Here is a 144,179-nt window from a genome sequence, read left to right as displayed (position 1 = left end):
CAGTTTGTTTACTGTGACACATTTTTTACCCTAAATACTCATGAGAATACTCATTAGTAAATTTCCAAGGCTAGAGCTATGCTATCTTTGTAAAATTTGTGATGAATGGGAATAATGTGGTCAACGTCCAGTCTAAATGTGCTCGGTAAGTGGAAGGGATAGCGAACTAAGATTAAAATTGAAATTTCTAATATTGTAGTGGGTTTAGCATTCTTCTGTCACTGTTAATTGTGTAGGAGATTTGGTTTGCCTTTGGCCACTGTGAGTTAGCTTGGTTACTGACTCTTCTTTATAAAACCTCCCAAAAATGCATTGACAGCTGTGTAAGATCCATGTTAGTGCACACAATATTTTTTAATGTTGGTCTACAGTTAGCAATTTTGACCCAATAGATCCTTCTGTATGTAATATGTTTATTAAAGTTTGTTTTAATCAAAGTATAAAGAGTCAGTTTGTATAATTGTCACCACGTACATTTTATTTTATATATTTTTTATATACATTAAATGTGTTTGTGGTCCTTTTAAAGCTACCACAGATTTGCTAAGTATAGAATACATTGTCATTGCAAAGTTTATTTTTAATTAACATATAATGTTCCTGAGAAATTAGTTTATCAATATCTAAGGGGGTGGAAACTTCTTTTTTAAGTAGTAGTGTTGCCAGGCACCCTATAAGTAGCCAAACATGTAAAGCAAAGTGCAAGAAAACAATCATGCTTGAATTTTTACAAGGATATCTATGTTTACCTAGATCAGTATCATTTCTTTCACTAGCCTGAAAGGAATTTAGAAGACATAGAAGCTGATAACAGATGGTTCTAAGATAGCCTCTTTATTTTAGAATGCTTGCACAGTAAACACAAACTATCAACTACTGCTACTACCTAGATTAACTTTTAAGCCATAAAGGAAATGAGAGTTTGATTAGTAGAACAGAAAGTACATTAGGAAAGAAAAAAAGATAGGTCTTAAAAAAAGAACCTATGAACTATTTTTATCATAAATGGGATGGCTTATGTAGGAGAAATGTATATTTATATGGGTGTTCAGCAGAATTTTCTTTCTATGACTATAGTGACTGAAAGTTAGAAGTGATAGGTCACCTTAAGACTTACTGCCTACTTTACCAATTGCCTAACTTCATACTGATAACACACACTCTGAAACTGACAGGAAATGGTAGGGCTGTCTTCATTATTACTACACCTGATCTCTCATGAAAGGAGCAACATCTGTATCCTTTTTTTTTTTTGCATCTGAACCTATTTCTATTACTTATCATAGCTTGATCCACACTATTTCTATGTGGGGGGAGACAACCACCTTAGCAAAGACAGGGGGTTGCTTCCTTACATTAATTGCTCTAGCAAGAAGTATGGGGAGCAACATAGTAGTCACCCAATCTTTTGAGGCCAACAGTCAGAGACAATAGTGCCATATTTTTATAGGCAAGTCAAAACAAATGGTACATGTGAAGGTACAAAACTACTTTCCAAATGTTACCCTTAACAAACCAAATGTTTACTTTATATTTACATGTTCACTTTAACTCTGAGGGCCATCAAATTAGAGAAATTAGAGGTTTTACAGTCCCTAAACTAAAAGAACCCATTCTCATATGGGTTTATATTTCATTTTTTATTAGGAGTCTGGAAGAAAGCAACCCAGTAATAAAACAAGTAAAAAAATGATCATACAAAAAACATAACCAAACATTAAAAAAGGTAGAACAGGTTTCATCTGTGTTTAGTTTTACAATGTGCATAATGCATATGCTTGCATCTTCATGTAAATGTACTGCCACTGTACCCTAGCAAAAACTGGACCTTCAACAAGTTTGGTCAGTTTGGTCCCCTCGGTGCATGGAAGTAATACTCTTTGTAACCCAGGAATGACAGGAAGGTGCACTGGTCCGCTGCCATTATGTAATATATAGCCCTGCTTGTTACATAGTGCTGCATACTTTAGATTGAGCTATGCTACTTGGCTTATCTTTATGCATGTCTTTGGTAAGAGCTTTATCAGTAGACTTTCACTAAAAACAATATAATCTCTAGGGGAAGTATTTTTTAAAGGTTGAGTAATAGAAAATGTGTGTGAATTGGGATTGAAAACACCAGTTACCAACCTTTGTCATTTATATAGTGTTTACTGAAGCTTTTACTTTGTAGCTGTTAGAATGTGTGATGGAATGTGGGTGTGCCCAGTTCTCTGCCCAAGGTTTTTACTCAATTTTTAAAATGTGTTTTTGTTGAATAATTGGTACTTTGCAGTTTCTTTCTGTGTTTCTCTGTTGTAAAATAAATAGACCATGTCCTAAAAGGAATATTGCCTGTGTAGGCTACAACAACTTCATAAAAAAAATCATGAAATGTAGAAATACACCATGTTAAATGTATGGGTCGCAAAATAAAGTTTGCATGCATTATATATAGATTCTAATTAGGGGGCACAAAATACACAATCGATCTGTACCTAGTGCATAAAGTGGATAGACTGTACAGTAAAGTGTGCCCTGATTGAAGGAGTGCTTAAAGACCTAAACTAGAATTTTCCCCCTAATATAAAACGGTAAACAACCCTTTTATATAAGGTAAAAATTAAGTTGGGATGCATGCGAAGAAGGAGTTTTCTCTTCAATGGGAAAATAGAAAATGCCTATTCCATGCATGCGCAGTGAGATCGGCAATCTTTTTTTTCCCCATCTACTGCAGGCTTTGTCACCCAATCTTGTGCCTGCTCGGTGCCAGATTGGGTGATGTAGGCAGAAGAAGGGCAAAAAAAACAAAGGAGTATTCCAGAACAACGCGGGACCCGATCCAGAAAGCCTCTGGAGGGAATGACGGATCTGCAATAGAAAGGTGAGTTTTTTTATTTTTTATTTTACTCCTGCTTTCAACGATATGTTGCTAAAAGTAAACCTGTGGCTGTAATTAGTGGAGGAAATGAAACATTGCAGTTTGTATTTCTCCTACTGGGTTTTGCCATGGGTGGGCAAGTTTTTACCATACTGTTCCAGGTCCTCCAAGTTCCTGGATGCATTGGTATGCTCATAGTGACCTGATATCTATGTTAAAACCAATATCTGTGAGCTACTGCACCTTATTGTTGGCATATTAGTATGATGGACTGACTGCCTAACCAAAAGAACTATGGGATTAGACCCCCATTTCCTTGCTTATGGACTTCCATCATCATTAACCCCCTTTTTCCAAGCTTTACTGCCCCTGACCTTTTATTACATTCAGTCGTGGAAGCTGAGCTTTAATAAAAAGTGGACAGATGATGTAGTACTCTGACAGTAGTCTCCAAAGAGTTGTTCTAAGGTTTTCTACCATTAAACATTTTAGTAGTCTCTCTGGCAATTTACAATCCCTGCAAAAAAAAAAAAAAATAACTAGTATCACCTCATAAAGATCTCAGAGATTACTATTATGCTTAGTTTTTACCTTACTTTCACATTTAAATTAGATGTTTTATGAAAGTCACATTTCAGAAAACAGAAAATAACACACAAATCGCTTTAGAAAAAATGTTTGTGTGGTTTTCTTCATGTAATTGTTTGAGTTTTTCTTTGTTGCTCACATAAATAAAGCTTGATTTAAATAAAAAAAATATTGCCATGTAGGTTGCACAATTACTAAAGATGTGTATTTACTTTAAATAGCTTTTACAATGTGGAAAGTTGATTAAAAATAAAGGGTTATTCTCCTATACTACTGTTTGCAGATTACATTGACACCAGGTGTGAGTCAATGTGCCATCAATGCCTCAAAGGTTCATGTCCGCATTTTTTTACCAGGAACACTCATCCGTAAACTAAATTGTGGGGGGGGTTATCACAAAACATTGAAGAAATGACTCGTAAAGTAAGTAAGACAGATCACAGTAAACATGCCTGGGCTGGCGGATAAGTTAACATTTCCAAAAAAAAATTCATGTAGCTATATGTTTAGTTAAATCACCCAAAGAAACATTTGTATAGGTTCCAATAAATGCGAACGTTGTGGTTCTAAAAGCTGGCTTTCATGCTTCATTTAAGAGTCCTTTTCTAGTAGTTTGCTAAGTTAAAACAGCTACAATGCATTCATTTGTTTTTTTATTTACCATGTTCTGTATGTGGTGAGCTGTCAATGATTTCAGCCTGTCTAGGGCGTCCTAATATACATACTCAATTGCCAAGTTTCTGTTTCAGTTTAAATACTGTATTCTGACAGTGGCATAGGGACAATTGTCATGATGCTTGCAACTGTGCTGAGCACCAAAAATGTGAACCTCACTCTGACCTTCCTACTGACAGAAAATTGAGCAACTGGCCTAAAAATAATCTTACAGGAATTATGTTGTCCTTGAGTGCAGATCTTCCACATCATATCAAAAGACAGAAAGGAGGAGGTCCCTATGATTTCTCAGCTGAATGATAAAATGTGATGATGAGATTAGTAGGAAGGAAAGGTGCCAAGATACCCTTTAGATCAAGGGAACGTGCCACACCCTAAGTTCTGCATATAAGGATAAAAATACCTGTTTTCTAAAACTCTCTATCATGCCAGAAAATGTATAGGAATTGCAGACTATAATTTCATAATGTATGTTTTAGTTACATTGAAAAATACATCCAATCTTACTATAGGCTTACCATATTGTGCAGTATGCATTGCTCATTGGCATTACTGTAGAGCTGGATAAATCCCAGGAGACTAGTAGCCACTGTATATAATAAAAGTGTCTGCATTTTCACAGCATATTTGTTTTTTTACTTAAAACACATGCTCCCAGTGGTTTTAAATTACCTTTAAAGTAATTTAGTGGCATATTTATGTTCAATATTCTGTATCTATTTCCCTACCACTACATTGGTTGATGATAAAGGTCAGGAAATATTGAGAAATGTATTATACAGGGGAAGTGGCCTGGTAATTGGTTCAGTACATTCTTTAGAGATCTGCAGACACAGTAGATCAGGGGTCTCCTATCCTCGGTCTGCCAGCCATCTGACAGCTGTGCCGCGAGAGCACAGACACCAGCGGTGGTCCGTGGCGAGAGCCGTGGACCATGTCCCTCGTACTGATCGCAGGCTCAGGGTGGTGGGCAGGTTGTGTATCTGGAGAGTGGGCAGGTTCTGGCATCATGACGCCATTCTGGGGGAAGTTTCTTCCCTTTTGAGTGACACACAGCTCCCTACGCATGTGCAGTCCAGAGTCCATAGATTTAGTGGTCTGCGATCTTTAAAAGGTTGGGGACTATTGCAGTGGATTATAGATCTACCTGACTGATGTTTTTAGATAAATAGGTTGGAAAAAATCTGGGTAATCCAAATAAAAATGTAATAGGTAATTATGCCATTGTTCAGAAGAAATATTCCCATTTGCACTAGATCTATTTTTTAGGTTGTGAATCTATCTTATCTGTGTTTTTAGCTATTCGTCTAAAGTTTTGCTTAAAATATACAGACTCTTTTTATTTGTCTGCTAGACACATTTTGTTTTGTTTATTTCTCCTTGCAAAATTGTTCATTTGCCATCTCTAGTGACACTAAATACCCACAAAGCTCTTGGTATCCAGTGATGGTTTAATGCTTAGAGGAAACAAGTTTAATAATGCCAAAAATGTTTGTTACTAACTAGAATAATGTAATGATAATATTACAATTATTATTATTTGATGCACCTATGTGAAAAAAAATCATAAATATGTATTCTGATAATATATATATATATATATATATATATATATATAATATACAGTACAATAGGAAACATTTTGGGTCAGATCTATATGCCAAGCACCTCCTTTTATTGCTCAGGTGACTTCTGTCTAAGAAGGCAATCAATATGTGAAAGACATTTTCAAAAGTAAAGGGAAAGGTACACTGAGTTTAATATAAGATAAAAGAAAACATCATCTTTTATCATGCATTTATTCAGTTAGCTCAGTAAAAGGGTGTAGCACATGTACCAGCCCCTGGAGTGTACAAAAAGTATAAAGAATCTTAATTAACCCCTTTGCCCAGGATAAATTACTAGTGCTTTGAAAATATATGACTTTTCAGTCTGTGCTCACATGATGAAATGTAATAAAACAGGTTGCTTTCTCAGTACTACTTGCCATTCTTTTTAGTCTACCACCGGTGACCTTTTGTGTTTTTTTCTTTTTTTGTCAAGGAGGTAGACATTTGGATAGAGATACCACTTGCATAATGAAAATCACATAAAGAGGAACTATTTTCATGATGGGTGGTGAGCTTCGTCCATAATTAGCAGTTATGAACAACATACTTGTTGAATATTATTAATAAACAGCATTTATATAGCGCCAATATGCCAATATATTACGTAGTTCTGTACAATAAATAGGGGTTTCAAATGACAGACAGATACAGACAGTGACAAAGGAGGAGGAGAGGACCCTGCCCCGAAGAGCTTACATTTGAAAGTAATTGAAAACATTTGCTAACAAATAGCAAATTACTTTTAAGAAATTTTTTTAGGTTTGCTGGAATACCCAGGTTCACTGATGAAAGTCTATCTTCTTCAGCCTTGGAGCGCTTGATGAATCGAAATGAAATGAATCAGGCCCATTCTTTGTAAGAAAGAGATGTAGATCTTGTGGGTGTTCCAATGTTATTAGGAACTAACTTTAGCTGCTTTAAAATAAGTTTACAAATCTGATGATGGTATTGCAGTAGTAGTAATAAAAGCTGTTTCTTGTTAAAAGAACAACATAAAAGAAAAAAAAAAAATACTGGGATGTGCTCTTTAAGGAGACATTTGGGCCATGCTTTAACCTATACCTTAAAGTGAACCTGTCAAAATACCTTTTATCTGTAAATAAAGGTTGTACATATTTACCTATCCTGATACCATAAAGCTGCGTACACACGTGCAATTTTTGTCGTTGGAAAGGATCTTTCAGCACTGTTCTGCTCTATGAAGAGGGGAGGGGGAGAGCGATGGAGCGGCACCCTGCTGCGCGCTTTCCACCTTCCCTTTCATTAGGATCGGTCGTCGTCCATCGTCCGTGGATCTGCCAGGACGGTCGTTCGGACGATGGACGACGCCCACTGTACACACGCCAGATTTTTGCCCGATATCTGGCCGACGTGTGCAATCTGACGTGTGTGCGCAGCTTAACTGTTCCTCCAAAGTCCTCTGAGAAACCAAAACTTCCAAGAGATCCTGTGCACTCTTACCAGTTACACCCCCGAACCTTAAGCCACTATTCTCTCCTTCAGGGAGAGGAAGGATTTTTTTTCATAACTGCAGAAACCAATACTCTAGATTTTATGGACTTTGAAGGAGGGACCTGTTTAATTGGAACTGTAGTTCAGCAACATGAACAGCAAGAAAGGTGACTTAAAAAAAGGTCACTTTAAGTAGTAGTGTTACTACTAATATTTAAAACCATCTACCTAGATTTCTTTAACATGTATAAGCATGTTAAAGGAAGTAGTAATTAAGTAGGGGTGTTTTTAACCCTGATTTTAATACAGTTTATGTACAATAAAATATGTTAATGAGTATCAATTTAGACTGTTAAATGTGTTAACGTGTCAGTAAACATCTGTTTTCCATATAATAATGCCATCAAAATGCCTGAGCTTTCCAAGGGCAATACATGTTAATGTCTTGCACATAGACAAGTTTAGTCAGTTACCCAGGTTTGCTCGATCACCCAGATTGTCCAGTGATAGTCTACCTTCTCCAATCTTGGAGAGCCTTAATAAATCAGGTCCATTGTGTGAATATTGTAAACATTTGCTTCCATAATCCAACAACTGCAGCTGTAATAAACAGTTCTGATGCAGTCCTCTGCATCCTTTGCATGCTAGCTAGATTTTCATCTTGGGTGAAAAATATGAGCATATGTATATAGAAAAACTCTTATTTTTTCATCATGCTTTTAGGAATATATATAGCAAATAACCAGCAGAGGGTGTGTTTAAGAATAGCTTTTCTGCATCACAATCAAGGGTTCAAAGACCACCAGATTACTGACATAAAAGAGCACTGTGGACTGGTGTGCACCACAATGCCTGGATGGAGAACAGAAGCACTGATGCCTGGACACAACTAAGTATTTATTTATAGTTTTTACAAAAGAATCATTTTAAACCAGAGAAAGGACAGACAATGAATGAAGTATTTTGGTGTATTTGCCTAAATAAATATTTTTCTATTAATTGTGGTTGACAGATTCTTTTCCTGTGTCAATGGGTTACCTTCACACATTACTGAATTAGCCATTGATAGAAGGAGAAAAAGAAGGCTTAAAGTGAAACTTTTTCAGACTACTTAGTCCTTCAGCTCATTAGTTTTGTATCACTTTAATTTTACTTTCCTAGAACTGTATTGCTCATTCACTTTGTCCCAATGCCAGCATCACCACAAGCTGGAAAACAGTGACATTGAAAACATACATTTAATTAAAAGATTCCACTGCAAAAACTATTTATATCACATCATAAAACACTTTACAATAGAAATTCTGAATCATACACTTGCCTAATTAAATTATGATCCTGCTTAAATTAAAGGGAAAATAGGACAGAAGGTTTGCCAAGATGTGTTATTATCATGAGTAAGTTCAAGCAAGTTAATGTAGTCTGAGATTCTCCTGTAAGAATGTTCTCGATTAATGAATTGCCAACCTGTTTCCTGCACCATTATAGTGGCAGCAATATTACTGCTGTCTCTTTGTAGCTAACACAGGCTATAAATGTAAAGCAGAAGCTATGAAGAGATTGAAGTTTGGGGAAATAATAATGTCAACACATTTGACTGTAAACTCCTTTGATCTTTAGAAACCAGCAGTTGTAGCTGAATTACCGCCTCTGGGCACAAGCTTCTAAGCAAACATTAATTTGTATTGTGTGTGTGTGTGTGTGTTTTTCATCATTTGAACTTTATGTGTAAATTGCTAAATTAGTAAATTCGCTTTTACAAGAGTCTAGAGATGAAGGGAATTCCATCCTCACATATAGTTGCAAGAATTGAAGAGCTTGCTTTGCCTTTTGTAGCACTTATTTTATCTATGTTATTTTTCTTATCATTGATGCTAGGAGGAGATAGACTTGAAAAATACTTTGTTAATTTAGTGCAGCAGTTTAGAAAAAAAAAAAAACAGATGCATTGCAATGTTTTAATCCAAGAACAATACCACATAGTTTTTGAAATAATGATTGAACTACTCTCCAGCAAAGTAATTATACTTATAAACTATCTCAACTGAATTCACCTTAATCTGAGATGTCTGTAAACAAAGTTGGATGGGTGGATCCACTGCCTGAAGACTTTGATGTAAAACTACCACTGGTCATATGGCAATTGGATCTGGTTGGTGGCTTTTAAAAAACATCATAATACATCATAAAGTGAAGCTTAGCCAAGTATTTGCACACTAAAATGTGCATATTTTAAACCAACTGTAAAACATTCACCTCTCGAACTATAGGCATTGTGGAAAAAATAATTTTTAAACAGAAGTGCTCATTTTTCTAAGAGACCAGATTGTGGCAGCAGGTGTTTCTGAGCTATTAGAAAAAAACTGAAACCTAATGCCTTATTGCTGTGATCTTTGGGTATGAATTACTTCACAGTTCAGCTAGATTGGTGAGTAAGAGCTTGTTTTAAACTTCTTGCTTGGTAACTCCCCTAGAGGTAACCCCGAGTGTGACTCTGGGTAGAAAAAAGTGGCTACAAGTGGTAACCCCGAGTCACACTCGGGGTATGTAAACCTATGGGAAGGTAATAGTAAATAGAGCCTTACCTGATCCGCCGGCGTCCTGCGCCGTCCAGCGCGTGATCTCCGTCTTCTTTCTTCTTCCTTCTTCCTGCTTCTGCATCCGATGAGTCACCGGGGAGTTCCCGGGGACGTCAGTGCGTGTACGTTGCCTGCGGGGTGGGGCGGGAAATTCAAAATCCATTTGTATTGCATTCAATACAAAATAACTATTGAATGCAATACATTGGATATTTATGTGTAAAAGCAGTACATTGTTTTCAAAAATGTATATTTTACAGTATATATAATAGTATGAGTATAATGTGTATTTTTTTTTTTAAATATAATGATTTTTTAATTTATTCAATTTATTGTTTTTTCATGATTTTGTGTTTTAAACTTTATTATACTTATACAAAAATAATATACTGTAAAATAAATTTTCATGAAAAACAATGTACTGCTTTTAGACATAACAAAACGGAAAGAAATGAACCACTAGGGAGGTTAAACCAGACCTATCAACAAAATGTTACTTTTACATGAAAGGGTAGATCACTTTTTTATATTAAGTCAAAGTTATCTTTTTATTTTTTAAACACATTTAAAAAAAAAAAGAAGCCCCTCCTTTTCTGTCTTTATTAGGACTGAATGGGAGCACAGAGCCTTCTGAGATACCTATATCATTCATCCCAGGAGGTTTCTAGCTGCTCCTTCTGCGCATGTACAATGTCGAAGGGGCTTGCCTGCAATGGGAAAATCAATGCCCCATTTACAGCAGGTACATTACCCGAAATCATGCCTGCCCAGTGCGAGATCGGGTGAAGTAGCCAGGAGAAGAACGAAGACAGAAAAAGATGGCAGTGCCAGACGCTTCATCCACGCTGGGACGAAGGCGGATTGCAGGAGGGTGCAGGCCCCAGTCGAGGAAAGCCCCAGGGTGTGTTTTTTTTTTTTTGCTTAGGTCTGCTTTAGGTTTGCTTTAATTGTTTTGCTGGGAAATATGTACAAATGACACACATATCCTGCTCATGATTTCAAAAGACAACGTCACTGTATTGACCCATTAAGATCTCAATTTTTCTGCAAAGCATAAAACTATGCAATCTTGTCCAGAGGCGTAATAAGAAGTAGACTGACCAAGCTTTAGGAAATCTTTACTCCTCAGGTTGTACGCTACTGCCAGTATTAATAAGACAGGTGTAGTACTAACCCATTACTATTAGGGGCAGATCGAGTAGCTCAGCCACAGTTTGTGAGATACACTATCTAGGTAACAGCAGCTTACTTCTGCTCCAATTACTGTTTGTGACTTGGATAATGGTTTACTGAATAGCTTGTTGATCAGTGTTCCAACCATGGACATCAAACTGCAAGTCCAAAATTGTGGGCCCTAGAGCAACCCCCTGAAATTTGACTACTACAGGATATCAAAGGAGTTAAGCCTACTTGCAACAGAATACACTGAAGGATTTGGGTAAATCATGACAAAAAGTATAGGTTCACAGTCTAGGAACCAGGTCAAGTGAACAGAAATCACCACCCCCAGGCAGTCAGCACATCCCCATGATGGGGACAGCGGGACTGGAGCAAGACTGGACCTGACTGGAAGATGACTGGGTGTGAAAAAGAAACCTCAGTTGAAACCATGGGACCAATTACAGGTGACAGAAAGGTTTCAATGCCTCATCTCCACAAGATAAGCCGGCAGGTGATGCTTTCAATGTAGATGACTCAAATTGTGGTCAGGAACATTTACAACACCCCTGGCCATAAAAAGAATCTGAACTGGACCCTGAAGTGTATCTGCTGGCTGTATCATTAGATTTGTGTAAAATATATTTCTACAGGGCAGTTGGGGTTTATTTGATCAAAGCAACCTAGTGTGGTAGCAGATGTCATGACCTAGGACCTAACGGATAATAGGTATTTTGACCACTTCACCAATTTTCCCTTATGTCACAACATATGTCTTGTGATATATGGATGTCTGTAGCTTTAGTCTATGTTTAGAGGTTAATATATATAGCATTGGTAAACTTTTACTAATCCACATTTCAGATTCAGACCTGCCTCGGGATTGAGCAATCCCATGTGGCTCCTTGCAGCTGGCACCTTGCCACTCACACTGCAGCATTGGTTCCTAAAGAACCAGTTTTTGCAAATTTGACACCTGCCAGTATTGGTACTGCTTGCTGCTGCCCCATTCATTTTCTATAGGGCAACCTAGGGCAGAAGCTACTTCCCGGAAGCAGCCGTTCACTGGCATGGGGAAGCAGTAACTGCACTGCAACCTCATGACCAGTCTGAAAAAAGCCTCAGCATCAAACTAAGGCCTTAAATTAAACAAAACATTATAGCAAACCCTGTCTATAGAAGACATAAATTTGTCAATACACAAATGTTTAAAGGCTGCAGTGCAGTGTAAATGTAGAAGACCTGTAGCATGCATGGTCTTGCATCCCTACCTCCCTCTTCTCTCCTAGGAGCACATGTGTACTATGTTGAAATACTTGGTTTCATTCAGCACCATTTTATATCTAGACAAGTAGGTGTCCACGTCTGAGCTGGTATGCTCCAGTTACTTGGACATTTAGTGAACTTAATCCATTTCAGTACAAAAATACCATGTTTTTTTAAAAATTACATTTGCTGTCTGTAAAGTGCTCTATACCTATTGTGATCTATGTTGGTGATGCAGATTGTTCTACACTTCTATTTCACTTGCCATGACTTTGGTATATTCGTGACTTTGTTATTTTTGTAGGTTCCTGCCTTTTACATTTGAGCCTTAGTTCTTTCTTGACCCTATTTTGTTTTACTCCTTGGTTATGGATGGCCCCTCCTTCATATCCAAGTCCCTCACACCCTATTTCCTTCTTAATTGTCCCTTTTTGTGTGGAAACCTTTACATATATGTATTACATAACTATTAAAAAGTATAGTTTTGCACTAAACTTTTCATCCAGCCTCCAGACTATTTACTTTGATATTTTGAAAAACTAATGTAAAGGAAAGGAATATGAAAAAAACACTTTTTGGTTTACCAAATCAATTTTTTGCATATTCATATTATATAGGCCACAAAGGGAGGGGGGATACAACAGTGGTGTATCATTTGCCTACATAGTATAAGCCTTAAAGTGTACCCTATCCTCAAAAGTTGGGAAGTATAATTGTACCTGTCCTTAGCTAAGATTTTTCATTGTGTCTCAGTAATGACCACAACTCCTACCTCCCCAACCCCAAAAAGAAAAAAAAAAGCATCCATCTGCACCAGATTGCAGAGGCTCTCACAAGGACAAGCACATTTCTTTTTAATCATCAAATTACATTGATTTGCAGATCAGTATCAGTAAAAGCATTACGTTTGTTCTGTTCAAAGACAAAATCCAACAAGTTATTTCAAACAACTTCTGAATGGTTCAGGACCCACCCACTTGAAGAAAAAAAAATACTCTTGTGTGTTTAGTGCTGTGCAAGTATGTGAATTAGCTAAGGATTTGATGAAACTGCTGCGTTGTTTACATAAGGAATGTCTTATGTGTGTTTAAAAAGAACAGAAAAAAAATCAGAAGCTGATGTTTAAATACACTTCCAGTCTGCACTTGTTTTTTTATTATATCTCAGCTAATTCACCATTTTAAGTCATAGTGATTCTATTGTTGAACCTTCCAGTGATGTCACTGCAGGAATTTTAACATTCCTGGGAGTCCTTCTGTGAAATTACTGGATACAGTTCCATTATTAAGCTGTACCTTCAGTTCAGGTCTGTCAGAGCCTGGCAATTCACTGCTGGCACAGCTCTAAGCTGTAAGCTCTTGTGTTTTTGTAATGCTGATTATTGGAGTTTGTTGGAATCCTACAAAGGCACGGTGTATGTGTGTGGTACAAAGCTTAAGAACAGATGCTCAAAAGCCGCTGGGTTGTTTCTCCAATGCTTTTGATGCTTGTGATACGCTGTTATAATCCGTAAAATCTCACTTGCATTTCGATTCACTTTCTTTAGATGCAGATCAAACATTTCATTGTTTTACACTTTTTTTCTCCTTTATCCCACGCTTAGTGGCCAACATTTTAGAATCTTTTTAAGGGCCACTTTGCAGCTGAGCGGATGTATCAAAACCTGTCATACATAATGCTGTTCTGTATACAACATTTGGCCACTTATGACATAAAATGGGATATAAGTATATTTTAACTTTCAAATATTGTTTTTTTTAATAATTATTTCAAAACATAATTTAATGTTATATATATATATATATATATATATATATATATGTGTGTGTGTGTGTTTAACCTATAATAACTGATTTTCATATTGCTAATTAATAACATATTAATAATACTCCCTATTAAAAGTACAGCACTAAATAATACTGTATGTTGGCTCTTTACAAAAACAGTTTATTCATAATAATAATAATAATAGTATTAGTAAAGATTTCTACTTTTATTTATTAAGGCAAACAGGTGTGTTTTTGGGGAGACGATGAAATGTTCTGTTACTTGTACCAGCCTATCTGCTTTACAAAGGAATTATTATTATTATTATTATTATTATTATTAATATTATTAAAAAGGATTTATATAGCGCAAACATATTACGCAGCGCTGTACATTAAATAGGGGTTGCAAATGACAGACAAATACAGACAGTGACACAGGAGGAGAGGAGTGTGCCCAGAAGAGCTTACAAAATGGCAGCTAGCGTTGGCCATTGGTTAATCATAGCAAAGCATGAGTCTATATGAAAAAAATATTTTTATTATAGTATGTGTAAACCAAAAATAAATATATTTGACATTTTAACATTATAATATCTTTTTAATTTTAGCTTTTAATAATATCTGATGATCTTGTTATTAGTACTTTGTTGAAACATTATCTCATAATGGATAGCAATGCTCTATGCCTGTCTCCCAATTGTGCCCCTGTGTTGTCATGCTGTCACACAGGCTTCAGAGGAAGACAGCAAGCATTTCAACACATTACACAGCCATGATCAACTGTCACCAGCAGGACTTCCGCCCCTAGAAATACTATGCATCCATCGCTGGAGGTAGATATGAAGAGATTAGCAGAAATGAGTAGCAAAAAGCCATGGAAAAATGCTGAATATATATATAAAACATTTTAAATGCAAAATATTTCTGTGCATTATACCTGGGGATTTACATCTCATCGTGAAATTCTGCAATACCAGAGTGACTATGTATTTATGTGTCTAGATCTGAGATCAGATAAGATTAATGGCTTTTCTAACATCAAGCAAATTACACTTTAAGTAGTTTTGTATTGGCTGCATACTCTAGTCAGTTTGTTCATCAAAAGAATGTATTTTTCCACGCCTGAATGATTTCCAATTGGCAATCAATGATTCCATATATCCTGGCCAATAAGGCCAGCCATGGCCAATAAACTTGCTCATACACATCCTATGAAATTACGCTTTATTTTTTTTATTAGTAAAAGATAAAGTACTGCTTCCTTCATCAATAAGTACATTTTACCCATCTTAATACTAACATCAAACAGTCAGTATGTTTTATATGCTTTTTAATCTGGGCCAATTTAATTATATACTGAATGCTATATTTAAAGTAAATCAGTGCATTGTCCATGTAGGTTCTTGTTATTACATTGCCTTAACTTTCCCACTGCTCTTTCCACTTGTGGGAACAAGAATTAAAATCCTTTAGGAGCTTCAGGTTACCCTGGCCTTGGCGTGACAGCACTGGAAGCCTGGGGGGCAACTGGCATGTGACATGGCTTCACTTGTAGAGGGGTCACACAACCCCCATCACCTGGATGTAATGAATATATGACTTTGCTTTCCAAAAGGGTGGCAAGTATGGGCAGCCAAGGTGGCCACAAGTTTAGTGAACTAGTGGTTAAAATAAAGATTCACTTTAAAAACTAAACAGTGAGTACCCAAACCCAATCCTTTTTATCATTCCTGTAACAAGACTGCTTGTTTCTAATCTCCATGATAGTATTCATACCGCTCACTGATGCTGGAATTGATGAACATCAGTAGCATTTTAAGCATCACAGCCATTTAGTGCTATGCAAAGTACTTCAAAGGCTTTAAATACCATATGCCATTAATTAGCTGTCCCTAATAACTGTGGTGTGGCTTGTTGTTTGAAATCACACTTGTGTGTGTGTGTATTATTGCCTTTATATCCTTGAAGTTCTGTTGTGAATTGCTAAAGCACTTTAGTGAGGTGGAAGGGGAGAATGTATAAATGGGACGGCTCTTTGTGCAGCCAAAGCCCAGTACTGACCCTTGCAGGACTATTGTGGGGTCGGAGGTCACTGGCAAAGCATTAGCCTCATCATCCTACCAATGTCAAAGGATGGGAACAGCTGAATTCCTGACCCTTGACATCTGCTTGATCCCTACTCTGATTAGGGTTAATATGGGTAAAAAAAAGGATAAAAACATTATTATGCCCTGAGCTGTTACATAAGAATGAATTAGAGGGATAGAAAACAAGTTCTTTATATTACAGATGCGGTACATTTGTCTACACCATGGGAATGGAAAATAAAGCACTTTGCATAGGCTTTAAGTCATTTATGTTATCAGAAAAAGGTGACACTTGGGGAGGAAATGGAAAGCAGTTTACCTGGGGACATTTCCCACAAGACTAGGTCCAGTAAATGCTTATCAGATGATACTGCTTCTCTTTCATGTACTCTGTTTATGGAAGACAGTTTTACACACACACATAAATATATATATATATATATATATATATGGCTTGGCTTTGTACAAATTCTTCTTTTAGTGTGCTGGAAGTATTCCTACTTCTGCCTTTTTTAAGAATAATGATCTGGTACCTGTCAGCATTTAAAATATTAATGATAGTCACATTTAATCACATGCATACTTTAGTATTAACAATTTAACAATGTCAACAACCTATTGCAAGAGGCGTATATGATTTGGGGCAATTTTTATTACCAAGGTTAGTTGTTTATAGAGAGGCCATTTCCCACTTAAAAGACATGTGGAAAATGCTCTACTAACCTCTACGAAACTGATTTGGAGCACTGCACTTTGGTTTAAAATACTGCACGATTAAGATTTGCTTGATCTACAATAGTCCATCTTCTACCTGTGTATAGCTGGTCTACATTTAGTAGTAACGGCTATTATTAATACTATTATGATTTTTTTTTAGCGCTTACATTTTAGGCAGTCCACAGAATCATTTACAGAAGTGCACACTGCTGGAAGTTTTACATTCTTATCTGTTTTCCACTTGTCACACCCCAGTCACTCATACCTGGGGGTTAGTTTAGATACAGACCAACTAACCTATTTTTTGGAAGTACTCAACTTTGCTGCAGTCTGCATCAGATTTTTGATAACAATTTAGCACATTCTGTCTAAATGCCTTTCATATTGAATAGCTATTTTAATCATTGGGGATTAAAGGTTTTGGGTGCTATACTCCAGCATTGGTTAGAACTTGATATACCTGGCTCAAAAGTTTAAAGGTCCCTCACGATAAATGTATTTTAGAATAATTTAACCTCCAAAATACTATTCATCTGTGTTTAGAAAACAGTCCCATTTAATGTAGTAAAGGCACACATAAATTCAGGATCCCAGAACTGACCCATATGACTTCACAATGATGCAAATTTTAACATAAACCTGTGCTTTACTCATGCCAGGCAAAGCAACATTTCACTTTAATACAAGTACCATTAGTTACATATATTGCTGTGCCCCTCCGCTGCTCTGTTTGGCCATTTGAAATAAAAGGAATGCTTCTGTAACCTCAGTTGTGACTTTGTGTTTAAAAAGGGTTCAGTCTTTCTTCCTGCCCACACATCACTATAAAATCTGAGGCATTTACATGATAACAGAATTTTGAGGAGGACAATGTAGAGAAGGCCATTAAAACTCTTTGACCCTGCTTTAAAAATTGAAAATAGTCCACCTAGTGCGGAAATTATAGGATTGTTGCAGTTCTAGATTTGGAATGATGATCATCATCATGTATTTGGTGCTGCGGTATTTTAACATACACATTAATGATCACATTCCTCTCTCCCAGCATCCACTGTGATCGCTTATGTTTTACAGCTATATGTTTGTTTTGCAGGAGGATATGAGACTGAACCATTGCGGCTTTTCTCTCTAAGAATTCTTTCCCGCAGTCATCTTACTGTAAATGTTTTAGTGGTTTCAAGCATCTAACATGGGCTACTCAACTTTATCCTCTAGGCCAAAAGTATCCAGCTGTCCTTTATGAAAACCGAAGATTGGGTAGGATTTAGTGTGTGCAATAACACATAATGAATTTTTTTTATCTAGATGTTGCCTGAAAAAAGGTTAGCTGTCTATAGAGGTTTGTATTTGCTTTTTTCACTGAATTATGTGAGAAATCAAAACATGAAGTAGTGGCTCTTTAATTATGCTAAAAAATGTCAAAGATATGCTGGTATTTATGGGTGTTGCTAGAGTCTTTAAAGACCTGAGGGTTACCTGTGCTTATATTTTAATACCTGTAATTTAATTTTTAAGGGGCATAGAATGAAAAGGGGAAGATAATTATTATATTGCACTATTGCATTGTAATAATTGAAAAACAAATAAAATGGCACTATGGGCCTGATTTATTAAAGCAAACCATTTGCCAACTAATAGCAAATCAGGCTTTCTGGATCACCCGTATTCTCCTAAAACAATTTATCTTCTCCAGTCTTGGAGATTCTTAATAAATCAGGCCCATCATTTAAAGAATGTTATTTGACAAGAATGCAAAATCATTTTGTTAATTAATAGATTTTAGTTTATCTTTTAAGTGAATGCAAACTTTTTTTCTTGTGTTTTCAAAAACCACTGGCAAATATGAATAAAATAAACCACCACATTTTTAAGATTCATTGAACAAAAACTCTTCCTCAGTCTCTGTCCATCTTGAAGTCTCTGCTCTCTGCATATATCAGCAGCCAGGGAAAGTGGTTGGACTTGGAGATGAGGTCTGAAATTTTTACTCTGGAGCATAGCAGCACATTCTTTTAAATAAATAAATGTAGAGCTACCCCTTTTACATAATGAAAAAGTGTGTGCGTTTTTTTTAATACTTTTTTTTTTTTAATTTGAAGGGAGGACCCCTCCCTATCCGCGGCAGTTAAGACTGAATGGGAACCCACAGCCTCCTGGGATACATACATCACATATCACAGGACGTTCTGGGCATGTGCAGTGAGATTGGCATTTTTGTACATTTTCATGAGGACAGGTTACCCAATCTCCTCTTTACGCGGTGCCAGAATGGGTGACATAGGAGGAAGAACCCAGAAGAAGATGTAAGGGAATGGCAGTGCCCTCTGTCCAGTCCATGCCAAAAAAAAGAAGAAAAAGACGGCATGGCGCAGGACCTACAGGACTAGGATCACCGGGGGATCGATGGCTTTACACCTATAAGTTCTGCTTTAATTAAACATAATGCTAAATTATACAATTATCTATCCAATATAGTGTCAAAGAATTTTATTGGAAAAAGGCACATTCCTGTGTGGGTAAAAGAATGCATGAAACCCAAAGATACAAGTTCAGCAAAGACTGAAGTATTTGCCACATGTCTCTGAAATACAGACACAAGTACTGCAAAGGAGATTCAGGTCATTCAGTAAATGACCCAGAACACATGGCCTTGGTACTAAGATCTACCTACATTCCTGATGGTATTTCTGTACCTAATGCAGTTATTAAGGAAACCAGTTTCTTGATGCTTCTCTGAGATACTTCTGACTCAACCCAAAAACAACCTTTTTTCTCTTGCAGTAAATCAGAAGCATTGAATAATTGGTTAAAGCTGGTCAACTTGCAAAAAGATTCCTTTGTGGGCATGTTGGTATCTGATAGGACAGGTTAAGCCAGCAATCCTTGCTATTATTAACTTTTAGGGGACACTAGAGCAGCTGTAGGTTTATTGTTTTATCTCTTATTTTAGCCTTTGGAGATTAATATCATCCTTGTGGTTTTGTCTTTCTAAACATAACCCAGGCTAATTTCACAAGTAGTTTTGAATATATTTTTTGTGGTCTCTATTTTTGTGGGCTATATAAAACGTATTTTAATCAAAACCCTGGAAATTTAGATCAATAAATCCTAATAAATTAAAAGCTGCAGCAGAAAGGTACTTTATTGTGGAAAGGACAGGCAATGTTTATTGCAATAAAATAAACTTACCTGTCTGATTGCAGTTTAATAATTACACTCTAGGTCATGGGCTCCGCCATCTTCATCCGGTCCTTTTCTGGATTCCAGATCTTCAGCCTGGCAGATGTCTGGACAAGCTGCACATGAATGAACCATGAACAGGCAGGTTAGTATATTTTATTGCAGAAGGAACATCGGCTGTCCTATCCGTTCTGCAATGCTTGCATTTTTTTTTTATTAGCTATTACAAACCCATCAATATACAAAGCTTTGCCAGAAGCAATTTAGCCAACATCTAAAATTATCAGAAAACCATGGAGGACTATAAGTAACAACTATGCATATCTGCTCCTCAATGCCTGTAGAAGAATGAACTGGTATTCAGTTACCTACAGAGAGTGTCATTAATGGAATATATGTAAGCAGTAGTTGCTGGACGTTAATGAATAAACATAATTCTGACATTTTGGTGACTTTCAGACATGGTGACAGCAGACACAACCTGACAACTAGGAAAAAAGAGCGGTGGTGGTGTTTTGTACATTTTTAGTTATGATTGATTCAGTGACTTATTCCAGAAAAGAACACTTTCAAGTTGGGCAAGTTGTCTCTTTATTGTCGTTAGGTGGATCTACATTGTTTATCGAGTGCGTAATACTTGCAAACATTATTGGATAAAAAGACTTTATAAAAGTCACATAAGGGCACCTTTTACTGCATTTTACTCTTGAAGAAGTATTGTAAGGTGTTGCCTTCTCATGTATTATGTATATTTAGTTGTTTGGCTATATACAACTTGTTGAGCTATTGATACATAGAGTGGGCCTGATTTATTAAAACTCTCCAAGGCTGGAGAGGATACACTTTCATCAGTAAAGCTGAGTGATCCAGCAAACCTGGAATAAGTAGAAATAGAAGAGCAATTAAAAAATACATTTATAATTGAAAAACCAGAAGGCAGATGAATGTTAATTATTCTTGTCCATAAAAAATCAACTTCAACCGACATTTCCACAGTTTAAAGTTGAGGATTCGGATTGGTTGTGATGAGTAACAATATATATATATATATATATATATATATATATATATATATATATATATTTTACACATCAGCTCTGCGTTTTATCCTATTTATTTATTTAGCTGGACAATTTTCTAAGAATGGCATGCTTTTGTGACAAATTGAAAGATTCAGAGAGTAAACTGTAACTACACCGTTTATCCTGTTCCTAGACTGCGTCTGTTTTTGTTGGCCCTGTAGATTGGTGTTGCCAGGGGCAGATGTATGACAGCTGGAGCTCTTATGTGTGCCAGCCACATTAAACAAAACAGAATGAATCCTACAGACAAAGGTTTCAGTTTTTATAAATGGGGCCTAGAAGTTTAGCATAACATTTAATTGTGCTTTTTACGCAGTATATACATAGGATCCCCTCACAGAGGCTGGGTTCCCAAATCTGCACTGCAAAAGAAAAGTTTGTGAAATATTTTTTTGTAATTTCTGGTCTGCTGCAAGGTGTGTTGAGAATCAATGTCAATGCAGTGCACCAATGCCCTTGTACAAGTGCAGTGCCCAACAAAGTGAACCCAGCCTAATGCACATTCTTCAAGTATTGACACTTGTTGCATTGTAGCTAACTATTAACTTTAAATTCCTAACATGCACAAGAAAAGAGACCAGCAAAAAAATTTTGGCAACATATGTAATTTGATTATTACTGTATACAATGCAACTTAAGCAAGAAAAGATATGGTTAACATACTGTGACATGATTTAGGACCTTAACATACTTTCACATTTATTTTTTTAAATGTATTTATTGATTTTCAATAAGATTATCACCACTTCTGATGCACATGTGCAGGACATTGTGGTATTTGTTTTGAAAATAAGATACAATCCAAGGCTGTTGCCAAGAGCTATTCAATTTTCTGAAGATAAAAGGTTTGCTGTTTAGAATATGTTTCTGAATCTTATTAAGAGAATAAAAGCTAAGTATGCCAATTATTAACTTTCGTCTGCATGTTCCTGAGGCAAGAATACCATGCAAGTAATCTCTGTAATCCTCTGTAGGTATTAATATTAGTATTCAATGCCAAAAAACACATAAAGGAGAAGAAGAAGAGAATGTAATGAGTCTAAGTGTAAAAGAAATATATATTGCAAATAATTGAACCACTTGTCACCCCCCAAATCATTTCTCAATATGATGATATTAAACTTCTGTGACTATACAATGGTGGCTTCATGGCTTGGTAATGATGCCACACTTCACTTTTTATCATAACCACGTGACCATAGTTCTCTATTCCAAACTTCCACTAAACAACATGTTCCATTGTAATTTTTGCTGTTGAGTTGGTAAATTGTTATGGTTTAAGAATTAAACTTAAAATTGAAAAGGTTCATGGAGAACCAATAGTCACATTGTTCTGCTACAGCCCAACAATGGTAAATGCCAGCATGGCTTTAGGTATTCTGTCCAGTTTAATCACTCACATTTATTTAAAAAAAGTCTGAATCTGAAGCTAAAAGTGGCACAAATTGGAATAAATGTGAAACAAAAGAAAATCATAGTCAGTAAACTTAAATAAATGGAATTGCCTTTTATGTGACATGATTTATGTTCCCAGAAGGTTCTTTCTGCACGAATGGATTATCTCTCAATAGATATTCTTATACAGAAAATTCTTCTGTCCCTTTCACTATAAAGATTCTACCATCAAGGATTTGTTTTACTATTACAAAGAAAGACATACTGACTTATTTTATTGCATGACAGTTATATAAAGTAACACTTTAATTTCTGTCTCTATTCCAGCTCCACAAACTCAGATACGTCTCCCATATCTAAAACATTTGATCAGCTCTGCTTCAGCTCCAGCACTTGGCAATGGATTGAGCTTTAATTTAGGAGCTGGAGCCATGCCAGTCTTACATTCTGGTAACAAAAAAATGTTCTTCCATCTGGGACCTAAGCTTGTCTATAACTTTGTGTGAAATGTATTCATCAATTTGTCATTTTTTTTCGGAACTAAATTTTTTTTTTTTTATACAAAGGATTAATAAAGGGAATCTGGACACCACAACAAAAAGGAAATTTGTTGGAGCTTACCAGTCCTTGTATGTGGTGACTGAAAATACTTTTTTTTTCTAATGATTTTTTTCTTTTTTTTTTTTTTCCTGTGAATCCTGCAGAGAACACATGTCCTATCTTAGGATGGCTATGCTCACTTACATCCTGGAATGGTTCTGATACAGGACTGGCCATCTGTCATATTACCCATTGATGCCAATTGTGCTATGAGAGCTGCTCAGTCAGAGCTCTCTCCTGCAGTTTGGTCAGACAAAGGCATGCATCTGCAGTTTTTGCAACCATTTATTCATTCCTAAAAATAAAAAGTGTTTTAAGTTAGGGAACAAAGACCGAAGCTGTAGAGATTGAAGGAGACTATATTACAATTTGTATAGACACTTTCATAATGCATGACAGCATATCTGTAAAGGGCATTCTCCACCACCCAACAAATACCCTTATCTATCACCTCCTTGCAGATTCCTGCCCTTCAGCAGTTGGTGCTGATATCCCAGGTGAACCCTGGGGTCACTACCCTGTCATATGCCTGGATTTAGTAACTGGCACAATCACTGATCAATGTGAGTGGGTTGCATATCCCCTCATGCATGGAAGTGGCAGGTATTCTTGCCAGCTGTGGAAGAACAAGGAGCTGTAAGAGGTTACGTGGATATATTAGGGTTGGTAAATGTCCTTTGCAAAGATACTAAAAATGTGCTTTTTTAAAGTATGTTTAAAAAGTTGGTGCAGATAAGTTTTTATTCTTGGTTGCATTGCCCCAAACTCTCTCCAATACTCATTTCACCCAGAATTAAGCACCCTGAGATAATGTTTGAGGACCACCAGTGTTCCAGATGCACAAAATGACACAAAGGTATATTACCACAGGCACACACAGGATTTAAAATATAACTTCACCAAATCTGTTCCTGATCAAGAAAAAAATTCACACAAAGTAATGGAGCCATTTTTTTTAACATTTCTGAGCCAGGAAGCATGTGTGTGTGCTGTTTAATACTTGGACATCAGTGAAAAGCATGGTCTTTAAGCAGCCACACGTGGCTTTCACTTACCTTTGCTGTTGCTCTTTGCAGTCTCTTAGCAGTGATCTGGACCATTCTGTTTGACCAGACACATTATAACAGAAAAGCAGTCACGAGGTCTGCTATAAATGTAGTGATAACAGAACTTTTAGGTCCATTTTCTTGAAGGAAATCTATATGGAAATATTAAGCTCTTACCTGGAACTATTATGCAGCTAGGGAAGTCAAAGCTCTTAATCAGCATACATGTCATTGGAAAGCTGGCGGGACAGCCAAACAAAAATTAGCAATGGCAGCTTCCATATTTCAATTAGTAGGTTTTCAAAAAGATCTAAGTGACTTATTCTAGTTTCACAGACACAAGTAATGTGCATTGAATACAAGGTGGGAAACTCAAGGCCAGCATTTGGGATGAGGAAAAAAGTAAATTAAAAAACTTTCCTAGGCCAACCAATACCTAGAATACATTGTTTGGCTCCTAAATCTCTCTATCACCCCTCATTGCTGCCCCAAAAAAGCACAAAGCACTGGGCTAACCACCGGGCTGCATATTAAACCCATTGGATAAGCAGTTCAATAGATTAAAACAGCTGCTGAAAATCCATGTAATTTGTCATTAGGGCTTTATTGCTGCACATTTATTCTTTTAACAGGTTTACTTTAAAGGAAATGTAAAGCCAAAACTTTTGTTTTATTTTTGAATAGATTGAGGAGGTGTAAAATGCAGTCAGCTACCATGGGGACAAGATTGCCAAAACTGTATGATTGATAATTCGAAAAGAAATCTGCAGTTCTGCTGTGACATGGAAATGGTAGGATCATAAGGGAGTAGTAATGGAATGGGGTAAGGGATGTTTTTTTGGCACGTATTAGACCCCCACTTACCATATGAACATTTTAGAGGACAGAAGGAGAGTGAGTTTGTGTAGGTATGTGTGTCACTGTATGAAACCGTTCAGTATGTGCATGGAAAATTGTATGTATAAATATATGTAATATGTGATATGAGTGGGTGAGTTGGCCCACAGCATTTTGGGTTTAACAGTTGTAATCCAGAATCAGAAAATGTTGCACACAACAGACAGTTGTTCTAAATATCTATCAGTGCAGTATTGGGTATGTGTTTCAAAATAAGCAAACAGTTATGATGGAGACAAAGTTCATTTTCTGACCGTGAACTGTACCACAGCCTTGTATGTTCCCTTTGCCAGAGGTATAGTAGACAGTTATCACCACATCTTGCGTTTGCGTGTCAACTAAATGACAGTTGTGGAAGTTATATAATTTAAAGTAAACTTCCTTTGATGTGAAGTTATTTCAGAGACACTGTACTTGCTGTTATTTCCTAGTTTATCCTGTCTCCATCCTGGTTGCCCTCCTCTGTCCTGGTTGCCCCCCTCTTTATCCTAGCTGCCACCCATGTCATCTCCACAAAACATGTTAGTACATGGATTTCTAGTTTAAACTAAGCATTAAGGCAGAAGTAAACCCATCTTGGATTGGGTGAGCTATTGCAATAATCTAAAAGTATGCACAGCATACATGCTGATTATGACACACTCTTACCTACTTCTAAGTGCCCTGCAGCTATGACAGATCAAGAATCTAGCCAACACTGCACCCCCAAAGCTGCCATGTTCTCTGCCAACTTTTTTGGGGTCCACCTTGATCCACTTTGGCCATTGTATGGCTACTGATGAAGTAATTTTTGCGAGTGTTAGCAGAAAATAAAAATCCACCAGGAGCTGGGGAAATTTTTTTTTTGGCAAAAGAAAGTTTGCATGTGTGTTTTCCTACACCTACACTTTTAAGCGCACATTATAGTAATATTGCACAGTGTCTTTACGATTGTGTAGTGATGGGGTCTATCCAATAAATCCATTTCATTTATATGCAACCAGGTAGTGCCTTATGCTAAAAAGTTACTGATAAATGTAAAGGAGATTGTACAATCAAAATTAAATATTTGTTGTTTGTGTTGTTGTGTTGTTGTTTTTTTTACTATTCCTCCCACTAGTTTGAGTTTGAGTGATTAAAAAGAGAAACTGCAACATCAAAAGATTCTTTGGACTTGTAAATTGGGACAACTGATGCTTGCGTTCACATGCATGCATGCTTTTGAATTCCTATTTAGCATGTGATAGTAGTTCCCAAATTAGAGGCTCCATTTCTTTAGTGCATTGTGACAACTGTGACAGTGCACTTTCCAGGGGGGTTGCAGGTATGTTGGCTAAAATAACTTCCTTTAACAGGCTGTCAGTAGAGGTCTGCCATGGAGAGGTCTGAGAGATTTGTCCTATGGAGGTCTGTCACTATGGGGTCGGTCACTGGGATCTGTGATTGTTGTCTTCCTAGTCCTGGAACTGTTGTAACCCAGCAGGTATACAACCAGACGTGCTAGAAGCAACACCATACCTGACTCTGACTGTTAGCAAAGAGGCACCAAGGCTTCAAATCAATAGTATGGCCAGAGGGGTTTGCCTTCTGAACTGTGGGAATGAGGCATAGGCCACAGTGGTATAAGCAGGTATTATTAATATTACACATATTACATGTGCACTTTACAAAGTCCATGGTCATGTCATGTAAGACTAAAGTGGCATGGTTGGAGATTCTTAACCCAAAAAGTCACGGTCATCAATTTCAATAGTTTTTTTTTTTTTTTTTGCAGTTTATAGTTTACAATAATAATAAAGATATTCGCTCGTGTAGAAAACCTGAATATCTTACATTATAGCTTTGTTAAAATTAATAACTACAACCTGTTGACACATTTATAGCAGCAACAGTAAAGTAGTAAATCAGTGCTAGTAAAAAAGTGTTTTATAGGTATAGCAGACCAGACTTGCTTTACAGCTCCGTATGTTAGATTGAAAACCCAATGAGCCCTCTGATATGAGTCATGGCTGTAATACTAATTTAAGTTCTGCAAACAGCTCATATTTTTTAGTATAGCTGGATTAGTTGAATATTGCAAAAAGAGAACAGAGCTCTGTTTGCTGGGTGGATAGAAAGCTGCTGGTCTTCTTGACCATCCTTGCCGTAATAAAGAAATAAAAATATGTTATATGTTACTTTGAAGCAAATGAGTGTAACCTAAGCTGCCTGACCAATGCTGCTACAAAAATGGTAAGGAATCCTAATATAAGCACTGTTCAACTGATGGATGCCATTTGCAGTCATTTTTAAAATGTCATTGGTAACTAAAAGTCCAAGTGTGGTAGTTCATTTTGTTTGACACGAGAAGATAATTTAAAAGGAACCTTTAGAGATAGACATGCAATTTACATTCCCATTTTAGTGATTCTATCAGAAACTACAACTGTGCAATCAAAAAGACACATGGTAGCAAAACAATCTACATATAATTTAAAGGCAATTAAGTGCAAGCGTAAATCATTTCTGGGTGTAGCTGCTCTTTGATGAACATAAACATACAGACAGGTGATAATTATGCCTTGGAATGAGTGCAGATAAAATTTTCACATCAGGCCACAACAAAGTCTAGGCCACCAACTGAACACACTCTTCACACTTTCTCTATCTCTGTTTTTCTCACCTTTCCTTGGGGTAGTCCACAAATGGCTCACAAGGGGTTTGTTGCTGATATTTTAATTTTTCCAATCATGTTGCCTTTTATATTATAAACTGACAACCACATAGCTTATAGATTTGATTTGCTAAGGCTGCTAGGAATCCATACAAACTGTAGAATTTTTGCTATCGGAAAATGGTAATTTGATTTAATTTCCAGCAAAAATAATGTGTGTAGGGGTGTTCCCTAATGTTGTTAAAGAAGTCAACGGTGATCCTTGGTGTTGGATCACTAATGACTGTCTGCTAGCATTGATTATTTTTTTACTATTGTATAACAACCCAGCATTGTGACACACTCATCCTCTCCGCTTCTTTTTTCATGAAAACAGATCTGAGTACCTAGTCTAAAGAGCCACCATCCAAAACTGTTCGCCAAAATGATTACAAACAAACCATGTGTAACAGTAATAACAAGTATGTACTTACCAGGTCCATTGCAGACTTGTATCATCTCTGAGCCAGCATTTCAATTCAGAAGGTAGATGCTGATCCTAAATATAAAAAATAATGACAAAGTGTAAAATGTATTAAATAAAAATAATGCATTTAATATACAACAAAAAAATCTGGTGTTGTGAGCGAAGAGCTCTTGTAGTGTGCCAGCCTAATATTTTTACTCTTTCGGTTAATTGTAAGATTTACAAGGAAGTCTCTGTGTTTAGTGCGTTTGGAGAGAAGAACAGATGAAGCCAGTATTGTGATCTTTATGGGAATTAATAAATGCCCACAGCAATTACACATTACTTAACAAGCATGTACATTAAAATGTATGATCTTGGGTCCTATTTATAGGGTTTGATTTGACTTTCACACTACATATTTCCTCTCAATATTTGCTGTCTGGCCAAAAAAAAAAAAACATTCTAATAATTTGTTGAACCACTTTAATCTTTGTTTACGACATGCATGCGCCATGCCATGGTTTTGATAGGCTTATGCAAAATCACATTTGTTGTTGTCCACAGTTGCATTCATTTTCCAAGATCTTTTATTGATGATAAGAGAGTCAGCCTTTTGCCTAAAGTTTTCACTAGAACATCCCAAAACTTCTTAATGGCAATAAGGTTGGGTGGCCAATTCATGTGTGAAAATGATGTCCCTGTCCTTCCTCATTCTTTCACAATTTGAGCACGATGAGACCTGGCATTGTCATCTTGGAATATACCTGTGCCATAAAGGGAGGAAAATTCCATTGATGGGAAAACCTGGTCATTCAGTATATTTAGGTAGTCAGCTAACCTAATTTTTTTGATCACATAATTTTGCCGAGCCTATAATTGAAGCAACCCTAGACCACACCACATGCCATGCTTGGGGACTTTTATTTTTTACCAGGAAGTGTAAAGAGTAATATGGGGGCAGCCACTGGGAAAATGCTATTTTTAAGGCTGTCTAAACCAATAGCAGCATTATTTTTAATGAGTCCACCAACTAATAAACTGGCATTGTGAGAGGGAACACTAAAAGATAACCATTGTTCAGCAATGCAAAGTAATATGCAAAGCCTCCATATCTCCATATGTAATAATATTTACATAATGTATATGTGTCAGGGTTTGAAACTTTAACACACACTGCAATTGGTATTTATATATTTTTTTCACATATTTGAAAAAGAATAAGATTTAATGTAAAGGCAGTCTTGGGAAAATGTCAGATGTGTATGTAAGTGAAGAGAGGATCTGTAATATCAATTATTATTACAATACTTAATGATTTTCAGTGTTGGGGTGATTGATGTACTGTGTTACTTTTCTCTAATAATGCCCCCCTCCCTCCTGTCTGATTATATTTGTAGGTACTCTGATGTTATTTGTCTGATGGATAGGCCCATGCTGATTTCATTACACATCTTAATTACTTTAAGAATAAATTAATAACAAGAAATGTCTCATTTCACGTTTATTGTATTTTTTTATATTGTTTTGTGTCCTTTAGAGGCTTCCAAAGAACATCTGTATTACATCAAATCCATACCTAAACACAGGTTTATAGAAGCATTGCACTCTATATTCTTAGTAGAAATTCATTGTATTCCGTAGGCTGGCTTTGTTTTTACTCATGCGGCAATAAATCCTGCAGAGAGGTGTTTTCCTGTCAGGTTTATGGATGACATATTTTACAATATATATTTATAAGTGAAGTGCACAGTGTACATAACTGATCATTCCTGCATACCTTCCATAGCTGAACGTTACATGCTGAAATCCATCACCTTATAGCTGACACTGAGTACACAATAGGATGGATGGGGGATTTTCTGAGACTTGTCCTGAAAGAACATGTACATATCATCATTCCTTCTACTTCCAGATCAGTACATCTACAGGATCACTTGGACGAATATATGCATACACATCTAGCCATTGATATACCAATAAGTAATACATTTCCCCCATACAATATAGATCAGTAATACAAACACAAAATGCCTTTTTTATGCACAAGCACCCAGCAAATTGGGGCATTTTCAAAACTGATGATCATCAATATCATGATCACATCCATGGTTACATTTCTCTCATTTGTAATATATAAGGGGTCTTTAGATGATGATAATTGCTGACCATTTCTGTCTTTTCATGGACCTGATTTTTTAAAGCTCTCCAAAGCTGGAGAGGATACACTTTCATCAGTAAACCTGGGTAATCCAGTAAACTTGGAAGGCATTTCTTCAAAGTCATTTGCTATTTGCAATGTTTGCTATGCAAATGTGTTGATTTCGGTACCATATTTATTCCAGATTTACTGGATCACCCACATTCACTGATGAAATTGTTTTCTCTTCAGCCTTGGAGAGAGAGAGGCTGGAGATCACCTGGAAGAGAGGGAAGATGCTGGCACCTGGTGCTGGAAGGCAGACAGATGAGTTGGTTGGGTACAGTTTTATATTATTGCCTGTTAATTCCCCTACCTCTTAGATTGTAAGCTCTTCGGGGCAGGGTCCTCCTGTGTCACTGTATGTATCTGTCTGTCATTTGTGACCTCTATTTATTGTACAGCGCTGCGTTATATGTTGGTGCCATATCAATCCTGTTTGTTATTAATAATAATGATGAAATGCCAGCATTGCAGATACATTGCAGGCCCTGTGACCCCAGGTAACCCCGGGCTGTGGGGTGTTTGTATCAGTCAATGTACAGTTCCCTATGTAGGATGATGATGGTCCAGTCTGCAGCCATCTACCCAGTCGCCAGCAGGGGGCGCCGTGGTGCGCTGATCCTGTGGGAGGGGGAGGGGATTGGCCGCTCCACCCTCACTTTGTGTCAGCAGCAGGTAGAAGCGGAGCGGCGGTCCCGGGGGACGGAGGGGGAAGCGGTGCTGGGGACCGGCTGATAAAAGTTTACAAGGGGCCCCCGAGTGATGGCATTGTGCTAGTCCCGTCCTGGGTTTGGCTCCGGTGAAGGCGGACAAGGAGGGGGGCATTGCTTCCACACGGCCTCCTCTACCTGTGCGCCGGCCCCGCTCAGCCCGGAGGGAGGCGGCATCTTCCCGGAGACCTGAGGCGGCCGCCGCTCAGCAGTGCGGGATGATGTGATTGGTGGACCAATGAATGGACGGCGGGCAGTGAGGAGAGCGGGCGGACTTTGCATCTAGCGGGGGAGCGGGCACAGCACTCAGCACACACAGGCCGCTGCTATGGACCGGGCTGCATGCGGTCCTCTGCCCTGGGGGTAGTGCCCGGCACCGGCAGGCTGCGCTATGGAAGCCCCGCTGCTGGCTGCAGTATGAGTAGAGCCCGGCTGGCTTCCCTGTGGCTGCTCCTCATGCTGGGTGTACAGGCGAGGCTGGGGGCCACAGAGCCCAACCACAGAGCCCTCATCAGGGTCTTCCCTCTCAGGATGGACACCCCAAACTTCACTGTGGAGGGGCAATTCGCCAAGGTGTCGGACATCAGCTACGCCGAGGGCAGACTCTTCCAGGTGAGTGCCTGGGAGCTGGGCCAGCACAGAGCTGGAGGAGGAGGGGTGTTATATGGTATCGGATCTGTGCTCCTATCACAGGGGGAACAAAACAATCCAGATTCTGTTTATTATTATTATTGTCTATCTGATATCCAAACCTTGTCTTGTGTATAAAATATGTTTTATTGGGAGAGATTTGTGTTTACTTCCTGTCCTGCAGGACATCAGGAAAAATCTCCACTAGTACAGGTGACCTCCTCACACTTTCACTCCTCAGGAGGAAGGGTGAATGATTAGATCCTTCCGTACATTGCTGAGATCTTCCCATAGAAATGATTGGATTCAGGTGATCGCTATTTAATGTACAGCGCTGCGTAATATGTTGGTGCCATATAAATCCTGTTAATAGTAATCGCTGTGTCTCTAGCATTGTATATGTTGTCCCCCAGGTGAAAAGTCTCACCCAGCATTTCAATCATTCAGTTTCACACACCAGTGAATGTTTAGTAGTCACCCTGTGGTTGGCATTATAGGTATGGTGATACGCTGACATATTTATTGATATTATCTCTAACGAGGCATCGGATAATCAATTACACAAATGAATCTGATTTGTATGGTGAATGTTGGATTGCAAAGTTCCTCTGGTGAATTCATATTGTACGCTCAGCTCCTAGCTTTATCTCTGGACTTGTTGCAGAAAATGTCATTTGGTTGCTCTTTATATAGTTTGTGTGTTTTCCTCCAGCTTTGTATCAATGGCAGCCGCCTTGGTATTCTGCCCTCCTCCTGGTACGAATGCCAGCAGGCTGCTTATATAAAGTTAATGATTAGCCGTGTTGGGGATGAATTTCAATGTGAGCGTTGTTCCCCTGCGGCGGTGGTGTTGCAGGTGAGGCCGGTCACATGGCTGCGTGGATGGCAGTGCAGTGTTTCTCAGTACACCGAACATTTGTATGCTAATCCTTTTATGCATGGCAGGGACGCTCATGTAGACAAATGCCAAAAGCCGCTGTACAATGCTGCCAGAGGTTCTGCAGCAAAGCTTTTTCCTTTCCATGATCAGATTGTTCGGTCGCGTTTCATCTTCTTTGTCGGTCTAAAACTGATGATATAAAGTATCCTGTTTTGTTATTTTACTCCAAAATTGTTTTGGGTTCATGGACCTCTTCTGCACCAGGGTTCTATGCAGCCTTTGGGTGCCTTCAGGGGTTACTTGAGAAGTTGGCACTGGTGGTTTGATCAGTTCACGTTGGCCACCAATTGACTTCCAATGTGTACAGCGCTGCATAATATGTTGGCGCTATATAAATACTGTTTAAAAATAATGTAAGAATTCATTTTTCCCATGGCCACCATCTAGGGATCTATTTGTTCACTGGCCACTAATGTAAGGATTGAGTTTTCACCAGTAAGCCATGTAAGGGTCTGGTTATCCGGCGGCCACCATCTATGGCTCTTACACTCACCCCCCGAGGGGTCCAATACCCTTGGTGTGCCATTGTCTCTGTTCTATGACCTACAGATGGTGATCCTATCATGTGGGCTGTAGGTATAACAGGAACTTCTAAGACATGAAAACTATTTGAAGGCTTCCTCCAGGGTAAAAAGGTTGAGAAAAGCTGACAGGGACCATGGAAATATATGGCTTTTTTGAGTTAATAAATAACAGGTTGTTGTCAAATTTCCCCCCATTTACACATATCTAGGAAGAATGAAAAATAATGTCAGTGCCTTGGTTTAGCACAAAGCAGTAAATAAATACTTCTGACAACTGAACTCCAGGGAGAACTTGTCATCTTTAATGTGGAGTCTGAGGATCATTTTGGAGATATTTGTTCTCCAGCATTCCGGGTGTTTTATTCCCAGGGATTTTATTAATTGTAGACATGTTTTTATAAAGTCCCAGTGTATGAAGCCTCTGTTACCACAGTCAGCCTGGCGCTGGTGTCAAAGGCAGGATCAATCTTTTGTTTACTCCGGTTTGAGATAATGCAGCCATGTTCAGAGTAGTCACCCAGCCATATCAGGAACATTTATGAGAAAGAAATGAATAACACAAGCTCTAATCAAATGTACACAGCAGCCACTGTGAACGTCCTCCAAGTGTGCATTTACAGGCTGCAAGTGCATTAAGAGACGCAGAGCTGCAGCTGGCTGCCTTGAAACGTATTTGACAAATTCCAGTAATATTTGACACTCTCTGAGGTTTGCGGGTACCTTAATTACATGTAAAGGGTTGTGTACTGCGCACACGTTGAGACTTTTTCCTGGCACAGATAGTTGGATGGAATCTATTACAGCAGTGGCTGATTATTTGTACCTGTTGAGAAAAGTTGTATGTGTTATGAGACACAGGTAAGTGTAGAGGAAATATTGCTTGGGTTTCTAATTTTTATTATGTCATTAATAATGTATACACGAGCCGGGTAAATGCTCATTATCCAGGCCAAGGCTTCCTGCTGGCTTTATTGCCAAAGAAAATATATTTATTTGCTAGTATTCTTTTCAGGCTTGTGTTTATAGGATGTTTCCAGAGCCAATATTGTGTAGTGGCAGGTTTCTCATTTGTTATTGCTGCAGTTGTTTTTTATATCATAGTAGATTTTTGTTCCCCACCAGTGAAGGATATAATGCAAAAATCAGGAGAACATTGTGGCCGGCGAAAAAATTTTGTTATTTTTGTCGCTTACTATATTGCTAAACAGTAAATTTTAGAAAACGAGCCTTGAAAAGAATACATAGGCTGTCAATAAAGTTTTTGTAAAACCTAAAATTTTATTTTGGATAGAATAGGAGAGGAATAAGAAGTTATGTTAGGTGCTTCAGGGTTCTCCCCAGGCACTTTTAGCTGTGTGCACCACCCGGCACTTTTCAGCACCCACCCGGCTGTTTTTGGGTGGTTACCAAAGAGTTTGGTCACAATACAGGGGCTGCCACTCACCTAAAAATTTCTTCCCAACCGGATTAAAAAAAATTCTGGGTTCAGCACTGTGCTTTATTTAGATTTCCCCGAAGGAAGAGAAAACCCCTCTTGATTATCACAGGAAGAATTGTCTCCATTGAAAGGTTTCCTCTTTTATTCTTTTTCTGGTGTTAACACTATTTTTTGGATTTTCCCTCACTTTTATTCCAATGGAGATCAGGACAACAGAGTTTTAGGGATGCCATCAATGGCAGCTTTTAAATCTAAAAAAGGTATAGCTTGGGGCAAAATGTACAACTATATTATATATATGGTTAGATGGACTTAAAGAGCCGTCCTCCAATCCACCAAAAAGCAGAACAAACACTTCATAAAACCAGTAGTTTGGGATTATTGTGTCACACACAGTGTCCGATATACAGGCACTTCCCATATGCATTGTGGTGCATTGTCATATGCAGTTTTGTCTTTTTCTGTTCACTGCCCTTTTTGATGCATTAAATGCGATCAGCATTGCTTTAGAGAGCAACGCAGGTGCCTGTACAGTAAAATGTACTACATCTGTTATACTGTGAACATAACCTTAGCCTGGGGTCATAATTGGGTTTGTTTGAACCCACCCAATATCCCCATACATTGTTCAACCCAGAAATATTTTAGGCGCTAGTAGAAACGGACTCTTCGCTAGATTTAAAACAAGTATTTTGTATACTTTTTATAAGGTTCATTTACGCATTCCTTTAGTGAAGAAGATTGCAGCCTGCAGAGATGAGTAGGATTAAATCCATGAGCACAACTTTGAGTTTTAAAGTCAAACAAGACAATAGGAGCTTTGTAAAATGAGTACAGTGGTATTTTTGTCATATGATTAATTCATGGATATAGATAATCATATGCCGCATTAATGTTATTAATTTGTAATTACACATTGAGCCTGTACTTTATAAAAACATTTTTTTATATGTATGGTCTATTACAGAACTTTGGGGAAAACCGGTGCTAAAATTACAATATTCACAGCTCACAATACATTAGTGAAGTGCTTGGTGGGAAGAATGGCTCCTACATGCTGGTAGCCTTGCAGATAGCAAAAAAGATCTTTGGTGTCACTTAAACTAACCCGAGGGGCAAAGATTGCTCATAGAACCCCTAGCAGGAACCCTACTTGTAATACGCTGAATTAGAATATTGTATTCCACTTTTGCATGTTTGTAAGCCTTTAGGAAATATTAGGTTTATGAGATTCAATCTTTTGGTTTTGTTAGTTGAAATCTGGTATTTGATTCCTCAAAATTGTTTGTGGGTTTCTAGTACTTAAGTGTCTATATCTAATAATCTTAATGAGTTTGTCTTTCAATATCCGGGCTATATAAGGATAACATTTTTAAACAGAGGTTTTCGTTGGTGAAAACTTCAAAAGTTAAATGTGAATGTTCCATATCTTGTATCTACTTCAGGTTCATTTACAATCAGATCAGTGTTCTCCCCAGCAGCCTCTTTTAGCTGGGCGCACCACCTAGCACTCTTCAGAAGCCACCTGGCCGTTTTCGGGTGAACTGAGAAGTTGGGTCACAAAACCGCCTACAACTTCTTCCTATTCAGTTTAACATATATTCTGTGGAGAATACTGCTAAATGGAGAATACTGCTAAATAAATACTGATGTGCATTGATCTTCCCACATGTCAGTCATGCTGTGACAGCTGGTAAGATGACAAGGACCACCATGGAAAGGGGGAAGCTGCTTATGTAGATCTGAGCCATGAGCTTGTTTAGATATTTTTATTACCATGTCTTTCTCCTTCTGATCTGGTAATTAGCTGGCCAGACAGGATGTAGTTAGATGGATCACATTAGCCCACATCATTTAAGGGTGACTTATGTAACCATATATTAGGAAGAGTCTGACATGGTATGACAATGATGGTCTCATAACTGATGCTGTTCATGCCATGATTTTCCCCCCAAATGTTCGGTCAAACTGAAAAACATTAGGTTTTTTTGTCTGTTGTGCACACATACCTGCTTTGTTATTAAAATACTGGGAGGTTAGGTGCCATCTCATACCTGCCTTGGAGGCCATTGATGGAAGCAGCCGTCCTGTAACATCTGGACTATATGTTAGAATGGTACCTCAAATTTGTGTGAGCATCAGAGAAGGGCTGCTTCTATGTAAAAGCTTATTTGCACACACGTGTATGTGCATGCAAGTCCTACATTTATGGAATTAACACCCATTTTTTTGATCTAATCTGCTTTTCTTTTTCTTTTTTTTAAGGTATTTTTTTTTGTTCAGTGGGCAAAAATGCAGTGTGCAGGATTAATTTCCAATTCAATTATTGCAACATATTGTGAACCAGTCCTATAAAAAAATATAATTAGTCTGTATTTTGTTTCAAGACTAGACTCTGTAAAAAGAAAAAAATCAATGTGTTGGAAAGTAATAATGCAAATTTCAGTGTTTGGTTACTATGGTCAGCATAATTGTACATTCTCCAGCATCACACACATATGGGTACTTTTTACAATGTTTTACTTCAAAGCTGGGGATTAGAAGATAACCTTTATTCAGTTTCCTTTTAGAAAAGGAAAACACATTAGGAGAAGGAGGTCTGAGGCACATTTGTGTATCTTGCGCATGGTTATGTTGTGGTTACACTGCAGACAGTGGTCCTGGGCAGGGATAAGCAAATGATCACCCACTGATGCAGGTTTCCTAAAAATCTTGCCATATATCATTATGATTCAGACTATGAGGTCACTTGTTCCATTTTTAGCATGGGCTGGAAATACTGGTGAATGTAGAAGTGCAGATTATTTCTTAAAGCGTACTTGTCATACATAAGCACATTTCTATATTTCTGCTTAGTGCGGGGCAGGATCTTAAGTATTTTATCTGTCACCTTTATGAGCAGATTCAAACAACTTGAATAGAAGAAATTGTGGATGTGGGTGTCATCGGAACAGAATGGCACAGACAGCAACAAAATTCTTTGTGTCCCAACTTTACCCACTCATCTCTACAGTGCTCCCCTCCTCAGTCTTCCTATTGCAAATATCTGCAGCTCCAGAGTATAGGGATGCATGTTACCAGGAAGGCTTCAGCCCCAGAGCTGAATGTGCGCACTGGTAAAATACAAAGGGGTGATGGCACCACAGTCTCTGTGCTTTGCATTTTGGTGGAGGCTCCAACAAGGGAAAAGCAGGGAAGCGCTCTCGTTGTGTGAAGGGGTGGGCTGAACACAAACTCTGTCCCTTGCCCTGGATAGGAAAGGCAATATAGATGTGTTTTAATGTGATTTCAAGGAGCTACTTTCGGTAGTAAAAATTATTGTTAGTAATAATAATAACAACAATAAACCATATTTATACAGCACCATCTGTCGTTTTAGTAATTACTTTCCAGTATTGGTAGTTATTGTGAAATTAAGCTGCATGTTGGCTCATAACAAAAAAAAAAAAAAATTCTTTATTCAGTTAGATCAGGGGTGCCCAACAGGTGGATTGCAAAGACAACGCAAGTAGATCAGGCAGCCTGCCTTTCAAAAAAAACTCTATCGCGCACATGATTTAAGTCCAAGTTTTTATTGTGGTAGATCATTTTGACTTGGTCATTTTAAAAGTAACTTGCAAGCCAAAAAAGTGTGGGCACCCCTGAATTAGAAAGTTATGTCAGAGCTTTATTATTCCTAGGGTAACTGAGAAAAAAAAGGAAGTACAATTTACTAATTACCGTTTACCTGAAAGTAACAGTATCATATAACTTTTTGCTCCAAAAAATGCACTAGGGCTTATTTTTATGGGATGTCTAATTTTTTAATGAACAATAATCAACATTTATTCTTGAACAAAAACTCAACATTTATTCAAATATAGTCATGTCATCACATTCTGGAACATCATTATCGTCAAATCTCCAAACCCTGAAATCCATCGTGAATTTCTTGTGATATATTCGAGCTTCTCAAAAATATGGAAAAATCATGCTAGGGCTTATTTTTGGGGAAACAAGTTTTAAAAACAAACGTAAAGCATGATATGGAGCAGCGGTCGCCAACCTGTGGTGCAGAAGAAATTGCCCACTTACCTGAGCCTGCGACTCGTACAGAGGACATGGTCCACGGATCTGGCCGGTGCGCCCCCTAGCAGGGTCATGACCAGCACCCTGCTGGGAGGGCACACTGGTCAGAGCCCCAGACCATGTCCTCTGTACGGGTCGCAGTCTCAGGTAAGTGGGCAGGTTGTATCACGGGACGCAACCCACCCATTTTCCCATTGCTGGCTCAGGGCAGGTTGTGTCTGTGGACACCGCTCTCCCATTGCAGGCTCATAACGTCACTTTGGGGGACGTTTCTTCCCCTTTGAGTGATGCCCGCCTCCCCATGCATGTGCGGTCTGGAGCCAGTAAGTTTAGTGATCCATAGGTCCGAAAAGGTTGGCCACCACCTGCTTTGGAGGGTCAGACATTTTACAGCAGGTAATTTAACAGCAGATATGTAGGAGTGTGACTTTCCTATTGTGATTTAGTCATTGAAATTGGCATCCCCATAATGTGGAGTGTGGTTATGCTAGGATGACCATTCTGGCATTTACATTATCTTTGTCATAAGTTGCCTTTGTGTGGGTTAACAAATGTGCAAGTCACCAGATATGGAAAGCTCCTATTACATTGAGAGATTGGTAACATTCTGAGGAGCAAGTGGCCACCTACATGTGATAATTTTGTTTTTGTTATGTACATGACAAGGTTCCCTGTGTGAAGTTAGTGATGGTTAGTTTGATAATTTTGATCTTCCCATGTTTGCTGCACACTATCCTACACTAAAGCATAGCTAGGGTGGGCTCCTGAATCAGGGAGCGGGTAAGGGAGTACAGATTAGGAAGTGTAAGGTGTGGAGAATCAGCAGACACTCAATGGGCAAATTCAAATTGTCTCAAAGTATCTGTGTTTGACAGTCTGTCCTCCCCCATTACCTCCCATTACTTCTGGGGGGAGAGCAAAGGTGAATTCTACAGAGTGACATTTGTCTGATAGCTCCAAGTCTACCTGGGGTGCAGTCTTGAGGCTTTAGGATTCTAGGAAAGCCTTTTTATAGGTAATCAAATGTTAACTGCACAAATAATCTATGAGAAAATGTTTGATTCGTGATCTGACAATCTTTTTTTTTTTTTTTTTTTAAATACAGTGATAAAAATTGTTTGTAATGGCCAATCTGCATTTCCTATGCAACCTTATATACAAATATGTTTAGTTAATGCTACAATAAGCATTGAAAAATGTGATTTTTCACATACACAAATTTACTGTAAAATAAACATTTCTCTTACAACATGAAATATGTGTTCTCTTACAATACACTGAACTTATGCAATGTAGTGCATTTGATGTCACATGTGCTGAAACATCACTGGATTTTTTTTTGTTACATCTGGATAGTATTAATGGTTGACATAAAAGCTGTGAACTGCAGTGATTTGGAGCCTTGGGAATGGAGTGGTGTAAAATGGCTGATTAACAATTACTGAACTGTAGAAGTGAGACTAAATTCAGCGTAGAACAAGCCCCACTTTGACACAGCTGCATTGTGAGCAGAGAGTCGCAGTGGGGTTATAGTAAGGGCAGAACATTGGTAACTTCTAAAACACTGTGCAAAGTAAATAATAATGTTGGTACATGTCTAATAGGATTAATATTATTCCGCAAGTTTTTAAAAAAAAAAAGAGTTTCTGGATCAGTGTTCTATGATAAATATTGTAAAACATGTTTTCAATGTAAGTGTTGCAGCTAATTTCTTGGTTTTGGTCAGCATAAGCTCTTAAAATACCGCCAGCCTGTTTTTTGTAAACCAAAGATTCGCACACCTACAAAGCATTCCATATCTCCCTTTAATTTTCAGACTCTTGTTTTCTCCTAAAGCATTAACAGGGGTCATGTAAGTTTTTTTTTTTTTTTTTTTTTTTTTTTTTTTTTAATCTGTAATAACATGAAATAAAGCTGAACACAGCAAGGTTAGTGAATTGAAACTGAATAAATCCAATGAGTTTTTTGTTATGGGACACATATTCATTTGTGCACCCGGTCTAATGTATCAACAGTAGAGTGTTCTTAAGTTTTCTGTGTGAAATCAACTATTTGTATGCCTTGGGGATGATTATTAGTATGATGGTGCAGGGTTAGTCACTAGGCAAGTACACAACTCCTGTGCCCATCCTCTCTTGTAGGGCCAAAATCCCAGCTGTAGCCCTTCCTCTATAATGTTGCTGGGCATGTTACGCTCCTTGCGCTTTATTCTATCTGCTAATAATAATAAACAGGATTTATATAGCGCCAACATATTACGCAGCGCTGTACATAAAATAGGGACTGTACACATGCAAGATTTTCCAGAGAGGATCACGATAGTTAGTCGGTTGACAATAACCAAGCTTGTGCAAGTTTTAAATATCTCTGCCATTCTGTTATGTTTGTTTTATCCTTCATAAAAAATGAAAATCCTTATATTTGTGTGCATGTGCCATTTGAACAACCAATATCAAGGTTAAAACAAATGATCAACCCCATTCGTGTCGTATTTGTACAGCATGGGGTCCAAGTATTGTTGCCCAATTTCTTGGAGGATTTAGTTGTGTATGATTGGTCATTTGAGAGATCTACTACTAGATTGCTAATAATGCAACCAATTCCACTAGTGTAGTACATTTTAGATGTAGTCCATTTTAGGTAACTGTTTCCTTTTTCTGTGGCGAGAACAGATCAATAACTTAGCCTATTGGTCTAAATGTTTGTAGACAAAAAAAAAAAAAAGCCTAAATGTTTGTACAAATGCTGGATTTTCATCTGTCAAAATGCTTGTTCATGATTTTCTCATCTGAAAATGTTTTAGAATAGGGGCCCATTACACAGTTTAGTGATCCCCCCATGCTGGATCAATAAATGACCAACTGCTACCACGTACTATTGTTTTTCCTAGGAGGTGAACCCCCTGCACAGAACAGGCAGACAGCTCGGCATTATCAGAGAAGACTGCTTATACAGAGCCTGTTCATTCCTGCTGTCACCTGAAACAATACCAAGCAATCATTTCATGACAATTGTCAGAAACTGCCTACACACTGTGACCAGGCATTGCCCTGCCCCTACATAAGGTCTGACTGTGGGTCTGAGGATTTCATACTGGTAATAGTTAGCTAGTACATAGAAGTCTTTGGGGTCCTCCAAACCATAACCACTGACCCACTGCAAAACCACTCATGCTAGATAATATTGTGAGCATCATAATGTTCATGGATGGAATCGCTGGACAACGTCACATCTGTCATGTGTGCTCAGTGTAACCCTGCTCCTATCTGTTACAATAGTGGGAGCACCAATGGCTAACCTGACAATTCTGCTGTTCTCTGGCAAATGCCAATTGAGCTGCATGGTGCCAGGTTCTGAGCACGGGTCTTACTGCAGAATGTTGGGCCCACATCCTATATTAGCCCATTTGAGTTCATTATGTAGGGCTCTGGCAGTGCGCCTCCTTTTTCCCCCTCACACACAGGTACTGGTCCTGGTCCTGGGTTGTTGGCCTTCTACAGCCCTAGCCAGCTTCCTTTGTGTAAAAGCGTGTTTCCTGTCATCTCCTTCACACTCCAGACTGTGCTGGTAATACCCTCACATTTTTTTGGGACGACTGTGCCATTTTGGAGGTTCTGGGCAACCTGTGCAGTCTGAATTGGCTGCAGGTACTGCTTCATGTTACTGTACATTACCAGTGCAGTGCTCAACCCAGAATTTTTTTTAAGCTGGGTGGAAAGAAATTGTAGGCAGGTGGAAGGCCCTGATTTGTGACCCAACTCTTCAGTGACCACCCAAAAACAGCCGGGTGGTTGCTGAAAATTGTCGGGTGGTGCGCCCAGCTAAAAGGGGCTGGGGAGAAAACTGCAGTGGTGAAAAGGGCAAAATGCAAAACCCATGAAAAATTGAATTGACGTCATACTCTGTTGAGTGAGCGTTCTCCTAAATCAGGCCCATTGGGTTAATGTTTGTGGGTGGAATGCATGATAAGGAGGAAACAATCCTGAATGGAAATCCAGGGGGCATCCTGAGACTTGGTAGTAGTAGTTATATTGACTACTACTACTGTCCACCAATGTGTATGAAGCCACTTTTCTGCAGACCAACACTTTTAAAGGGCTTTTTCTCCACTGACCATTTCTGTAAGCAGCACCACAGTTTTCACAGACTTCTTTCTTTTAAACATTATTATTTTTTTATTAATAATATTAAAACATATAGGTCAGAAGTAGTTTAAAACTGTTCATTCTGTTTTTCAACTGCTTTAGGTATACTCTATCAGTTGTTCTTTTATGTAACAGGTTCTTTGCTTATCTTGTTATTGTACCCTGAGCTGTAGATATTGTAACCTTTAGCGGTAGCTTATAGAGAGCTAAAAAAATATCTCAATGAATCTTCCAGGACAAATAGGGTGAGAAAAGGTGGCTATAGAGGAAGATAAACTGTCAGGGACTATGGAAAAAAACCTAGAAAACCCGACAGTAAGACTTCCTTTCAAGTTCATATTTGTTTTCATGTGGTACAATTGCTGCTCTTGAATATATTTTCAGATCTCCTTGAAGACAAGGCTTGCCTCAGGATAAAAGACTGAGGAAAATTTGCAACAATTCATCAGTTTTATGCTTCTAAATAAGTCAGCTCCTAACTAAGTCTTTCAAATTTCTCTCTTACCTACCTCTCAGCATAAAAAACTTATTATATAGCAGCACTTAGGAGCAGCAAGGCGGCAGTACATGACCTTTCTCTGCATTATCATACTTCTCTTATAATAAAAGCATAATATACTTCAGAGGAACCGCTTTTTTTGCCTTCAAAACACGCCCTGGGAAGAACTTTTCTTTATTACAAGAGAAACGAATGAAATAGTTTTATAACCGTGCTACGTGCAGCTGCTGGCAGGAATGATAAAAGAGAACGTGTAGGTTGGGGGAAGCGAGGGAGTCTTCAGATAATTCCTTACTTCTCAGCAGAGACCTGCAGAGCTTTGTTCATTGAAATGTATTCCAAGGTGAAGAAATGCTGAGGAGCTGTGCTTTAGGAGCCAGTTCCATGAAGACATGTGGGAAGGCATGTCAGGATATGCAACCACAGTGGAATTCTTGGTGTATTTATATGTTAAGCACTGAAAAATTCGCATATGTCCATGCAGCTACAATTGTTCTGCTTGGCTTGTTTTGCAAAGATACTTTGTCATTTTCTTTTTTTTACAGTTTTTTTGTGCATTCAGAATCACAAGAAATATAATCAATTGACCAAAAAATATAGGGACTCTTCACATGTTGATAGATAATGGTTGCTTTTGTTAGGATTCGTTCTTAGACAAAAACATTCCTGAGAGACACCTGGAGGCTGCCATTGCTTTACTTTCTTTTAAATGCTACTTGCGTGGCTGTCATGTTTGATCTCCTATTTCAGTACTTTGATAACTAAGAACAAGTATACAGATCAGCTCTGACTTTACTGTGCATTTTCTGATCCGCACACTTTGTGGTTCACCAATATTAGAAACTACATTTTTGGGTGTTTTGGCACATTTTCTATAGCCATGCAATGCACTTAGTACCATGGCATAAAGGCTAAGGGTCACCCTAAAAGCCAGGGAGTTTAGAGAACATTTCCAGTTGTTGGAAAGTCATCAATGGCAGCTTCTTTTTTTTCCTTTAGGGAAAGCCAAATTTCTAGTTGTTTACCCAATAGTTGCGCACACTAAAAGCATTCTTAAAATAATGCAATATGGACCCTAACGCAAAATTTCTATGCAGTGTAAAAATGCAGCTGAGGTGGTATAGGAGATTTCTTATAATCCAAACATGGATGCTGTTCTTGCCATTTTTTCTTTCTATAAATGTATTTTCTGACTGCTATGATGACCCTGAAGGCATAAAACCTGTCTTGTTGGAGACTTTGCACAATTATTGTCACTAGTTATGGTAACACGATTGTAATTCTTTGCAAAAATGAATTTAAGTTAATTTGTCACTAACCTGTGTGATTAGATGGTTGCCTTGCATGAAAACTGCATGTGAAAGCAATCACTAGACATAGACGTAGGGATATAGAGTTGACTTTACATGCAAATTTCTACTTAAAAGGTAAGCTTGTCTGCATTAAAAGCCTTGTTAATTATCAATCATTGTTAAACAAAACTTTGTGGCATCAGCGTTGAAATTTTTTGTATTCACTTGGGGCTAGTTTAGCTTAGAAGTTACCACTTTACAACTTCCCTGACCCATGCACACAGGTAAGACACTACACGTAGCATCCCACTTGCTCTTTAGAAAACTACACTATGGTACTGGTGGCCAAGTGGCTGGCAAAGTTCCAACCTTTGGGAGTCTCACTGGAACTGATTTTGCAATTTTTGTCATGCATGCTACCTATCTTACGAAACTGGTTAAAAGCAATCGCTTACTACACCTAAAAAAGCAATGCTCCCTGAGTGTAATTCTCTAGAATATCTTTGAGAATTTGTGAAAATTACCGCACAAAATAAGAATGTTGGGACGGTTGGTGGAAATATGCGTTGAGAAGTTTCCTGTCTTGTTCCTCGGAGCATGGAAACTAATTTTGAAGTCTGTTCCAACAGCTCATAGCTGGCAAGCTGTAAGTACACTGAAATTTTGGAAGTAAAGGTGAATGACCCCTTCCAAACTAATGCTTTGTTTCCCTGTTATTTTTAAAACCTATTCTTTTTAAATTTTAGCTTTTAGTTATACAATTTTCTGTATTACCTAGAGGAAAATAATGTTAATAAAATTTAGAGCAAAATTGAGATCTTTTTGGTGCCTTAATACATGTGCACACTGGGTCACTTATTTTCTCTTTGATGCTGTACCACGTGTAGCCACAAACTACAACATTTGCAGGTGTGTTGAAAATGCAGTTTGAAATAGTTGGCAGTGCAGTGTGAAAGCACATGACTTTCTGGTGACCTTGTAGGATCCTAGACTTAAGCCCCACTGAGGGTACTATTTGTATGGGATGTTGGGTCTGGGATGTAAATAAAAGAAGAATCTTTTTATACCTATTAAAATATTTTGTTTTTTTTTCTATTTGTGTCTGCTCAATATTTCTAACAGTAAGGGCCAATACTGGTTAAATAATGAATGCATTACACAATAGCAAGGACCTAAAGCGATATAGCAAAGAGTGCCGCTAAGCTCCCACAATGGGGACAGATACATTGTTGTAACACATATTTCCTTCATCTCTGTAAACAGCAGAGGGAAGTTTTTTAGGGTGGCCTTTCCCAGCTCCAAAGTGACAGGTTCCTGCACAATGTCTCCTCCAATGTGAAGGTGTCTTGGCCCATGCTGTATCCCTTGCCACTAGAATCAATTATTTGCAGCTCCAGATCAGTGACCTGTGAAATATTCATTCCACTAAATTTAATTGACAGCCAGGCAGTTGGCATTTAATAAAATAATGTTACGCAGTGGCAGCCCATTGATTAAGTGTAGTACAGATTTCCATAACCAAATGGATCTCTGATCACTTCCTGCATCCTCTCACACTTTACTGTTAACCACTCGTGTTACTGCCGGCCATTAGAGAATCACAGGCAGGAGTAGGTGGGCAAGAATATAATATACCAGGTCTGCAGACTATGGAATATTTTTACTCCCCTGGTGCACTGTGGGGAGTGACCTAAAAATAACTGAAAGTGCCTTTTCTGAGGACACTGTGTCAACTTAGTGATCATACAGGTTAGTATGCCTGTCCGGGGGGATTGGGAGCTGCCACTGAAAATTCAGATTACCTGTCTGTCTGCTTTCATTCCTTTTGAGTCACTGACCCAGAAAAATCATGGCGTGAGTGTCAGAATTCCATATGTTTGACATTTTTGTTTCTGATCAGCACATCAGGCATTGACCCTAAATCATCAGCATATTAGCCAGGGAACGAACATTTTCTAAAGTAAAGCTCATTAATGCTAGACTGCATAACCCTCAGTAATGGCTGAACAATACATATAACACGACGCTCAGAAGAAGCTTTTAGAACAATTACAGTATAAATGTTTATATTTGCGGACCTGAGCAGACACTTCCAGATCACCTTTTACCTGTGAAGAACTTTCTGACTTGGCTCCTCCACAAATATCTGTATTTATTTATTTGGTGGCATTCAGTTGGTTTGAAGTTTTAATATATAGCAAGACAAATAAATATGACCTTACAATTCAATAAAATCATATTATGGGAGCCAATAAAAGGATGAAAAGGTAACCAGGAAGCTGGGAAAATGTAGTTGTTAGTGTAATTGGAATATAACTATTGCATTTTATGAATTGTTTTGTGTCGTGTTTTTCGATCAAACATTTTTGTAAATAATGGGGTGATCTTTAGGATGCAGTGAGTTCCCCTGTTTGATGACCCTTTTTGCATTTGTAACGGTGAAAAAGTATACATTATCGAACTAAATAATGAATTTTTGTAACCTAATTTAGCCATTGAGCTGTGGTGGCATCGTGGTAAGGGCCCTATTTAATGTACAGCGCTGTGTAATATGTTGGCACCATATAAATACTGTTTAATCATATTAGTGAAGAGGTTTTCACCTAGTTTATTCACTCCAGTCAGTGCCTTCCCTTCAAGTCAGCTCCCCCACCTAGAAAAGTCACATACTCCTTTCATCCTTTTCTGTTGCTAAGAGAGCAGAAAAGGGAGCAAGAATTATTCGTGCCCCCAGTGTCACAGGATGTTAATTTGTTTACTCACCCCCACCCCTTGTACTACAGTCACCCCATTAGGATGTTGGGGATTCTGTATCTTCCTGCTATGATTTTAAGATTTCTCATTATAATACATTTCCGTTTCTTTCAGTGCTAACAGTGAAGGGAAATTTATAGAAAAGTTTGTGTGCTAATATTCAGTTTTACTGGTAGCATTAATGTTTATTTTCAAGCAAACCAATGTCAGTTCTGTTCTCTTGTCTTGCAAAAGTTTGCTGGTTCCCATAACTCGGGGTCTAGAGAAGAGAGTAAAATACTAAATGGCAAGTTTAGTAAAAGCTCAGAGTGAAGGAATCCTCCCTTTGCTGCTTTTGTGCGGCTGCCCATGCTCTCTCCTTTTATCAGCATGTTGGCTTCTGTGAGAATGTGCCACGGGTGTGTAAGAATTTGGGCTTGCAGCCAAGACACACACTGCCTGCAATCGTTAACTCTGCTCTGCAAAGAGTTCAAACAGCACTAAAGAGGCCGACAGTTAATACAAGATGGAAAGAAGTGAGGCAGGTCACTGCAGCCAGAGCTGAAAATCTCTGCATTCTGCTCTCCTTATTCCTTTCACCCACTTCACCTGTCTTTTTTTTTAGTGTTATGTTTGTGTCCTTTTTAGTATATTTGTGTATCTTAGGATTGCTTTGTACTTTAAGAATTCCACTAAGCACTTTGAGTCTTTGATGTGGACACCTAGTATAACCTCAATGCAATTTCAGTAATGGCAACAACCTTCTCTGTAAAAAAAGAAAAAAAGTCATTGCTCTGTGTAGAATGCTCACAGCTACTACATGCCGGTAAAAGGAAAAGTCAGTGTTTGACATTTCTGCTTAGTTTTGGTTTAAAACAGGAAAAAGCTGATGCAATAATAATGGATTTAGTGTGTATGTAAAGGTGCCCCCCTAATGTCCTTGGGAAGGTTGTTGGTGATTCACTTTGATGGATCAATAACAAGCAATGCTATGGGTATTTTATTTGCTGTCCCTGCTTCCATTTATCAACCCATAGAACAGAACAAGTTTAGATCCACAAACCATCTGAAATGGTCACCTACAGGAAGTAAAAGTTTACTTTTAGCATTATGTGCCATGAAAGGTGCGTTGTCAGTGAACATGATGATGGTCACACTTATTACACTACAAATCCACGCCTATTATTTTAAAATGAGATCCCTAAAATAGCCAAAAAATGCTTTGTGTACTTCCTGGCATTTGGCCTACAACTATATATGTATAAAATATATATATATATGCATATGTCAAGGATCAATAATATTTGCTTCTTTTTTTATGGCTGTTTATTTTTTCAAAATATAGCTATTGATTTTACCAGAAATATTATTAGCTGATAACTTGCAGTGCATTAGAAGGTTATGGAAATGTGGAGAGGTGAGATGAGGTCTGAGTTCTGTGTGATCTAACAAAAATGAGGTAGGCAGGACTGACAATATACGATTCAGAAAATGAATAACAATTGTACACTATATTGCCATGCCAAGCACAAAAAATTCTGGGCACATTACCCATTATCTTCTGTACTTTATGGAATGTTTAGGAAATAGTAAAACACAGAGCTTTGTTTTTATTTTTCTTGACCTATGCATCAGGAAGAAGAGTGGCCAACATGGACAGTATTGTGCATTTTCATTATGTGCACACTTTGAGTTCTTATAAGTGCTTAGCTAGAAGTATTCTTTGTGACTTTCAAAATTTTTACAAGCTTGTTCTCCCATGTTTTTTTGGTATTGTACTAGAGACCTGTAAGTATATTAGGGTATTAATATTTTTATTATTAAACAGTTTTTTTTATAGCGCCAACATTTTATGCAGTGCTGTACATTAAATAGGGGTTGCAAATTACAGATACAGTAACACAGGAGGAGGAGAGGACCCTGCCCTGAAGAGCTTACAATCTAAGAGATCGCAACGTATGGCCATTCATTTCTAATAGCATTCCATTGCACCTGTCTTGAAGTGCATTGGAACACAACATATCTTTTATCTTCTTGATAAACCCGTCACTTGCTTTTTTCCACGGTCTACAGCCTAAATCTGATTAAATTTACAGCTTCACCAAAAATTTACCACAGTGTTCTATGTCTGTTTCATTTTCTGTTAAAACTTGTTAACCTGCCCTGAACCATTTAAAATTCATAAGCAGGTTGTAATGCAAGACATTTTCATCAGCACACTGAGCTTGATGTCTGTTAAGAGTATTAAAAGGGAGTGGTTGGAGCCTGAAGTACATAATCAGGGTGAATAACCAGTATTTGTTTGCATATTAAACATTACTTCTAAGAATTGAGGGATTTGGAGTTTACCATTTCTGCCTCAATCATTTTTAATGTTCACAAGATTTTATATTGATATAAATATAGGTACATATGGAGTTATACTTTTAAAAGGGGTTAAATGTCAGGAATTTCATAAAATGTAGTATTTTTTTGTGGTTTAACAGATTTTACAAATCGGTATTTCCCAATTTGTCTGTTAATTTAGTTTGGTTCTTTTTCAAGTCCATGCAGCCCCCTCTTCAATTGGAAGCCAGCTCCATTTTGGAATAATACTGCCGACTAGTACCAACCACTCCTGGCCCGGCCAAGCCTCTTTGGTCTCACTTTTAGTTAACATTATAAATGAGCTCCATGGCAAACAGTGAACCAAAGGAAAGCCTCCCGATGCTGGCCAGGCTTTGCAACGCTGCAATGACTGGACTGCAACTTTGGGTCAGCGGCAGAAAATTGGGAATGGTAAAGTTTACAGAACTTGGAAACTATTCTTTGACCGTATACAGGGTGCCCATTGATTTGAGGCAAGGTTGTATTGAGGAGTTCAGTTCCCCTTTAAGTGTTGCACAAATAAGTGCATTTTACACCTTTGTTGGTCCCTATCAAATCTGAATAATTATACAAATCTGCTCAAGTATACACATCTCTCACTGCTTTTGTGACTTTGTGCATAAATTGTAATAGCAGCTTTTTCCATAAGCCAGGCGCAGGAGGTTCTGGCTGCAGTTTGGGTGAAAGCCTTACAGAAATGTCTTTGCACTGACAGAAAAGTCCTAGCAATAGATCTTGTGTGTCAGACAGGAGGAATTCAGCCCAGTCTTGTTGTAGACTGCACTTTTCTCGCAAGATAAAGTTAAAAAACCCCTAAGGGTGACTTCAGGTAGTCCAGAGAATACATCACCGATTTTTAATTTAAAATAATTGTTTCCTGTATTTGTAACATAAAATTTAAGTCCAAAGAAGTTGGAATGAGTTTCTACCATTCTCTGCCAGAAATGTGTACATTTTCAGGACATGTTCCAATATTACAAGAACTATTCAGAATCTCTGATGTATTATTCCATCATTTTATGTTTCTTTAGCATTGTAGGCAGGTATAAACAGACCAATTATTGGAGTTACAAATCTTTGTGTATTCCTAAACATTGCTGATAAACCTGGGTCTGTCTTTATTTTTCATGTAATTCTCTGCAAAGCCGCTCTTAGATTTGTAGAGGATCAGCGTTAGGAACAAATATACACTAAAGAAAACTGGAACTTTTTTTTGGCGTCAAACTAAACTTACAAAACCTTTTATAGTCAAGCATATTAATACAATAATAATAAGGATCATATCTTTCCTTGTAGCGATGTCTCAATATTAGAACACAACACAATTCACATGCAAGACTTGCTTCATCAGGAATGGTTCCATACATTTTTATATGCATTTAATTTGTCTAGAAAAAAAAATGGGAGAAAGAGCCCCCCCCCCTTTCTTTTTTTAATACAGTTGAATGACTGTAAACTACAACACAAAAACATGTTTTAAATGATCAATGTACTCACTTTTGGGTGTGGAGGCAGAAGCACTGCTTCTAATGCCTTCTGTATCCTGTGCCCAGCAACCATTAGATTTGTAGAAGGTCAGCATTAGGAAATTGCAGGCTTTGTTATTAAACCCTGTGCTGTCAGGCTAACACTGGGAGCTTGCTGACAGGAAAAAACTGAATCTGTGTACTGAGTTTCCTTAATTTTACACTTAAAAAAAAAAAAAAAAAAGCAACAAGCTTGAAGCTTTTAACTACAGTAGAAATACTGAGAATAGTGATGGGTGTTGCTGCCACAAGGTGAGCTGGACAGATTCACACATTTTCAGATAGGCGAGGGAAGTGATGAACAATTCTAATGAGACAGATATCCAGTTATTGGGCTGTTCTCTTCTTGCTCATCTTTTTTTGGCACAACTATTCTTATTAATAGCTCCTTCTCTTGTGTTCAGTTTTATGCAGACATTGCAGGACAGTGCTTTTTCTTCTGTCAACAAATACTGCTTTATTATTGTTGTAACAGAGTTTTTATCAGGCTGGCACCAGACTCATGTCAAAGGGTTTTCTGCTATCTTTGTAAACCTCTGCAAATCTTGGATCTTTTATCAAAGTTGATAAAGTGATTGTGGTAGAAGTTGGGATTATTTTGAACACTTAAAGTTTATTTACAGTGATGGGTCATACCAGATAATGTAAAGAGACGTATGACCATCACATGCAAAGGCAGAATCATAAATAAAGGGTCGCATGACTTTTAATTTTTATAAGTGTGTCCTAAAAAAAACAAAACAAAAAAAAAAACCCTCTGTATGGATAATCCAGAGCACAAGACCGCACTTCCATACATGAGGGTGTGGAGGGACATTACTAATCTTGTTTGCCTGCATGCTGTACCTGAGATGGGTACTTTATAATCTGTCCTATCTTCAGACACCATATTGTTTGCCGACATAGAAGTGTTGGCATTCCTAGATTTAGATCCACTTTAGATGAACTTTTATCCTTCACCTCAATAAAAAAAGCCATGATTAATTTGGCATCAACTATTGATGTTTATTGCCGGGTTTGCCAGGGGGGCTCGTTTGCATGTTCGGGTTCGGGCAGATCGCCACATATACTTGTGTACTACAATATAGTTGGGTAAGGCCTTGTTCCCACTGTAAGAAAGTGTGATGTTGCACTGAATGGGGCAGCACACAGAGATACGGAGCTAGCACAACACATACGTGTGAATATCAGACATTGCTCTCTATGGCGTGTCTGATGTCCTTGTCTTTAGCACCCTATGTAAACTGCTCTGCACTGCACATACTGGGGACAAGGCCTAAATGTATATTGTGATTTTTAATTAGTAATAGTAATTTATTTCATAGTCATTCAGCGTGTCTGTATTACATAAGAGAATTAGTAAAATATAAAGCAGCAAGCAAGCATGAATGTGCAGGTCATGTCAAAATAATTTTTTTTATAACCCAAAATATGTACACTTTAAATAAAACAGTAAATTATCATTTTTGCCTATTACTTTTATTTTCTGCACACTGTAATATTGCTTATTCTAACAGTAGCGTCTCATACTAAATATTTGACCAGTCTAGGGACTTTTTAAGCATTTGCATATTTCAGAAGACTGAAAATTAGCTTAAAAACTAGCACCTTTATATTTACAGAGGAAGCATTGGGTTGGGTTTCCCTGCAGCTCATTTGACTCTGGTTCCCCTCCCAGCAGTGACTAAGCTAATGGATAATTGTCATATGTAACTCATTACAATGTGGTGTTTTAAGGCCACCAATGCATTTGAATGGACAAGAACATTGGACACACACAAAGCATGCAATGTTTCCAATGCATTGACTGATCTTCCTGCTTTCAGACACAATGCCCCTGATTTATTAAAGCTCTCCAAGGCTGGAGAGGATATACTCTATCAGTGAAGCTGGGTGACCCAGCAAACCTGGAATGAATTTCCTTAAAACCTTAAACTTTTTGTTAGCAAATTTTTTCAATTGTGGACCGGATCCATTCCAGGTTTGCTGAATCACCCAGCTTCACTGATGGAAATGTCTCTTGTCCAGCCTTGGAGAGCTTTAATAAATCCGGGCTTAATGTGAGAGGCAGAGTGATGCATTGTTCCCCATAAAGTATTTATCAAGGTCCGGTATGGACATATTCTACAAAACACAGGTGTGAACACGAAATTCCTTTTTTGTTAGCGTGTAAACAAATGAATGTCCATTGCCAGATCACTTTAAAGTAAATGAATCTGCTTCACCTTTAACATGTCTTTCTTTCTTTGTGCAGTTTCACCCTCTGTCCCTGTGCAACACCAGCGAGGACGATCCACCGAAAATCGGATTTGTCTCAATTGTCAAACTGGAGAGCCCAGAGCGTTCTCCTCAGCCCTGTTTACCTCTGGCAAGCAAGGTAACTTACTACCTTTCACAAATCTGTACTGAATAGCACTATAATTTTATTGATTTCTTCATTCAGATGTGGTTGCGGGCAGCACAGTGGGTCAGAGATTAGTACTGTGGTCTTTGCAGCGCTGGACACTATCTGCATGGAGTTTGCATGTTATACCCATGTGTGTATGGGTTTCCTCCCACATTCCAAAACCATGCAGTTAGGTTATTTGGCTTCCCCATAAAATTAGTCTTGAATCCTGTTAGACATATGACTATGGTAGGGACATTACATTGTTAACACTTTGAGGGACAGCTAGTGACATGACTGTGAACTTTGTACAGCGCTGCGTTATATGTCAGCGCTATTTAAATACTGTGTTGTAGTAGTAATAATAATAATAATTAGATACGTATAGTAAAAATGAAATATTCCCTAATGTTTACCCACAGGTCTAAGGAGAAATGCAGCTACTTCAGTATTTCAGAGGCTGAAAGCTTGTAACATCATCATGATGAATTGTTGTATCCAGCTAACCAGTGCTGGCGTACAGAGATATTTATTTTGTCTCTGGGTGCTTTTTCTTTCTTGCTTTTTGATCAAAGGGCCAACTGCTGACCTCTGACCTTGCACCTGAAGCACTGGAATGCAATGGGCAAATGGCAGTAAAAGCAATCTTTTTTTCCCCATGTCGTCTGTGTACTAAAATGTAATGTATGCCACGTACATATGTGCAAGTTGGACATCTTCACCTGAGAAATCATTTACATGTTTTGAATTTTGCCCAATTTTCATGCGGTAATTGGTGACTTTTTGTTGTCACTCTTGTAATCAATATTGTGTCAAAAAGTAAATTTTGATAGTGTGTATATAAATCATAATGCATAATAACCTAGACATCTGAGAAGATTAAAAGCTGCAGATTTTAGCACCCTTACCAAACTTTCCATCTTTTTCTTTTCTCTCTCTTTTTTTTTTCTGATGTTCTTTTATCCTCAGTTCTTTTCAGTCTTCTGTAGTATCTACTCTGCAGTAATTTTGTGTCTTTTGTTTCAGGTCCGCCTTGCAGGGGAGAGAGGATCTCGCGCTATACTGTTTGATATTACTGATGATGAGGGAGCTGCAAAACAGGTAATCTAACTTTACCCATCACCTTTTACTATACCAATGTACAACATTACACAAAGCCTTAATGTCCAAGAAGGTCTCATCATAAGGACAATTCATACTTTTAGCACTTACTAAATTCAATTTTTTTTTGTTTCCCAAGGCCAGTTTGTTTTGTGATAACCCAACCATTATTTAACAAGCACTTAGGGTATAGCTAGTCAGAAATAGTCTAAAGTGAACTGCAAAGACCTTTCAGAGTTGTTGAAATGAATAAATATTGTGCAGTAATGAAAATGCTACATACCTTATGCTTTAGTCAATTCACCCCTATTGGGTTAAGAGAAACTACTGGAATGTTAACACACACCCTATGTTTTTCACAGTGGATGTTTAGAAATATCACCCTCTTTGTTTTACTTTTAGCTACAACAGCCAGCCGGATTGAGTCAACCTGTGGTACTATTACAGGGCCACGATGCCGAACGGTTGATGAACCTTGTGCACAACAACACAGAGGCTCGGGTGATAATTGAGGTTCTGGAGCAGCCCAAGTGGGTGAGGCAGGGTTTGCAATTATACAGGGGGTTGGTGGGAGCCAGAGGATTGATTGGAACGAGAATTTGTTTGCCCAGAAACTCTATCATGTGGTTAGTATGACCTTAAAATCCTGTTTCCCTTCTCACAGCTTGACCACGACATCTGGATTCTGGTCACAGTGGTTGGTACAGTCTCAGTAATTGTCTTATGCTCTGTCATCCGGCTTCGCTGCAAGCAGACTCCAGCACAGGTAATTCCTATCTTTAAAACCTAGTATTTTATTTAAAGGAATAGAGGATGGCATTACTCCCTAATCTCCTTCTGAAACACCATTTGCTTTACTGTCACACTGACCTTTCAGCTAACTATGTGGGTATTTAGCAATGAAATACAGCTGCAGAACCTAAAACCTATATATATAATAGGTAAGCATTTCTATCACAACATCAATATAAATCGTGTCCTTTACTTGCTCTGAGAAGTGTCAATTGTGCAACTGCAAATTATAGAATGCTTTTCATGAATGTCCTATTGGTTCTTTATGAAATAATGGCGTTATTAGTATGGAATATTCAGTAATTGTATTTTTTTTTGTTCTCTCAGGACTCCTTACAACAGCAGACTTTGTTGGCCATAAGCCGACTTGGTACCAGAAAATACCAGCATCGAACGTCAAAAAATTGGCATGCGAATGGTGGCAGAGGGGAAACTGCAAGTACCAGCAGTTCTGTGCCTGTGTGTGCTGTATGTCTAGAAGAATTCTCAGATGGACAGGTAAAAAGGGTATTATGCTTTGCTTGGGGGAATTTACCAAGGTCCCAGTTCTGTCGGTAATCATTTTTACAACCGATTGCCAGAAATTGTTTCCTCTGCAGCATGATTGGTGTGTTTTAAGTAAAGACCATTTTAAGGCAACATTAGTTTGCTATGTGTTCTCCATGGATGCCTTTGTGAATGTCTCTGTATAATTAATAGAGCACCAATATTTAATTGGCTTCCTCCAAAATTGACCTTGGACTTTATTAAAAACATATGACTATGGTAGGGACATTAGAGTGTGAACCCTTTGAGGGACACCTAGTGACATGATTATGGACTTTGTACAGCGCTGCGTAATATGATGGCGCTATATAAATACTGTGTAATAAAAATAGTCAATTTGAAGCCATTGAAGGCTAAAACTGTTTTTTTTCCTCCCCTCGTTAGGACTTGAGGATATTGCCTTGCTGTCATGAGTATCACCTGGAGTGTGTTGACCCTTGGCTGAGGCAGAATCACACCTGCCCCCTGTGTATGTTTGACATTCTAGGTAAGTGTTATTCGAGCGTCAATGACCAAAATTAAGTGTATGTAATTGAAAATACTAAAGTGGTGTACTTCCCTTTTTGCTTTCCTTCCTTCTCTCTCTTTCTCTTCCTTCCCTTTCTCTCTCAGAAAATAAAAATCACTGTTTACTACATAGATTAAGATTTAGATCCCCAATTTATTCATGTTGTCCCTTGTGTAAAAAAATCAATCACATATGACTGATATTCCAATCACTGATAAATGATTTTTATCAGTGCTTCAAGCAACGTGTTCACTGTTTAGGGACTTTTGACTAATCGGGTACTGAGCTCATTGGTCAATTGAGTGCAGAAGTGGCTGCAGATTTGCCCCTAAGTACCAGCTGTACAGCGCTGTTGTAGTCATGTATTGGTCCTAGAGAATAAAGTGTACGTACACAGCTGCATTTTTATAACCACACATTATAAACCATCAATATATTATCTACTTTCATAATATAGAAGGCTTTATTTAACATAGTATAGTATATTTCTCATTTGTGTTTTTTCTTTTTTTGTTATATTCCAGCCGAAGTGAACACCCCTTCACGTCCAGCACAGTCCCGTCCTCCTGCACAGCCACAGTTTTGGAGACCTTATCCAGGTGCTGCTCAATTGCAGTATCCATTACAGCCTCTCACCACTTCCCTAGTGTATCCTCCAATGAATAATAGAATATTTGTGTCCCGCACACCCTATTATCTTGGAACCGGACAGCCCTGGGAAGCAGCAGCACCTCGCCCTCACCGAAGGACATCAGAGGGTCCCCGGGAAGTGGTAATTCCCCCTCACTCTCAGGTGTCCAGTGGATATTTACCAGATGACCCAGGCAGTGACAGCAGCTCAGGTCCTTTTAATGGGTCCTCCAGTGAGAACTGTACAGATGTCAGTCTACGTTGCCTACAAGGTTCCTCCTCCTCTTCTTGCCACAGCTCCCAGAGCAACCCAGGGGATTCGCCCCCTCCAGCACTTGCCTCTATTCTTCTACCTCAGAATGACCTCCCAGGATTTAACACTGTTTTGCCAACACAGAATTCTTATGCCAGTCATGTACACTATCACCAGCATCGACATCACCACTACAGACGCCACCATCCCAATATGTCCCACCCCCACAGAGCCAAAAGGAGGCCTAGGTCCTCTAGAGGGGAGGCTAGGACAGACTTGGGGTGTCAGAGGGAACACAGGACATCTAATAATGGAGAATCTAAATCTCTTTTAACACGCAAAGAACACAGAACTCTATCATCTAAACATTGCCTTGATCCAAGGACTAATAAAGAGGCCTTCAGGCACAGCCAATCCTCTCCACTGTCTCCTTCACCAACAAATGAGCCAAATGAACCTGAAGCCTCAACCTCCTTAAGGAACCACAGGACTGAACCTTCAAGTAGGAGTCACCGAAAGAAAAGATCAGTGCAACCGCCTCTTTACAGTGCCCGCCATTTCTGCACCAACCTAGGTGCTCAGCACTGTGAAAGAACTCCGCCCACGTGGTTAGAGGGTGGCAAACATAACCATACTAGACTAAACACACACAGAGAAAACACAGCAATGATGCACTTGTATCACCCACCTCATCATGACCAGGGTATGTTAGTATAATCTACTCCTGTTTTTTTTTTTTTTAAAGTCCTGTTATTTTTCCCTATGGGAAAATAAATTTTGTGTTTTGGATAGAGTACAGGAGAACCAAAATTTCTTCAGGTTCTGTATGTGATCACATTAGGCATTTCTGGAGAAATGGGGGTAATGGTTGTTGAAAGACATATACAGCTATAACATTATGGTCAATAGAAGTTCTAAGCCTACCTCAATCTTATAAAAATCTCCCTCCAAACCCCTCAGGTTGGGGGAATGGTTTTCAGGATGTGTCAATGTTAACATTTTGCACCAAATATATTTTTGTATTTGTCTATCCCAACATATTATTCATCTAGCAGGACAAGTAGGTCTATAATTTTCCATCCGCTATCAATACAATCCCAAGGGGCATTTAAGTGAATAGTGCACAGTAGAAATTAAGTGTCCCCCCTCGGTTTGCTTTACTGATTGTTCTGAGTTTACTTATATTTGAAGGTGGAAAACAAAAATGTCATAGTCCATATCCAGATATTTGCTTGACACAGATAGTGTTTGGAAGGAAAAGGAGGAAGACTACTAATAGGGAAGGGAAGGGAAAAAAAACATGATTCTCTAACCAAATTTGTTTTCTTTATTTGTCTGAATCTGGGAAAAGAAGCTTAGAATAACTAACATTTGTTGATTTTCGCCAGACATGTATTGGTTATTTTCTTTGAGCTTGACCAAAAACAAAAAAGGTTATCCTTCTATAAACTACTAATCTCCCCACCTACCAGGTAATGGGAATTACCAAAATCTGGAGAATCACCAGGTGAACATGCCTGAAGAATACTTAATGCAGTCACTTCTTCTGCTAAGCTGCAATATATATATATTTTTTTTGGATAGCAATGCAAACTTAATCAAAAACATATACCAGCTTGTTGTAATGTTCTGAACACTGGCAGACATATATGTGCCACGGTGCTTCTGTGCTAATGTCAAACACAAAAAAGAATTGACTTATAGGTGGATATTTAAATGTAAGTCATGGGATGTAACTAAACTTAGCTCAGAAAGTGAGATGCCTTTTTGTTTTAGATTGAAACTGTAGAAAATTTTACAGTAGTTTAAAGAAACCTGAATGGTGCAAAGAAAAAAAATTGATTCCAGTGACATTAAAAATGAAATCTATATACAATAAATTCCTTTCTTCAAGTATGTGCATTGTCTAAAAAAAACATGCTAGTTATAGTATAGCAAGTCAGGACAACCTATAATTACAGCGCACTTATCAACTGCATAGGGAAGCATCAATTTTCCTGGCCAAACTAATATTTATGTGACTGCAGCCCATCCATTAAACAGGATCACTTTGATATCCCTGCTTCCTGGTGAATAAATAGATTTAACCTTACTTTTGTCATTTTGATGCTTCCATTTATCTAACATGGCAGCTTTAACTGAAGCATAAACTATAGCTGTGCCATCTATTGCTGTACAGATGTGGATTATTATATATATAAGATAGGGATATAGTCTCCCCTCAGTAATATACAGGATTTAAATAACGCCAATGAATTACACAGTCCTGTACATTAAATAGGGGTTGCAAATGACCGACAGATACAGACAGTGACACAGAAGGAGAGGACCCTGCCCCGAAGAGCTTACAATCTGGGAGGTGGGGCCAGTATCACATAATAGGAGGGGAGAATAATAAATCTGCAAAACTTTGAATGTATTTTATGCTTCACATTTATAGTATAACATTTCTTTTATTCTCTTCTATAGGTTCTGATGCTGAGGGGATTGAAGCTGTTTGTGAACATGCAGTGTAAAATCCAGCAGTACATCCATGCTTGGCATGACCCAACAGTACAGGCTGCAGTGGTGGGGGATGCAAAGTCCCCAGCACTTGCCTTCTAATCCAAGCTTCCAGATCCTCCCTCAGCCATCAAGGTCATTTTCCACCCTTTTCATCTCCGCAGAGTCTGTGCAGCTGCTGACTTAGTCCACAACATCTGTCCATGTGAGTCTACACTTCCGGCTTCTGAGCTCTGCTGAAAAAATGTCCAGATCGTGTAGTTGATTCTCCAAGCATATTGGTTACATGCAACGTTACTGTGCCAAGGATTTAGGGGCTTGGAAAATTAGGGGATGGGCAGGTTAACTAGGCAAATCTGCCTTATTTAAAATAATAAAAAAAAAGTGTTGTAATCCACAAGACTTTGCTCTTGGTAGATGGTGTGGAGAGATGCTTTGATGACATGGAAATAAGGCTGATTTGGACGGGCTTGGAGTAACAGATGCTATTCTCCAGACTAATGTAATGGGCTAAACATTTTCTCAGGCAGTGTGTGACTGTCCAGCTGTTGAACTACAAGCTACACCTGTGAATGACTCCAGTAGAATTTCTCAATGTTTTAGACTTGTTGAGCCTTTAAAATCTTTGTTTAAAGAGACTGTCAGGGAAAAAGTGTGAGTATGTGTTCAGACAGGGAAAAGACTGTAGTGGTGGTTGGGGTAGTGTCCTGAACTGCACATAACTGCAGTGGGTGTCCAATTATCAGGACTTTTTGACACGCAAAGTTCTAACATTTCCAGGCAGCAGCTATGCACATTATTGTTCACTCATCTCCATGATGAGACGCCTCCCTGGACAAATGGGCATGCAGTAGGAAAGGGCAAGCAGGCTTTGGTATCATTGGAAACTACTACAACTTTGTCATCAGGATAGACCAAGATTTTACCATGACCAAAAGGTTTTGATGGCTGTTGTGGGTATTAGTACTTCATGGTGCATACAGGGTGGATACTTGTTCCACTTTTCAACTTTCTATTCCTGACAAAGTCTCTAAAACTGGTATCATTATTACTGATTTTGAACTGATAGCTTGGTAGCGTTTCAAAACTTTTATTTTATTTTTATTTTTTAATTGGGGACTGAGGGGGGTCATACGGTCAGCAGAAGTGTCCTCCAATATTGAATCCATTTAGTATATTTTTGGCTTTATCACAAGCTATGTGCATTTCCCACAGTCTCCATGTTATCACTGTGTCTGCTAATCTTTGTATTGAATTGCTGTTGTACTGGACAATAATTATCTTCTCTGTCTTTGTTGCAGAATTTTCCTGTGATGTGATTAAGAGCTCCTTACATCTATACAATATCAAATAAACCTTGAAAAAGTGCCTGGAAAGCTCTTCTCCTATAGCAGTGCCAATCACAGGATCAATGACCTCCAAGCACTTCTCTGCAGCTCTTGATGAGATCATCGGAGTTCGAGTATGTTAAAGAAAGACCTGACCACTACCGGTCTGGATATTTGGCAAGACGTGTATAGCACAGCCTTGTTGATCTTCGGAGCATACCATCCATACTACCTGCCAAGATTAAAGCATTCCTCTGCCAGCATAATTCCAGTAAATGCAGCTGAACAGGCCAATCACCAGCCGTATTCATCTTTCATTCGAGTACAATGTACACTGTGCACCATACGGTTCACTGTAATCATAATTTGCACTTAGCGATTCACCTTGAAGACTGGACTCAATGCCATGTTTGGCCTTATACCCCGAATTCAGTGGGGTAAAACATTCACTTTGAAATGGCGGCTATTATTTTTTTGTAATGTACAGTTTCACTAGGAAATAATTGAGTTCTCACAGGTACCTAATATTACTAAAAGTGACTTCTCAGGTACTGCCAATACAAACCAAACACAAATCTAGAGACTGAAAAAAAGACCTTTGCTTTTTGTATGTCTCATCCTGAAAAAGGAAGATTGTAAGCTCTTGTGCCTCTTCAATGCCATGTACAGAATTGTATAATAAGATATGCTTTGTATATGTGTAAAAGTATTATATTTATATGAAAACACTGGTTCATTGAAGAACTAATGAAGCTAATTTTCCTATGGAATTGTGTTGTCCCACTCCTTGCTTTGGGTGCTGTTACTGCTGTGTGAAAAAAATCAATAGAAGTGTAACCAGAACCAAAAAAACAGAAAGGAACACAAGCCTATGTGAAATGTTGGAGAGGTTTCCACTGTGGGTCAAAGCAGCGGTTGCCAACCGGTGGTCCACAGACCTGGCCCGAGCCGTAGACCATGACCCCCGTACAGATCCCAGGTTTAGGGAAGTGGGCGTGTTATGTCTCTGGGCACAACCCGATCGCAGGCTTAGATCTGCGATGGGAGAATGGGCAGGCCTTGTTGTACGAATCCCCCAGATTTCATTTAATTTAATCGTTGACCCAAAACAGATATTCAGCAAGTGAACCTGGAGCTCCTGATGTGCATGCTTGTCCCCTAGTACATAATTGCTAGGAGAAGCTAGCTCCTAGCAATTAACCTCCCTGGCGGTATTCCCGAGTGTGGCTCGGGGTTAATTTTCAGTACCAAAGGCAGTAATCCCCGAGCCCCACTCGGAGTGACATTGTAGGAAGCTTACCTGGTCCCCACGAGCCCACAGAATCCTCTGATGATGCCTGCCTGGCATCTGTGCCCCCTGGCCTCCCATCCCTGGCAGGATCAATAGGACGTGTGAATGTGCCGGGGAGCTGCGCTGGGTGGCATAACCTGACGGGAAATTAAGAACAGTGTACCGCATTGACATTCAAAATGACTGACCTAGTCAGAGCGCCAGGGAGGTTAAGATCGGACAGCTGCCTAGTGCACAGAAATAAAAAGGGGTGCAAAATCTTTTAGGATAATGAAAACATATGTTTTTTTTTATGGTACATGCCATGTAAAGGAGAAAAGGATTATTATAATGGATGCCAAATGGTGAAAAGTAAGTGTGCTGTATATCTTTTCTTTTGTAATTATTAAGCTCCTGATTGGGCCCCTCTGCTATGTTAGTCACAAACTCCAGAAATGTTGAAAGTATGTCTCATGGATGGGCAATGGTAGCCTCCATATTGCTTCTCTTACAGATTTCCTTAAGACACTTTGTTCATCCAGGACCAAGTGACGGTCTTTTCTTTGCCAACCTTTCCTCCAACCCACTTACTTTCTCTGGGCCCCTGCACAGTTCTGTTACTCCAAAGCTGAAAGTACAACCTTGAATGAGCCAAAAATAAATTGTGTATAAATTGCAAAGGTCTGAATGAGGTCTAAATAGCTCCTCGGGTGCAATGTTTCCTAAAACTAGGGCATTATTAACCTGGGTAATGTCTCTAGGTTACACAGAGAATGTTTCCTGCAGCAGATGGAGACCACCACAGAACAGGAGATTTATAACAACTACACCATAAAACAGCTGTTTTCAGAGAACCTTCATCTTGGAAGCACAAGAAATGTGCAGCTGGTTTGGGAAAGCTTTTAACGCTTTGATTGCCATGTACATGTCCCCCCTGTCATTGATGTAGGAAACAAATCATAATAATCAGAGGGTTAAATAGCTGCACTCAAGTCTGTGCATAAGTTTGCCATGTTGAAGTATGGCCTCTGTAAACTTTCAAAATGCTCCAAATTGCTACATAGCAACTCAAATACTAGCCTAAACTCAACAGGCACCCCACCCCCATCACCATATACATCTATTGCTAAATGCATCAGCATGCTTTGTGCGCACATTTATATTCAGGTTACTCAACCTGTGCCAACTCACACTGCCAATGCAGCACAGCACAATGTATGTGTATTCTGGGTTGTATCTTCTGCATTGATGATTGAATGTGTTTTTATTGCATTGATGCAGGTTAGAGGTTTTGCTAAAAATGAATGGGAGCACCACAAAACATGCAGTGTATGTGCAATGGGTGAAGGTACATGGGTGTTGATGCGGCTAAAGACTTTGTACACAGATTTTTGTCATTGAAAACAATCTTTGGTGAGGGCGGAATGAATGAGTGTACACACAGTGCTGTTCTCTATGAAGAGGGGCAAATAAACAAGTGCCACCCCATTGTTCTCTCCTCCATAGGAAGGTATGATGGTTGTTTGCTGATGGAACAGGACCAGGACAGATCAGTGAATGAGGTCAGCTGCACACGCTAGATTTTCATTTGAGGCAAACTATCCTGACCATCATCTAGTGTGTGGACGTAGACTTTGGCTTGGTGCTACATGGCTGATCTTTGATAGTAAGGGATGTAACCATTTGTTGGTAGTTCTCGTATTTTCAGCAAACCAAGCAATTGACTTGGCTGCTGGGATACCTGGCAAATGCTGGCTTGCAACTTAGTGTATTCAGAAAAGAAGATTGCAAACAGGCAGTAAGCATGTTTTGTTGTGGAAGGGACATCGCGTAGCTCTTATAAATGAAGCCAAGCTTCAGGAATTAAAATAAGTATGAGTTTGTCAGATCTTTATTTTGCTCTGTGACCCTACTGAGGATATTTCCGATCCCTGTGATACCTGTACATGAAATGGGACACAGAGTCCCAGGGAGACAGGTAACAAAACACACCAGTAAAATATTGTCCGATTTATTATTTTTTGTAGCACTTTGTTTTATTAGTGTTACTAATGAAAAGATTTTTCATCCCCTCATAATAGCATGAAGAGGGTAAATCTTCTGATTATGCTTTGATAGACCTATTTGTTCCCAACAGCAGTTCTCGCCTTTCTTTGCACTATGCAGAATACATGAGAAATATTTATTTGGCTGGATATGGTTTCTGCTTGGTAAGGTTTTTAATGTGTGCCAATGGCCACAAAGTGGGACAAAAAAAACATCAAATTAGACACCTGATGTCTGAGACATCCTGCATAAAACGCTACAAGGAAGCAGAATGAAAAAAAAATAACATTGCCTATTCTGGGTTGTACAAAGTTAATTGCATTGTCTTTATTCTAAAACTTTCTGTTAAATTCATAAATTGCTTTATTGAAAGGTGCACAATAAAAAAGAGCAGAAAGGGGCTTCATGTGTGAATATCTAAAAAAAATAATTCTTCCAAATGTGATATTTCAGATAAACAATGCTTTAAAGGTAAATTAACCTGTAAAAGAGGTATTATAGACCATTGATGACCATCTGAAAGTGCAAGTTGTTTCTGACCTCACATATGTCAGATTTCCCTATCTTCAGCCACGTTTCAGGTTGGTGAGTCTGAGACTTTTTTATTTTATTTTTTTGCAACTGCTACCTGAATTTGACTTTGTACCAGCCTCCAAATTCAGCAATGCTCCAACTGAGAACCAATTGAGTGTGTTGGAACTGAATGTGTTAACAAGGAATTTACTGATAGGGCAAGGAGCAAATGAGTAGATATAAAGTAAGGTCCATAATTATTTGGACACTCACACAAGTTTTGTTGTTTTTAGCTGTTTTGAAACATTTTCTAATTAGTTTTATAATATGGGCATACAGTGCAGACTCCCATCTTTAATCTGAGGGTATCCACATCTTTATTGAAGGAAGGGTTTAGGTTTTACAGCTCTTTACTATGTACCACCCTCTTTTTAAAGGAACCCAAAGTAATTGGACAATTGACTCCAATCCTATATAACTTTTGTTATTTCATCATCAATCACATATAAGACCCGGAGTTGATTCCAGGTGTTATCTGTACTTGGACGACTTTGCTTTGAACTGTATTCGCTTCACCATGTGGTCAAAGCAGCTCTCCATGCAGGTGAAGCCGACCATCTTTGGGCTGTGAAAACAGAAAAAAAAAAAACATCAGAGATATCGCAAGAATGTTAGGAGTGGCAAAGTCTTTAAACTCAAAAAGGCCAGAATGTCAATGATAGACAACAATGGTGAATGATCGCAAGATTTCCATGGTTAAGAAAAACCCCTTCACAGCATCCAGCCAGTGATCACTGTCCTGGAGGTAGTCATATCAATATCAAGTCTACTATAAAGAGAAGACTTCATGAAAGCAAATACAGAGGATTCACCACAAGGTGAAAACCACTCTTGAAGAATAGAAGGCCCTGAAGAATAGAAAGGCCGGATTGGACTTTGTTAGAAAACATCTAAAAAAGCACAGTTCTGGAACAGTGTTCTTTGGACGGATGAAACTAAGATCAACCTTTACCAGAATGATGGTAGGAAAAAGGTATGGAGAATGCTTGGAACAGCTCATGATCCAAAGCACACTATGCCATCTGTAAACGGTGGAGGCAGTGTGGCATGCATGGCTGCCAGTGGTACTGGGTCAGTAGTGTTTATTGATGATGTAACAGAAGACAGAAGCAGGCGGATGAGTTCTGAGGTGTACTGAGACATACTGTCTGCCAAAATCCAAATTTAGTTGATTGGATGGATGCTTCTCAATCCAGATAGCCCAGGAGTTTAATAAAGCAAAAAAAATGTAATATTCTCCATATGGCTAGTCAGTCACCTGATCTCAACCCAACCAAGCATGCCTTTCACTTGCTGAGGACCAAACTTCAGACAGACCCACAAACAACTATAAGACCTGACAAAGCATTGAAATGGAGAAAACCCAGTATCTGGTGATATCTATGGGTTCAAGACCTCAAGCGTTTGTTGCCTGCAAAGGATTTTTAACAAAGTATTAAAACTGGGGATTTATTTAAGGGTATTTATTTTCATGATACATGAACAGCCATGTTCGTTTGAAAATGACAGATCAGGAACAACCAATTTTCCTTCCTATGTAGGAGAGCACAACGGGGTGCCACTCTCGTTTCTGTCTGCCCCTTTTCTCCATTCTTTTTCAATCCTTTTCACTGGAAATAATTACAGAGAATCATTTCAATGACAATCCTTTGACGTCTATCAGACATCTGTAAGGGCTTTGATACTTGGATTTCACATTACAGCTAGTCACCAAGCATTTTCAAAAGAGAGAATTTTGCATTGGCCACCTAACTATTTTCGGAGTACAGTTCTCCTTTAAGGCACATTGCCTACTTTTAGTAGAGAAAAGAAGATATTACAAATGTGTTCTTGGACAGCATTGCAGTGTTAAATACTTGAATTAGCATGCTCATTTTTCCTTTCCAGATTTTACAAAGCATTAAATTGTCTTCAAGCTGCTTGCACACTGCTGTATTTGAGCTTTCCAGATTTAATAGCATTTTTCAGGGACATTTTTTTCTGCTCTTATCATAACGCATAATCCTCCACAATTAACTGTTTGCCTATCTCTCTTTATCTCTTTTTAACTTGGGACTTTAAACCGGAGATCATGGTTTAACTAAGGTTTCTGAGCACACATTACACAGTACTGTTTAGAGACTGTTCTTTTGATCTTGGCTTGGAGGCTTTCAGCACGTGTGCAGTGTGAATCCAAACCCCAAACATAGAGATTTCTTAGGTATATCCATATATTACAATACAATAGTACATTGCACTCACTTTAATCACTTCGCTTTTGTTTGTAGTATAGTACATGTTTTTTAATTATTATAAACTTTCACTCACTTTAATCACTTCGCTTTTGTTTGTAGTATAGTACATGTTTTTTAATTATTATATAATGCTGAACTGATAAGCATTGAAGGGCAATATACCAGGATTTGTGTAGTAAATGAGGGCTGGAATTACATCTCATTGCACAACACAACACATACTGCTCTATATTCTAACATGCCACACAACCCCACTGCAACATTTGCATCTGAAAGTTAAGGTGCATGGTAGTGCATTGTATATGTGTATTAGAGTGCATTGACCAGTTAGTTTCAGCACTCCGCACATATGAAGTGTATTACCGTGAGCCCTATTACAGATCACAGAAGTATTGGATGAATGGGAAGGGGGAAAGGACGTGAAGCATTTTTTTTTTACACTTTCTTGCACTAAAACCTAAATTCTATTGCATATAAATAAAATCCTATTATTATGTATGGCAGACTCATATCTAAGGTCAGTAATTTTTTTTTCCCTACAGCGCTATAGTCCTGTTAAAATCTGCCCATCTGCACAATGCATATTGCCATGCCTCTAAATAAAAACGTATTTTTGCTAGGAAAATAGGGCTGGAATAATTTGCAATAGGGACACATCAATAAAAGTCAGGTCATGCTCTTCTAAAATATATATATATATATATTTATTTATATATACCCAAAGCATTTTTTGGATTGAATAGGGAAAGATCAGCATCCCTGGCATTGTATTTTGCTCTATTAGAGAGGTTTACCCTTACATCCTTTTCTGGGGCGATAAACCTGACTAGACAGGAAATGAGGGAAAATCTGCACTAGGGCAACACAACAATAAAAAGCAAACAGAAGTTGTTGCATTCTCGTAATAGAAAAAAAACTTTTGATTCTGTTAAATGTTTTCCTTTCCTGTCCTGAGGCGACAACCTTTTTTCTATAGAGTGTGAAAGCATCTTTCCAGCATAGCTTTTTACTGCAATAAAACTTGATGTGAGTTTCAAAGCTTTCACGCTCCATCCAAAACAAAGTTGTGGATATACCTACACTTTAACTGTCATCAAAACAATCATTTCAGATGACAGTAATTGAAAGCCTGTACTAAGCATTCCTTTCATTTCCTTTGGTATGGAATAATATCCCAACAGACACAAATAAATAAAATAGGTAAGGTTACGTATTTTTGTGGTTTACCTGTAATGGATGCCCACTCACATTGGCTTTCTGAGAAGGCAGCCAACCACAAGCCCTTATTATTGCAATATATTAAAAACATGGCTCATCCTGAAACCACCATAAATAGATTTTATGACATGTACCAGCATCACTACACCACTACACACCGAGTGTGATTTCACAAGCAGATCCATTACACATTTTATCCAAGAACAGAATATGCACTAATCTCTCATTTGTCATTTCTGATGCAATATGACAACTAAAATGCCCGGGGGCAGCAAAAGTATCTGCAGCAACACAAAAGAGCTTCAGGAAACCCGGCTCACTTTATAAGTAAAAGCTGGCGAGAAATAATTGGATAGCTTTTGGTAGTTTTTTATGACAAATTAGCTCCAGGTCAGAGAGTAACCCAGACTATGGGGTCCTTAAACCTGTCCAAAGGTAGCAATGTATCCATTTACCAGCCCTGGTGATGGCAGCGTCTTAAATGCTGTCATTTTAGTTGTATTCCGTTCCAAATGAGTATTTGTACTAATTTAAGGAAAAATAGAAACTATATACCTTCTCTTATATAAATGCTGGCCATTCAGTATCATTGGTCTCTTCTCAATACCTCTCAGCACACCAAACATTATGGCCCTATACACAGTGATTCATGGTGCCATTCCGTGTGCTGCCATTTGTTTACAATGGTACCCCAATGCACATGCACACAGCAAAACACCACCAGGATATTTTGGTTCATTACCAGTATTTTATTTTTAATGGCTACCTTAATAATAATTAGCAAAAAAAAAAAAAAAAGTTTATGCGTACCAGAACACAAGGTTTTCAAAGGTTTATGCTCAAAACAAATTCTTATTTTTGCTTTACCAGTGACTCTACCAGAGGCCATTAGCAAGCATGTGTCCCATGATCTGGTAATCAAATTTTTATTACAGATTAAAGACTCAAGAAGTGTTTAAATACCAATGCCACCTTTAGTACAGTTATTCTTGAAACATTGTGTCCCCGAAGCCACCGTCTGCCAATAACCTGCCCTCAATCTTCCCTCAATATCTTCACTGACAACTGCCTAGCCTCTCTACAGAAAGTATTCTAACCACAAATACAGTACATTTTCAACTGATTCCTGTTACAATTGTTTGGCCAACATATTGATAGAGTAAAGGTAAGTGTTATTAGAGTGAATTTAGAGGCCTGTGGGGGGGACAACATTTAAAGAATAACTACTAACCACACATAAGAGGCCCAGCTTTTGCACCTTTAAATCATATCAGCAATACCAGATCTCATATTTCTAGCCTGGTTCTTTTCACTAGATCTTTTATTTACATTGAGCTATTCTATTACATATGAAAGACAAAAAATATGTTAAAAAACGAATGAATGACATAGCCACAATTTTTAGTCATACCCACCCTGTCTTTATAGAATTATTTCCAGCCTTCTCAGTTCACAAGTTGAAATGCTTTTCTGTTGACTTGAGGATTTTTACATGCTTCAAACATCAAAGAACTGGCCTCATTCCTAGTATCAGTTACCATTTGTCTTAAGCTAGCTGTAAGGGAAACAGGAAGAAAGTTCTAAAGAAAAAAGGCTAAAAAGAAATCCAAACCCTTGGTGAAAAATGGATGTTAGCCTACACCAGCAGATTGATTCCCATTTCAGACTCCCTCTTAGGACAATGTGGCCACTGCTGTCTTCACACGCTGAGAACTTAAAGTTTCCAAGTTTATGGAAAAAAAATAAATACATTAAGATTATTATGCATAGTTGTACTTTGCACTATAATAAGAGTTTACAGCTAAAATAGACACATTCCCCTCCCAACAAATCCTTCCATACAGTTATTTTTTCAGTAAATTTCTTTTCTGACATGGTAAAACATAGAGACAAGGATTTTGTTCTAGTGCAATGACCACTATTTGTGATATAGAAGAAAAATATAAAGTAATTATTTTACACTGATTACCTTACAAGTATCTGTAATGAGGCTCTGCAGGGTTCAACCCAAAATGTATCAAGTATGTCTTAATTCCAGCCAGATAATATATGGTGTTCAATGCAAAATGTATTTCTGAAACAAGGTAACGATACAAATGATATCAAAGGTGACTCAGGTTCAACCCAAACTAACATCAATATTCTAAGGTAGTTGGCACATTTGCCTAGTCCATGCAAACATGTTTTTTGAATAGGGAATTGGTAGTTGATTAAAGACACACAATGTTTTGGACATTTTACAGTACTTAAAGCTTACCTAAACTTTGAATTTTTGCTTTACATAAAAGGGTAGACAAGCCTTTTATTTAAAGTAAACATTTTGTTTGTTTGTGTTTTTTTTTTAAACGCAACCCCGATTTTTTTAAATCTAGGCGATCAAGAATGAATGGAAGCGCAGAGCCTCACGGGTTACCTACATCACGCCGGGAGGCTCTTAGCTGCTCCTTCTGTACATGCCCGAGCACAGTGAGATCGGCAAGACTTTTCCTAATCTACGTCACCCAATCTCGTGTGAGATCCGGTGACACAGGAAGAAGAAGCCAGAAAAAAAGGCGGCGCCTGCCGCTCCCTCTGCGCCAAGCCAAAGACAGATACCAGGACGACGCGGGCCCTGATGGAAGAAACCTCCCAACGGATAGACTTACCTGCGGGATTGAAGGTAAGTGTGATTTTTTTTGTTTTGGGTTTACTTCTGGTTTAAGGGGTAAACTTTACTTTTGTACAATTATCCTTCATAAATCCTCACGTCAACATTCCACACATCCAAATTGTGGGGAACTTTCCAGATCAACACTGCAGGGAACCACACAAGTGCAACCGAAAACTTCCTACCAGTCCTGAAGGGTTAGATGAAACCCTATTCCGATGGAGAGTGTCTATTATTCCGCATAACACCAATCCACTATATCATTATTATTATTAAACAGTATTTATATAGCGCCATCATATTACGCAGCACTATATAAAAGCAATAGGATTTATCCATGCATTTGTAGAAGACTTTGGGAAGGGCTAGAAAAGTTTTCAGTGGTAAGTGTTCAAAAAGTAAAACTCCTGCGCCTCTTTCAGACTTACAGTTAAAAGCCACGCTGTTGGCTGCTCCCATCTACCCCAATTCAAACCTGTGGTTTTACCCTGCAGCTGTCGTGTCAACCACAGTTTAACTCCAACCCCACTCTTGAGGCTTGCTGCAGTTCACTGTTTTCAAGAAGTTGATGGACAAAAAGAAGCAACTGCGTTTAACTGTGTTCCAATGGAGCTGTTGTTGAACGCTGTTGCATTCAAGTCAATGGAAGCTGCTGACTGCTCAAGGCTGGTCAGAAAAATGTTACGTTTAGCAGCCGTATGCACGAAGTGGTTCCCAATGGAAGCTCCCAATCAGTTGAATGGAAGTAGCTGGGAGTGTGGTTGAGCCTGTAGCAGACTGCTGCGGTCAATCTTAAATTAGCCTAGTGGCCTACTGCCTACAGCTTCTGTAAAAATAAAAAATCTGAGAAAAAAAAAGAAATCATGGGGCATATATGACTTTATTTCCTTCTACACTTTTTAACTCTACAGTATTGTATTGGTTACCATGGACAATATTACATTTACTAAATACTAATGATTTTTATGGGTTACCAGAGCTCATTCCTGGACTCTTTCATTTGTTACCAGCAATATCTTAGAAACAAGATGTTTCTTAGTGTCGCCTAAGATAAGGATTTATCAGACTTATTTCTTTCTGTGAGCTCTCTAATTTTTCCTTTGTTTCAGCTTATGTTTTGGTTGCTGTTGATGTAATTACATTTGTTCCCTCTTGCCTTATAGAGCTATTGAGGCCAACTAATTGATTTACTTGAACTGATATGTTAAGCTAATTTTTTGCTGTAGGCTTCTATATTAGTCATTTCCTCCTTGCTGGCAGCTTTTAGTGCTGTGCTCTGTTACAACTCTTACATTTGCCCCCTTAGGTATTATATTAAGAGGAAACTCACACCTTGATGGCAGCTGTATATTACAATTGTCATACATGAACTCTGACAGCTTACCTGTAATTTGCATTAAAATTAAGCAACTTGGCCTGGAAAAATGTATGGAAAAGTGAGTTAGTCACCACTGAAATTATATCTAGAAATTTGAATCAACATGAAACAAACACATTATTGTGTATTTGCCATTGTGTGATATACACATATACTACACTAGAATATAATTATAAATATATTCATTCATACAGTTCATGTGTAAATTAGTGCCCCCTAGTGGTATAGCTGCAAACAGTGTATATAACTAGCACTATAGTAATATATAACTATGCCCTATGCATAACGATGACAAACAGTAAAAGAAACACAATTGTTCATAAATATATAGCAACATTATCCTGGTTGAAACTGCCTGTTACAATGTAAATGGGTCATTTAATGGATAGTTACATGCATGTAAATGTAAAGAAGATACTTATTCTACACATCTACATAATATTTATCTTTTTTATTACACCACTAAGAAACATCACAAAGTAGTCCTTATTTATAAGTAATCCGTATATCCTAAAAAGGATGACAAGTTGCTACTGCAATGTACTTGTGTAGCCGTATCTATAAGGAACTATTTGTTCCATTTATTTCATGACCACATTGACAAGCAAACCTAACAATTCAATCTTTAAAAGTTTTATTAGCAGGGATAAGCTACTAAAAATATCTCCTCTGTGGTTTTAGCCTATTCAGGTTCTCAACAAATTCTAAAATGTATTTGTAGCATGAAGTTAAATTTGCCAGTGTAGGAGACTATACAATCCTGCACAGCCAACCTAACCCCTATCACTAGTAATAAAATGAACAAAAGCACCAGGACTCTTCAGCAGCGTCTTGCTAATTGGTCTGTATTCTATTTAATTAATGAATGATAAGGATACTGTTAGCATCACATAAGAATCAACGCATTTCACATTCATGTTCTGGTGCATTTTATTACTATGAGGCCTGGCAGGGTCTAAGGAAACAGTGGAGTGGATTTTCCGTATATAGAACTGATAGCCAGATCTCCCTATTGGCAGCAGAGATTTAAGACTTCATATTGTTAATCCTTTGACAAACTCTTTGGTGACATGCACTTACAAAGATTATCATTAAGTCGATCATTTAATGTGACTTTTTAAAAATCACAAGCAAAATCCTTCTGTTCTGTTGATTTAAACTCTGATCCATCAAGTTTCCACATGTGTTGGCCAAGTGCTTGTAATTCAGATTGATTAAAAGATCTAATTTAAAGATCTGTTTAAATTTCTACAATATTAAATCATCATTTTTGGTATTATTAAGTTAAATGCTAAATAAGGAACAGTAGATTGCTTGCTCATGATTACTCCACCTTTAAATGTATCACAAAGCCAAAATTTTGTGACTTGGTAAGCGTAGGAAGTGCCAGCAATAATGTCTGATGTAACTACTTGCTTGTACAATTTAGATAACATCCCACAGACAAAGGGCTGTCATGGTCAGTTCCTCTTTTGTTAGAGTTGTTTCTGCAGATATCTAATGGCAGACCTCCATTTACCAGCATGTCTAGTACTGTTTCAATGTCAATACAAAATATCACCCTAGAAAATACTCAGCTGGTAACATACAATAATAAGGGCCCCTGCATATAAATTACCACCATGTACAAAATAACATGATATTCATAAACTGGTCTATGCTGGAAAGGTGTTCTTATATTACAAAATCAAAGCAGGTAGCAATATTACCCTGTGTAGCAAACTGATATAAAGAAATACATGAAAAAAAACTAAAAAAAAAACAATTGCAGCATATAAGGACTGGAATTTTTTTTTGGTTTGGGTTTAGATTATAGTTTATACTCCAAAGCATTATCAAAGATTAAACAAAATAATTTTTCAGATTTTTAGTGTTCACTTACATGACCACATGCTCCTGCCTCCTTATTCTTGCATTGCACTATTTTTGTCAATCAGAGTCTCAGTCGGGTGGGGTGATACAGGCAGTGCTGGGTTCTGGAGCAGCAGTTGTGGTTCTGCACTTGGCACCCCATTACCTCTCTGCATTGGGCACTGTCTGGCTTGGTCATTGTTGTTACAGTTGGACAGCCTTGCCTTAACCCATAAAATCATTCAAAAACATATGGCAAAATACAATACCCATCAATTTAAAAAGGGTATGCAATGTATATGTATCCCCTAAAAATTAATCTGAGTATAATTAATGTCAAAAGTAGACCAGGATCTAAATAATGTAATGAGCACCAATAATTAATAAAGTGCTAATAAATGTTTATTCAAAATTTTTGAAATTTAATAAAAGATATAAAAGTAGTCATAATATTTATATAAACAAAAAAAAAAAGTATGGAGTGAGCTCAGGCTCACTTTTTGGCGAACTGCAATTTTACTTAGCAGTGGGTTAAAGCAATCTTTTAAGTTCTGTGCATGTAAAAGCTACCAATGACTCCCATTGTAAGCAGAGGTCATCAAAAGACTACACATGTACAAGAACGCGTGTGGAGACTTCCGATTCACATGACATAATATCTATGTTTTATCCCTAATTAACATACCATAACTGGATAAAAAGTTGCATGCTATGATTAAAGGGAGCTAAATAACAGGGGAGACATTATTATAACATGGTATTATATAGGAGCGGCCAGGTGGAACTTCTGGAAACTAAAACAAAGCTTGAATACAGAAAAAAATCCAAAATATTAGCAGTTATGGTTTTTTTGGGAATTTTAAACACCTAGTTTTCATACTGGTAATTCTCAAATTACATTTATCAGCAACTATAGATCAGTAATACTGTTCACTATCCTGTGATGTACATGGTAACATGTCTGATGATGTACAATCATGTTCTCAATCTATTAAGATACACATAAACCTTTTTTGTTAGTTCTCAAGGCATTATCACTATTAGATAATGAAATATATAACATTTGTTGTCATTGTTTATAAATATTTTGTGAATTGTATCTATTGAAATATATATTAAGAATGAATAAAGTACAGGGGTGATAAACAAAACCCCAGCTTTTATAAAAACATAATGATTTGACATTCAAAGATGGATCAATAACAGGAACGTGCAAACATGCCCTTGAGACCTGTAATAAGTTTTTCAATGAATGCTGGACATTACTTTATTGTAAGACGTAAATCATTTTATCCTGGGGCCTAATCGTGTCTATTTAAAGCCAATGGTCTTTGAAGAAAACATCACAGGGCAGGATAGGTGACATAGCGGTTTTGGCAGAGCAATACAGAAAATAATGAGAGGCAATTTCTTTCTTTCTTGGTATGCGTTACTTAACATATTCAAAGAAACAACCATTTTAATGCATTGTTGCCTATGTTCCCAAAGTAAAAGCACCCTGGCTGCTTCTGGCAAATTCTATCTTTACTAGGTCACTGTGTGCTACTAGCATTTTTCTCGCCTCAGACATGGGAAGAACAAGGGAACTTGTCATTCTCCCCACCTGCGCTCACATTCATACTACTACAAAGACGAGCGCAGCACCAGAGGCTGAGATAACTCATACACTGTGGCCTGGAGACACCGGCTGCTCTCTTTGATGTTCATTTATGAGAATCCTATTCACATATGTAGATGTGTTCACATACAAAAATTACCAACGTGGCATTAGAAATATTTGCAGTGCAGAGGCAATGTTTTATTACAGTAAACTATGAAGAGTCAAATTATTATTTACAGTATAGTGGAACAAGGTCCAAATATACAGCTATGAGCTCTCGAACACCATTCTAATTTACATTAGGTTGTAAGGATGGGTTCTGTTCCTCAAGGTTACGGTGTATCCATAGTGGTGAGGGGGTAGAGCTCCCATCAACCTATATTGGTGCCTGTGTCCTCTACTGGGTAGATTCACCCTTACCATTTGTCCTTGTCACTGGTTACTTTATTAGGTAAACCCGTTCCACTGCTTGTTATTGCAAGTATCTAATCAGCCAATCACATGGCAGCAATGCATGTAGACAACCTGCTGAAGTTCAAATGGAGTATAATATTAGGGAAGAATGGTGAATTAGGCGATATTGAACATAGCATGGATGTTGGAGCCAGGCAGGCTGGTCTGTGTATTTCAGAAACTGCTCATCTGCTGGGATTATCAAACACAAACATCTACAGGTAGTCCCTGGGTTACAAATGAGATAGGGGCTGTAGGTTTGTTCTTCAGTTGAATTTGTAAGTCGGAACAGGTACATTATTTTAATAAATGCAATTAGGACAGATGTTTGTCTCAACATATTATTAGGCAGCGTGGTGTCAGTTACTGTATAAAATCCTCACTGTGAGTTAATCACAAACAAAGCAAAAAAAAAGGAAAAAAAAACTTTATGGAGCCTAGACATTCATTAACTTCTGGAGCAAGCTGTGCTTTAATATGTAAAAAGAAACAACTGCAGAGCTTGTCTTGGTCATTAAAGAGTTACAAGAGGTTAAGAAAAGCAAAAGACTTCTTCTGCAAGTCATGCAAACCACTCCCCCCCCCATCAAGCCTCTGTCCTGCACACGATCAAGCAGGGAAGCCCCATTTGTATCTAGGAGTCATCCGTATGTCGGATGTCCTTAACTCGAGGGCTCTCTGTATAGGGCTCAGAGAAAATTGTCAGAAAAAGGAAAAATATACAGTAAGCGTCAGTTCATTGGGTGAAACCGCCTTGTTGATGTCAGAGAAGAATGTTCAGACTGGTTGTGAGCTGACAGAAAGGCAATAGTAACTCAATTAACCATCATTACAATACTATGTGGGCACTGCCAGTACTTCTTCCAGATGTGGTTTAGCCAACTTTTGTGCCACGTGTATTCTAAGATTGTTCTGCAATACTGACAACACAGTGCCCTGATCCCCAGCAAGAACATTATAAGTATTTACCATAATCTAAACATTAAATATATAATGTTTGGGCTGTAAAATTGTAGGTGAAATGAAGTCCCAACAATTATGGCTGTTTTTTTCACATGTTATGTTCAGTAAGTTGGCCTGCATATTTGGTGACCTAATTTAAGACAACAGGAACTTTTTGTATTACTGGTTGGGTTTGCCATGGGCTCAGGAGCACCTTTCTTATATGTGATGTCAGAAATACAGTCACCGTATCCTAATTTGCCCACTGTTGCTAAAAGTATTCAAACTTTGGGTGACCTACATATCCAAAACAAGTAATTGAATATTTACTGGGTAATGGGTTTATCTAAAGCACTGTTATTACTGTTCTTAAGCCATTTGCTAGTCATTAAAAAAAAAATTAGACAATAGATATGATAAAAGCATTGAATCCAAGGTAAATCTATTGAAAACTAACACATTCCCAATTGATGTTTGATCACTATATTGACAGAACATTGATGGAGAATGCCCTTCTTTGCTCATCTTCTACCCCTTCTAACAGACTAATATAAATCAGTGGGGAGCACTCCTTAACAATCAGCAGCCAATGGGAATGTACCCAGCTGTTTACAGCAACACATGTCTGCCTGTATTTTCATAAACAGAAGAACTTATTGCCATTGGTTCCACATTGGTTTACATTGCTCTGTCAAAACAGGCGGACTCAAATGGGCTGGTTGTTATATATACAGCAGTTTTGCCAGGTAATTGTTTATATGATTGCCTGCTCATCCCAGGAGCCTTGTTCCATGCCTTGAGCATGTTAAATCCACCTAAACATGCATGTTCACATTAATTGCAAAAGTTAGCCAAAATATGGTAATTATTCAAAGTGATCTGGGAAGATTATTGTAGAAACTTTACCTACCTCTCTTCAAATAAACCTTATACAGTTTAGAACAGCAGCATTCAGGGATAAAGTTATTGGTTGCCACAACAAATGCCATTGTGCAATGGTATACCCTAAATAAATATACGCTGCTTATTGTCATGCCCTGAAGTATAACACCACTCCCAAGATTTTACTATACTAATAATCAGTAGCAGTAACATAAAGAAAACTCATAATGAACTCATTTACACATAAAGGACAGTCATCAATCAACGGGAGTATCATCTTTCTGCAACAAACCTTTGCTCTGTGCCGCCATGAAACTCTGCAATTTCCCACACCTGTCATTTGAGAATAAATGTGACTACACAAAGGATATGAAGTTTCCATATTACATGTCATGTGCCTCTAACTTAGAAGTGCTTAGTGAAAGGTGATTTAATATACGCTACTGTATGAACACTCCTCAATGATCCACAACTACAGTAGCAAACAGGTCCAGGCAGGCCAATGAAAAGATTTACCCCCATTTGATAACTGTAATATTTTTGACTGTACATGTTGTTCTGCAATGTTTACTATGTGGCCATGAAGCACAGTTTAGGATTCTACTGTTAAAAAATAAAAAAATATATGGCTAAAAAGTATGAAAGTGTATAATATGTGAATGTAGACTTTATTTTTTAGAATGTGATCAGCTATTCCAGTCCTCAAATGTACTTAAATTCTGGCAATAACTGAAATGATTAGGGGTGATTAAAACCCCTGTATTAATATTGTTTTATATCATATGTTTTGTTGCTATGGTCTTTATTGGATGTACAATTGCTCTATTTTCATATTGTTCTTTCTATTGACTGTACTGTTGGAATTTTACAAATGCAAAAAAAAAATGCAACCACAGCCAAATGCATACAGCAATTTGGCCTGTCATGGTCGCTAATAAATGCTTACAGACACCTAGTTGTTTAATGTGAGTGTCTGGGAGTAGTTAACCAGTAGGCAACCTGAACTTAGTCTAATGCAACTCCATGATCATTAATATGTTGTTCAAACAGAACTAAAAATGAAATGACAGGGGATGCTAGTAAGCAGCCGACGGAGATGGTAACGTGCTAAACCAGCTCTCTGATTCCCGAGGATGTAGCCAGCATAAGCACAGCATAGCGGGAAACTCCACAAAGGTTACTCAGCAGCAGAAGTGTTCCTGATCACGCTGGTTCCTCGTGGGGAAGTTATCCACAGCTGCACGGTTCCAATTACGGACTCCTAGCCTCCACAGCCTAAACATGTGGCAAGATGGCGGATCATGTCCTTCCAGATTAGACCTGCGTCAACTCTCCAGACCCTCGTCCTGTTAGAGGAGAATTCCAGCGATGGGTCTTCATTGTCCGTGCCTAGCATGCAGCCAAGCTCCATATGCAGGGATGCCATGTTATTGGAAAAATTTAAACAGCTTACCCTTACCAGGGAAATCTGAGATTTGGGATTGTGGATTAACGATCTTGAAACCAAGATGGATGATGCAATAACTGTTATCGATTCACATGATCAAGATATTTCTATGCTTCAATCAGATTTGAGAGAGGCTATGCTCCGCTTGGAAAACCTGGAGAATAGGCACCACAGAGGTAACCTAATAATTAGGGTCTCACCTGAAAGTATTGTAGATCTGCCTAACTTTGTTATGGCCCTGCTCAAAGATATTCTTCCAGATCTACATGTGGATAGTTTGGAGTGAGGTCGAATACATAGAACACTGGGCCCCAAAAAACAAGAAGGTCCCCTGAGGGCTATCCTTTATAAACTTACATATTACAAGATCAAGGAAGCTGTAATGAGAGCAATTTGGAACAAGAAAGATCTTGTGTTACAGTCACATGCATATCAAATTTATGCAGATTTTGCTCCGCAAACTATACAGAAGAGTAAAGCATTAAAGCCATTTCTGATGACCCTGCAGGAGTTGGGCATCAAGTATAAGTGAGGCTTCCTCTTAAACTCTCTTTTTGTTTTTCATGGGACAGACCCGCCATGTCACGACTCCAGAGGAAGCACAGGAGCTGTTTGAGTACCTGAAACTGCAGGCCCCACGTGTTGTCAACTCGCACAGCCCACACTGTGACTCTCAACAAGTACCTAGGACGTCACTGGTTTGGTACACTCAACAGCGCAATAAGCGTTTCTTACCCCAGAGGGCTACTCATTCTAAACACACTACAAATCCTGCAACATCTGTGATTTCTTCAGAAAAACTGCTTGAGTAACAATCAGTTCATTAGTTTGATGGACATATATGGTCACATTTACCTCAGTGGGTTATTTTACCCATATTTATTTCAGTTTTGACACGCACGTATTGCTGATCTAACCAATTGATTATCTGTTCCTCTATTTTATGTATATCTGTTTAAGCAGCTCATACTTGAGTTGGGTCTAGCGTACCCCCATAAGGGCCTTGCTCTTGGCCATGCCGTACTCCTGCTTCTGCAGGTTTACTACATGTCATGCACTGACTGGTGCTGACTCTCTTTGTTGGTTCCAACTTTTTGTTGTTCTGTTTTTCCGGGTTAATTGTGTTTTTTCCCTGAAGGTCACCATGATGGATTATGTTTATGTTTTTTCTAGGTACTGTATGATTGTTGTTCCCAATACTTTTTAAAGATGAGCATTAGAATGCACACATTTTATGTCCTTCTCTGACTGTGTGATACTATCGCACAATGTCCAGGGTTTCAATTACCCAAACGGAGGATGGCGTTTATTTATTACGCTTCCCAACGTGTCCCAAATTTTTTCATAAGAACTATCCTCAGGCCTATCATGCTACCCTTCAGGAAAAGAAACGGGGAGTCTGTTTTTTTTCACAAAAATTTCCCCTTTATATGCGAAAGGGAACTCAGAGACGGGACATTATATAATACTGCAGGGACAACTTTACGATACAGTTATCATCGCCGTGAATCGTGTATATCATCGTGAATTATTATACCCGGAACCATCATCATACCAATATTTTTGGACATTTGGTGATGGTATTAGGGCATTACCTGAAAGAGACATTATTTATGATAGGGGAATCTAAATTAGGACTCTAAACTTGATAAATCCGTCAGCTCCCTGCAACCTTCCCAGGAGCCAGTGACCTCATATTCAAAGATTTTTATGGAGCTCTTAGCAATGAACACCATTTATTAGATGTATTGAGGGAACAGTATCCCTCGACTAAGGATTTCACATATTTTTCTTCGTCCCATCAATTTTTTACTAGGATGGACCATATATTTGTGAACCTGAATTTTGTTCCCCTTGTACGTAAGGCAAAAATTTTATCTACCCCTTGGTCAGACCATTCACCCAATGTGATTGAGTGCTCCTCTTTAGTTCCACCATCATCTGAATTCCACTGGTGGCTAAATGACGGGTTGTTGTTTTCTCCAGACACTGTACAATTTATGGAAGCTTCGCTTTCTGCCTTTTTTGCTGCCAATTCTGACTCTCCAGTTTTTTTTGGGATGCCCATAAGGCAACCATAAGGGGTCAATTTATACAATTGGCCTCTAGACAAAAGAAGATGCGATGAAAGAGAATAGATGAATTGTCATCTAAGTTAAAGGAACTGGAGGCTTGCTGGAAGACGACGCAAAGCACCCAGTTATAACAACAGTTCGACCAGTTAGGATGGAATTAAATCTTCTTTTGGATAACTAGGTAGAAAACCAATCAGGAAGTATTATGAAATATTATGCAAGGGCTAATAAGCCAGGTACCATGATGCCAAAATTGGCTAAGATGCATCCCTCTGGTGGGCTTGCAGTATGAATGCGGTAGTATGTCAGCAAATCCACTTAACATAGTGAATCAGTGAAATCTTTATAGATCTCCTGGGGGTTTTCAGTCCTGCTTAGCTGACAAATTTTTTCAGGACATAAAACTTCCTACCTTTACCACTGACATGATTGAGAAGATGGAAGCAGATATTACATTGACAGAGACAAGCTCCAGGACCAGATGGGTACTCTACTTTGTATTCCAAAAAATTCCAGGAGGTACTAGCTCCCCATTTAGTGAGTTATTTTAATTGTTTGAAAAAAAAAAATACCACTGAGGCATATACCTCTCTTCTGGGCCACATTACTATGCTGCCAAAACCAGGCAAAGATGCTATGGATGTGCATAATTATCGACCAATTTCACTAATAAATGTGGATATTAAAACCTTGACAAAGATTTTAGCGAATAGATTAAATACATTTCTGAGTCTATTGATACATGGTGATCAGGTTGGTTTTGTCCCGGGTAGGCAAGCTCCTGACGGTATACGGAAAATTATTAGTCTCATTTAGTTCATGCATCAAGGTAAAAAACCTGGTATGCTTTTGTCATTGGACATATGTAAGACATTTGATTCACTATCTTGGGACTATTTGTTTTATGTGTTGTCTAAATGGCGATTTCAAGGCCAATTTATGTCCTGGACAAGAGCACTATATTCTGCCCCAGTTGTGAGAGTTAGGTATATGTCTTATTACTCTTACACATTTCCTATCCAGAGAGGTACTTGTCAAGGGTGTCCTCTCTCGCCTTTGCTTTTTGTACTAGCTCTGGAACCGCTTGCACGATCAAATCTAATTTCAACATCCACAGGCTAGAGATTGGTAACTGTGCGTACAAATTAATACTGTTCGCACACAATCACACAGCCCATGATTACGTTGGCCAATCTGTATACCATTCTACGTAAATTTTCATGTAGTTCTGGGTTGTAGGCATGTCCTTTGTTTATCAACCTTTGTTTTTAGGTTTGATGGCACATTTGATGAAATGGATGCAGTTACCACTTACCTGGATTGGCCAAGTCAATTTAATAAAAATGACCATATTACCAAAGGTGCTACATGCATTTTGGACTCTCCCCATTAGAGTGCCACCTTAATGTTTACATGCATTTCAACAGTCAGTTTTGGCTTTTATATGAGGTGGTAAGAAACCAGGGATATCGAAAAAATCAATGTTTATACACAGAAAGCAAGGTGGGTTGGGAGCTCCGAATTTTACCAAATATTATCAGGCCGCTCATAAAGCTCAAATACCTTCTTTGTACACAGGGAATAGAGCCCATCAGTGGGTTCATTTGGAGACAACATTGTGTGCTCCACTTGATATTAGGGCATTTCCATGGCTTCCAGCACGGCTACGTTCCCCGCATATGAGTCCTCATCTTAAACATATTTTATCTGTGTGTTATAGTATACGTTATTCTAGTGGCCTGTTGTCAACATAGTTACAGCTACTGCCTATACAGAACAACCTGTCATTTCTCCCAGGCTATGAATCACCTGGGACATTAGCTTGGTGGATCTCCCATAATTTTGACTATGGTGTACTCCTTACTTGGCAAAACTGACATAATAGGTTGGGAACAAATTAAGGAATTGCCTGATGCTTCAGGTAAAGTGTATTTCCGGTATCTCCAACATAGACAGTGGATAAAATCTCTAATTGGCCAGGGAGGTATTCCTTTATGGCTTTTTGTGTTGGAGCATATCTGTCTTCGGATCCCTCTTGCACCTTAACTTATTTCTATCATTTACATGGAATTAAATAAGCTGAAATCACCTAGAGATCAAAAATATGTTGTTAACTGGAAGACTGATCTTCGCTGTTCTAAATCGCATGAAGATTGGTGTGGTATGTGGTAAAAATTGTCATCTTGTTCCATATACATAGCGACTGTAGAATCAGCATATAAAGTAATGAGTAGGTGGTATATGGTTGCAGCGCGTTTGAAATACAGCACGGCAGATGGTTCTGGACATTGTTTCTGAGGGTGCCAAGAACTGGGGTCAGTCATGCATACATGGTGGACTTGTTCTTTTGGGATCAGATTTTGGGGAAGGATTTTCAGATTGTTGAGCAAAATATTTCATACTCATTTAATTCAATTTCTGTTCTTAATGCGAATGTCAATGCTGTATTTGAAATTATTTGTTAAAATAGTAAAAAAACTACTGAAAATAAAATAAACAGAACTGAAAATAACATAAAAATGATTAGGAAACAATAGGAAAACCAATGTTTAAATACAAATGAATGAGGAAACAAAAGAAAGAGGTTTAGGGCTCAGAGGGTTTGGTTGAATTACTAATTATGTGTTGATACAATTCCGTTTCATAAATAATTACAACATATAGATGATTACAATATAATATCCCCAGTCAAGTTACATAGTCAGAGGACTGGGATATTCGAGCTAGACAAAGGTGTTCTAACCCAATAGGTTGTATGATCGTATTAGTCGAAAAACGACACGTTTCACCAGACTTGGCTTCCTCAGGGGTATGGTAATATATTGACTACTGTAAATAGAGGAAATACAAAAACGGCATAAATATAAAGAAAATCATAAATGAAATTAAAAGATTAAGAGTAGATGATTCATTATGATTAGCAGATTAAAAACGTATAATAATGTCACAATTTTTTGATACATACAAGGCAATACTACAAAGTAAACGTTTATCCAAATGTTCCTATAAAGTTATACATATATTCCTTATATGCAGCCATGCGTAATGGTGTAATTTAAGGGACATAGATTAGTATATTGTGTAGGTACTAATGATTTGAATATATATTGATTAGTGGTGATTTATTTTGCAGTTCTGTATTACTTCATGGCTAGGTCTATGTATACTTCTATAGGATCAAAAAGAAATAGAATTATTTGACTTATGTTTAGGTGGTAGGTAGTGGTGGTCACGTCAATAACATTAAAGTGAATAGGTGTGTGAGGTATAATCAGCAGCAATAAATGCTATTGAGAAGTAATGCAAAGTTCAAACAGTATGAATCGGATTGAAATGATGTACAGAAAATATATCCTATGGTGTATTAATTATTAGGTACATACGAGGGAGTGCTGAAAAGTTCCGGGCCTTGCCCCCTTTCAGATGACATAGAAAAATGAGTGTGGGGACATATGACAGTCTAATATCTTAGTATGTAACTGTGCAAATATCAGGTCTTGGCAATTCTTAAAACTGTTTTTACTTTTAGTGGGAAGCTGTGATGGCAGAGGCACAAGTTTCACATCGTTGGAGTTACGGACCGCCATGAAGTTTTTGTTTCTCCAGGGAAAGTTGGCAAAGGTCAGCACTGAGATATCTAAAACACTGGGGGAGAAGTGTCCTTCCTACAGCACTGTCAAAACCTGGATTTCTCGTTTCAAGACTGGGCATTTCACCGTCCATGAGCTGAATATTGAGGACCGGCAAATATTCGCAAAAAAGATAGCCCAGATACTTGACATTTCACAGGAGCGTGTTGGGTTTGTTATCACTACTATCCTAACCTTGTGCAAGCTTTTAGCGAAGTGGGTGTCGAAATGTGAACAGTGATCAGAAGAAGGACCGAGTTGAAGCATGAAGTTGAAGCCGTTTTGGCCCATTTTGAAGCTGAACAGGACTTTTTGGCTAGGTTAGTGACTGAGGATGAAACCTGGCTCCACATCTATGATCCTGAAACCAGGGAACAGTCAAAGCAATGGTGCCACAGCTGGTCCCCTCAGCAGAAGAAGTTCTGGACCCAGAAATCGACCAAAAAAGTCATGGCGTTCGTTTCCTGGGACAAAGACAATATTCTGTTGGTGGACTACCTACCTCAGAGGCAATTAAGACGAAACGCCATGGAAAGTTGACCAAAGGGATCCTTTTCTTGCAGGACAATGCACCTGCGCACACATCCAACATTGTGGCTGCAAAATTGAACACCCTGGGTTTCCACTTGGTCCACCACCCCCCCTACTCACCTGACCTGGCCCCTTCGAACTATTATCTGTTCTTGATTTTTAAGAAACACCTGAAGCAGCAACGTTTTGAGGACATTTTTGGGATTAAAGATGCTGCTGAGAGCTGGTTTGCGGCCCAACCAAAGGACTTTTATTGGAACGGTCTACAAAAGCTGCAACTACGTTGTACCAAGTGCATCAGTCTCAGGGGGAGTATGTTGAATAAATGAAAAACTGGACCACACTTGAACACCCACAAAAAAAAAAAACCAAAAAAAACTATGACTACTCCTAGTTGCAAAACAGTTGAAAATAGACTGGGGAGCGGTTAACCGCATAGCTCCGCAAAGGCAGTTTGAACGAACCCTAAGGGTTTCTGTATACTGAAGCTGTTACTGGGTGATGTTTAGCCATTCTGTGTTTATGAAAAAGTGACACCTACAGGGATAGCACAAACTAGATGGCTGTCGGGATAGTAGAAGGTGTCATTTTTATCATCTATTCTTTTAGTGGGAAAGGATCCAGTAATACCCATTACAGTACTCTTTGCAGAAAATGTTTCAGGCTGGGTGGGCCCTGTATTGTGACCCAACTTTTTAGTAATCACCCAAAAACAGAAGGGTGGTTACTGAAAAGAGCCTGGTGGTGCACCTGGCTAAAAAGGGCTGGGGGGAACACTGCATCATGTTGACCAACAATACATTTTACATAAAGTAGAACAGAAAGAGGGAAACCCCTGTTGTGTCATGTGAACATAGCTCTTTTTTCAGTCAGACCCTCTTTCCATAACTGTGTAATGACACATACAGTAATAGACCTTATTAAAGCATACACAGAATCTTACCGACAATCTTGTGGTCACATATGAAAGATTAGATCAACACTGGACAACAGATGACCCCCATATGGCAGCTGCACAGTGGGAGAGGTTTTTGTGATGTGGGTTAGGGCTCACTGCCCACCATAGTTCCAGACAATCAACACATGCTGATTTCCAGTGAAGTTGCAGAACACAGCATTCAGTGGCTGCTGTGGTAGCTGTTTTGTTTCATGCATTTGTGAGCACATTTTTTGGGTAAGGTGTGGACAAACAACATTTCATAGGCAGCATAAAAACCATTACTTACATTACTTCTTCTACTAGTTGCAACTGTATAAAGGGAAAGGACAAAAAGGATGAAAATATATATAGACCATTACATGATCAGAGAAAAGTAAAGGCTGACACTGCTTACACAATTTGCCTATCTGCCATTTTGATCCAAAGACTTCTATTATAGCTTTGAGTCATTGTCCTGGAATGTACTATATAGTTGATTAATGATCTGTGAATTGTAGGCAAGACCATTAGTCTGGAGAGTGAGTTGAGGGATATGGTCAGTACAGTTGCCTATGAAAATAGATTTATAAAGCACATAATTGGAAATGTGCATTGTGCATCTCCTCCTATTTACTATTTAGACTGGCCCTGGATTCCCAAACAGAGCATTGCAATAAAAATCAATGATAAGTAAAAGAAAAAAAAAAGAGAGAAAAAAAAGAAATTGAGAAAAGAGCTGATCACATGGTCTGTCAAAATCACATGAGCAGCACCGCAGAAAGTACTTGATGAGGCACCGCAGGTTCCACACTGCAGTTTGCTTATTATGAATGAACCTTAAAATAGGGACCATGGTATAACTGAGAGTAAATAGTGCTATCTGTTTCTTATCACAAATTAGTCCTACAACTAGGTATAAAATATTCTATCACCAGGCAGTCCGGAAAAATATTTTGCCCCACCTGAAGTGGCACCAGTGGTACACATTTTTGGAAACACTGTATGACCAACTATTTTACACATATTTTGCAAGTAATACTAAATTCTCAGATAAACTTAATTTATTTACCTTTCCAATTATAGAGATAGAAATGTTTTCATTCTGTTCAGTAAATGACAGCAATTAGAATTTGCTGTGCTGAATTAGGACCAGGGCAAGATAGATTCTGATTGGATGTCATGGGTTTTTGTATTTACAAAATTAGCACTTATACCCAATCTCTGGGTCCAGCCCCCCAATTCCCCCCTTTCCCCACTCTTCTCTAACCTATCACATGTTTTATCACTCACCTTACTTTATTTAGCAATTTACACTTGTCTAAATCATCTCTGGCTAACCACGGACCTAATCTACTTGAATATCATTGTTAGTGGGCCCAAATACTGCAGAGCCAATTGGACGTGTTCCCAAACCACAGTATTGCACATAATGTGATCTGAACAAATGAACAAAACAAGTTTCTCACCAAAAGAAAACAATGAAGAAAGAGAGAACACACAGTTATGGTTTTCAATGAGTACAGCGAACCCCAATAATTTAGGGGGTGGAAGGCCGAGTGGGACGATTTTTATCCTAAAACCCTAAAAGGAAAAATAGGAAATTATACAAGAACTAATATTTGGAATCATAAGGTAACAAATGTAACACAACAGATTATTCTCATTAGCATATATTTAAAATAAGTAAATGTTTAATTGGTTTGAACATGTATTTATTCTGAGCTTTAGGATGTCATCATCCCCTCTTTGCAGTAATGACCCACTGGCCATGAAGAGGTTACTGCCTGCAGTTCTTTATTCATCCAGATAAAACTACAAAGGATAAGAAGTTGGGGAGGAGGTGCTGGGGCGTGTCACTAAATCCTGCAATTCTATTGGTGGGCGCAGCTGCTGCTTTTTACTATGTTAAGTGTGCACATTGTTCCCAGTGTCTCTCCTCAGGCATATATACTCTTACATAGCAACTGTTATCGCTTTAACTTCTATACATCTTCTATTATCAACCGCTTTTTCCTTTCTATTCACCCTCCAGTAATTATGTTTTATTTCTTAGTTCAGAAGTATTATTATTATTATTTTGTTTTCACACTCAATTATACTTTCATCAACCAGTTTTAATTTAGAAAAATCCAGTTTCTTTAATTTCCTTTACACACCATTGGATATTCAAAACAAATACAGGTTTCCTTTTTTTTTTTTTTACTAACATTTACTTCGCAAGTAAACAAACTCTGATGAGTGAACATGCTATAGTAGTTGTACTACTTCCACTGGTCGTGGTGATGAGCATTACCTGTTAGTGATAAAGTGTGCCACTAATTTTTACTCCCTAATAATCTCATTGACCTATCACTAGGATGGACTGCTATTTTGGCCTGTAAAAATTTGCAGAAGCAGGTAAAATGTGGACAAGCTTCAAATAGATCTAACGCCTAGTCACTAAAATGTCATATAAGCTTTATCGTCCTAATGTAATTTGGAAAAGTTGTTTTCAATCTTTTTGAATCGGCAGAGCTCATAAAAGAAATTATTTCATGACATAAGATTTTTCAAACCATTACCTGCAAAATTAAGACAGGTATAATTATTTGCTTGCTGCCCACGCTGACAAAATGCTGCTCTGTTCAATAGCAATCCTCCACTTAAGTCCACCAACACTTCTGCAAGTGTCTCCTGGGCCCCCTGCAGCTCTCACTGGTTTCTCCTGATGACTTCAACATCCCTACTGTATCCTGTAATGGGTGGAGGTCAGAGGAAGGATCCAATGAAAGCTACAGGGAACCCAGGAGACTGACGCTCCTGGAATTCTCGTTTCCTTATGGAATTCACAGTAGAAATTGGTGGCACAAGCAGTACAAGAGGTAAGTATTCCCTTCTTTTTTTTGTCAGACATGCCTAGTTTAAAAAGGTTAGGTTCCTTCTAAATTGCAACTTTGTCATATGGTGGAGACTAGAAGTAAGATTTGTTTAAACATTATACATGATAATCCTGCATTGAAAGTCTATTAGCAGACACTTCCTGTTATGGGGTGACAATATTTTTTCCCTGTCTGTTAGTTCTCCTGCACTATATGTGACACGCCATAACAATGAAGACAACACACAGTTGGCTCAGGCATTGTTGTCACTATCAGAAAACACACCAAAAGCTACATACAAATGTGCAATATTTGTCGTTGGAAAGGATCTTTCACGATCCTTTCCAGCGACTAAGGACTGCACGATGCATGAACGAGTTCTGCTTCATGGAGAGGGGAGGGAGAGAACGACAGGGCAGCACCCTACTGCGCGCTCTCCCCCTTTGCTTCCATTAGGAGCGTTCGTCGTCCATGGATCCGCCAGGATGGTCGTTAGGACGAACAACGGGCGCTGTACACACACCGGATTCTCATCCGGTATCGGCCCTAAACCTATTATCGGACGAGAACTATTGGATGTTTGTATGTAGCCTAAGAAATTATTTGTACTAGTTGCTGAGGTGCATGCATGTAGACAAAGTGGATCTGCAGCACTAACATGCAACAAAGAATAAAAATTCATAGTAAAAAATTACACCTCTGGTATTTGCTCTTTTTTATTCTGTTAAATATATTGTTTTAAAGTTGTTTTAGTTATTTCCATAACTTAGGTTTAAAAGGTACTGTTGACCATTAAAGCTTGTGCTGAAGTCATAAGGTAAGGCTGGTGTTTCCAGCATTCTCTGTGAACTACAAAAGATCCCCTTTATGGTAAACAGAAAAAAAGAGGGGCATCCTGTAGTACTTTTAAAAGGTTGATAACACTGCTCCACAGACACTGCATGGGGCATTGGATAAAAGCTCAGTGTTTCACTGCCAGGATCACCAGATAAAAATAAAAGGAAAAAAGCCTGAAAATCAATATAATGAAGCCACCACAGATATGGCATGGTAAGCTGCAACATATTACACTTCTGTTCCTAGAACTCATTATTGGTATGGGTTGTCCACACTCGCTGGACACTGTATGTAAGTATTCTTTGTATTTCATAACAGTTCCTGTATATTATTAACTTAGTTGAGAGACTCACACAGACACTATGCTAAAGGGTACAACAGATCAAAGTGTCACTTTCATTCATTTTTACATTTCTCACAAAGCGTCCTTAAACTGAGAAACATTGTTTGGTTCTACCAAACTAATAAAATAGAAAAAAATAGATAATTGTTATTATATGCAAACACTGCATAATTCACATAAGGAGATAAACTTATAATACTCACCTATGTGCTAACCCCAGACCTGAATGGCCCCTTATCTCTTGCTGCCATAATATTCTTCTTATTGTCAGCAATAAATGGGCAAACTAGAAAAAAGAAATAGATAAAATGCTGAATTCCATAAGAAGACTCAGGGGTTGATTTACTATAGAAATAAAGATTCATCACCTTGAAAGGGAATGGCAAGATAAAGCCTTGCTGACTTCAATTATCCGATCACATGCAATTGAAAATGTTTGTTTATTATTTCTTTGCTCATGTTTGGGTATTTTTGATAAAGTATTTCTTCACAACTTTTACAAAGCAGGTAAATTATTTGCAGTGGCATTTGTGATAATTCTGATAAATCTTCCAAGTGAACAGCCTGAAATCTTTAAGTACATCCACTCCAATGTATGATGCAGTCTTTCAGTATTTATTCATCATGGTATGAACATGATGAAGTTGTTATATCAACTTCTTTCATTATCATTACAGATAACAGAAAACTGAATGAGTGCTGTACACAGCATCGTTCTGTGCTCTCATCCATTGACAAGCAAAGCAGTTGTTCCTGATCTCATTCATTGATCCTGCCATGGAGGACTGATGAATGACGTCAGGCAACAGCTACACACAGGACTCTCACCTAAGAGAGGAACTGTTCATCTTAGGAGAGGATTATCTAATTTTGTACATAGCCTTTCTCTTTGACACAAGCCAACCAATCATATTTAAATTCATAGAATGTCCATAGATAGTGAATGTCTGTCATTTCCCCTATGATTTCACAATAGGTCCTCATAGTTAATATCTCCTTGTCCTACAGGAAATTGGTTTATGACCATGGGGGATTTACCTTAAGATCGGAGAAGGTCTGGAATATGTGATTGAAGTACACGCCTCTCTATTCTTTATAATTACCTATTTTTCAAATTGATTGATGTTTGGCAAAAGTAGCCTCATCTCATACTCTGAGTGTTGTTTGGGCAGAGTTTCTCCTGGGCTCTCCCCCCAACCTCCAGAATAAACACAGCTGACAGATCATTGTTTTATTTCTCTTTTATGTATTAATTATAGTGCCGTTAGGTCTTTGCATGTTTCATTGTGCAGCATGTTCTTACTTGTCATTGTACACTACTGGTTTTAAGATCCATCATTTTATACTTCCTGTCACATATTGATGCTTTAAGGTTTGATGTTCTGCAATGTGCTGTACTTTTGATATACATTAGTGAAAACCACATTTATATTATTTTCTACTGCTCACAAAATATTCTTCAAGCAGAAAAAAAGTGACAACCAAAGCCAATATTAGAGTCTAACATCAAATGCAAATAGGAGTCTATTTATGAAGCAGTAAATCTGACATTCACTAAAACCTTCCGTATTGGAAAACCAGCTACTACCATGGAGAATTCTCCACCAGGGAATGGTACAGTGAATGTCAGATTCACTGCTTTATAAATGGACCACAAAGCGTCATATATTCATTTTAAAGGTCATTGGCCTTCTATTTGGCATTTTAACATGTAAAATCATCATCAGTTGGCATAAAACGAGCAGACAAGCAGGCTGCTGCGTTTATTTAAAAGCAGAAGGAGCACATGAAGGAATTGGAGTATGTAGGAATGTTTTTAATGTCTATCATTTAGTGGCTTGATTGATGGGTGCTTTGCCAGGGGTGCGGAGCTCTCTTAGTCTAGTTTTGAATCAAATACCAGCAGGATCTATTAGTTCCTTCTATTAGTTTGCCCATTTTAACCTAATGCACAATAAAAGGAGTATAAAAGATTATGCATTGTACATATTGCCCCAATTTATATATTATTTGATGGCAGCCTGAATGCTGTTACTAAATCATGGCTCAGAGTGATGTGGCAGATTCTATTTCACGTTAACAGGACCCAAACAAGGACAGCTCCGGTGGGATCAGGGGCTCTGCAGAAGTAAATGTATGCTTTTTTCCAGTTTGGTTCCACTTTAAGCCTCCATTGGTTCTCTAGATATTAGCAGAATGAACAATCTTTATCCAACAAACTTTATCCGATTCCTTAACACTGTATCGCTCTTTAAAGCATAACTATACCCACTTACCGTATATAATGGTTTCCCAAAAGCAAAATAAATGTTCAATAAATGGTAATAAAGCAAAACTAAGTCCACATGGCTCACCTGTCCACATTCCAGTGCTGGGCTCCACCATTTTCTTTCTCTTCCAGTCGATCTTCGGCCATCTTGATTGGCCATGCCAGAATAATGTGTTGGCATTCTTAAGGGAAGCCAGGATTGCTGGGTTTCCCTGGCAATTAAACCTGATGCTGGCCATGCGCAGTACAGCTTTGAGTTTAGAAACCCGGAGCGATCAAGCAGGTAATACACATTATGACACAAGCGACAGAGTAATGTGGAATTTTAGTTCCACTTGAGGTCCTTAATCAATCATACCAATGTTGTTTTCTGCAATGTTATTTACACTCTGCCTACTAGCATATATGCAATATATGCTACAACCAATGTATGCTTCTGGTGATAAATTTCATAGTTACCAGTGTGCTTTTATCAGATTTCAACTTTACTATCAGGCCCTCATGTAGATGATGTTATAGCTGATCATATGTGCATATGGAGATTTAAACAGAGGCTAAAACATTATCGTACTCAGTTTAGTTACACTTTAAGGGAACCCATAGGGGCTGTTTTGAAAGACAATTTCAAAGTACAGTATATCTAAAGTCAAAGCATATTATAAGGAATATTAAAAGGTGTACAAGTATTTATACACAAAGGGTCTGATTTAAAGAAAACTCTCCAAGGCTGGAGAGGATACACTTTCATCAGTGGAGCTGGGTGAATCCTGGACCAGATCCATTTCAGGTTTGCTGGATCACCCAGCTTCACTGATAAAAGTGTATCCTCTCCAGCCTTGGAGAGCTTTAATAAATCAGGCCCATAGACTTATTCCCTTATATTAGTCGATTAGGGAAAAGAACACTGAGTGCAATATATTATATCCACATTTTATGTTACTACAATCCCTGAAAATAGTAAACGTCACATGAGAGATATTGAGACTGCCATTGCTGACTTTCTTCTTCAAATGATAGCTGCCTATTATAATCATCAGACACTTCGAATTATCAGAAATACAGCTAAGCAATGCCAATTTTAATGTTTCGCTTACAGCAAGACTCATAGAATACAATAATGCAGGGACACTTACCGGCATAGGATCACCATTTCAGCTGCTCATAACCTTCAGACTGCAACCATCTGCAATAGTCAGAAAGAAACAGTGAATAAGCAACACAAAATATATCAATGCTTTACTGGAAGGAGATTGGGTCTTGATTTCAGGACCTTCAAAATATTGCTGCAGAATCATTTTATTCCTCAGGAAACTGAAGATTACACCAAACTCTTTACTGTTTTACAATTTGGGAGTGGAACAAGTGCCATGCAAGTCAATAAATCTAAAAGGTCAATAAATAGGCCTGAACGGCCTTTCTCAGGAGAAGGCAGATTATTACGTAATTTTTTTTTCTTACTTTAATTCCTTCTGTTTCTATACATTTGTATATTTTAAACATATCACCCTTTCCCTATTACTAAACATGCTTATAATTTTTTTTTTTACCGTTCCCTTTTTCATTATATGCATTATTGTGATTCTTTAGGCATGTAGGCAGACCACAGCTGATGAGAGGGTAATGAGGGTACTGAATATAGCTTCCTGAAACATTGAACTATGCCTCAGTATTCCTTACATGAGTCTTCAGCTTTGATGCAAGAAGTGAAGTAAAATCTTTAAACGTTTTCACGCTTTACTGATATCAGAGCATGCACCACCTATCCCTGCTTCTCCATGTATATATGAGGACAATATGATTAAAGACACAAGAATGCAAAGAGAAGATACCAGATTGTGCAGTAAAACACTTTATTACATATAATAAAAATAAAATTGCACCTACATAGTTCAAACTTGGTCAAGGCATATCAGATCAAATTAGATCCACCAGGGATAAGGTCCAATCTTGCAGATGTAGAACATCTTATCACAATATACTGACAGAAGAAGAGACAAGGTGGAAATAAAGTAAAGGTGATACTAAGAGCATGAGTAATTTCCTTTGCTATGTTTTGGAAGCTTATGTCTTTATCAGAAATGTTTAATGAACACAATGGGCCTGATTTATTAAAGCTCTCCAAGCCTGGAATATACTTTCATTAGTGAAGCTAGGTGATCCAGCAAACCTGGAATAGATCTGGTCCAGAATTGAAAACATTTGCTTAGAAATAGCAAATTAATTTTAGAAAATCCATTCCAGGTTTGCAAGATCACCCAGCTTCACTGATGAAAATGTAGTCTCCACCAACACTTCTCATCTGATAAACAAATACATTCCTAGCCTCCCTCCCCAATTCTCCAATAACCCACTAATGAGTTAGTCATTACAACATTACAATCTCTATAACTGCCCCACTCTCTAGAACACTCTTATCCCATTAGGCCTGTTCCTACCATCAACACATTTTTAAAAAGCCCTGAATACTTGCCTGCCCATCTTCAGTGCTTTCTTATAGCGGACCTAAACTCAACATTTTTACTTTACATAGAAAGGTAGACAAAACTTGAATTAAGTAAAAATGTAATTTTTTTTTTTTTTAAGTGCAACAAACCTTTTTTTGCAGCCCTGCCCCTTTAAGTCTTGATCGCGGAGGGATTGCAGAACTTCAAACTACGTCAAGCATCCCGGGAGGCTCTGGCATTTTTTCCACCAAGGGGAAAGAGATGCCAATGAGTAGTGAGATCGGCTCTCCTTTTTTCGTCAGAAGATGGCGGCGCCTATCGCTTCCTCTGCATGGGGACGAAAAGCAATCCCAAGATAATGTGGGACCGGATCGTAGAAAGGACCAGCGCCCTCGAGGAATCTGCGGGATTAAAGGTGTAATTTTTTTGTTTTTAGTTTAGTTATGCTTTAACTCAACACTGATCAGCCATCTTTCTATATTCTCTCTTCTCCTATTGTGTCATTGCCTGTACTTCTTAAGTATGCATGTTTGATACCTACAGCTCTTTTTTATTGTACAGTGCTTTGAAATATGTTGGCACTTAATAAATAAAATGTAATTATAATAAAAATGCAACTGCGGCAATTACATTTAAGAAAAAACAATGTTTATATTAGCAACAGGTCTTGTTAATCTAGGGTGGAAGAATGTATCATTCACAATATACTTAGGTATCACATTTAGTGACCAAACACTTGTAGAATTACACTTTGTTTTGTTCTGTATTTCCCATGCACAGCAGCCCAGTGTCCACAGGTAAAGTCTTCAAATAATATTCTCTAAGGAGCTGCAAAAGAATACATATGCAATGATACTGTAGCACTTTGATCTGCATATAAATGTGAACCCTTGATATACATGATCCTGAAAAGGGGACAAAAACGTTGGTAGCCATTTAGAATTTTTAGCTATTGTGTTTTTTTATTGTAATAATGCAATCCTAAGATATTATGTTGCACAGATATTTGGTTTTGCCAAGCCTGCTAATTTTACTGGCAGATCACATTTCAGCACAACACATCTAAAATAGGATTTTCGTGCCCGAAAAATATAAAATCTAAAAAAACTGTCCTACATTATTTGGTCTGTAACTTTACCCCAAAGCATAACTTCCTACAAACTAAACAAAACATGGCTTTGAACTGAACCTTGTGGTTCCTCTAAATACCTGTCTTCAAACTGATCCATGCGGAGTCTATTGGATTAGAGAAAAAAAAAAAAGAAATTAGTATATGATTTAAAAAAATATATAAATTGTTTACGATTCCTAGTGCTTTTGCAAACTAAATATCCAGTAATAACTTATATCTATCTTAATGACTTATTGCAGCATTTCCTCCTTTCAAGACCTGTACAGATTCTCCAAACAGCTTACTGGTAATAGTTTTGAGTAGGGAGAGCCTCACCAGTTTACGTTTGGATTCAAGTGGAAGGACTGTTTAGTTTCCAAGCAAGAAAGTGGTATAAATGTAATGCTTGTTGACAATATAAGTTTCAAAAAAGCTGAATGCACCGGATGGGTGATTCTGCTTAAGTTGGGGAATGCCTAACATATATATCCTGTGCACAAGAAATATACACACTAATCTATTCATGTTGTGTATCCCAACAAAAATTCAGCAGGCATGGGATAATCACATGCATGGCACAAAAATGAACTTTCTGGTCAGTAAAAAGTAATTATGGGATTATCAATGTAGCCTTAAACCTGCAGACACCCACAGGTTTCTGTTTAACCCTGTAAGCAATACCAGCATGCTACCTAGAGCGTGTCTAGAGCAGTTTTCTTCACATTTAGTACATACTTCTGTTCATATCTTTTTATGTTGAATTTGAAGTGTAGCTATAGGCAAAATAAAAATATGACAGTCTGTCAGTGTTGTTTTGTTTTTTTCTGTGTCCCCAATTTGGTAACAAAATTATATTAAAAGTTAATCCCACTAATAGATCCCTAAAAGCATTCTCTGTAACAGGGTGACAATGCTGTCTGTTCAGCTGAGAAACTACACAGCAGCATTGCCACCCTATGCACAGGGTATTCTTAGCTGGACATGTAGCTTTAATTAAACTTTTTAGGGTTTTTTCTTACTAGTGCCCTGCGATACCACATTTAATACATTAGTGAGCTAGGTTGCCAATCATCCCTAATTGCATCCTAAGCACAATTTACCTAAGCATTGCAGTACAACGTACAGCCTTTTCTGTGCATTGTGTTGCACTGGGCTGCCTCCATATGATGAGGACAACAAATGCAGCTCATGGCTACACAGCAACAACATATATTTTAGAAAATGCAGTTGACAACCATAGTGGGAAAGAGTCTTAATTAAAAGACAACAAATTAAATGTCCAACTCCTGATAAACAAGGCAATTACAGACACATGTCAACACCCACTATCGTATTACCACTGAACTCAACTCTGTAGCTACCTGTAGGTTATTATGGTTCCTTTACTGATACTCTATAGAACCCCGCTAAACAGAGAATTATAAAGGGCTTTGAACATATTACACTGTTTACCATAATGCTCACCAACAGTTAGTGGTATACAGAACACCTCCAGGTTGCAATATTACAATGATTTTGTTTTTTATAGTTTTAGAAATTGATTGCAGATTCAGACTGACATGCAAAGGTCATTTTTACTAATATGAAAATACAAAATAAATTGTGCAGAAATTGTAAATGCAATAAAAAAATGTGGTGTCTACCTTTATTGAAGTTAGGACAACATCATCAAATCATCATAGAGAAACTGAGTATAGGCTGCAAAAATAAACATGATATATGAACCATGGGTGGAAATATTTCTTACCTCAGATTGACAAGACAAAGAAATTCATGTTCCTAATTACAAAACACTGAACAAGACAAATGAACTCCCTGGAGGCTATGGCCGTATGAGCATTGGATGGGTAATAGCATTTAAGCCCTGAGGGCTGAATAGGTCCCAAGCTGTGACCCCAATGACAAACAGCAGACTCTTGATATTCCTGGCAATGGACTGAGCTACACTTTCTCCTACTCATCTATTAAAATCTTTGGAACTGACTGACTGAAATCTTGGAGAAAAAAAAACATGATTAAGTTCGACTGGGAAGGGGGCGGAGTATACCCATTCTATAATTACCTTGGTTTACCTGGGATCAATGAAGTTATTAGCTTGACATAGATTTCCGGTTTGCGGTCTGTTGGTTTCCTTTGTGCCTGGATTATTTTCTTTTCTCTTCTTGCCTTTTTCTAGTTAAGTACATTCATGAGAAATATTTTCTGTTATAAAAGCAATTTGCATAGTAAATTCACTAAACATTAATGTGTTTGCCATGAGGATATTTGTTTTAAAGCTCACCAAGACTGGAGAGGATACATTTCTATCAGTGAAGCTGGATGACCCAGCAAACCTGGAACGGATCTGGTTAGGGATTGAATTAACAGCAAATTAATTTTAAGAAATCCATTCCAGGTTTTCTGGATGACCCAGCTTCACTGATGAAAGTGTATCCTCTCCAGCCTTGGTGAGCTTTAATAAACCAGGTTCATTAACTCTCACTGCTGAAAATGATCATGGCTATAGTGAAAAACAACTGATAGAGCTTTGCAAATCAAGTCTCATATGTACAAAGTCAAATACAATAAATGCGATATCAATGATTATTTGATGGGCTACAATGTCAGTTTCTGGACACCAAGGCTATGTACACACGTTAGATGATTCTTGTCTGATAATTGCCTCAGGGATGATATTGGACGAGAATGTGTGTATTGTGCTCGTCCTGGCAGATCCAAGGATGACGAACGACTGTAAAGAAAGTAAAAGGGAGAAAGTGCAGCAGGGTGCCGCTCTGTCCTTTTCCTCCCTCCCCTCTCCATAGAGTAAAACGGTGATGTATGTACAGTGCTCGTTCATGCATTGTGCAGTCTGTTGTTGGAAAGGATTGCAAAAGATCCATTCCAATGACAATTATTGCACGTGTGTACGTAGCCTAAACTTTTTTTATATTGACTATTTTTATGTTTATTGTTCTTATTTATCACTCCTGATCACTCAAGGCCGCTCTGATATTCTTTGTCTCGCAGTGTCACACACAGATACATCAATACCTTTGTGAGTGCTACAGTGATTAAATACAATCAGGTATTAACCTAGTCTAAGCTGCAAGTCCATTTCTGTAGTTTAGGGGGAAGTACAAACGTATATAAGTTTGTGACCAATCAGGTATCACTATCTGCAACAATTTTCCTTTTATCCAATCTTTTTATCTTTAGCAATAGTTCCTACAATCATTTATTGTGTTGGTAGTATAATGCAATCTGGTAATACACTGAACACACAGTAGAGGGCAGATGTACTCTATGCAAGATCGCAACTTGTACTGTCCAGTTGTCTGATGCAGTCTGACATGTTCATGCAACTTCCTGTAGAAATGAAGATAACCAGTTGAGTCATACTACCTAATTAACTCACTAAAGATCAAAAATGGATCTGTTGCTCTGCCTTTATTTTCAGGACGGTGCAATAATCCAGTTATCAACCAGGAAATGTTATTTGCAATAAGTCACACGAAATCCAATAAGATAACATTAGTGTCACCTTTCAAATATAGATTTAGTTCTCTGCTAATGATTACACCCTCTGGCCCCAGCCCAGAAAAATTTTAAGTGATTTGCTAAGAAGTGCCTGCAGACATGAAAAGCAGTGTGAGTTTACATTGCAGACTTTAGAAACTGCCAGATGACTCCAAACATTGTGCAAACGTCCATTTATTACAGAACTTGTACAACAGCTTGGGCCCATCCCCTCCAATGACCTTCTATTGGTCCCTCATTATCGGTTTAATATTTTGTGTGTATGTAGCAGTCCTAGACTACGTCCACAGGTCAGATGATTCTCGTCCAATATTCGGCTCAGGGCTCATATCGGACGAGAATCTGGTGTGTGTACAGTGATCCGACGTCGACCGCAGCATAGCGATGTATGAACAGCTCTCGTTCATGCATTGTGCAGTCTTTTGTCGTTGGAAAGGATCGTGAAAGATCCTTTCCAACGACAATTATTGCACATGAACACAAGCCAATAGTTGGATGCGTGAAGTGCAAGATAAGGCCCAAAGCTTCAATGCAGGAGCTTCATACATACCGGCATATCTGGGTTACCAGGATTCCCACCAAGCAGAGCTGCATTTTCTCCACTACAGCCTGTATTTCAGAACATTTAACACCCAATGGAACCATTGTAGTATCATCTGGTTATTATCTAGCATAGAATACTGTAAAAGTTACCTTCTATTGATAATGAAAAACATATGTGCTTAAGGAACAGGAAAACTATCCTTGTGTTTAAGCCTAGAGGCACAAGCATGATGGAACAAACAAATCTGGCCAACTCTAAAGGGCACATGGAAGCTAGCATCTCTACAATCTTTGAAACTTTAGTAAGTATGAACGATGCCATTGCTGTATGAAAATGCTAGTGCTCTGGCTGTCATGTTTATCCAATCGAAAACCACAAAAGGAATGCGGAACCATCATCCCACCAGATCCCCCTCCTTCCCCATGCCCTACTTTGAGTTCTGGGTTTAACTATGATTAGGGTATTTCATTAGGGAACACATAATCGTTGGTTTAGAAATCCCACCTTGCCTGGGCCATTGATGCACTGTTTAAAAGTTAATGAGCTGTTTAAGGCGTAGGAGATGGGGTTAATTAGTTTTAAGCACAAACCATGTGTCCTTAAGTGTTTTGTAATGTTGAATGTTTTCACTTGTTTAAAGGAAACATTATGCTTATGTATCTGTGTATATTTATGTCCCCCTAATGCCTAATTCTTTTCTGTTCTCACCCATCAAAAACCAATAAAACTTTTGAAATCTATTTTCAGTATTTTTTTTTATAGAATCGAACTTTGAGCACTAAAGCCCTTCGATTTGTACTTCTGCTTTCACAACTTAAATTGCTAACGTATTCTTTTTAAATTAGTACAGAATAATGGTAATTAAAAATATCTGAAATATTATATTACTTTTTACTGGTGTGGGACACATACTGGGTGTCATCGCATGACCAGTTTTGTAACAGAGAACCAGGGGAGCAAAAGAAAGACAGTGCTTTTTGTGACAAACAATAAAGTGAACCAATTAATGAAACAATTTAGGCAAAGCACAGGTACCCTGTAAGGGCATATAACAGAAGGTGCCTGCTATTATCCTAACTAGTCAGTAAAGCCTATTCTTCCCCCTCTAATTTCTTTTTTAATTTGTTACTCAGACCTGACATCATGACTAGCGTCTACTAACCTCTACCCTTTCTCTACCCTTTCTCTACCCTACTAACCTTTACCTTTCTAATGAGAGTGCTCCAGTGAGTGGCTCACAGGAGCAGATCAAATGCACTTTGGGCAGAAATAGTTTTTTAGGAATTCATTCATAGCTACTTGTTTTAATTTCTAAAAACACAATAATGTCAGAATCAAAGCTCAAACCACAATGCAGATATGGACTGTACAGATGTTGAACTATAGCTGTCTGCTGCTTGACATTGGGAAATCTGCAGTTAACAAACTTACTTCTTCACAGGAAGTGGTTCAGACATGATACAGAGAACATCCAGTCTAATCTTAACAGTTAGGTAAGAAGCAGTAAATACCTTCAGAACACTGAATGCTAGCTGCTGTTCCCACAGCCTCTAAAGCAAGCCTTTACTAGTCAGCAACTTCACTGGTAATACATATATTTTACCGACACTCTGCTACACTACCATGAGTCAAACACTCCATCCTTTAAGGCTGACACGCAACCATTCTGATGTCTTTAAAGCTATATAATTTTTTTTAAATCATAGCAAATATTGAGGTTTATTTAACATAACTGCCTGTGGTCCTGAAGTGCTGCCTCCTGATGAAGTTAATTTTTAGTCATTTACAATGTTCACTAAGGCCATAATAAGTTTTTAAAGTGTATCTTAAGACCTGTTATATTTTCAGTTTTAGATAACATGGTAAAGAGCTACAACAATTATCATTTTTTTCTGTGTACCTAGTAAGGTTCCCTCGTTATTTATCCAAAATGACCACCATTACCAAGGCTCAAAGTTATGGGAAACTAAACATTTCAGTTGTCCTTGGAAAATGAAAATATTCCAATAGGGACACACTGATGTCTTTCCCTAACTTCTTGTTGGATCTATGAGGCAGGACATGAGATTGTCTAACAAGGGTAACAAACTGAAACAAAGTTGTCAAGATTTTATGTTTGCCTACTTTTTCAACAGCTTTTTATAAAGTTGAACTCTAGTGAAAATAAAACATTAACCTTACAGTGGGGCTTCAAGGTTTAATTTCTTGTTTTTGTCTAGGGTACCAGTAAAAATAATTTTTACATTCATCATCCCTGGTACTTGAAGGCCTCATCCTGTGAGACCAATCCACTGAAGATTTTTCTCTAAAGTGCCCCATGCTCAGCTACACTCTCTGACATGGCACGAACACAGTAAGTGAACACCAAGAGAGCACCAGAAGTTATGTGGTTTGTTCACATGCAGATTTTCAAACCTAAGCTGTGCTGCCATGTTCTTTTTAGACAGAACAGGTCTTTGTCCTGGAACCAGTCCAAACAAGCCATACTTGTTCAGTCCTTTTTCCCATTGTACTGCAATAATCTTTAATAAAATGCCTACTGAGGCCTGTGGAGTCTGAGATGTAGCTGTTTGGTTCTTGAAGTTTCTCTGAACATCACACGGTCTGACAGTGGATAGAATTTGCCAGGATGGCTTGATTAATAGCATGTAAAACATTATTTCTGCCTGTAGAAATATGGAATCATTGTTTAGAAATGGCCTATAACCCTTCCTAGATTGTTGGCCAGTAAAAATTGGTCCTCTAAGACAGTGGTCCCCAACCTTTTGCAGGTTGCAGACCACTAAATGCACAGAATACGGATTGCACATGCGCAGGAAGTAATGTGTCATTTAAAGAGGAAGAAACTTCCTCTTTGGTCATGATACCAGAACCTGTCCACTCTTCCTTCGCAGGTCGAGAGTAGGCGGGTTGTGTTCAGACACATAACCCGCCCACCTCCCTGAGCCTGCGATTTCTCCGGGAGACCTGGTCCGCAGCTCTGGGTCGGTGCGCCCCCCTCCCAAACGGGGTCTTCTCCTGACCCCACTGGTGGGTGAACCAGTAAGAGCCAGGGCCCACATCTTACAGGTGGGCCACAGCCCACTAGAGCGTTTGGGGACCTTTGCTCTAGTATCATTGTTGATGTCTTTCATCCTTTGCATTGTATGGACACCTGAATGCTCCAGACCAGGGACCTGCCAAATCTTTTATACAGTCGGTCACTCTTGCTACTGATCAATTATTCAAGTACATCTGATTATCAGACCCTGGCTGCTACTTATCCTTAATTTCTATGGAAGTGATAGTGGTAAGGGTGTACTAAATTTTTCAGTCACTTCTGCATTTTGACTTAGTCTTTGTTAAATAAATATTGACATGATGTAATATGCCATTTGTTGTGCACCTGAGGTTGTATTAACCTAATTTTAAAGCCTGTTAATATATATATATATATTTATTTACTTTTTAATATATGTATTGTAATTATTATTTGCATGGAGTTTGCAGGTTCTCCCCGTGTTTGTGTGGGTTTCCTCCGGGTACTCCGGTTTCCTCCCACATCCCAAAAACATGCAGTTAGGTTAATTGGCTTCCGCCTAAAAAAAAAAAAAAAAAAATTGACCCTAGACTACATTAATGACATATGACTATGGTAGGGACATTAGATTGTAAGCTCCTTTGAGGGACAGTTAGTGACACAGCTATGGACTTTGTACAGCGCTACGTAATATGATGGCTCTATATAAATACTGTATATTATTAAATAATAAAAATAATAATTTTTTATTCTCTGTTTTTTTAAACATTTAGGAATGGATTTGTATTCGTCAACAAAACTATTCATCGCACTCTGCTGAAATGTATAGATCATTTCATACAGGTGTAAGGAAGGGAAAGGGAAGGATGAAGTGTCTAAAGACCAGCTTTAGGGGACAGGGAAGAGGAGAGATATGGGTGCATCAATGAGGTAAAGACAGTCAGCAAAGGTTCCCCTTGTTGGGCAAAGGTGGAAAGTAGTGCCACTTGATGTAGCCTAGTGGATGTAATCAGCACCCATTCAGCTTCCAGATCAAATCCAATGAGCTGGGCTACAGCCACAAATTGTGCCAAGCCTCCAATCATATCCTTTTCAATTAAAGGCCTAGTAATATATATGTCAAACATACCATATACAGTTCAAAGGAAAATGTTGTATGGTAAAAAGGTGTTATATTCATGCTACTATTTAAAAATTATAGAATGTATAAAAAGAACAGCTTACTCTAATAAGCATGTCGTTGTTTAAAGTGGATGTAAACCCTAGTGATTCAACCTCTTTCATTTTATTAATAACCAGGACTTTGGGGCAGTGGAGGACTGGTTGACAGCAATACCAGAGTAGCACTGCTTGAAAAAATGACAGTCTGAACTCATCCTTTGTTTTTAATTAACTGTGTGGTATAGACAACAGCCATTTATTTTATTACACAACTTGTTTTACTGTTATTTCATAATCTGTTGCATCGTTGTGCTGCTGCATCCTTTCTGCAGCCACTTCCTGTCCACATGCATACAAGAATGCAATTGGCACATGACATTTTGAGACTGGTGATTTATCAGAGCTCACCCAACCCCACACAAAAATAACATATGGTGTAATTGCTTTCCTGCATCTCACAATTAGCACTGTAAAAGTATGTTTACTCTATAATTAAACATATAATAGACCCCTATAACTACGAATTATAGGTTACCTTGCATACATGAATGAAGCAAGGGGGTGGGGGTGTCAAGAAATACAAGCAGCTGCATCGCAAGGCTTTTTTTTTTTTTTTTTTTTGCAAAGACCATATACAGTAAAGGAACATTTTAAATTATCTTTGCCTGGATTAAAACTTGACACACTGACCCTAAAAAGGAAACTCCAACTTCATAAAATGATACACTAGAAATCTGTTTGCTTTAGTCACATATCTGTTGTGTATAAAAATATTTGTTTGCTTTCAAAGACATTTTTTTGCCAGAATAGTAAAACTATACAGTATCTACTTGATAATTATTGCACGCCAACGCAGGTTTTCTGCAGTTCCCAAATTACAGGGTTTGTGCTATGCTCACCACACAAATGTCATGTTAAAGTCTTCCTCAGTATTTACAATCCATTTGTATTTTTCATTTGGTTTTCTGCTTTTTATCAGGGTACAAACATTTTTTTGCAGTGATATAAGCAAATATACCCCAAGCTTTAAAAGTGAGTCTATCCTAATAATGCTACTTACAGTGGGAGGTAGCTAGCCTTGTTTCAGACCTGCATTGTTTAGGTCAGGGTAGTGGCAGACATGCTAACTAAGGGTCCCCCATGTTCATGGAATGAAAGACTTTAGCAATGTCCAAATCTTTGTGACTGTGGGAGTAGTCCCAGCACCCTTCTTACTCACCTATAACATAAATGAGCTCCCTAAAGCAGAACAAAAATCCAAATACTCATCTTTGCTGCAGTGATATCTGCAAGGTTCCTCACCAGTGACATCTGCTCCCTGGTGTCTTTCAGGTGCAGGGCCTCCAGTCATCTTAACTGACTCTTAGAGGTTATTGTAATACCCAAACACATGAGAGGTAATTCAATCTGCAACAGTCACATACAAAAAAGTTCCCAACCGCTTCTATTCTTTTTAATGGGAGCAGTTGATACAGTGGTTGAGCCCATAACAACATGCTGTGGCTCACCATGGTTCTCATATGGCTCTTAATCTCGGTTATCTTAGCTAGATAAAATAAGCAATGTCCAAGTTTACATTAAAAAGGCTCTAAAATAATAGAGGGCCCATGCTACTGCTGCATAGTCTGCCCCTGCGTTTGGGTTCTTATGCTTTGGTAATGGAGACATTTAACAATAAGCTCCTGTGTGACAGAGATTGATGTGACTGATCTTATCTATATAGTTTTGTGTAACATGTTGACATTGCACAAATACCATAATAAAATAGGATACATTGAAGATACCATCTGCATTCACTAGATAAGAATTTAAGAAAAACATTTACTTACAAAGAGTTAGTCTATTGATGTTATTCTTAATTTTAATCTTTGATTTGCCAGTAAAGAAATAGATTTCAGTTCATGCAACTTAAAAAAATGATCGTTATATTTAATGGCCAAATAAATAGGGATTTTGGTGTCACTGCAGCTTATATCTGACTCTTGGGACAATTTAAATAATTGATCCTGGCAATTTGGTTAAATGATTGACCAGTGATGAATATGCTGTACAGCTCTTTGAACAGATATGATAGTTTAGGATAGAGAATGTGGATTGGACAGGAGAGGAGTTGTCTGGGATTGTTGCATACAAGGTGATATGAAAAAATGAAAGTGGGATTGGAGTTTCTATGGATCTGGAGTTTCTTAAAGCCAGTAAAGAAGTCTTTGGTGCTGATAGATACACCATGTATGTATATGAGTGAGAATCAGGGGTGCTAAAACTATTGCACAGAAGAGAAGGGAGTAGGGGACTATACGTCTCATTGGGATACCTTAGCAACTTACCAAGTGTAATTTATCCAGTATAATTGCATGCAAGACTGCCCACTGTCAAAAGCTCCACTGGCAGTGGAGTGGCAATGTGTTGCAGGCTTAATACGCTCTTATTTATCTTGAAAATATATTTGAAGGGGAATCACTGTGCACTAGCCAAAAGTCAGCACAGTGCTTGTCAGGTAGTTCAGTGACATTACACATGGATGCCATTTACCACTGATGCAGACATGATTGGAAAAAATGTTTAGCACTTTAGGACATTAGCCTATGCTATAAATCATTGAGTCGTGAGTCTCCTAGGTTTGGCTATGCTTTACATACAGGATTTCACATTATTTATTGCATTACAGGTGTTCCTCACTTAATGACCAGGTTCCATTCCAATGACCTGATCGTTAAGTGAATTAGTCATTTAGTGAGAAACATAGTAAAGAGCCAGTCTACAGCGCTAAAAGTGTGCAGCGTCTGTCCATGACATGTTCAGGGACCCTCTGCAGACCCAGATTGAGGTGGACCTCAACAAAGAAAAGGAGGATGGAGCTCAGGAGAATGAAGAAGAGATGTTGCACACAGTACAGTACAGTTACATAGTACAGTTCTTGTACAGTGTACTCATCGGAGAGCCACTTGGAAGTGCGAAAGGTCGGTTTATGTTGCACAAACAATTCATATTTACCATAAATTAGTTTCAAAAGAAAAGAGGGCTATGATGTGAAAGGAGGAAGGGGGCTGTTTTGGGGAATATATATATAATATAGCCATTGTCGGTGTAGGGAAACAACCTTTTCTAGAAAATGCATTTTAACAGGTGTTTGTAAGCATAAGATGTCAAAAAGTAGAAAACTGATTTGCTATACAAGTTTTCAGTAAGTTGCTGAATTTGCTGTGCTTTTGAAATGTATAGAGGATTGTAGCAGGTAAAACATAGAGTTAAGGTGCGTACACACTTCCAATTTTTATCGTTCCAATCGAACGACGAACGATCGATTGGGCAAAAAATCGTTCGTAAAAAAGTAACCAACGACGCCGACGAACGAGGAAAGTCGCTGGAAACGAACGACCGGACCGGCGGATCGGATTGGACGACGATCGTTGAACATCGTTCGTGTGTACGGTCGTTCGTTGATCGTCCATGGTCAGAGCATGCGTGATGAACGAACGTCCGTTCACTTTCCTGTCGTGCACATAGTTCCTCTATCGCTTAAACGATCGTATCTATTGTGTACAATATCTACGAACGATCGTGTCGTTACCTCTATGTGCAGTATCGGTGCTATACGATCGTTCATATATATCGTGCAGGAACGTTCGTCGTTCGTTTTCCGACGATAATAATTGGAAGTGTGTACGTAGCTTTAGGGTACTGAAGTTAAATATTAGCTGAAGGTACAAAAACATTTACTAGCTATATTTGAAGAGTTTATCAACTTAACATTACATCCTTTTTTTAATTAGATCGAGTTTCCTGTTTAATACTTTGTGGTCAAACCCGTATTTCAACTATAAACCCACCAAGCCACGGTTATTGTGTTATAAATCAGTGTACATTCTTATTATTATACCGTATTTATATAGCGTCGTCATATTAACGCTTTACAAACTTTATAGTCATGTCACTAACTGTCCCCCAAAGGGGCTTACAATCTAATGTCCCCACGATAGTCATATGTCATTATTACAGTCTAAGGTCAATTTGGGGGAAGCCAATTAACCTAACTACATGTTTTTGGAATGTGGGAGGAAACCGGAGTACCCGGGGGAAAGCCGCGCAAACACAGGGAGAACCAGCAAACTGCATGCAGATGGTGACCTGGCTGAGTTCCGAACCTGGGACCTAGCGCTGCAAAGGTCAAAGTGCTAACTGCTAAATGCTCTGAGCCATCGTGCTGCCCAATTTTTCTCCCCTTTCACTGTTGCATCTATAGGCCTGGATTTATATGTCCTTTCTTTGTAGATTTATCACAATTAATGCAAGATGGAAAGTTTATACACAAAATAAGCTACAGGCCAGGTAGAAAAAAAGACACCAACTGAGTGCAACAACTAGAAAATAAACATACCAGAAAATGTACATATTTTAGATATTTATATACACACAGTTGATCCAGAAGAAGGCATATATGATCTCTGCAGACTATTCCTCTTTTAATACAAGAAAGTACTTTGCTAGCTTTAGATATTGCAGCTTGGCATTGTATGCTGTTATTAAGTTTATGTTATCTACCAAAACCGCCAGATTCTTCTTTGACTTTGATTATTTTTGACTCCCCCAAACGTAATCCACCTGGACAGTATTAGCATGTTGGACCCCAAGTACATAACCTAACATTTTCAATCCTGTGAGAATTTATTTCTGTTACATAGTTTGGTGTCATTTGCAAACAGAGAAATGTAACATTTAACCCCAAACTCTATATCATTCATAAATATGCTAAAAAGTAGGGGTCCCAACACTGAAATCTGGGGTACATTACTAATAACCTAGGATCAGAGTATGAATCATTAATCAATACTCTCTGAATTCAACTTGAAAGCCAGTTCCATATCCATTACCAGATTGAATTTCCTAAACCTATAGACCCTAACTTGCCCATTAACTGTCTGTGGGGCACTGTGTCAAATGCTTTAGACATTGACAGTCTAGGTATCACCTGCTACTCTACTGTCTACACAAACTAAAAATTTATGAGCCCTGATGAACATTATATGCTTCACCTTCTGTAACCACTAAGGCCTCGTTCCCATTTTGTGTGGTAGTTCACTGCACTTCACCGTGTCTGACAGGGACATTAGACATTGCAAAGAAAGCAATGTCCAATGTTCCCACTTTTTTTTTCTGTTCATTTTAATGCTTTGCACCATTAGGTGTATTTAATGGGATTCACATCACAATGGACAGTCACGTTGCAGTGCATTACGGTAGGAATGAGGCTTAAATGTTCCTGGTGAATTTTAGCTGCAATATTTGACTTTCACATACATTTTGATACAACTGGACCCTATCATGTAAGAGATAGCAGCCATAAGGAACTCCATCTAAATACACAATAAGCTCAAGGGTAGTAAGACTTAAAATTTAGACTTAAACTAATATTAAATAAATTCAAGATTATTGATATCCAAATACAAAACGCTTGTGTCATGACCCTATTGTGAGCTTTCATTTCTCTTAATCTCCTGCAAGTGTAGTCAGATAAGATGTGAGAAACCACTCCTTCCTCTCTCTTGCTGTGCAACACAGGGGAAGTGTTTAAACACTGCACATCTCAGCAACATGTTAACTCCTTCACTGACAAGGCTTTCTTTTCCTAATAAGACTCAAACTTGTAACAATATTAAAATACAGCTGAAACATGTAATTCACATAAAGATGCATTGTATTTACTGGGTTGCATCATACTTTGGAAAGTTTATCTGCATTAGGAACAATAATACTGAAATGAGATGCCTGGATAATAGTAAGCACAATAAGGAACAGACTATATTTTACCACTTACAATCAGAAAACTGTTAGCATTGCAGGTACACCTGAACTGCTTAGTGAATAACACCCTCACGAATTTACATTTGCATAGGCTTTGTACTCTCCCTCCCTATGGAAGGTATTATTGAAGGCAATGGGTCACTGCACGGAAAACAGTCTTTAATTATGTAATTATATTGGTTATCATGAGCAGTTGAGGGTGGATTTAAGTCGGATACAATATCTCTGCTAGCTGCCAACAGGCATATATTAATCCTTCCAAATAACCAAATATGCATAGTATGGGGTTCAAGGGTATAATATATCCTGTAAGCAAACATTAGCACTTGTTCCCGGAATTCTGTAATATATTTACAGATCCATAGATAATACACCAGGAGTAGGAAATGTTATATATTTGTGGCATAAGGCTCGAGTCTAAATAGAGTCTTCAGTGGCAGATGTTCTAAAGATTCTATTCTCTGTAAAAATCCTATACCCTTAGTAAGCTAGGTTTGAACAAGCCTTTTCTTTTTAACAGAGGATGTTTTATAGATGCTTAATGCCCATCTCTGTTAAAAAAAAATTCTCACTCCCTCCAGCCTAACCTGCAAGGGTTTAGTTTTTCTTTAAAAGCAAGTACTCACCTAAAGCCCTCCATTCAGGTTCTTTACCTCCATACCACCTCCTGGTCACTGACATTTTGTCATTGGAAAGGATCTTTCACAATCTTTTCCAATGACAAAAGACTGAAAGATGCATGAATGAGTGCTAAACATACAGCGCCATTCTGCTCTATGGGGGGGGGGCAAGTGAGTGAAATTCCTCTGCACTTTCACTTGTATTACAGTAATTCATCGTTCATGGATCCACCAGGCCAAATCCATGAACAACGTCGGACAGCCGCTGTACACGTCAGATTCTCGAAATCAGCCCTGAAGCTATAATGGGACGAGAATCTTATGACGTGTGTTACCAGATTCTCAAAGTCAGAGATATCCTTGTCATAATTGCTGCTCTTTTCTGGTCTGCTTGGGAATTTTGTTTGTGGTGTTTGAGCACTATAAATTGTATGCTTTATAATACAAAAGTAAAATACCAACTGTAAGAATAAAATCTCATACTAATCTCAACTGGTATGCAGACCAATTTACCCAGGCACATGAATCTCACTAACTGTCCCCAGGAGATATTCTGAGCTCTACAGCATCTCCAGACACTAAAAATAGGAATGGGTCAGACCGGACAGGCTGATTTATATGGCCAGAATTACGAGTATCGAGCACACAAATATCTTATACTTTTTTTTTTTTTTTTTTTTTACATATGAACAAGAGATGGAAAATTGCACAGAAACAGTTGTGCAGAACTAGACTAATGTGCCCACGACCACAAGTCAAAGCAGGGAGAGATAAAAGTAGGGCATGACCTAATTTCACTCTTCTTCGTCCATTATCTATATATATGTCATTTAGCTATGGGCAAATGAGTTTAAAACACAAAGGCCATAATCTCAGTCTCCTATCACTCATTTTCTCAAAACTCCTACAAGCACTAAACTTGGCTGCTGTGTTTATTAACTAAAATACTTGGTTCATGCTTTGGACACAATAAATCTAACCCGTCAAATAGTTTACCTTACTCTACATAGGCAACCATCTCCCTCAGAATGAAAAATGAGGATTCATCACTCTGTCAGGACCTACTGCTTAGACTTACTGAAAGACCAAAGAATCACATGTAGAGTTAATATTCCTCTTCTTCCTTCTTGGTGAGAAGAGGGAAAGAAAAGCTAGGTCACCACAAAAAGTGTGGAACTGAGCTAAAGTTCATCTACGGTCAAAGATCTCTTCCCTATCTCTCTCTAGAATCCTCCCTCACCCATTTAGTTATCAGGAAAAAAACACTTTGCCATCAGTGTCAATCATTGGCATGGCTTCCAGGAGTAATGATCAATGGCTTCAATGCTGCAATATGTCACATGATCATGGATTTGGGTAATATTATTTTTTTTCCCCTGTGCAAGAAGGGGTTATACCCGGAGTTCAGCTACAGTAAACCCAAACCTCATTATAAGCAAATATGGTCTACACAAGACCCTAAAAAAGACTACCATTTGTCAATTCCTACAGAAGAATAATAGTGCATTTCCTGATATGACTAGGAAGTCTCATGGCTCTGGAATTATGGCTGTATATTTGCAGATTGGGTTCCTGTGGAGCCTATTACCTCTCACTGCTTGTCTTATGAGGTTTGGAGTCAGCTTTGGTCAAGTCAGCTCTAGATTCCTCACTGGTCTCCTTGCAGGAGTGGAACCGGACTGCTTCACTCCTGCTTCAGTGAATCTGTTCCTTCTAACTTTATTCTGGCTTTTATCATATCTCCAGTCTTCGGGGGGGGAGACCTCTAACATGAGGAACTAAAGGCCTGCACCTTTTCAGGATGGCCACTTTCATACATACAGAGTGTACAACAAGGCAGAACATGTCAGTATTGGGGATCTACATTGTAAGCTGAAGTGTGTCTACAGACAATACTGGTGTACCCTCCAGTCCAGCAGTCGCCAACCGGTGGTTCACAGACCACTGGTGGTCTGCAAGAAAATTTTGGTGGTCCGCACAAATATTACGCTTACCGTTACCATTACACATACACATGCAATTAGCCTCACGCAATCCCCTTCCCTGGCACACTCACCTACATTCCGCTTACCCATTCATTCACTTCTCCATTTCCCTCCTCCTTCTCCTGACCCAGCTGATCATGTCCCCCATATGAACACAACTTTTGTTGTGTCCACAGCTCTGCACTACTTTCCCCCCAGGATGTTTAGCAAGCAGGTCTGAGCCTGCGATGAGAGAGTGGGTGGGTTCTGGCATCATCACGTCACTCTTGGGAAGTTTCTTCCCCTTTGAGTGACACACAGCTCCCGCGCATGCGCAGTCTTGAACTGACGCATGCGCACTCACTTCTACTATACGTCACCAGATTTAAAATTATGAATTTAGTGGTCCGTGAAGTCCAAAAGGTTGGCAACCACTGCTCCAGTTTGTATTACAGGAGATAGCAGTGACTTGTAGGTCAGTGAATCTGTAGGGATTGTCACATTCAGATGTGTTGGTTTCTATGTGCAGGTCACATGAAGATTTACTGAACAGAGCTGAGATTATTATTATTATTATTAATATTAAACAGGATTTATATAGCACCAACATATTACACAGCCCTGTACATTAAATAGGGGATTGCAAATGACAGACTAATACAGACAGTGATACAGGAGGAGAGGACCCTGCCCCGAAGAGCTTACAATCTAGTAGAGATCCTTCCATAAAGGTCCCCAGGTGCTGCTTCCCCTCAACCAAAGAAAACAGCGAGCAGAACAATAGTGACCTCATCCAATCTTACTCAAAATGTGGTGGGACCAGCAGTAGGTGATCAAAAAGATCTCACATTGCACATGTACAGATATAATGATCAAATGTATGTGCAATCGTTTTTCACTTTGCATTGCTGAATTTCCCTTGATCTTTTTAATGTTTTAGTAAAACAGTTTGATGAGGATAAGATGGAGGAATACTCATTGATCCTGCCAGTGCTGCCTGTGCTTTCTGCAATACTATCAGCCCTGTCGATGGCGTGAGGGTTCTGAGGTTTTATCCTGGGTGACAACACTGCTCTTCCACAGATACAAGGACAGTAAGCCCTATGTGCTGTATGTACACACCTCCAATTTCTGTTGCTGTCCTACTGGTAAGGTCACCAGGTAGGAATAATAAAGAATTATTATTAAAGAATTGACCTCTACCTAACCTCTGGTAAGCTTCTATATATTATTAAAATATGAAATTTATTTTTGTTCTTTGGTTTCATAAAAAAACTCTTAGTGCTTAGTTAGTAATTTACTGCTCTATCTGTATTATTGCTAAACATACGCATCACCAACTCCCCATCCTAAATATTTATTATAGTCATCAGCTGGCTCATTACATTAAAGAACTCATTGCTAATAGAAAGACATGAGAACTAAGGGACATTGTATGGATTAAAAGAAAACAAACGTTTACAATATTCTTGTATATCCTTAAACTACACCGGCTGTAAATAATATATATATATATATATATATATATATATATATATATATATATATATATATATATATATAGCTATTTAATGCTATATATTTAGGAGGTTAACAACAAACAAGCCCGCCATCACCACCTGTGACAACGCCGGTACGTCAGCCTCCCACACTAGCATAGAGATGTATGCGTGAGATAGAGCGCCGGAAGTAGCGCACCATAGAGCGGTCACGTGCACAGAGCGGCTTTGTTTTATTTCCTGTATTGAAAGAGACGTGTTTGGGTCTTGGAAGCGATGGCTTTGGAAACGGTTCCGAAAGATTTGCGGCATCTGAGAGCGTGTTTACTATGTTCTCTAGTGAAGGTGAGAAAGAACGTAGCACTCTGTACCTATATGTAAATAATATAAGGAAATACAGGTGTCCCCCTTTGCGTCAAAGAAATCTGTACTTTGGTGGAGGCCTTTGGCTTGTAAACACAAGAAAATATGTCCCCTTACCTGTGTGTCTGAAGCACAGGAGGCCCTTGCAGCCATGGTGACACCATACTGAAGTCTCTGCGATAAGGGGACACTTACATTCTTGTTACTTTTTTTTAATCTTTAAAGTGCCACCACATTTCCAAGAACTATCCATTGGTAAAGTTCATTTGCCTGGGTACTATTAGGATTGGTAATGCTGGCTGTCTTGTAAGGTTTGTTCTGACCAATCAGATTGTGAGTTAGTGGAAAGTTTCCCTAAAGGGAATAAAGTTTATTACAGGAAGTCACTTGCAGTTTTAGTACACAATATTGTTTATTCATCCACCGAAAGAAATAAAAAGTACAATTCAGAAATCAGACCCGCATATTGGCCTTTCTGATATTTGAATTCAAACTATAAATTGGCCTTTGGTTTTTTTAGATTTGGACATTCTTGGGGTAAAATTCCTGATCTGAAGATAATGGAAACATTGGAACAGACTAAAGCTACGTACACACTTCCAATTATTATCGTTGGAAAACGAACGACGAACGTTCATGCACGATATATACGAACGATCGTATAGCACCGATCCTGCACATAGAGTTAACGACACGATCGTTCGTAGATATTGTACACACAATAGATACAATCGTTTGAGCGATAGAGGAACTATGTGCACGACAGGAAAGTGAACGGACGTTCGTTCATCACGCATGCTCTGAACATGGACGATCAACGAACGACCGTACACACGAACGATGTTCAACGATCGTCGTCCAATCCGATCCGTCGGTCCGGTCGTTCGTTTCCAGCGACTTTCCTCGTTCGTCGGCGTCGTTGGTTACTTTTTTACGAACGATTTTTTGCCCAATCGATCGTTCGTCGTTCGATTGGAACGATAAAAATTGGAAGTGTGTACGCACCTTTAGGCTCCCCAATGATGGAAACTTCTAGATGCCTGTAGGGTAAATCCATTCCATTTATTCCTGGGAATTGGTGGCAAGAAAAAATGAGGGTTATACAGAGGCAGTAGAGTAGCAGATGAGGAAATTGTACATTCACAAACTATATTACAGAATAAAATCTATATGGAGTGGGATGTGATGGGGTTTTGTGGCTTCAGTCTATCCTTAGGGAAGAGCCATGAGATTCTCTCATGGTGAACATAGCGCCTCAAGATTCACCCAAGATAGAGTTGTGTCCTGGTATATTGTGCTCTTAAATAATATTAGGAAAATTTGGGAATTCCTAAACCTTCATTGATTTTGAGGAAGGGGGAAATGTGGGCAGAAATCTTGGATGTCTAAAGGTTTAAGATAAAGCATTGGACATCATTCTGTAATAGTGTTTTGGGGACGTGTATCTTGAAAACCTGCAATTAAGTATTTTGGGAAAGATTTATGATTTTGCTGCTGAAATCATTCCATGCTTTAAAGATAAGCTTTAGCCTCTGGATCATGGCTGGGTAACTTTCCATAAATAACATGTCATTTACCTTTTAGTCAGTCAAGTATTGGAACTCAGAATTTTTGATCTATAAGAGGTAGGGTCATCTTGGGTGGGAATATTAGTAGGGCCACTAATTTCTTATTGGTGATAAACCAGAAATCTTTGTCAATGAAAATTAGAGAGCAAGATGTTTGGGTTATTTATAAGGAGTGAAGTATTGTCTGCCAAGAGACATACACTGTTCCATATTTTGTGGTTAAGCGATCCTTTATTTTTTTTTTTTTTTCAAAATAAAACAAATTGTTTAAAAATACTTTCTAGCCATTGTTAATGTTGTAAATGGCTGGTAATGTTTGTAGAGAGACGAGCTATCCACAACAATAAGTCTGTGTACAGACGTCAGAAGATTCTTGTATGATTCTCATTCCAGGGCTGGTATCTGACGGGAAGTCATTCATCGATCCGTCCTGGTGGATCCACAAGTAACTGACAACGCCATACAAGTGAAGGGAATAGAGCGTAGCGGGTGTCGATCGTCTGTTCTCTCCCTCCTTTCTCTTCTCCATGGAGCAGAATGGCACTATATGTACAACGCTCATTCATGCATCTTTCAGTCTTTTGTTGTTGTAAAGGATCCAGAAAGATCCTTTTCCAACGACAAAAGTCATATGTGTGAATGTAGCCTCAGTCTTAACTTCCAGTAGAATGCTGTGTTAATTTATTCAGGTCTATCAGTGTAAAAAATTAATTGGTCAGAGAACCCTTTTGAAATTAACTAAGTGCAGCAAAAAAACATTTACACAGGCTAAACAAGCAATATAACTGGCCTTCTTTGGACTAGTTAGGCATCTGTTGCATCAGCAAATGTAGGTTCAACCACAGACACAAATGACTAAAAACTATGAACTCCTGAAACTCATCCCTCTATTTTTGAGGAATGAAGCCTATTCCATTTGAAAAATTACCAAGAAACTGAATATCTCATACAATGACGTGTACTGCGCTCCTTAAAAAGCAGCACAAAATGGCTGTAATTACAATAGAAAGAGGAGCAGTGGATAAATATCTAAGGCTAAGTACACACATGCAGTAACTGCAATCTTTCAGGATCTTTTCCAACAACAAACAATGCATGAACGAGTGCTGTACATAAAGCACCATTCTGCTCTATGGGGAGGGAAAGGAGGTAGAATGACAGATCGGGACCCTGCTGCACTTGCTCCCCTTCACTTTCATCATGATCATCCGTGGATCTGCCAGGACGATGGACGACAAGCATACTGTACGCATGCCAGATTGTCATCTGATATCAGCCTTAAGCCGATTATCAGGCGAGAACCATTGCCCGTAAGTACGTAGTTTAGGGTGTGTAGTCAGATAAACAAATGCCTCACAGGTTGTCATTTGCAACATCTTTTAATGGGACCTGCAAAACGCTGGTCTCAACATCTACAGTGCAGAGGTGACTCTGGGAAGCTAGCCTTCAGGGGACAGTTGTGGAGAAAAAGCTCCATCTGAAAATGGGGGGCCAATAAAAGGAAACGTTGAACTAGACAAAACAAACATTGGACACAGCCGGGTAAAAAATCCCATGGAAGGACAAATCCAAGTTTGACGTGTTTAGATCACAAAGAACAATACTTCTATGTTGCAAGCCAAATAAAAAGATACTGAAGAATTGCTTAATACCATCATGTGATGGATGGTCTGAGTCTGCTTTGGTAGTGGTAAGGTGGGAGATTTGTACAGGGTGAAAGGGACTACAACACCATTTCATACCCAATGGACAGCTCATTATAGGAGACAATTTTGTCCTACAACAGGGCAATGGCCCAAAGCACATTTTTTGGGGTCATGCATATTGAAGCCATTAAAGTTAGAGCTGAAGTCTTATTGTACAACAATCCTTCGGAACAGTCACCTGAAAAGGTCATTTTGGGCAACAGTAATTGCAGGTATGTTCTTGGCATTAGTCACTTCAGAGCTTTGTACTAATTTCTTAGTCTAGTGGTTAGTAATAAACCCGGGTAGCTACTGTTAAAGCTGAATTTCAGGTAATAAAAAAAAAATTGCAGTGGACCTACATGCATACTTCATACCTAAGGTCTTGGAGGAGCATAAGATGGATTTTTACCTTACCCCCTCAGTGCTCAACCCAGAATTTTTTTTAAGCCAGGTGGGAAGAAATTGTAGGTGGGTGGCAGCCCCTGTATTGTGACCAAACTCTTTAGTAACCACCCAAAAACAGCCGGGTGGGTGCTGAAAAGTGCCAGGTGGTGCGCCCAGCTAAAAGGGCCTGGGGAGAACCCTGCCCCGGCTCCTCTGGCAGTCTGCCTTCCTTTTAATATTCTGGGTTGAGGCTGGGCTCTCTGCATCAACACTTGCAATTCATAACTATTGGACAGTAGAGTGGTGAATGCTGATGGGTAGCTATGGGTACAGCTACAGCTCTTTTCTTTGATTTATTAAACAACCCAAAAGTGTATACAACTCAATAATGTTGCATGGACTTCATTATGCCATTGTAATGGTGTATCTAGGTATAAATTATAGATCCGAATCTATGTCTGTGGTGTGAAATTTTACAATTTAAGAATGGGTGAAAAAATGTTTAGGCCATCATATTTCTTGCCTATAAACATTGATTATTTTCTTTCCTAACAGCATGTTGTTTTTTTCTCTTCCAGACAATTGACCAGTTTGAATATGATGGCTGTGACAACTGTGACGCATACCTACAGATGAAAGGGAACAGAGAAATGGTGTATGATTGCACTAGCTCCTCTTTTGATGGGTATGTTATTTCATTTGTACTTTGGCTGTGGATCATAATAATCATACCTCAAAACTAACATTGGCATTCTTTGTTTAGGATTGTGGCCATGATGAGCCCCGATGACAGCTGGGTGTCAAAGTGGCAGCGAATAAGTAAGTAATATAATGTACAAATTAGGTGTTATCTGGCTTTTTCTTTGCGTTCATATTTTACATTTTAAACATACTAGGGTCTTAATGCAGATTTCTTTTGGAAAGGGAGAGAAGGGTGATGAAAAAAACACTGGCGACAAATAGCATATACCACTGGCCTTCAGTTGCTCCCAAATTTGTGCCTATAGTATACCCCTCCTATCTCTACTTCTTTACCTGGTATTAGACTAACATGCTTGCCTCCATTTCTGGTCATTGTATTTTTTTTTTTCCCCAAATCGTAACTCTTGGCGTATTCTCAGCAGCACTGAAAGGACAAACATAAAGGTGAATAGTGTCTGAGATAATTTATGCTCTTTATTTCCATCTCTCACAGTCCTGCTTTATATGGTGTTCATTTAAAAAATGTGAGTAATTCCCATTCAAGTTTCCTTATCCATACAGCATCTTTACAAAAATATGGCCAAGGGAATTAATTGTATTCATATTGGACATTACCTGTCTAGGACTTTAGGCAGAAGTGGAATCTTGTTAAATTGGCACCCTGGTGCAATGGATAGAGCCTTATTGAAAAAACCAATGTCAGCAAAATGAGCCAGTGTAACATGGGAATATTACAAAGACAAAACTTAATTCAATAACTGTTCCATCCACCAACCCCTGCGTCACAATTGTGCCCTGTGATAATCTAAGGGAAGCCACAGGAACCACTGAGCATGGTGGAAGAGGAAGGGGGGGGGGACATGGGAGATCCACACTCATGAAAAGTGGTCACTTAAATGTTTAGTGATGCAGGAAGCAGGAGGGGTAGATTGTTTACAAAATTGTAGTATCATCATAGCAATTAAAAAATCTCCACCTAGCAACTGCAACATAGAAGAAAAATTAACTAGTATCATGTTTCAAATTGTGGCTCTGTTGTTTTCTGTATCTTGTGACATTTCTGTTAAATTAATCATCTAAACGCTATATTGACATGGTCAATACAACACACGGTCTATGATTATTAGTCTTCCAGTGGGGAATCCCCAACATACACATAGGAGTAGCAATGGGAACAATAAGGGAAGGAAATAGTGCAAGGAACTTCACTGTTCTGAAATATAACCGCAACGACTGCAGTTTAGAAAAAAAAACAAAAAAATTCAGGCTTTCTCAGTAAATACCATACAAGTGTTTTTTTTTTGTTTTTGTTTTTTTACCTTACAAAACACAGGGCTGTTTTTTTTTAAACGTTTACAAGATTGGAGAAGATACACTGTCGTGGCATAATTGGGTGATCAGCAAACCTGGAATGAATAACTTAAAAAAACAAAAAAAAAAATTCTATTGGCAAACAGATTCAATCCTGGACCAGATCCATTCCAGCTTTGCTAGATCAGCCAGGTTTTCGTACGAAAATCTTTGCCAGGCCCTGGGGTGCTTTAAAAAATCGGACTCATTATTAGGAAAGGAAAGACCAAAAACCATATACCGGTATATGACATAAGACAAGCAGTACAAAGGAAACTGAATGAATGGAGCACATAATGGTAAACATGGCTGAGGTCAGACATTTTTACAGCCCTGTTATAAAATGAGTATAAATGTAATACACTAAATAGAATTTTAAACATGTATGGTGTAATTCTGGTATACAAGGGAGCCTAAGTGCTCCTGTGTTTATATACTATATTAGCAGAACAAGATAAAAAGCAGTGCTGCTCCTGATTCCTAGTTTTCTTAGGTTTGGAGTGATATTTAATGACTGCTTACTTTTTACCTTGCTGGATGCTCTGACATATTGATACAAGGCCCTGTCTCTAACAAGTTGTCAACCTCTATGCACCTTCAGAACAAGATGGTACATCAGTGGGGGTGGGAACTGCATGGAATGGGGATGAGTAGACCTTTGCCCTCCGACTGCTGTTTTGGGCACAGCTTTTCAGAATTCAGTTCCTCGTTACTTTACACTTCTCTTCTTGGTAATCTTCATTGTGTAACCTTTCCACTACTGCACAGCCTTTTTAAAAAATCTTCCCAGTCCTGTACCTCATCCTTTGCAGACATGCAGCCTGGACTAAAGGTCTAAGTTAGTAAAAGATCATACATAGCTCATCAATTATTCAATTGAAGGGAATTGCATCCAGGCAAAGCATAATTTGCTCGAAGTTTTATTCATTTTCTGAAAAATGAGTGCTGGAAGGGCATTTAGCCTGTGAAGCAGGGTATAAATTCTCTCAGGTGGTGGAGAGCTCTCGACATAATATGCACAGCATACTTGCACATTATGGCTTACCACTTACCTTTCAGTTTGGTTTCCACCAGTGGTGAGGGGTCATGTCTTATGTCACCACTTTGTTTAATGATCGTGCCCTTGCCCACTACTTTTCTTGTGGCCCATGATGTTCCTTTTCACCCATTAGAGAACCAATGACAATGTAACTTCTGCAGACCCACACAGGAGTTTCATCATGTCCAGCACCTGACTGTATAGTGGCTGACAAATAGATTTTTATTGTTCAAAATCTGAGTGATTGCATTTCTGAGGTAGGCAGCGTGTAAGGATTTATGTTAAAACTTACCACAAGTACCCTTTTTTCATTCTTCTATGAGTAACTACTGATTATAATATGCAATACCGTGATTTTTTTTTTTTTTTTGAGATGGTTATCATACCTTGGAAACTTCATAATTTTGCAACCCTATTTAGATCATACGTAATGATCACTATCATTTAGTAATAGTGTTGCCCTTAAGATAATCTTATAACAAATTAATTTCCTATGTTGATGAGTATTGAAAACTAGGCCCAAAACTGTTCCAAAACCAAAGTAAAAAATTATTCTTATGAAGATGGGGGGGGAAAAACTTTATTTACAAATTTTTCTTTAGTAAAGTTGAGATATATTGTGCTTTTGTCTTGGTATATATGTTTGAATCATTACAATTAGAATCCAATGTTTATATATTACATTTTTTTTCATTGCTTTATGTACAGTAATGTATTTTTCTTTTTTCAGCTAACTTCAAACCAGGGGTATATGCAGTCTCTGTTACAGGACGCCTACCACAAGGTATTATATATGTCTGCCAACAGGCCTTGTGTTCATTCTTGTTACATTATAGTTTTTTTATTTGGTTCATGAAAAACTGATTGTACTGCACATGCATTTTTTGGCATGTCTATATATAACACTGGCACAGAAATCATCACCAGTTCACAACATACTTACTGTTGTTCAGTCTGGTTTGTTCTTTTTGGTATTCTGGGAAGGTTGAATACTTCTCTTATTTCTTTTTTACTTGTACCTTTTCAATGTCAATACCTATTGCAGTAAAGTATAAAATCTTTTTTTTATTTTTGTTTCAAGCATACCTCTTGACATCTTTAATGTTTTTAGCCAGACCACCCACCTATAGCTTCTTCCCACCCAGCTTAAGAAATTGTTGCCTGTGTTGAACACTAATTTTTTTCATATTACAGTGTTTGCTTTATGTATTTATTTTTTTATTGGGTTGGTGTGAGGGTCTTTCAACTTGTCAAAGACCTATCTGAAAAGATCACAAAATGTATAATATAAAACATTTGCTAATATTGGTATGCTGATTAGGACAACTTTGATTCATGTGATTTCAGTATCATATCAGGACACAGCTTGTAGTCTCCTTTACCCAGCTTAGTCTTTTGTTAGCTTGGCATATGGGATGGTATGTGCATAGTATTGCTTCACTATTTAGTAGGTTTGACCAGCACAGATATTTGTTTTGGGTTTTTTTTGTCACTGGTTGCTGTACATCATTTTAGATAAATGACCAATTATGAAGTAATAGCTTACATATAACCAAGGAAGTGGAACCTCTTAATGGTGACTTCTGTGTTCCATCAAGACAGGTCTCTTTTTTGGAAACCTGTCTTTATGGAAACATGTATGCTGACCTAATTATCGTTTTTCAAATTGCTTGGCTGTCATGTTGACCCTCCGCATTCATGCTTTTGAATCATTAAAGCGTAGCTAAACCTGCTTGGCTCGCCTATCTGTGGTCCATACAGGGCTCCATCTTCCTTCCCTTCTTACTCCCAGAGACCTCTTTGACCATCTTGATTGGCTGTGCTGGGGAAGTTTAAAGTTTATTTACTCTGTGCGCACACATTGGAAACTGGGATTGCCACGTTTCCCTGGCAACTAAAGCTCACGCTGCCCATGCGTAGCTCCACTTTGTCACCAAAAACTCTAAGCGATCAGGCAAGTAAGACACATTATTGCAGAAGGGACATTGTCTGCCCCTATTTGCAATAATTACCTGCCTGCATTTGTAAAAGTTTGAGTTTCACTTTAACTCCATTTCATATCCATTTGAAAAGGGCACTAGTGGCAGCCTTTGTTTCTTTAAACAGAGACTCACTTTAATCATAAAACACTGATTTTAGAACCCGCTGTTTGGATGCTGTATAGAAAATTCTACCTGCATTTTGTTTTGTGTGTTGCAAGTAATATGTATTTTATGAAATGAATAACATTTTGTTCCCTCACATATGTCACTCTTTCATCTGCACCATGATGGAACTTTCTTTCTCTTTTAGGTATTGTGCGTGAGCTGAAAAGCCGTGGGGTGGTTTACAAATCCAGAGACACTGCCATCAAGACGTGACTGCAGAAGAAGGGCTGGAGCAGAGATTGGGTTGATGTCTATGTGTTCTCTTCCGTTGGTTTTATTTTCCTGTTATGTTGCTGAAGCTGTGGTTTCCCCAGCAGTGGGGGGAAGGGCTGTGCCACTCAGCCCGCCACACGTAGACACTTGTGTCTTTTTGTATTTTACCAGAAAAAGGGACCCCGGAAGAGAAAGGGGTGTGTAATTTGTTCTGGAACTAAATAAAGATTGTTAAATCCACATATATCCTTATATTTGTCATCTGTTTTTTTTTTTTTTGTCTTTTCAATTTGTGACTTCCACACAGTCAGTGAAGTCTTCCAATCACAAGCCTTAAAGCAGAAGTTTAATCTGCTGAAATTATTGTCTCTGCTTGTTTCTCCTTTTTCCACTCTTCAACATGCAAATAAAATTTCTAAATTAAAACCATTTTTCCATTTTGTAGTCCTTATTTTAGACTGAGCAATGTCATCACTTGGTCTCTGTGCCAATTTATTCAATGCAGGAAGGTCATGGCTAATGTGAGGGGCCAGCATGCTGTCGTTAAACCACCTTAAGAAATGCCCCCACGTAATACTGATTGAAAGAAGTGAAATTCAGTGGGTTAAAGGAGCAGACTAGGTTTTGTAAGGCTGGGATATGAAGGGTTGGATTTTGCTGGACTTCCTCCTTTGAGCAAAGGAAGTTGATTTTCTGCAATACTGAGACGTTCATAGCATTCAGAGAATTGGGAGTAAACTTTTAATGCAGGAAAGGAACCTGTACAACTGTTTTAAGACCAAAGGGAGGGCTGGAGTTTAGCTTTGGATATGATATTGTTGAAATCTTCACTTTTATGACATTCTGTTATAACCTTTAGATGCCATTCTGGTATATCTATATGTTTAATAAAGTCTTTCGATTTGTGTGTGCGTGAAAACCTTACTGCAAGTGTTAAAACCTGGCGCTTCGTGTATTTCCATATAAGGGTATAACTGTTCTAGTGAACTGGCTGCCCAAAAAGCAGCAAGTCGCAACAAGCTTTGTCACTTCCTGTGTGGTGAAGCGGGTGGGGATAGAACAAGAAGCCTTGTAGAGTGGGCAGGAAGCTAGATGTATCAATTTAATGTTTTAAAAATCTAGCCAATATATCTAAACGTTTTATTTAGAGACATATGTTCAATGGCATTAGGTTTTATCACCATCTTTATATTTTTATATCCTTGCGGTTTGCAGTGTCCCTGTACTAGCAGTTTATTTGCTGTGAATCTTAGAATACTACTGTCATATGTGATAGGATCCCAAATGTATACATTATATATGCCCATTTGTATATATGCTTGTCAGTTTTTTGGGGACTTTTGTTACATTTGGCATTGTTATTTTTTAGCATTAAGGTATTCTTGATGAAGGCAGCTGTGGTATACATTTTCTGCCAATGTCTACCACTGGGTGCTGAGTCCAGACTTAGTTTTTACCCAGCCCCCTTCTCTCCAGTGTGTGCAAACCACAGCATATTGTGGAAGAAGCTGCTCTTGCAGATAAGATGTATCTGTAGCAGCTTCGACACACAAGTGCTGACTGTCATTGTACAACTCCTGGTTTTGTACACCCCACTGTTCCCTACATATACAGTTGCTTTTACTTGCTCTTCAGACCCTTGTGAAATGGACTGCACACTTTTATCTTATAAAAGACATTGGTGTTTATGTTGTCTCAATTTTGGATAAATTCTATTATCTTCCATGCAAAATTAAAGGCCCAAAAGGTGTAAGGTGTGAAGAGGCTGATGGTTTGTAGACTTTGGGTAAGATGCAAGAGTTTGGTCATTTTAAAGACTGTGTGTAGTACTGGATAGCCATGTCTTGTAAGTCTAGTTATGCAATGGCATTATCAGCTTGGTTTTAGTCTTAGTACTGTGTACTATATTTGTAGTGAACTTTTCATGTAAAAAGCCAAGTGTTTGTAATTCCTATTGAGCAATACAGATTGCCAATGGGATTACACCCAGGGAAAAAAGTAATCCTTGTTTTGTTTACAACAGCAAATTTTAGATTGCTTCCTGTTGATCTTAGTTTTTACATATCACAAAATTTCAAGATGTTCCTCACAGTGTTGTATAAGTCTTTTTGTGTAAGACCAATTTACAACACTCGCAGCGGTCTCCTCAGACATTTACTTTGCAATGTACGGCTTATGGGTGGGACCAAGTCTAGTTCCTCTATCTGTGGTTGGTGACGTGGCTATTGCGAGATGCTTATAAAAGGGTAAACTGGCCAGCCTGCGATCCTTTTTACCCATCGGTTCTTGGTGGAGACAGTATGTGAGCGCTGGAATCACAAGAATACCAATATCTTCTCAATTACCTGGAGGAAGACAAGCATGCAGTAAGTACATGAATGCTGATGTAAATTGGACATAACTAGCAGTAAGATCCAAACATATTTTATCTAAAAATACACTACTTATAGCTTTTCTCTTTACAGTCTTTGTTGTTATTAAACGTTATAAAGAAAAATATATAATTTTTTACAGCTCTTTAAAGGTTGCCTTTCCAACCATTCTCCATAGATTCATGGCAAATGCCAACTTGACTGCTACTAGGCTACAAACTGTTGAATCTCTAAATTAGTCTAATAGACTTCAATTGTCTTTATCACTTTTAGAATCAATTGCTTTGCTTTTACTAATTCATACTAATCCCCTGTGATCCTTTTCTTCTGCATTTGGCCTATTTTCTTTTATAGAGTTCATAGTGTGTTCATTGATGCCAAGCTTCAGTAAGCTGTAACATAAGTTTTGTGTCTGTTCAACAAGTTTACAAGATCTGATATTTAAAGCCAAACAAGCACATTATCTGCACTTGCAATTCATACATTTAGTGTCCAGCTTATTTGTGAAAATGTGTCTATATAACAATTTTAGTTATTATCTTTTAACAAATTTAAGACCTTTTAAAAACTACTACAAAGTTTTTTTTTCCCTATTCTATAACAGCAGAGATGTTCCTATATAACATATTATCTAATCTGTTTCCTAAATCCCCAATACTCTGTGTCCCATACAATTAGTGAACAGTAAAATGTATATTCCGCCAAAATATTAAATGAACAATAAAGGAAAAACTGGACATTCTTTAGTTTCACATATTGCCCTAAAAGTCAGAATACAGAAGCAGGTACCAGGTGGCTTAAATAAAAGGTTTCCTACCTCTTGTACTTGTTTGGATAAATGTGTCTTGTGCCTAGATGCAGTTAGCAGTTGCAATTAGCAGTAGCAATTAAGAGATTGTGTTTCACCATTCATTGACTGCAGTACATTTGCTTCTTTCTCAAATGACACAATTGTATTACATTGTGTGTTTTGAGCCAACTACTTTTTTATATGGATGTCCAGTTCATAGAAAAAAAAAAAGAATCAGACTTAGTATAGATTACTAGGCCACAAATATATAATAGGCCCAAAACTGACTAAAATCATTTATAGGAATCTAAATAAAATAAAAAATCCATGATCAAGCTATGCCAAGTTCATTTAAAATAAGACTATGGAGATGTCTGTTTCACACACAGTTTGTTCCACATTCATTCCCCATATCTCCTACTATGCAAAATGGGTGCCTCTGCTGCTGACATTCAAAAGATAAAATGCAGTTACTTGTTAAATGGCCACCAGTTCCTGGCATATTTTGTCCTTGTGTAACATACTAGTTCTGTGAAAAGTAGGCATTTGTTTGAATCCATAAAAGCAGAAGTGAAACTTGGTTTGGCGGGAGGTAGTGATCTTATAACTCATGTACAGAGACAAATTGTCCTCAGTCATGGGGGTACAGGCTAACAGACTGCAGAGAGGATTACTGGTGCATGCTACTGATGTCATGCTCATTCACCTGCTCAGGAAGTTCAGAACCGTTGAAGGTCACACCTGGAAGTATATCTGCGGCTTCCAGAACTGAAGGTATCTGGCCTGGTTATTAAATACCACACCTGCTTTGCATTGGGAAAGGCTTTTTAATTTAACCGTCTTTATTTAACTGAAGGTTGTAAGTCTGTATTTAATTATGTTATCGTTTATGACTTTTGTTGTAGTACATTCTTGATTCTTGCTGCTTAATATAGCTATAGCTTTCAATATACAAAATCATAACCACAGACTTTTTTCTTTAAATAACAGCGTTCTACAAGCTTCATGTTCCACTAACATTGTCTACATTTCTTAATTTAAAGCCAGCTGCATGACCTAAACTTTTTTATTGCCTATAGATTTTTTACTGAACTATTTACCACTTTGTGTTAAAAGTTAAGATGTTTGATTTTATTACTTTTTAATTTGTTTCCTTAATTTCTCCCGAATTCTAGAATGCTGCCATTGCCATATAAACGATTTTACTTTTAAACTTGAGAACTTTAAAATTAGGGAAACTATTACAACATATTAGTTGATGTTGACTTATAAGGGCCTGTCACAGAAGTAAAGGAAGTGCAAACAGACATTTCTAGTTGTACAGTTATCTTCCCCTTTCTCTGAATTGTAAGCTGTTTGTAAGATATGCTACAGAAGTGAACAACTGCTTAGAGATAGCAGGTCTGGTGTCTAAAAAAGGCTGAGAATACTAAATGCGTGAGTAAGGATTTTCTAAAATACTGACACTAGATAGGAAGAAAATCCATGGTATCGCTGGTCACAGTATGTAGGAGATTGGATATAGATTGTAGTGGTAACTACTTTATAAAAACAAAAAAAACCCATAATTTTTAAGCTGACCTCACTATAAAAGAATATCATACAAGAATGTACAATTTCCTAGCTTACATACCACATAGGGTCTGCTCTATAACATCATAATCACACAGATTTCTTTAAGAAATGTAAGTTTCCAAAGTCATGATTGGTTGGAAGTGATCATAAATTGATCGAGACTTATCTATATGGCTAATCATTGTGTTGACAATATTTAAAAATAGGTTAATTTTATTTTAGTATTCAACAGGTCTGTAGTGTTTGTTTGGCATTGGGCTTTTAGAGCTTGAGCAGCAGCATTGCTATAAATGCTGATTAGTGGGCCATATGTGTAGTTTGCACATAAATGACAAAGTTCTTCGGGCTATTTATAGTTCCCTAACTAGTTCAGATTTTTCCTATATAAATATTTTAATGGAACATCATAGCCTAATAGAATGTCCCAATAAACGTATTTAGTTAAACTGTGCTGCAACTTACACGCTAGATCTGCAGGAATGACAATTAGTCAAAACTATTAATCGGCCCAGGGCTTTAATTTAAATTTAACATCTTGCCCATTCTTTGGTTTACTGTTATTATTATTAAACAATATTTATGTAGCGCCAACATATTAAATACTGCTATTAGTATAGAACAGCAAATTGCTCCAAGGGCCCTAGCACACTATCTGATAAATCTTCATTACATTGGATCACATAAAGATTTAGTGTGCATCTCTAAAAAGACCTATAAATTCACGCTTGTGCAAGGATCCTAATACTGTATAATCAGAGGTATAACAAAAATATTTACCAAAAAAGTCTTATCAGGCAAGTCATGTATATGAAACTTACAATCTCTCTTTTGTTTCATAGATTTATTTGGCATATCTGAACGTGAAAAGTAACACAAGCAAGTTAGAGATCCATACTGACAATTAGAGTTTTAGGTAGTAAGTATTGATCAGAACCCAAAGTACTCTTTCTTTTAGTATACTCTTTGGATCTGCTTAAGAAGATGGTTCACCGACAGCCAGGATCCTGGACATGCAGTGCAGCCATCCATAAAGTAGAAAGCACTACTAGACAGCACTGAACGCTGTAGTGTTTCCTACTTTATGGATGAGTGTACTGGGCGCTACAAGACATCACCTGCCTATAATGGAAATATGCGATAAAGAAATTTCCCTGCACAGTATATTACATTTATTTGCCTTTATTTAAAATGATGACCCCCTTCTCTGCATAAATTACTACTTCTACTCTTTGTATGTCATATTGACCAACAATAGAAAGTTATTTTTAATGTAACATACTGGAGATCCCATTCTTGAGAACAAATACAGCATGGAATTTCTAAAATGATAATAGGAAAAATGTATCAAGCTAAAAGAAAAAAACTGTTTACTTAAAATTATTTTTCACTGGTCTTTTTTTTGTTATTTTGCATCATTTTTATAGGGTAAGAGAAAATATTTCATACTTTTGATTTTTTTGAATGATGCTGCAGTGTGCCTTCTTATTGTAGGAAGTAGGAATGGTACTATACAGCCCTTACAACTAAGTAGCAGAAGAAATGAAAGCAAGGCATTGAATGGAGTTTAGAATGTGTGAATATTAACTTTAATTACCCTATCATATGAAAATAGTTTCTATGTTGACTATATTTGCATATATTGTGAATACTACACATTGTTTTGAATTCCTATTGACTTTGTTACTTGGTCTATCATAGATATTTCTTTGTGCAGACATTTCTAATTATGGTGTACTGTAGTAGTTATTGTTAAGCTGATTGTGGGGCTCCTGTATAGATTGGACACCAAAGTCATCTAACCAGATTTATAAAACAATAAGATGAAGTGACCATGGAGAGATTGGAGGCTATAAGTCTTCATATTATCAGTAACCACACTTATTTACTGGTGATTTTAGTGGCTGGCTGATCATCGTAGTATCTGTTTTTATCTAATTATATCCCTTTGATAATTATTCAAACCTTATCACCCTTTATTGTCTTTGGTTGAAGCAAAAATGTGTAGTAAACATCAGATTTTTTTTGCATAGTTATGAAATGTGTTATATTCTTTAACTGTATATTAGCTTTACTTAAGCAAACATTTATCCTCTATGAGATATTTTGCATGTGTTTTTTACAGAAACTTTGATTTGTTTCTTTGGAGAATGACTATTTGTATGTATGTACTTGGATGTATATTAGAAAACTGTTAGGAGGTTTGCAAGCAGTGAAGACACTTGTGGATGGAAAACCTGAATTACAGTGCAGTTACCCATAAAGTAGAAAGCACTACTAGACAGGACTGAACGCTGTAGTGTTTCCTACTTTATGGATGAGTGTACTGGGCGCTACGAGACACCGTCTGGACATACTGGAGTCTGAAGATGAAAGCTTTTATGTTAACTGCATTTTGAATGTTTTTCTTTTAGATCACAATTATGTTTGAGTTAACTTTGTGTTATGTATTTACTTAATTAATCTAAAATAAACCTTTATTATTTATGATATTTGCATTTCTTTACTTATGTACTCACATGTATTAGGAATTGTGTTTAACATCACAGAATCCCCTTTTACTGTAACACGTACAGTGATATCACCATTTTCCCACAGGAAGGACAGTAAAATATTGACAGCTTTCCTGTTAGTTTCCATGTTCAGTTATCATATATTGCTCATTCTAGTAACCTCTCCTTCTCAAAATGTGTGCTGATCCAATGGCTTTAGTACTGACGCGAAACAAGTACACACCGTAAGTGCTTTGCCTGACTTCACTTGCAGCATGTTTCATGTCAATAGACAAACCACAATACACGACACAGAATGTCTTGATGTTTTAGGGTGCATCAAAGCACAATGCATATACACTAATCAGCCAAAAACATTGAAGCCCCCTACTTAACATTGTGTTGGTCACCTGAAGCCTAAACAGCACTGAATTGTCAAAATATGGATTCCACAAGATCCCTACAGGTGTCCTGTGGTATCTGGTACCATGATGTTAGCAGCAGATCCCTTTAGTTTCCAGCCATCTTTTTTCCATAGTACATCCTGCTGCCAGCACTTCCTTAGTTAAACAACACACACAAACCTGGAGATCCACATAATTTATCAGACAAGGCCACCTTCTATTATACCTTAGTCCAGTAGGATGCTTACATGTGTATTGTGTAGGCACTTCTGGCAGTTGATGGGTCAACATAGGCACACTGACTGGTCTTCACATACACAATACCATATGTCATTTACTGTGTTCTGACATATAACTCTCATGGTAAGCATAAGATTATTCAGCAATTCTTGCAACAGTAGCTCTTTGTGGAATCATAACACAATGTCAATGGGTCACCTTTCCTTGGCAACTTTGGTAGGTACTAACCACTCTATACCGGGAATACCCCACAAGACTGCCTCTAACCCAGTTATCTAGCTATAAAATTTGTCATATTTACGCAAGCCCATATTTCCTGCTTAGAACATATAACCTTCAAGACCTGACTTTTCACTTGCTGCCTAATATATCCCACACATTGACAGGTGCTATTATAACAATGCGATTCACTTTACGTGTCAGTGGCTTTAATGTTTTCACCGATTGGTGTATGTCTGTCACTGATCTTATTAATCTCCAGTATATGTCTGTAGCTGATATAATTAGAACATATGATCCCAATATTAGCAAAATCAATCAAAAATGACCAAGAGCAAACTACATATTTTTATATAGTAAATATATATATATATATATATATTTAAGTGTAAAGAAAGAAAGCAGGCACCTTGCAGGAGTTTAGAAATTACCGTAACGCCCTGAAACACCTGGATGCCAACTTCAGTATTACCCGTGAGTATAGTGATTGCTCTCACTGATCAAAAGAGAGACATGACAGAAGACTGACCCCAGCTCATAATTATAACAGATTTGAAAAAAAAATAAGAAGAAATAAAATATTTAACACTTCACACGGACTGAAAACCCCCTTGCTTGCATGGTATACCAGCTGCAGGTATAGCAGAAGTGACCACATTAGCATGTTAAGTAATTACAGGTAAACTTTAGTGTACATATATAGTACAGATAAAACCATGTCAGGTTTACCAGGAAATTTTATTCTCAGCTCACTTACATTCACATGATTTGTGTGCTGTAGAAAGTGTTATATAAAAACAGATTATGGTGTAACTACAGTATTTTTTTTTTTTCCAAATAAGTTTTATTGTGAAAAAACATCAAGGTTTTTACAAAAAATAAAACAATCGTACAGTATGGGTCAAAGTTATAAAACCAAAAATACATGTTTACATGTAAGTGCAATAATTAATCCATAAAAAGGGTCGTGTATAACCAAATGGAACCTGAGTATTTTCATTTTTCTTTTTTTGTAAAACAAAGGAAGGGTATATTGAAAGGAGGGAGGGGGGGACAAATCCGATTAAGTTACATAAATCTACTCCCATTCAATACAATAGTTAGCAGAGGTATGTAGTGAAGCCGGCTGAGGGGGCTGCAACAGCCCATTATATTCCACTGATGTAGAGAAATATATCCAGTGGTGTTGTCCCTGGCTTCTCAGTATTTGACTTTTGGGTGAATCACATTTTAACACCCCTCTTCTCTATACAACAAAATATATTAATTAGTAATTATGAAATGCAGAATGTGAAAATTGTAATATATTTTACATTAGTGGTCAGTGGATCAATGTTCCTTCTCAATGGTGGATAGGACCATACCACCCTTTACATTAGTTATCAGTGGGAGTAGGGCCCTCTCAAACTGGTGGGTAGAAAATAAATGTTACATTTACAATGGTGGTCAGAGAGGTACAGGCTTCACTTTACACTGGTGGTCAATGGGAGAAGTGACTTCTAATATTGGCAGTCAGTGGAAGAAGGTTCCCTGAAAAATTTTAGTCAGTGCACAGGTATGAATGGCATGTGTGCTACCCAAAAATAAAGGAAGGCAAAAGTTACAATGGGTCTTGTTAAGGGCTCATTCAGTGTGATTATGCCGCCCTAATTCATGGTTTGTCATTTTTTTTTTAATTAAAGATTTTTATTGTGTAAGTTCAAAGGTAACATACATTATACAGAAAAAAACATATTAATCAAACAAAAATGTAAATTGTACAACAGACATGTACAGTATATAAAGAAAAAAATGAGAAGAAGGGTGGGAACCAATACCCAACTCCTCCAACATCTATTGAAACAAATCAGTTTAAATGCTCTGGCACAATAAACAGATCAATACTAACACATATATATGACCAAATAATAAATAATCCCTTAGGACTCAACCCATATTTTTCCTAAGTTAATTGGTGATTAACCTATCTATTATGGAATTGGGAAAGGTAAGGGGGTTATGCTTGGATGGAAGAACATAGTATTAGTACATTCAAATGTCTGTTTGCAGTGTTGCCAAGTATTCAGGTGAATCTCGAAACATGATCGAATAAAACCTTGTCTGGTTATGCATTTCCCCATATTGAGACAGTCAAATCCTCCATTACATACATCTTGTTTATCGGTGCCAGCCACTGGGAAATGCTGAGGGTCCCTGTTTGTCGGTATAGGGCAAGTATGCAGGCTCTCACTGCGCCAACTAGTCTTATGAGGAGGGATTTATAATGTTTTCCTCAGAACAGTGGTGAGATGCAACAGAAAGAATCCCTCAAAAGGAATTTCATAGTCTATAAACTTTGGGAGAAGCCTATGAGCTTTCTCCCAGAATGGACAAACCCTCAGGGACTCCCTGAAAATGTGTAGAAAGGTGCTTCTCTCCTCACTGCATCTCCAGCATACATCTGAAATCTCTGGAAATATATAATGTAGGCGGGACGGTACTCTATACCCCCTGGTCAGAATTTTGTAACCATTTTCCTGATATGTAGAACTGATAGGGGATGATTGTGCTATAAAGAGTAATTGATCCCTTTCAGTCTGAAAAAGTAGTATTCAAATCTTGGGCCCATTTCAATATATAAGGGCGGTGTACAATCTGAGTATAAATAAGAAGTCTGATGTCTAACCGGACCATGCTCAGTGCATAGAGATTCAAACGACCTTCGATACTCAACTATATTAGGGAGAGAGTGTAAAAAGTGATGGAGTTGACGTATTCTCCAGAATTCATGTGATCGGAACTCATTTCTAAAAGTGATGGCCAACAAGATTTTTGCAAAAAGGAGTTAACATCTCGGGCTCCCTGGTCAGCCACCTTTCTGAATTTAGGGTCATCTAGTCCCGATTGGAAATGGGCACTTCCAATAACCAGCGTGAGTCGCGATAGAGGTGGGGAGTCATTAGGTGATAACTACAATTTATGAAAAAGGTTCAAGGTAGCTTCAATTGCTGGATGGCCACAGATCGAAGGGGGGGTCGATAGAAGTGCCGCTCCATGGAAGTGTGGTCAGCTGGATCTCTGCTGTTGCTTGTTCTATTTTAATCCATTGTTTCAATGTGGCATTTCTAATTCGCCCCACCCTCTGCAGTATATTACACAGAGGGGTCTGGCACTCCCACCCCTCCTTGTTTGTTAGTTAGATGAAGAATTTGACCTAGTCTGGTCTAATTTTTTATGAGCCCATATAAATTGTGTAGTGCTTTCAGGTTGCGGAAGAATATGGGTAGGATTTAAATTTGTAGTGCCTGCTTCACATTTAGCAGTTTAGGCAATGGTACCATCTTGATTGCATTACATCCTCCAAACCATGAAAGTAGTTTCAAATGCCATTGTGAAAGTTCATTCTTAAAAGCACTCAGAAAAGGGAGTAAATTCAGGGCATACAATTTGGTAAGGTCCCCACAAATTTGAACCCCTAAATATACGATCGATTCTGAAGACCAACGGAAAGAGAATGATGTTCTAATAGTATGGCAAGTAGCCTGTGGGGGAGAAATATTCAGGGCTTTGATTTCTGATAATTTATCTTAAAATTAGATAGAGCACCATACTGTCTTAATTCCTCCATGAGATTGGGTAACAAAGTTATCAGTGATGTAATGTAAAACAGCAGATCATGTGCAAATGCTGCCCTCTTACAAGAGTTGTCCCCAAACGGTATACCAGGGTTTTGCCTAATCCTGCACAGAAGAGGTTCAAGGGTAAGGATACATAATAAAGGTGAGAGAGGCCGACCCTGTCGTGTACCATTGGTGTTCTTAAGTGAATCTCAAAGAACGCTATTAGCCTTTCCCCCTACTGACATATCGCATATAGCGCAAGTATGTGTGACATCACTTCATTTTCCAGGGCTATATAGCAGAGAGTTTGTTCAATAAAAATTTCAGTTGATCCTGTTGAATGCTTGCCCCACATCTGTCGAGAGACGCATTAGTTGGTGCCCTTTGTTTTGTGCCCAATGGATGATATCAAGGGTTTTAGTAGTGTTATCCCTCGCCTCGCGGTTGGGCACAAAACCTACTTGGTCTGGGTGTACAGGCTTTCTATGAGGGTGGTTAGTTGTACCGCTAAGATCTTGGCATATACCGTAGTTTCACATCTACATTTGTTAGGGAAATAGCCCTATAACTAGCACAGGCCGTAGGGTCTTTCCCTTCCGTTGAAATTACGGTTATGTGAGCACAGGGCATTGAGGAGTTAATGTGTTGAAGGAACCTGCAAAATGGGCACTTAAGGTAGATAGGAGAGTTTTGTAGTACTTTGAAGTCAGTCCGTCAGGTCCGGGCGCTTTCCCAGTTGCTGACGCTTTCACCTCCCAGGAAAACTCCTCTGGAGAGATAGGCTTTTCAAGAGTCTTCCGATATTGGGCAGGTATGGATGGTATTTTTTGAAGATGCCATATAATCCTGAATAGTCTGTCTGGGAACTGTCTGTGTCTTACCCTGGTTGTGACAAAAAAATGTTAGATATATTCTTGGGTGTGCGTTGTGTATTTCCCATGTTATCACTTATTTTAGGGACATACATTTTGTCTCTCTGGGTGTGTAGAGCATTGGCTAAGCTTCTGCTACACCTATTGCCAAATTAAAAAAATGACCGGCGGCACTTAGTAAATGTAGCTTTGGAGTAGCATAGGGTTTGCAATTGTTCCCTAGCTTGTTTCAGTCTCATTTCGATATCCCTAAATGTATCCTTTTTGTGGGCTAACTTTAGGTCTTGAATTTCCTGTAACAACTTTAGTGTTTGGGTTTCTTTCTTGCGTTTTATGCAAGCTAAATGTTAAACTGTAACTGGGTGGGATTCTAAACAATTGTTTTTGCTGAAATACAATGACAACAGAGAGGACAGGTCAGCAGGTACCACCAGATCCAACAATAAACTCTCATTTAAATGCCAAAATGTGTCTCCACCTGATGTCTCTGAGATATTCAATACTAAATCAATAAGTCAATGATCAGAAAATGTGATGTTGTCACACATTGGAAGGTTGGTATGGCGGACAAAGATCATATCTACTTATGAGTATACCTGGTGCACTGTAGAATAGTAAGTAACTTGACAGGCAGTCGGATGATAAATACGCCAGAAATCACACAACTGGTATTCATGAAGTAGTCTACAGAATTTCTTAGTCAATGAGATATTACTATTGCTAGACGTACCCGAGAGCTCGTCCAGTGAGACATTAAAGTCACTGCCCAAAATTAGAACACCTTCTGGTCTGTCAATCTAGGAGATCTGTCTGAGCGAAAGTGGGTCTCTTGTAAGAAGCCACTCAAGTTTTCAACCTGTGAAGGTCCCGCAATATAGCTGTCCTCTTTTCTGGGATGTTCAGCCCTTTAGCGTTGAGAGATATCACTTTGATAGATAGCATTTTAGAACCAAACTAGAAGTTCAACAATCAAGCACTGGGGGAGGTGGGGTCTGTTTAGGGCATGTGTGCAGGAGGATGTTTTAAGGGTTGGAAGGTAAGTCTGGGGGCAAATTTACTTTAGGAGTGGATCCCGCCTCTATTATTACTGTTATCATAAGACAATATTATAGAACAAGGCAAATTCAATATGAATGACATTTAACAAGAAGATCAAACATCATAAAGCAGAATTTGAAGCAATAACTTTAACCTCAAACAATATTCTCCTCACCCAATGGAGGGGGTTACCTCGACTGGAATAATCACCTCAATCCAGGAACCCAACTCAAGGACATAAGACATTTAGCAATATGGCCAGGAGTGACCAGCAATCAGTGAGGGAATCCTCTTAGAAGGACAAGTGAAGGCACCTTGTCAGTAGATAGAGTATGGGGTACATCCGATGCCAACAAGCAAGTAATAACAGCATAAAGATACAAGGCATTATACTCATCCGGTCCACTCTTCTTGGGCGTAAACGAGAAGAAGGAATATTTGCCAATACTATGAAGAGATCTTTAATAAATACACATAGTTGTGGCGAGTGTAGCATATAGGTTAGTCCTCGTCTGTTCTCGCTGGGTGGTCAGATTGGTATCTGGCTCATGAAGAGGACCTTTGTTGCCGCCTCCTGCAAGATCGAGAGGGTAGACTGTAGTCCACCAGGCCGCCTGGAAGCCCCACCCAGATGGGCTCAACCAAGCATGTTCCATTGCAATCTTTGATCCAGTCTCGGAGAGGTTGAAGAAGCCTTTGCTTCTGTAGGGTAGAACTGGATAGGTCAGGTAGAATGGTAATCAGAGCACCATCAAAATCTAAAGTCCCCTTCAACCAGACCTTTTTAAGGACTTCTTCTTTCACCAAATGAAAATGAATCTTGCAGATAACATCACGTGGTAGTTCAGAGTCCAACCTTCGTGGTCCCCGCACACGGTGTACTCGGTCAAATATAATGAGGGACGTGGGTGGCTTCCCAAGTAATATGTTGAATATGGCTGTTACTGTAGCTTTAAGGTCTGGTCCAGCGGTTGCTTCTGGTAGGCCTTTAATTCACAAAATATTACGGTAATGGCAGTTTTCCTGGTCCTCAACCTGTAGCATGATGGAGGACACTGAGCTTTGCAGTAATTTTTGGGAGTCAGCATAAACGTGTTGTCAGCGTAGTGGAATTGGTTTCCAGAGATGCTATCTTGGTGTCCAGGACAGAGCAATGCTGGCGTATTTCCTCCAGTTCTTCGTGCAAGGCCCCCTCTAAGCTGGCTGCCAGATTTTCAATGTCAGCTTTCGTGGATAGGGTGTGTAGTAAGGCACTCAGGTCAGTAAATGGAACCTGGTGCATTGCAATTGAAATCAGAACTGTGCCAAAATTAGGCTGGGATCCTACTGCTGTGTTTAGAGTTGCTGCTGCATTAGTAAAAGTGGCTGGAGCTGAATAGTGCGATGAGAATGATGGCTGTATCCCACTGCCAGATGATGTGCACTCAGGGCCTCTTTGACGTACCTGACTATCAGCCAGGGGGAGACAGGAGGGTCTATCCCCGAGTACTGAGATTCAGAATCACTATAGGAGGCCTGTGGAGGGGAGGTATGTGTCTCCGATGCCTGTGTCCTCTCACCTTGCTGACGTAGCCACGCCCCTGATTTGTCATTTTTTTATTCTATTTAAGTTTTTTTTTTAGTGCATAAACATTTCTTTGGGGTGTTTCCTAGTTAATGGGGGGCCACTATGGCATTTTTTTTTTTTTTTTTGCCCAAGTGGCATTTGGGTGTTTCTAAATAAAAATAGAGGTTTGATTTGAGTATATATGCATGTATATTAAAATTTACTTTTAGAACGTTTTAAAACAAGCTAGAAAACATAAAACATGTCAGCTAAAAGCAAGGCAGTTGCTTATTTGTTTGCTTTCAATTAAATCCTTTCCCTGACATCTAACAGTAGCATACATGAGGGTATACTATTTCATTATTTAGTACTCCACTTCTATCAGATGACAGCATGAGATACACTCATGTACAAATATACATTACACAACTTAATCTGACATCATAAATATATATTTTTTTTTAATTTTGGGAACAATCTTAAAGTACTGATTTACTTTTATTCCATAGCACAATATTAGGACATTTTAATTAAATCTGCAATTACGTCATTGAGAAATTTGACTTTATGACTAAAAAATAAATGACAAAAAGCATTTGATTGACACAAAACCTACAGGGCTTATTAGCTGAAGTCTTCTTTTGTATTTTAATGCTTTGAGTTTGACAAGGAAGTAAATCAGTAAAAAAATAAAGCAATTTTAGCTTGGTTTGCACAGAATTTCATAGTATTTTATCGACTGAGGCACATAACTGGTTAATTCTTAGACATCTCAGCTCCTGGCCCTCAGAAACTAAATAAAAAATAATAGCATAAGCAATACACTATGTAGGTCACTGTTCTGCCTGCCTCAGCTAAGGCGAAACTTTGATGTCAAACCAGGGCCCTTCTTGCAGCTGAGCAGATATATATACAAGGCTGAGACATCAAAATACTAAAAAAGGAAGATAGGAGTGGACACAGCAATCCAAGCTGCACCATTTTTATCACTTGCTAGCAAAGCATTTAACTCTTTGCTGAAAACAGCATAAACAGAAATGAATGTAATGTTCACAAAATACTTATCAACAAGCAGTAAAATCTATGAACAACAAAATATTAAGGAAAGTCTGTAATATATAAAAAACAGACTACATTACTTTGTTGACCGCCTTCTGAGATGCTGGTCGCTTGGGTTTGGTGACTATAAGGTCTTAAAATTGATTTTAAACAAGCAAGGTTTGTTACTGTTTATTACTAAAGTTAAAGAGCATGTATAGAATGTACTAAAGCTGCGTACACACTTCCAATTTTTATCGTTGGAAATGAACGACGAACGAACGACCGATTGGCCAAAAATCGTTCGTAAAAAAAGTAACCAACGACGCAGACGAACGAGGATAGTCGTTGGAAATGAACGACCGGCCCGGCGGATCGGATTGGACGACGATCGTTGACCATCTCTCGTGTGTACGGTCGTTCAGTGATCGTCCATGGTCTGAGCATGCGCGGTGAACGAACGTTCGCTCACTTCCTGTGGTGCACGTCACTTCCTGTATCGTTCAAACGATCGCATCTATCGTGTGTACAATATCTTTGAACGATCGTGTCGTTATCTGTAGGTACAGGATTGGTGCCATACGATCGTTCGCAGATATCGTGCAGGATCGTTCGTCGTTCGTTTACCAACGATAAAAATTGGAAGTGTGTACGTAGCTTTACTTTCCATGTGGCTTCTGCTTGTAGCACTTAGGTTAAGGTGACATCATGATCCTTCCAACAAGATACTGTGGAAGATAGGAACCTCAAATAATAGATACTGTGGAAGATAGGAACCTAAATAATAAAGACAATTCCAGATAGTACAGCAGTGTTTTTTTTTAAGATTTTTGCTACACATATTAGTTTTTTAAAATGTTATACCACCTTTGCTTTTATTGTTTTTGCAAGCATTAAAAGGCATTTTAAAGCAAGTGTAAAAATGCCTTAAAAAAGCCCATAGTACTTTTATGGGCATTTGTAACCGTTTCTAGGCATTTAAAGCAAGTGTTAAAAATGCTTATAAACACCTGTAAACTCTTCCATTTGTTTTCAATAGAGGCATTTATAAACACTTGAAAACACTTGCAAACGCCCTATTGGAAGCATTTAAAGGGACATAAAGGTATTTAAAAAATTCAGCAATGAGGGTTCTCTATTACGCTCAAAAACGTGCTGCCCACAAGCACCCTGGTGTGGACTGGCCTATTGAAAGTTCAGATAGGACCGTTTGAACATGGCCCACTTTTGGAACATTCAGCCGAGGTTAAATAATAACTGTAAGCCTCCCTTTTTTTCTGCATATGTTTTGGTGTAGTAGTGTGTGGTTTTAGATTTTTTGACAACAAAAAAAAGAATAAAAATCATAACTTTAATATACAGTAACAAAATGATTTGCCATGGCACCATTAGAAAACCTGCTATGAGATATGCCATACAGCCATCTCTGACATACAACCATGTAGACATGACGCAGCTACAAGGGACCAGAAAAGATCAACAGTGTTGATATGCAATAAAAAAAACAAGTATCATAAGTTACAGTTCATATCTACTGTAATACTTAATGAGTTACTGACTCAATTTTTCATATCACGTTCGGACATCACTAGCTGCTTACTATATTTAGGCAATTTTAGAGACATTCCTGCATATCTTTTATTTGTAAACAATCTAAAGCTGCGTACACACCTGCAATTTTTCTCGTTGGAAAGGATCTTTCACGATCCTTTCCAACGAGAAAAGACTGCACGATGCATGAACGATGCTGTACATACAGCACCGTTCATGCTCTATGGAGAGGGGAGGGGGAGAGCGACGGAGCGGCACCCTGCTGCGCGCTCTCCCCTTCCCTTTCATTAGGATCGGTCGTCGTCCATCGTCCATGGATCCGCCAGGACGGTCGTCGGACGATGGACGACGACCGACTGTACACACGGCAGATTTTCGCCCGATAATTGTCCGATACCGATTATCGGGCGAGAAAAATTTGCCGTGTGTACGCAGCTTAACTGGCCCTGCACTACATTTATTGTTCAATTTAGAGGAGATTGTACAATCAGATTGTAATGTTTGTAGTGAGTGGATTTAGAGATTGGAGAACACAGAGGTGATCTCATCAGTGTGCTGCTGATCCTTATTTGTCTAATTAGCATGCAGGGGGAGGAGAGGTGATTAAGGAGACTTCAGCAAAAATTTTATTTTCCTATAGTCACCTATGAAATGGGTTAGTACCATGACCATAATTGTCAGGGTGAAAAGAGTGTTGGACTGTACTTAAAAAAGATTCTCGCTGCTATACAACTAAGGTAGGACTTTACTATATGTCAAGCAGAGATATGGAAAAAAAAGTACTTATACTTGGATATTCCATTTGTTCACACAAGATATTCTTTTTGGTCGATTTCCTGATTTTAAGAATTAACATTCATTTATGAAATCAACAAGTGTTATCATAGCATATGTTAGGAAATTAAATTGCTCCTGAAATGTTGTTTGCAGGTTCCATTGATCTGCAGCACAGTGCTTAGATGTGTACAGACCTGTTGAATAAATCAGAACACTATATGATTGAATTAGTACAATATATGATGGGTTTCCTATAGGGGAAAGATTTTTACCCAATATGTTTTAATGCTATTAGGTAAAATCAATCTATAGGGCTAAACTAAATGGCTTTTAATCGAGTAATCGAAGTGTATGGTTTTCTGCAATCAATCCCTCGGATCTCGTTCTAACTTTTATGTTGCAGCTGCCCATGATCACAGACTTCCATGGCTATTCACAAGTGCAGTGCAAATGGTGAACACATTTGTGTGAGTATACAAGTCACAAGCAACTCTTAATGATGAGTGCTGCAAATTTTTTTGTATTTTGTAAAGAATCAGATTAGGAATGCATTTCCCAGATATGCTCATACATCTCTCACTGCTCAATTTTATGGTTGGTTAATATTTAAAAAAATACATTTTATGTTAACCTTTAATGAGAAAAATATTTGGCTGTTTGTCATTTTGATCCTCTGATTTTTTTTTTGCCTGAAACAAATACCGTAGCAGATCAAGGAAAACAGAACTTTTAATTTGCTTATTTGTTTCTGGCCAGTAGCTCACAAAACACTGAAGGCATTGATTCAGCATATCAGCCAGGTGATAAGCCCTTTTAGAAACTTTCCTGGTACAAGATTCTTTTAAAACAATCTCATTACATCAGTGGTAGGCAAGGTCAGCTAGGGGTTGTCATGCAGACATGATATTTTGGCCTGGTGATTACTATTGTAATGGTAAAGAACATATACATTATCAATAAATAAAATAATGAGCTTTAAGAAAGCTCATTTGATGCAATTATTCCATGCCATTCCAATTCCCTTTCTTTGGGAAAGTAACATTTTTTTAAATCAAATGATCATGCAATAAAATAATAAATATAGTAGTGTATCTGTACTTATAATGAGCACCAGAACCTCAGAGGCCCATGTGCACCTGCATGTAATGCACAGTTTATATGGCCATCAGAGTAAAGCACAAAATACATTTTCTTATGAAGATAATAGAATTATTTCAGTTCATGTACAAAAAAATCTTATATTAAGTGCCCTGAGTATCTGTCTGTAAGTTTCAAACCACCTGTGTGGGGCTCTTCCTGTAAACCACCAGCTATATATATACTGTATGTGTGGGTGTGTGTATGTGTGTATATATATATATATATATATAT

The 144,179-nt window shown here is 38.2% G+C and overlaps 2 protein-coding genes and 2 long non-coding RNA genes across 10 annotated transcripts; 3 read left to right on the top strand and 1 right to left on the bottom strand.

Annotated features, from left to right (window-relative positions):
* Positions 1 to 30,903: 30,903 nt before the first annotated feature.
* On the top strand, positions 30,904 to 61,929 carry RNF43 (ring finger protein 43). 2 transcript variants are annotated; one of them, XM_072428539.1, is made up of 10 exons: positions 30,904 to 31,563; positions 53,368 to 53,490; positions 54,526 to 54,600; positions 55,003 to 55,134; positions 55,265 to 55,366; positions 55,720 to 55,890; positions 56,323 to 56,425; positions 56,971 to 58,032; positions 59,799 to 60,036; positions 61,133 to 61,929. In XM_072428539.1, exons 1-9 carry the CDS (start codon positions 31,294 to 31,296, stop codon positions 59,843 to 59,845), a joined length of 2,085 nt encoding a protein of 694 aa, XP_072284640.1. In that variant the 5' UTR covers positions 30,904 to 31,293; the 3' UTR covers positions 59,846 to 60,036; positions 61,133 to 61,929. The 2 variants fall into 2 exon arrangements, with proteins under 2 accessions (XP_072284640.1, XP_072284649.1); XM_072428548.1 differs by lacking the exon at positions 30,904 to 31,563 and adding an exon at positions 33,685 to 33,903.
* Positions 61,930 to 69,940: 8,011 nt separating this feature from the next.
* LOC140342360 (uncharacterized) lies at positions 69,941 to 99,544 on the bottom strand. 6 transcript variants are annotated; one of them, XR_011923063.1, is made up of 10 exons: positions 98,779 to 99,544; positions 98,360 to 98,414; positions 96,815 to 96,841; positions 95,755 to 96,006; positions 95,046 to 95,139; positions 94,295 to 94,344; positions 91,096 to 91,178; positions 72,532 to 72,563; positions 70,141 to 70,574; positions 69,941 to 70,055 (listed from the first exon to the last, which is right to left on the bottom strand). It is a non-coding gene; the product is annotated as an uncharacterized lncRNA (long non-coding RNA). The 6 variants fall into 6 exon arrangements; XR_011923061.1 differs by lacking the exon at positions 98,779 to 99,544 and having other exon boundaries at positions 98,360 to 98,692; XR_011923062.1 differs by lacking the exons at positions 98,360 to 98,414; positions 98,779 to 99,544 and adding an exon at positions 98,464 to 98,692.
* Positions 99,545 to 115,028: 15,484 nt separating this feature from the next.
* On the top strand, positions 115,029 to 124,542 carry SUPT4H1 (SPT4 homolog, DSIF elongation factor subunit). The gene is made up of 5 exons (XM_072428504.1): positions 115,029 to 115,189; positions 119,426 to 119,532; positions 119,611 to 119,666; positions 122,669 to 122,722; positions 124,231 to 124,542. Exons 1-5 carry the CDS (start codon positions 115,121 to 115,123, stop codon positions 124,296 to 124,298), a joined length of 354 nt encoding a protein of 117 aa, XP_072284605.1. The 5' UTR covers positions 115,029 to 115,120; the 3' UTR covers positions 124,299 to 124,542.
* A 1,460-nt stretch (positions 124,543 to 126,002) lies between these two features.
* LOC140342347 (uncharacterized) lies at positions 126,003 to 131,522 on the top strand. The gene is made up of 2 exons (XR_011923046.1): positions 126,003 to 126,664; positions 129,875 to 131,522. It is a non-coding gene; the product is annotated as an uncharacterized lncRNA (long non-coding RNA).
* The last annotated feature ends 12,657 nt before the right edge of the window (positions 131,523 to 144,179 follow it).

The sequence above is a fragment of the Pyxicephalus adspersus genome, chromosome 1, assembly GCF_032062135.1.
Source record: "Pyxicephalus adspersus chromosome 1, UCB_Pads_2.0, whole genome shotgun sequence".
NCBI classification, from domain to species: Eukaryota; Metazoa; Chordata; class Amphibia; order Anura; family Pyxicephalidae; genus Pyxicephalus; species Pyxicephalus adspersus.
Note: the sequence above shows the minus strand (reverse complement) of the source record. Positions and strands in the feature narration are given on the sequence as shown.

Bases quoted from the DNA above. Each gene is read 5' to 3' on its own strand.
- RNF43 (XM_072428539.1), top strand. From the start codon at position 31,294: ATGCGGTCCTCTGCCCTGGGGGTAGTGCCCGGCACCGGCAGGCTGCGC. The intron at 31,564-53,367 runs GTGAGTGCCTGG...TTCTTTGTGCAG, and splicing joins CCGAGGGCAGACTCTTCCAG to TTTCACCCTCTGTCCCTGTG. The intron at 55,367-55,719 runs GTAATTCCTATC...TTGTTCTCTCAG, and splicing joins GCAAGCAGACTCCAGCACAG to GACTCCTTACAACAGCAGAC.
- SUPT4H1 (XM_072428504.1), top strand. From the start codon at position 115,121: ATGGCTTTGGAAACGGTTCCGAAAGATTTGCGGCATCTGAGAGCGTGT. The intron at 115,190-119,425 runs GTGAGAAAGAAC...TTTCTCTTCCAG, and splicing joins TACTATGTTCTCTAGTGAAG to ACAATTGACCAGTTTGAATA. The intron at 119,667-122,668 runs GTAAGTAATATA...TTCTTTTTTCAG, and splicing joins GTCAAAGTGGCAGCGAATAA to CTAACTTCAAACCAGGGGTA.